Consider the following 141716-nt stretch of genomic DNA (forward strand, 5'->3'; position numbering starts at 1 on the left):
ACAGATGCTGAGGCGTCAGATCAACAAATACCATCCTCACTGCTCTCTGGAGGAGAATGACCATGTGAGCATCGTTTGGACACGAGTTTGGCATACTGCAGTTATAGTGCTTGTCCTCTGACTTTCTTTAACTTAAGTATAGTATATTTAGGGCTATAGTCCATATATGTTGACTATTTTTAGTGTTGTTGGCATCACCCCCAATTAACTATGTCATGGAGTTCCCAAGAAGTGTAATTTCTCTGCCCGGGTGAAAAATATCTGGTGTGTAATTGTTCGTTCAGTATATTCTAATAGTTTGTCATTCATAAATTAATCTAGCCTTTGTGTGACTGTTCCCCTTCTCAGGCCCAAAGTAGTAGGCTCTTATGCTAACATTCAAAAGCAGAAACAGCTGAATAGATAATTGTCATTGACTGTCAATTGGAATGTCCTGTTACAGAGGTTTTGAAATATTATTATTATAAAAAGGGTTGAAGGTCAAAATGCCACTTTGTGTCAAACTCTGTAAACTGTAAATACACCATGTGGGCCGCTTACAAATAGGAAACTAACTAAACTAGTGTGTGTGGTAGTTATGTGTGTTTTTTTACTTTTAGTGTCCAAATGTTTTTTTCTGTTATGTCACTGCATTCTTTTGAAGAAATCAATGGTGGATAAAGAATGGATGATGTGTTGCAGGAGAAAGTTTGTGTATCCTGTAGGTTTCAGTTACCAAGAGAGAAGCATCAGCCACTCAGTACGCACCTCTGGTCCAGATGTCTTGCCTTACACGTGTCAGACAATGGCCACTAGTGCAGTCAGTGAGCAGCTCCTTGGGGGGAGACTGATGTGTTTGTAAGCTATGCTAATGGCACAGGCCCTTTGCCCCCGCAGCAGGAGAACAGTAGTAATGTCAGCCGCCGATAAGCAAATTGCGTTGCTATCATATTGACTTGTCAAGGTTAAGCAGTGTGAGCCAGGAGGGAGGAGGCGAAGGAAGCAGAGACTTGACAAGCGAGAGAGAAGCAGCAGCAGCGTGAAGAGGGATATTGAGTTTGAGTGCAGTTTAAATTTCACTTGCGCTCGCTCTAAATATGGCACCCTGTTGTGATAGCGGTCACATGGACAGCCGCCCTGTTCAGATGGGAAGGCTTGGATCGCTGCTCGCATTTACTCTGATCTTATTTAGCGGGCACAATCGAATTAAATCCAAGTCTCCATAGAGTTTTTTGTCGTCCATAGTGTTTCAGGTTCTGAGGGATGACTTTGAGCAGACTTTGTGATTTCATGTTCAGTGCATGTTTTGGGAATGATGAAATTCTGATTACCAGTATAAACTAAAGGTGAAGGTAAGGGGATGTTTGTTGTCATACCTTTATACAATGAAACTGTGAAGGTTAGTTGAAAGGGCCAACCTTAGCAGCAGGCTTAGAGGTAGGGGAAACCGGGGCAGACATGGCAGAACATTCAAACTCCACATGAAAAGACTTTTTTCCTCCTACTTATATATTATATTTTGGCTACTCTACCCCCCTATTATTGCAGCAGCTTTATCTTTTTCCCACAGGCCGGGTTCAGCTCAGTCCTGCTGTGGCCGAACTCTCTCAGAGAAAGACAGTGAAGAGATGTCGGATACAAGACAAGAGTATTTTCATGTAAACTTGGATAAAGTGACGAAAATGGACAAAACCAGTAAACGTGATGGAAGAGATGCTACAAGTGCAGACAAAAGAGGGGGAAACGCTCCAGTGCAGCCTGAGGTGGCTCCCATAGTGATTGTCCCGATGCCTCGCTTTTGCTCTAATTAGCTGGAGCAGTTTTGCCTGAATTCAGTAGATAATCCCTGGATGATGTGCAGTCAGCATCTTTCCGTTCCCTAAAAGCACAAGAGGTGCAGTATCATCAGCTCCATCGTCTCCAGCTCTGCCTCCGGTTGATTTAATAAGGTTAAAAGACCAGTTAGCAATTACCCCCTGCTCATTGGAGGAACGCTATTGCATTTAGTGCGGTAGACAAATGCCAGAAACTGTTCACAAAGTAGATGGTTGTCTCTCTGGTAAATATAGACATCAGACATTTACAAATATGGAGCAGTGAATTTGAATAAAACCTGATTACAAGGGGCGTCAGTGGCTCAGTGGTTTAAGCATTATGCACATGGAACTCAAAGATCAGCAGTTCTATTCCTGGCTCCTATTGGTGCAAACTGTTATTGCGCCCTTGGGCCAGACTCTTCCTTCACCTTACCTAGGTAAGAATGCGGAGTGTGAGAGAGGGATTGACAGACGGTGGTTAAAGAGGCTGTGGGCGCAGATCGGCAGCCACACTACTGTTACCCCACATCAAGGTTGCGGGGGTAATCTCCGCTAGGTGGAACTCTACACAGATATGGACTCGATTTGAACATGGCAAAGTGTTGGAAGAACGAAACCACTTCTCATTTTTTGCTATATTATTTGTACCAGAACCTACTGTATATATCATTACATACTTCTTAGCAGTAGCTGTAGAGATCAATCCTTTCCATAATAACACACAATGCCTTTTTTCCCCCTAGTAGCCGTATGAAAACTACATTTTGTTACTGAGCTAGCTGCTAATAATCTGACTATTGGACCCATGCACAAACCATTTGTAAAGTAATTGCTGACTTTTTGTGATACATACGGTACCTATTTAGTTTTTTCTATAGCAATGATCTGCTGGTTTCATTTTGTAGTTGGAGTATATAAACAAATCAAAGCTATTGTTGGTCACCATCTGTTGCCAAATCAATGGGAAATCATAATAGCATATTGCGTCTTTGTTATTTTTAGTTGAAGATGTAACATCACAATATTGTATTTTTAGATTATAACTTATTTTTCTATTCAGTTGCTGGCACGGGCAAGTCAGCACCTCCACCTCCCATGTCCTTAGTAAACTTTCTTCCTCGCCAGTCCTCCCTGTGTTTGGTCTATCTCCTAATGGTCCAGCTGAGACTGTCCAGAGAGCGCCCGTCTTTGACATTTACTGCCTCTGCCGTTTGGAAACAGGTAAGCAGAGCACACCATCTACAAAGTGGTCCCCTTTGACACCAGCACACCACAAATCAGGTCTGAAGGCCGGGTCTGCACTCTCACACAGAGGTCCTTAAGAGTGGACCAAGAATGTGGCAGAACAAGCAGGCGTCTGGGACTTGTCTGGCACCGTGTACTTGGTTTTTACTCAGCTCAGCACAAGACCAAAGTCCGGGGAAGTGAAGGGGAAAGTTCAGGTCTGTCCCTCTGAACAAAGTCACCACATTTATCCCAATAGTGAAACTTGTATTAGGATTCTGGTCTAAGTCTTGTAGTTGTATTTTACCCAGCAATAAAAACACCTGCAACTAAAACAGTCTCTTTGAAAGTCGTCAAAAGCCATACCAGGAAATCATCACAAGACTGAAACCCATTTGTTTGTTTTTTGGGAATAATACAACAAACTAGATTTTTCACATTGTAATATTATCCACCTTGCTCACTCCCTTTTACCTTTCAGAACCAGCCCTGCTTGTTGGAGGTCAGGCCTCTCTTGAAATTAGTCCTGCTAGTTGAACTTATTAGATAATACTTCCTGTATTAGTGGTGCCGGGGTGATAGCAGGCAGATTTACAGCTCCCCTTAGTGGTGCAACTTGTGTGGCGCTAACTCTGCTCATTAAACAGAGGATGTCATCACTCCACGCCAGCGTTGCATGTTCCTGTCACACATATCCCCCCATTGGCCCAGTGTCTGTCCACGTCCGTCCACAACATCCTCTAAATCTGTCACTGCCACCTGGAGGGGCCAAATGTGTTGGGACATTATTCCTACACCTATACAAGACCCCTACAACCCCCCGCTTCACGTGTGCGCCGACGGGCCCGGGACAGCTTGGTTTGTCCCCATATGGGCCGAGGTGCAGCACTGACGCTCATTACACACCCAACTTCTGTATCAGACCCGATAAGGGGAGCAGGGACAAGATAAGGAAGCAGCCGCAGCCAGATCCCAGAGATGAAAGTGGCGCTGAGACACTATCCAAGCATTTACTGGTCACCCCTCCTAAAGTAAATCCAGAGCAAGAGCAACATAGTGAACTAAACGGCTGTACTTTGACATATGATCTTGTTTAAGAATAAACCACTACACACATTATCATATTTATATGAAGTAATGCAGGTTAACAATGATATTTATTTATCTTTGCCCTCATGTGGATCTGAAATAAGTATTATTTACAAACCACTCAGGAGCAGCCTCTTAAATGTCCCCTGTACAAGCGAATCCACTTCTATAACAGTAGCACGCTTGTAATTGGTGAACCCAGGAATACATTTGGGGAAAGTTTAAAAGCAAATTTATTTATTTTGTTTACTGTATTTATGTACATCTGGTATGAAGCTGGTTTTGTCTTGAAGTTGGAATTCAAGCATGCCAGAGATGTTCTATATCTCACTTACTATCATGAAAAGCACACTCATTTCTCATCTCCCTAATTCCTTATCTGTTTAAATGTGTAAGTCTTGAAATGGGTAGGTGGAATAAGAAGACTAAGATATCTTACAAGCTTTAATGTACTGTAGCTTAAACTTCATGACTGAGGCTCCCTCCAAAGTTTTCTTGGAGAATTGCAGGCACTTCTCCTTATTTTTTATATTTAAGTTGTAACCAATGTCTTTTCTATACCTGTTTGTTAAATGCATGTTCTTTTCAATTAGATAAAAAAAATATTAAAGTTCATCATTTACATAACTTATCAAACTGGAGAAATAAAACTATAGTTATCTACAGGTAATGATGAATGTAGCGATTCCTATAGTGGATAAAAGTCTGTTGTGGATTTGGCTACAGGTTACACAGCACCTGTTATTAAACTACATTAGTTATTGACTCCTGGGAATATGATGGCCGTACAATTATTTTTAATGGGATGTCATCGTCATTTGACTGAGAGTATTGGCTCATCTACGTTTATGTTATGCCTATAAACTAATCCTGGACCTGAAGGTGTGAAGCTCATCTTGCAGCCTCCTCATAACCATGCAGATCAAGTATCCAAACGCTGCCATTAGACAACATGTCCGGCGTAATATAGCCATTGCCTCTCACCGCGACAGATTACTCCCCTCGTCGTGAGCGGTGCAATCATTCTGGGCGATACTAGGTGATAGTAAAGCGCAGGGGAGGGACATAAGGAAGAAGCCAGCCCCAAGATGGATGTGTGTTATTGTTTGTGGGATGACAGTGTGTTTCAATCAGGTCCTCGGTGCCCTAATCCCAGGTAGAGCTGTCCAAAGTGCTGAGTCAGGGCCTGCTCCATCGATCCATCACAGCGGGTTAGTGGTGGGCAGGTGTACTCCTCCGCTCCCCCGGGACAGAGGGAACACCTGCCCCGCGCTGCTCCAGTCTTCATCATCCCGCCATCCTTTTGTCTCCCTTCTGCCGCCAGCTCAACGTCGGGGCCACAAAAAAAAAAGTGTGAAAGCAGCACTTTTCTGCTCGTTTGTCGCCCGTACACAAAAATTAGAGGAATGAGGAGAGATGGTTTTCCCTTGCCTCCCACACCTATCCCCTCCCCTACCGAATACACCCAGGGGAGCATGTATGAATGGACTGCCCAGAAAGACCATTTTGAACAGTGGCAGAATCTAAAGGTGTAACTGAGTGACTATAGTATTCAGAAGTGTTAAAGCCACACCGCGTAGAATTTTACCCAATAAAGAAAATTGAAATATAAGCATTTATTTTATGACAGATATTTTCATCATTGAAAAATACCTCATAAATGTACAAACAAACATTTATGAGGCTCACCCGTCCTGAGGTATGACTGTAAACTTTACTGGGAGTGGGTACGTCTCCAGCTCGTTTCCATGGAGATGTGACTAAAGGCAGTAAAATTTGGAAGATTTAAACAGGTTAGTTTCTCATCCAAACCCATTCTTTTATTACACACTGCAGTAACAGCATTTTCTGTGTTGAGCTGGTGTTTTGTTTTGCCGGCAACAGTATAGTTCAAAATGTTACGCAGTGTGCCTTTAAGATGACAAACAAAAATACTATAGTATCAAACATTTTCCTATCTGCATGAATGATAATAATAGATAATATAGATATAGTAATTAAGATATTCCCCATATTTTACAGGTCATATCAGTATAACTAATAGGAAACTTGGAGTTACGCTTCATGATCAACAAGGAATTCCTTGCTGTACAAATTTCAGATAACTTTTTTATAATAATAATAATGCATCGGTTTTATATAGCGCTTTTCTGGACACTCAAAGACGCTTTACATTGCATTATTGTGGTATTGTTGCACTTATTTGCCTTTTTTTTGTTTTGCTTGAAATAATTTTCATGGCTTGTCAAGTAGTAGGATGACTATTTCTCATTAGAAAGCAGAAGTATTCAAAAATCCAACCATCCATCCATACATATCTCAACGTCCTTTAGTGATGATATTGAATTATTAATACTCTAAAGCAGAGTTTCTCCTCCACCCAGCTAGTCCCCAAATCTTCATTTTATTAGACAGTGCGATAAGAGAATGAATACTGTGCTCTTATAATAACTGCAGTGCTGTTCTTATTGCATGTGAGCCGCTCCAGTGAGGGGCCACAGTCTGTGCTTCTGCTGCAGGCAGTCAATTAGTGCCAGAGGGAAACACAGCTCTCTCTGTAGCCCTGCGCCCAGGAGCTGTAAATAAAGCTTTTATTACACTCACTATCTGCGCCTCTTCCCTCACATCAATAGGCACTGGGCTGTTTCCGAGCATAATCACTGCTCTACTTCCACTCAATCTGAAGCTCAGGGAAGGTCATGGTCATTGTTTTAACCGAAGTGATTAGCAAAAGTGGATCACGCTCATATATTTGAAATCAAGAGGTGATATTTTAGCTATTTTGTTGGAAGGATACACTGGCTTTTCATACAGTGAAGAAAATGGAGCACTCCATTCAAAAGTTGTTGCTGAAAATTCAGTTTCAAAGTGAGTATATTCATCCATTGGAATATCCCATTAAGTGGAATATCACGCAACAAAATATAAAGATCGCTGATAGCAAATGGTCAATTAGCTGGAATCTGAAATTATACAAATGCATACCAGAACATAGGTTTGTTGTTGCTTTTTTCTCCTTTTTTTTCCTCTAGTAATTTACATATAGGCTAGTGCATGAATATTACAATTGCTGTAGTTTCAATTTATCTTAATTGTTCATGTGTGAAGTTTTGCTTTGTTTATGCCATTTATTGTATTCTCAATGATGCTCTTGTGTCTCTTTATCTTATATCCTTGAATTGATTTATTCAATCCCACAGACTCAAATCACAAGATTGTGTAGATTTTAAATTACGACAGAGATAAAACTGTCTCCAAACCATAAAGTATATTTTATTTTTTCCCATAAAGCTAAAAATCTAAAACCCCCTTGAGTTCCTGGTGACAAACCTAATTCGGTGTCATGTTTTCTATCAAGTGCAGACACACATGTCAGAGCCAGCACAACACGAACCAACCATAGCTCCTGTAAATCCAATGCTGATTCTATTTTTATTCTCTGATTTACACCCAGTTTCCTTGATGTGAGTGAACAGGAAACAGATGTGAGGAATTGTTCTTTCCCTTCAAATTCCATAGAGACACATTGTAGCCGTCGGTGATGTGTGAGCATGGCTTTGTACTTGCATGTGAAAAGGTAGTTGACGGCAACTTAATTGACTCTCCGGCTTCCCTACTATGAACGTACATTTCCTGCTCACAGTTTCCACTTGCGTAGATCCGTGCGTCCAGAGGTGGCTTATGGCTGCCATCTTTCCCTAATGGAGCCGTGGAGGCAAGAGGGCAACCGCTTCAGAGCAAGGCCAAGCCAAAACTGCCCCGGCCCACCGGCATTGAGGTGAGGGTCTGTCAGGAACCTTTAGGCCATTAAATATTCCAAGGACAGAATAACAAAACACGCTTGCAATACAGGCTTATTTTTCAGCAGGTTAGAGATAGGGCGTTACATTTGCCAATAACATTTTAGAACCACTGCTATGGAGTAAGATAACTGGGCACACATATAGGGCATAGAGTTAGGGGAATGGGGAGGGGTGGGGGGGTGGGGGGGACATTCAGGAATAGTTTGACATTTATGTGAATTTTCAAATTTGTGGCCTTTTTTTTTTTTCTTTTCATGGACCATGGTGCCATCTAGAGGATTCATTTAGTTACAGCATATGCTTTTAAAGTGAAGAAGATGGGCAACATTATCTATGATTTGGCTAAACCAATCAATTAATATAGCAGAAAGCAAAATTGTGTACATCTCACTTTGGTTTGATAAGGGGTCAAAGGTTAGGTGTATGTCATCCCTCACCTCACTCGTAAGTTGTCGCCACATGACTTCTCCCTTTGCAAAGATTTACTGTACAGAATTTTTTGCTGACACAGTCCTCAGCCGATCCGCCTCAGATTAATGGCAAACCATAATTTGGAGGTGTAAAATGGGTATAAAACCTGTATTAATTATTTAATCATGCCTCTAAGTGCTGCCTTTGAGCACGCGCGAGGATGTCATCCTCCTCTATTTCAGGAGATCTTTATATCACTCATTTGTCATGGGCCAAAATTACAATCAGACTGACCAAAGCTCTGCATTGTAAATCAGTGCAAATCGCGACTGTTTTATGGTGGTCATTAACTATTCATTTTTTACAGCATTTGTTGTAAATGTATTCCTAATTGCATTTAAATCTTGCTTCTCTCCTTAGTTAAAAGCCATATAAACTAACAAATATGGGCCAATGGAAAACTATTAGGGGCTAAACAGTAAAATATTACCATGTGCACTTATTAAGTATCTTTTCCTGTGCACTTGTGGGAATGTCCCTAGCTGCTAGCTTTGTGCGGTAACTGTGATGTATTTTGGTGTCAGGGGGCAGCTACAGAGACTGAGGCATGTGATCAACCATCGAGCAAACATGTGTCCTGAGGAGGTGAACCAAGGAGCATCCATCAAACTACCACTGCGTGAGAGATACAGCACTTCACTGTATGAGGCCGAAGTACGCTTTATTGTGAGGAGGGTGTTCTGTGCCAATTATGTGTATAGTTCAGAGTTTCAAGGTATATCAGATGCACCATTGGAACAAGAATTGGTAATGATATTCATGTCACCCTAAAGGCAGGGGAGATGACAGGGCATAGGTTTGCAACAAAGATGTGTCCATCAAGATATGTATAATTTAACTTTCCTACTTCATTTACGATGAATCAAGATACTTAATTGGAGGATTCACAAAAACAGTCCAGGAACCAATCTTTTTTGCTTTGAATTTGAGGTGCAAAATGTGGGATTATATATATATTTTTTTCATTTTATTTAACAGGCAGTGGCACATACAGTATATTGCGGTAGCCCCATTTTGTGATTGTCATATTGGCCATATACCAGAAATCCATCATTCACTTGCATTAGGCCTTATATAAATTAAACAGGATGATGTCAAGAAAGATTTGTTCAGAATATGTTCATTTACGCTCACTCTAAACCTGAGCAAGACAAGCGGGATAAATATTCCACTATTTGGCTGTTCACAAAGCTGCAACGTGCTACTATTGTTGAGTGCCTCTACTCAAATGCAGTGAGGGCAGTGGGATAAATTGAGCAAAACACTGACTGGTCAGACCGTGCTGGCATCATAAATTCACAACATTAATAGTGTCAGAAAAACATTAGCCTTTTTATTGGGGCTGTATTTTGCTCACTCTCAACAATAAAGTTAATGACGGACATTGTCTTAACCATAAAACAGTCATATATTTGGAGATGCCGGTCAGCTTCAACAAGGTGTAGTCACATCTGGCTCGTTCATCATACTTGTCCAAGCAAGTATCTGTGTCAGAGCTACACAATACAAATCACGTTCTGGCACAGACAGTGGTGCAGAGAAATGGAGAGACTCATTTATCTATGTGCGCTTAGAGATTTTTAATTTGACCAATGTAGGCCAATTATGTGCTTCTCTGAATTGATCCTTAATAAAATATGACAGAAGAGGGAAAGGAACTGGAAAGACCTAGATGTCAATTTGAAGAATCAGCCAAAAGGTGGCGCAAATGGGTTACTCATTTTCACATCACCACAAAGCAGACTGCAACCATAGAACTATAGACTGCAACGCGGATATCAAAGTAGGAATTTTTAAGGATTATTTTTATGCAACTCTGAGTGATCAAACAAAAACAAACAAAAACAAAAAAAACAATGAATAAATGAAAAAAAAACGGTCTTATGATCTACTTTTAACTAGCCTACAGATTATTTCGCTACCTATTCTAAATCCTAGTTTGTGACCCTATTCTCAAACAATGGAAAAAAAAAAAAACTATTCTGATTTGGATTCTGATTCTGATAACCTACTAAAATGAATGGTCAAACATTATCTAGGCCTATTCATTTTAGATTGGTTACATTGATGCCCCCATGAAGTGTTTAGGTCACTGGAACATAATTTTGGCTTATATCCTTAGAAATATTTCTATCTTCGGTAATCATACATTACTTTTAACATTATAATTCACAGAGTAGGATAAAAAAAAAAGAAAAAGAAAGAAAGAAAAGATATGGGCCTGCCCTGCATCACTCTCTTTTAGATACTAAAATAATACAATTATAAAACAACACTTACCCAAGGTGGAATATATATCATTCGTCACTTTGTTTTGCCTTTTTCTCTCACAGTATGTAAAAAAAAAAGATATCTTTCGTGAAAAATCCAATCCACAGGGGGCAGTGTTGTGGCGAATGTTTTGACGCATTGACGCCCCTGAAGAAGACGTCCGAATTCGCGTCAAAATGGAGGTGAGATGTTCTTGTATGCAGACTTGCAGAAATTACTAGTAAAATAACTCCTAATTCCACATTACTTTCATTTGTTTAAGCGGTTCAGTGGTTTGCAATTTAATAATGTAGTTCATAAGTAGGTGTTGTGTTAGCGGTGTATTTTAGTTTTTTCTCGGTAGCTTACTCGTGTTAGCGTACAGCGTAGCCTAACAGACCTCATGCACACGACATACACAATGTGTTTGCAATAAAATGTACATTTTTCCAACGTGGCAGTGCCTCATAACACACCCATTAACCATTAGGTCTACTTTGATTTAATTCTGGCAGCACGAGCGCCTGAAGACTGCCTAACACATCAGTGTTCATTTAATGCACGTCTTGAATGCTTAGAGCACTATTATCTAACGACAGATTGACGCCTTTTTTAATTATCTTGCAGAATCCTGAAAGTAGGGAGCCCGAGCAGGTGCGGAAGCTCTTCATTGGTGGATTAAGCTTTGAAACCACAGAGGAGTCTCTACGAGCCCATTTTGAAAAATGGGGGACACTCACAGATTGTGTGGTATGTGTTTTAGTATCCACGCAATGCGTATCGTCGGCTCAATAGGCTTTTTTTTGTTTTTTAAGCAAACTGATGGCTTTTATTTCTCCATATCCGCATCATGTTTTAGGTCATGAGAGACTCAGACAGTCGGCGCTCCCGAGGGTTTGGGTTTGTTACCTACTCTTCTGTAAGTGAAGTTGATGAAGCCATGAGAAACAGACCGCATAAGCTGGATGGCAGAGCTGTTGAATGCAAAAGGGCTGTGCCCAGAGAGGTAGGCAAAAATGCATTTTATTATCATTGATTTTGTTGGCTACAATGGAGTAAACCATTCACTATTTTTGCAGGATTCAAATAAACCTGGTGCACATTTGACAGTGAAGAAAATCTTTGTCGGTGGTATAAAGGAAGATACTGAGGAGCAGCACATTCGGGATTACTTTGAACGCTATGGAAAGATCGAAAGCATTGAAATAATGGAAGAACGCTCCACCGGAAAAAAGAGGGGATTTGGCTTTGTTACTTTTGATGACCATGACACTGTTGACAAAATTGTTGGTATGTATAGACTACTTGGGCAAATACAATACTGCGTTTTGTACTAATTGCTTGATCTCTCTCTTTGTAAAGCTCAGAAATATCATACTATCAACTCCCACAATTGTGAGGTCCGAAAAGCACTCTCCAAGCAGGAAATGAATTCTATGTCAAGTTTCAGAGGTATGAGTTGTGCTTCGATTGTAATCACTGGTTTTCAGCTTTCTTACAGTCACGGTCCAATTTATCTTCTCAGGTAGAAGTGACAGATACGGAGGGAGAGGAGGGAACTATAGTAGTAGTGGTGGTGGTGGAGGTGGAAGTGGAAGTGGAAGTGGGGGCAGCTTTGGCAGGAGTGAGTACTTTTTAAAAATGTATTATTATATTAACATTTTTAAGACATCTACAGATTTAAAAAAAAAAATGCTTTGAGTGTTATTGAAGTCACACAAGAAAATGGTGGCATTATATGACTGTCTTGAATCTGTGTCTTTTGATCATTATAGAATAAGACTCGCTGTTGAAAGTGTGATTAGTGACAGTTGAATTAACGTGTTTGTTTTAAAGGTGGTGGTTATAGTGGTGGACGTGGCGGGTATGATGACTATGACAATGGTAAGCTAGTGTAGATGAATAAGTGAAGTGAAATGACCCTTTATGACGTATTGATGTCTTTAATGTGCATTTTTGTAGGCCCAGGTGGCAATTATGGTGGTGGATTTGGAGGAGGATACGGGGGCAGCATGTCTGGGCCGGGATATGGAAACCAAGGTGGTGGATACGGGGGAGGTGGAAGTGGAGGCTACGGGGATGGGGGTAAGCTTTTAAAACTCAAACATTTTTTTCATAAGGTTGATTTTTAACAATATGGTCCCCAGGATATGGCGGAGGTGGCAATTACAATGACTTTGGGAATTATGGAGGGCAGCAATCCAATTATGGACCCATGAAGGGAAACTATAGTGGGCGCAATTCAGATGCCCCGTATGGGGGTACGTTTCAATATGATATTGCACGTTGTACATCCAACTAAAATGACATGTTCACGCTAATACAGTACCCTTGACTTGTTCACTGCAGGCAGTTATGGCTCTGGCCGCGGTGGGGGCAACTACAACTCACGGCGATATTAATTATGTCATGGTTTGGTAAGTTTTTAACAGTTGCACAACACTTTCGCAGTACAGTACAGCATAAGCGCAAAAGTAAAAAAAATAACAATCTCTTTTATCCTGTATCCATTCAACAGGCTTCAGTTCTTAGCAGGGGAGAGAGAGAGGAAAGCTGCAGGGTACTTTGAGTCATCTGAAAGCATAAGGAGCAGACAGCAGTCAGACATTACTGCAGCTTAAAGACTGTAACCCAAAACATGAGCCTAGATTATCCTCTTCTCTAAATGTGCTAGATGTTTCACTGAACATTTTCCCCCCCTGTGCGTCATAAGTTGTGTGTATTGTGCCTATGGTATTGAATTTTTTTTTTTTTTTTTTGTATTTGAAGCCAGTTCTTACTGTCTTAATGTTTTTATATGGATAGTTCCTACTAGTTACATATTGTCTTGCTGAGCATTTTATCAAGCCTTCAACTCAGCTAGAATTACTCACTTTACCACATTTTGAATTTATTATGATAACTCAATTGCAAGTGTCAAGTGTATATTCATTTTTGTATGTGACAAAGCACAGTGTAAAATCCTTTATAGCGGTTGAAACAACTTAAAGAAGTGTGATGCAGCATTGAGGAACTTTTTTGATACATGTCTTGTTCTGAGCAAAATAATAGAGTGTTTGAGTTATTTGATTAGTATAAACGATTGAATAAAGTTGTGTAGTGAAGTGCAGCAAGGTCCAGTGCTTTATTTAGTAAAACAGTGCTTGTTTCTCATGAAGCATAGCATAGAATTTGGAACACTCATCCTTTCGATCTAGGTACCAGGACATACATATCTGTAGAACAAGGCATCACGAACACATAGACTTAAGCAGCCTGAAGGAGCAGCAGTTGGGCACTCGGCATCGCTAGTGTTGAAGATTGCACATGTCTGTCAGACAGAACATCTCCAGCCCCAACACAGAGGACCAGTCAGCATTTTGAAAGACAGAAAGGACAAAGACAGCAACCAGCACAACGCCAATGGAGAAGGCTTGCAGTTTCTTGCTGGTAGTGAGTGTCTATTCTCACAAGGCAGCTGCTTTTAGCGAAGAAAGACTAGTTCGTGGACACATTGAGATTAGCTTGAGAAGTTGCAAGTACAGTCAATGCTGCTCAGAAGATGGAAAAGGTAAGAATAACCGCTTTGCTTGATTTTCAGATTTGGAAAGAAGAGTTCTTTTTGCTGAAAGAAGTGATAACATGGAAGGTACTGGATGGGTAAGATTTTACAAAATTACAGTACTGGACTGTCTGGTGCTCCAGTATATTTCACTGATGTATTTTACACCCAACATATTCAAAGCAACTTTTCTTATGGGCTTTTTGCCCACATTTAATTTGATTTATGCAAAGATGAACGTCATTCCGTTTTTAGAATTGGTCGATAAACATGATGATGCCTGATTGAAAACGGCCTATAACACTTAATGCTGCATAATATACATCTACTCTGTGGTTTGTCTAAATGACAAAGAATTATATAAAGAAAGCTATGCAGAGGAGTCATGTGGTTTGCTCTGGCAACCCCAGAATGATTCATACAGAATGTTTTTAATCCAGTCATGAATTTAGACTAAATAGAGCCTTAAGAAAAAATACCAAAACGTGAATTCTAAATGATGGATACAAGGACTCAAAAGATTTTGTTGTCAATTTATATGAATCCAAATGTCCGTTAAACTGAAATTAATGGATTAATGCATAATTCGAAGTGAGACTTATGCTGAGGATGAACAGGGGAATGAGGATGTTTAAATTGTTCTGCAGGTGTGGACTTAAAGTCATGACTTGGTGCTCGAGTCAAACTTGTAATTTGATGACTTGAAAAAATATAGCATCACCAAGACCGTAAAGATCTTAAGTAATATTGGGAGAAACATGAAAACAAATCTGATTGAGTTGGCCATTATAGGCTTGAAAAGATTTGAACTTCAAAGCATTGGACTTTAACCCAATTTGAACCTTCGAGTCACTGACTTGGACGTGCAAAACAAGGACTTGCTCCCACCTCTGACTGCAAGTTCTTTGAATGTTAAACTGCATATTTTGAGTCTATTTGAATAAAGTTAATTTCTAATTACAGAAACCTAATATTGTCATGTTTTTTAGGGTCAATTGCACACCAGGTATAGAATGTTTCAAAAAATATTGCATGAGATGTAATATTTTCAGATCTGTATCATTTACTCAATTCCTCCCCTTCAACTGTAGGAGCCTGGTCACCTTATATAACCCAACTCCTTATCAGGTTGGCTACATGCCAAAATAGCTGTGAAACCTTTTTACAAGGTAGTGTTGGTAAAGGTTATCAGTATGATTCACATCAAACCCTGTGTAAAAAAAAGTATTTTAAAACTGTAAACTTTCTTCAGTCACTCTAAAAAAAAAAGAACTCTTTGCAACGAGGAAGCAAAGGTGTCAGGTGTTGCAAAAAGCCTGCCCTTGATGTAATTTCATCCCTCATGTATTGCATAATATGCAACCAAGTTTTTGTGTAATTTGTTCTATGTCTTTTCCAATCTAACCTGAGTTGGTATCTGTAAACCTGTTTACTCTGAGGGAGAGAGCATGGCATTGAAAGGGTAGTGTTTGTGTGTGAAAGTGCTTTTACAGCACCATGGTTGCATAAGCCTATTTGCTGCTCACGCACCAGTCACGTTACCATCTACTGTGTGGGAGGACTTTTGTAATGTTGTCATCTAATGGGTGTGGTTTCTTTTGTATGGTAGTTTTTCCATAAACACTGTTGCAGCATTAAAAGATTTGGGTTATTCTGGGGGGGGTGATCGTCCCGGCTTTAATAAGTTTAGAGCAGATTGAAAAATGTGTGACAGCAATGGCACTTTTGTTTCAACACAAATAGCTCTTTATGACTTTCCTTAAACCTCTGGTATGGCACTAAAGTTGAACTGGCTTGAACATATGGACTGTTATATAACCCTTCCCAACGCGTCCACATGGTTTACATTTTACGAAAGCGGCACAAAGCAACATAATGTTCCATTTTATAAAACAAGGCCCACTAGCAGTACAATAGTTTATTGAAAATAAATCAGACTTAAAAAAGGCAAGGAAATTCATGTTAAATCATGAATAAAATGATTGACAGAACACAGAAATATATACAAATAAAAATATTTACAGTACAAACTCAAAATCTGATGCAAAAGAAAGTAATATATTTACATATAAGGTATAAATCATGTAATGTAAAATAAGTATCAAAAATATTAAGAATAAGCAGGAACCACTCGCAAAGCAAGAAATACAGTCGTTTTGCCTAAATACTGTATTTTAAGCTGCACAGCTAAGTAATTGCATAGTGTTAAAATGTCGAAGCAGTACCAAGTTACTTGAGCGATTGTTGGTTGTCTTTGTATTTAAAAGTCTTTTTGATGCGAGGAACAAGAAAGATGCTGCCATCTGTGGACTGCTGCAGTGAGTAGTCGGAGGGGGAGTAGGCATTCCCCTTTTCATCCTTCAGTAAACTGAAGACCTCCAGGTAAAGGCTGTGGAGCTCCTTCTTCATCTCTTTCAGATTTACCAGGTTCTCGCACTTCTCACTGAGCAAGCGCTCCTTCTCTTCCTTGAGAGAATCCAGGTCACTTTCCAGCCCTACTATGCTTTCCATTTTGCGCTTTCGGCAGTTTTGGGCAGCTACCTTGTTCTTTCCTCGGCGGCGGATATCTCGGACCAGAGCCAACTGAGCTTCATTCAGTTGGTGCTTCGACATGAGCTCATTAAAGTCGTCCACAGGTAAATTGATTATCATGTCGACTGTGAAAGGGATTTTGAGGGACTTGGCCCTCTGCTCGTCTCTAGTGAGACGCACATCCGAGCGCTTCTTATGCTTGTCTTTAGTGAAGGGACTTCTGTTGTGGCCATTCTCTTCAGCTGGCTTGGTTTTTAGCTTTTTTGGATTTTTTGCATGCTGATTTGATGATTGATCAGGTGAAACGGAAATTGAACCTGCTGGCAAAACATCTGGTGTGAAATTTAATGAGAACATCTCTGAGTAATCTGAATGTGCACTCCCAGGGTTGTAATCCATCTCTTCCATGTCTGAATCACTGTAGCCATCGCCATAGATGGATTTATCAGGTGAACTTGCATTTGAACTTGTATTTGGACTTGCATGTGATATGCCAGAGTCAGAGTCAGGCATTTCCATCGTAAGGCCAGGTTTGTCTCTGTCAAACGCTTCTCCTGGTGAGAGACTATACAGATCCATTGATGTAAATGGTGGATTGTTTGGGACACAAGACATGTTACTCTCATATTCATCAAGACCACTGCTCTCAGTAACCACATTCTCTGGATAAAACATGCTGCATAAATCTTCAGCTTTAGCTGTATAGTTGGCTGGAGCCTCCACCTGGTTTAGATTGTCTGAAGGAAGGGCACTGGGGGTGACTGCATTAAAAGTGTTCAGATAGCCAACAGGACTAGCATCATCTGCTCCCTCTGACATGGGGTAGTAAGTATAATTTGGACTCTGTACTTCTGAGCTGTTGGGATAGATGGTAGTCTTCAGTGTGTCTTCCATTTGCATGTGCATGCATTCCTGTGTAGAACAGCAAAGTGTTATATTACATAGTCAATTAATCAGTCATGAAGACATGTAGTTCTGTCTTGCAAATACGCATACTCTATGGTTTAGACAAACTCATTAAGAAGTTTGATTGCCAGCAATGTGATGCCTTAGGTCCAAAAGTCACAATAAATTTTACTCACAATGAAGACTTGAGTGACGACAGGTAAATAAGGCAACTTTTACACATTGTTACTCAAATATTTCATATTGTGTCCCCTCTCCATGTTATTACATTTAAACAATTATAAACGTTACAGAATTTACTGCACACACCTGCTTCCACACACACAAGAGCCATATCCCACACTCAAACAAAAAAGCATTTGTCCTGAAAGCTGGGCTCCAGCCGTTCATGCATTCTTTGGGTATTTGTAACGGTGTGCAAACTATGACTCCATTGATGCGGTAGAATCCATGTATTATACCTGCAGCTCAGGCAGAGACAAAAGCTCCATCCACGCCTGTTCCAAATCTGTGGGCATTCTTTGTGGTGGCAGTTGGACTGGGGAAGGTGTGGTGGGCAGCAGAGGCTGCTGCTCAGGAGACTTCATCACACTGCTGTTGGGTGAAATGTCACCAGAGCGCAGGCTCACAGAAGTATTCTGTAAGTAAAACAAGTGAGCATGTTTCCTCTGTTAATCACAAATAGAAAAACTAATGTCATGTTTACCTCCGTTTCCTCTACAGGAAATGTTTCTGCCAGTAGCTGCAAACACTCATCAAACGATATGGTGGCATTGTTCTCTTCAATAAAGGTGAGATTCTGTAATTATGATAGTAAAGTTGTTCAGATTTACATTATTTAAAAAGGAGCACAAACATCTTACACAAGCGTTAGCCTGTCTCCATTATTTACGCTGATGCAAAACTGCAGACCCACCTGTGCCTCTGTAATGGCACGGGATGGGGTGGTTACCTAGCTACAGCAGCCTAAGCCTATCAAGCATAGTGGGAGTGGCCTTGCCTTGACATGAGTAATGATGCTTTTGTGCACGTACCTGTGTAACCTCCAGAGGTGTGTCGACTGATTGCAGCGGGGTGCTGGGTGCTGGGCGGGGTATGTACTCTCCTGTCTCCTCGTCCAGCTGGAGCTGTGCCAGCAGGGCCTTCTCTTGCTCCTGAAGCAGATGGATTCTCTTCTGCTCTTCCAGCTCACGCTGCCTCTGAAGCTCATATTCCTTCTGCCGATGGTTATAGTCAAACACCTCACGTCTTGCACCCAGATCAATGTCCTGCTTCCACAGGATGTCAATCAGGTCCATGTCCTGTGAAAATACAAATGCAGTCAAGTACTAATCCAGCCAAAATGCCGGCCTGTTTAAAGTCTTGGGAGCTACCACTGCCCCATTCTTGCCACAGAATCGGTGCACTGACAAGACCGGCAATAATGTCGAGTGGCAGGAATGGCATGAATAATGGATATACTCTTCTTCTATTTCTTTATACTGCCATGGCCCCGACACCAGACAATCACCTTACCTGCTACTTGTCCACTCTGAGCCAAGTTGCAGTTACCAGCATCTGATAAGGCAAGGTGTAACCCCACCAGTTCCATCCAAAGAAACTGCTCCAGTTAAAAACTGCTGCAGTTCCCTGGAGTATTAAGTCAATCATTCATTCATTTAAAGTAATAATATATAGATTTGTTAAGAGGTTAAGGTTGAGTCTAAAAGCAAGGTTGTCTGCTTGTTGCTAATCCTATATTTGAGCAGACTTCCAGAGGCTGGTTAATTGGTAAGAGCATTTATCCATGATCTCAGCTCTTATCAGTAGTTTGAAAGTATTTTGTGTATTACTGTATAAAACATTCACATTATAGACACAATTTGTAAATGTTATTTTAGGAATCTATTAAACTTTATTATTTATCCACTAACGGAAAAGTCTTGAGCTACATGAGCCTATATTTTTATTTGAAGAAACAACTTTCATAGAGGGTTGAGATGTTGCATAAAGCCAAGATCCTTCCTCAGTGTGTCAGAGCATGTGACTTGTTTGTTCCTCAGATCTGTTATAAACAGAACTAATGGTCTAATACTCATGACACTGCCTGGAGGAAGTGGAGGGGAAATTGCCCACAAAAGGAGAACAATATACAAGAACAAAAAAAAATGTAAACCCACATGAAACCTGCTAAAAGTTGCCTGAGTTACTAGTTTAAATCTAGGCTAATAACGACCTACAAGAACAGTCTGTTGACGCTTACTTCAATTGTAGCCTTTCAGAAATAAAAAGCCACAAATCCGCTGTACCTCAGTGTTGCATCAGAGCTGCGGTTGCTGGAGGATTACGCGTTACTGAGGCTGCCTACTATAAATCATATCACCCATGGAGAGGTGCACACAAGCAAACATTAGGGCTGTAGTGGGAATGAGGAAGTCTCCTTAAAATGCCCGAGCACACTTCTTGAGGTCATCTATTTCCAAACATAAAAAACCCCACACTACTTTGCGTGCTGGTCACACCTCATAAGCCTATCGGACAAGTCATACAGGTCTTTTAGAAAAACAAATGACAGCTGTAATACCCATGAAAGGAGTTGGACCATTGATCTGTCACTTCATTGGAATAATTAATGGTTATATATGGGTCCACCATAACTCATTTACAAATATTAAGGCGTATCCAGTATTGTAGAAAAGGGGTGTGTTATAAAGTTATCAGTAAGCAGGATATACATCTCGCTTTAAAGAAATATGGTGCATAGTGTGCCTGTATGGTAATCTAAGAAAAAGTACAAATAAAATAAGGTTGTTTTGCTGACACAGGATCACAATAGAAAACAATAGTATTCCACCTTGTTCTGTCAAAAGTCTTCTAGCCCTGGTGATTACAGACATTAGGTCAAAGAGTAAGTGTGTGTACTTTTTTGGAGTTGTTCATTTACCACTCTGAAGTTGATCACAAGAGGGCCTCAGACCTGGCTCTCTCATCACAAGCCACTGGTCATCCACCTCTGAACCACGGCTGATGAAACCCAGCGGCAAGTGTTCCAAAACAACGTGATCACTCAGCCGTGGACCACCAGTGACCCCCGCTTATGACAAGTGAAACTAAACAAACTGTAAGCCTGCGTCCACTAGGCCACACGTTCACTTCATGTCTCAACTCTCCTATTATTGTACAGTGTGTCACAGAAAACATGTGTAGAAACTTGATATAAACACCTTTTGAATGAATATGGTTTTGATTTGATGGTGAATCGAACTTTTAAGAAATCATTAATGGTGACAAACCGGTCTGTGGCAGATAAGACGATCACATGCTTTGGGGAATGGGAGGGGTATAACTGAAGGAGTTATGGGAACATGGTAAGCTTTTTCTGCCCACACTGATGAAAATAGTGTAATCTACAGCATGATGCAATGTTATAGATGGGTGAATAACACAGCTTAAAAACTTTAGTGGTTCAAGACATGAGTCGCCGGAGAAGAGCACTTTGCCACCTTTTAAACGCTGCGTTACAGATTGTTACAATGTTGCTACAGTTTAATTCACTGAAGATGTTATGACGCGTTGGATATCGGATAAAAGTAGCGTCTTCCCCCTCGACTCTGAACTTCAAATGCAAGTGTCAACGTCAACGTCAATGTCAGGTGAAGAGTCTGGCTTTCAGTTTTGATCAGACAGAGGCATTTATTTACCTGTTGACTGGGATGCAGCGCCTCCATTTCCATCATCATGGAGCCCGGTCTGTGGCAAAATAAAGTCCTCGGCGTCAATGTGTGTGTAAATCCCCCCCCAAAACGGCAAAAGATCCCACGCAGTTATACAAGTCCTTCTGAGCAGTTGATATTTGCTTCCTCTAATCTGACGATGATCATTACGGAAATGAAAGCTCCGCCCCTAGTGGCGGTGTCAGGAACGCCCCTCTGTACCGACCAATGAGGCAAGGTGGGAATGCGCGTGCGCGACAAGAAATCCTGTTTATGGATGGACTTGAGAGGGATTGGTCCTTTTATAACTTTATATTCAATTAATGAATATAAAGAATATAAACAACATTACTTTGTGGTTTTGTGCAGAATCCCGCCATAGATGAGCACGAGAACGTCCAAGTCACATGGCGTTTGATCATCAGCATGTTTGATTTGGTGTCGAGCGTCCCCTGCTGGGTAATAGGAGTCAGTAGGATGCGAAGTTAAGAAAACCATGAGACCCCAGTGTCCCCTTCATCAATAAATGAATGACAGCATTTCCACCCCAGACTCTAAGAATATAGTCCGACCTACCGCTAGGCCTAACTGCGTGTGTAGTTCCAATGGCTATGAGAAGAATGTGTTCCCTGTTTTCCGATCATGTGTGATAAAAGACCACAGCTTTCAGAAAGTAAATATGGGCTAATATTTCTGTGACTGCTTCAAATATGTAACTGGACAGACTTTGAAGCAAAAGCTGTGTGCGTGGTGTTTGACTGGGGTGTAGGCCTGCTGTCTAGACTTAAATGTAGCATATAAAAATAGCCTACTATATATTCCTCCATTTGAGCAGTAAAACTAACGAAACAAAAAAAAAGTAGATTACAGTCGTGGCGTATCTGAGTAGCAGGAAATGTAGGCTACCAGTAAAATACACTTTGTCCTGGCTTTAACACTCATCTGTAAAGGACTTCACACTTGAGTGTGCAGCCCACTGTGCCACTGCGCGAAATTACACTAAAAACCTCTTTCCCCCCTCAAGCGCGCTCCTGAAACGCGTTCACGTTTGGCAGCTCCACGTCGACATTCTTCCAGCTGCATATAGTGAACTGCACAGGACTGGGGGAAGAAAAGGTAAAAGCGGCCGTAGCCACCTTACGAATGGAGCACTGCATGTCCATGGACTACCGCAGTGAAGCTGACGTTTGCACTGGCTATCGAGTATTTAGCTGGAAATTGCCTTCTGCTTTAAATTATATCTACTCTAGCATATTGCCCCTCGTGTCTAAATGCATCTTGCCCTTGCGCCTGCCTACATTACACCAGGTACAGTATGAAATAACTTTCTCATTTTAATCTTCCAACTTCATCAAGAGTAGCCTATCATTTTTCAACTGTTAAAACTTGTATTGTTTCATGTTTTTAAGTGGCGCCCACTTGCTGTTGTGTAGCAGCTTAGGCTTAATCTCAAAACTGTCAAAACTCTGCAACAAGTATCTTTTGTTGCAATGATTTTGAACATTTTGCTGTACAGAGTATTCTACAGCCTATGCATTGGTGGAAAAAGTTATGAAGATCAACAGATGCTATTCTATATCCTAAAGACAGATCACTCAAATGCAGATAAGGCATATCTGTATGATTTAATATATAGTAGAATAGCATAACAATGCAGCTGGCCCATGATTTGAAAAGTGAATAGATACCCCATGGGCTGCACGCAGGTTTCAAAAGCGCAGGGTCATAATAATACTATGCATTATGATTCGGTGGATAACATGACAATATGTAAGATGACTCCACCTGGCCGACCTTACCTGTGTGACACCAGGGTGGATCCTCCAGCAGCCATTCATTTGTCTGCACTCAACTCTGTTTTTCTGGTTGTGACTGTTATTTAAGTCATTTCCCTCATGGGCAAATTAAGTCAGTTCAAATTTCCACTTTACAGGAGGTCTATAGGCCAGTGTCCTAAGTAGTACCAAGTAAAATGTGGCCTAATTATGCTTTTTGTGTGTGTGCTGTTTTGTCTTACAGAAAAGAAGTACCCCCTGTGCCTATTGCCTTGCACAGACGTATGAGGTGGCAATGTGGCTTTCCAAATAAAGTTCTGTGATACACTTAGACTCTTATTGCTTGCAGTCAGTGCATTACAGAACTTTGTTTTGGGAGCCAGAAGCTTTGGAACTCACTTGCTGAGATTAACAGCCGACTGTAATTGTGTTTTTGTGCTTTAATTCTGAATTTGTTAAATAAAGCACCGAGACTTGTGTTATATTCCCTGTTTGTGTGGTTCTGATTCAGTCACTTGGCCCATATGGAAACATTCTGGTAAACTGTTCTGTTATTTTCTTTTTCTTTTCTTTTTTAGATAACATGTATTCAATGAGTAAAACAATTATAACACAATATAAACACATATCCATATATACACACACAAACACATATTCTTTGGTTTTATTATGCACCAATGATAACAGTAAGAAGCAGTTTTGATATTTAGCATACATTTTATGATTTCACAGATTCCATCACTTATGAAAAAGACTCAATGGCAACTAAACTATCTGTATATTCTACTTTTAGTGACCATAGACAAGTGATATTTTTACCACTTGATTACTAAAGAGCCTAAACAGACGTGTGTCTTTCGCACGGGTGTCGCGTACGTTGGGAAATTTTACGCACTGTCCTTTTTTCCTCCTTTCTTTATTTTCTGTAACAGATCATACATTTCCAAATAATAAGACCGGGATCGAATAAAAAAAATAAAAATGTTTGTTTGGGTTTAACTGAACGAGACGCCCGTGAAGGCATCACACTTTCCCTGCGCTCACCCCTGACCCTCTGACAGCCTCCGCTCCCTCCCGTCACAAACACGGAAGCAGCATGGCGGCCAACAGCAGCGGCTCCGACAGGCACCGAGCTGCACAGCAAAGACTCAAAGTAATCGCAGGGCATCTACAGAGACCCGCGGACTGCGAGTCAGACATTACAGCCGTCGAATGCAAAGCCCAGGGAAGCGAGCCGAATGTGCCCAGCGAGGAGGGCACCGTTCCGAGGAGGAGGTAAGCGCGTCTGGAGCATCCTCTGTGGCTTAGCTTGTGTGCCCACCGACATTTTTTAGCTTAACCACTGTGGGTTTTATCTATTTCCTCTTCTGCTTTGGGAAACGTAGGGAAAACTACACCAAACCCAATCCATAAGCAGGCATTACCTTTCCCTAGATTCTGACATGAATATCTACAGTCCAGCCCGTAGCCAGTGGGTGCGGTTAATGTTGGCGGACCGACTTCTCAGCATCAAATTTAGTTTTGGCGTTTTGATTTGACTGTAGGCTTTGGTACGAAATAAGTCACACAAAGCCTGTACTTTGTCGCTTTTTGAGATGTCATTTATTTATATTTTTTAACATTTCTTGCACCGTTGTCAGGGATAGGCCTACATATATTTATTTATTTCATGTAATGGGTCCTGAAAAGTTTCTTTGGTTTGGTAAGATTTACGCACTTGCACCGGAGACCGTGTTTGAGGTGACGCAAATTCAAACACACAAAGAAAGAAACCGATAAACGTTCAAGAATGTAATGTGGAAATCACAAGTCAAGCCATAGAGTCAAACATTCTTGACACTTCCCCGCCTCCTCTGTTGATCTGATTGGCCAAGACAAGTGGTGGTCTGACTTTCAACCTATTGGCTGCTCTTTTTGGATGCTGACATCTAGTGTCTGTCTGAAAAGTGTACATGTTATTATCTTCATGGCCATTACTGTTCAGGGCATGTGCTGTTATTATTGCATTATCTTACTCCAAATATCTTGAATCCTTGGGCTGATCTCATTGGCAGACTTTTGTCACTAAAATGTGGTTCTACAGGTTTGGGTGGTTAGATTTTGCTTTTAGATTTAGTAATTAGACTTTGCAAATGCCCCCTGCCCAGAAGGAGCTAAACTTTTCTTTCTGATTAATGTTATGATTATGAAACTGAACATTAAGGATTGATTGTGATGTGCTCCTTTGAAGTAACTGTATTCTGAATACTCTCAAATTAAAAATAAACTGGACCTGAATACATTTACCCAAAATGAGTATCCCACATATGTATTCTATAGATACATGTTTTCAGTTATTACCCAACACTGGTGATTTCTTACGTCTATCCTGGTGTGTATGTGTGCTTTTTTTTCCACAGACAGGACATTATGAAATGGAATGGATGGGGCTATAGTGACTCAAGATTCCTGTTTAACAAGAAAGGGCAAGCAGAATTTACTGGCAAAAGGTAACCATTATGTAATACTATATGTTGATTATATAGTCTACTTAAGACTACTTTATAGCTTAGGTTTCACACATTACAGGCTTATGCATTCACAGTAATGTGCTTCTACTGACACCTTGTGGTTGTCATTTAAAGTACAAACTGATATCTGATCATGGCTTTTCCCTTTCTCCACATTCAAATTAATTCAGTTCATCAGAATCATATTGTGATATTGTGTTTTATCTGTTGCTACGATTGTGGTATATCTAAACATTTAACTCTTTAAAACTATTTCTGGTTGTCCTTGTTTTTCTGTCAAAACCAAAGCTGACCCTGAGATTTGTTGTAATCATTTATTTGACTCCAGAAGATCTGTCTCAGTCAGAAGTAAGTCATCTGCTTCTGGATGCAAAGGGTAGTTTAAGTAAAGAAACTGGCCTAACAGGACATTGCAGTTCACACCATCTCTTTCTGTGTAAAAACTTGCCCCTATCTCCTCTGTTACCTATGAGTCTCTCAACACCTCAGGGTTACAGCCCTGCACTCGTGGAGGTATTTTCAGTATCTGCGATGTTCATGTCTCTTGGACAAAGATACAGCAGTGTCGTCTGACACAGGCTGTGCCAGCAGCTCAGTTGTACTGAGGGCGGCAGTAACAAAGACAGCATTGTCACTACTAATTACACTGCTGCTGAGTTGTGAAAAATAAAAATGGTCATAAGTTATAAGTGCCACATATTGTTTAACTCCAGCCTGTTTTGTTTCAACATTCAACATCTTGTCACTTTCACTGGATTAATTAGATTATTTCGATAATTAAATATGTAGGTTCTCAGCTGTACAGGTTTTGTCCATTGTATTCAAAAAAGTGTCTGTACAAAATGTAGTAAAGTAGAGTAAACCAAATTCAAAATGTTGTCATGTTGCAGTTTTCTGATTATCCTTTAAATATGCTTCACTTCCCGTTGGAACGTACCTGTCGGACACCCAATTCATGCCTTGTGCATTTTGTTTCGTATATCATAGGTATAGGCTAAGTGGGATGATCATTCCTGGGCTCAAAGACTGGATGGAAGGCACGTTTGGAGCGAGTCTCCAACACAAAACTTCTGCAACAGTGAGTTCTGCTACTAATCCAGCACTCTGTTCTCCGCCTGTGAAGAGCCACTTTTCTAAAAGCACTTGTGTTTTTACAGCCCATTCTTAATAGCACCGCTGTACAACCTCCAACTATTAATGAGGCTTTTGTTGAGGAGGTAAAAACTACGGGTATTCCATTCTCCATTGATGCAGAGGATCGAGTGTATCGTGCCCATGGTAAGAATGCTTTAAATGTGTTCTGTGTTCTTCAGCCCATGAAGGCTCACATGTGTTTTATCACATTTTTCTCTTATTTTCTTATAGGGCATTGCTTACACGAGATCTTTCCCTTGCGAGAAGGAAAGATTGGGCGTGTTCCTGATATGGTTGTGTGGCCAAGTGAGTTTTATATCCCTTCGATACCATCGTATGATTTGTCTGTTTTAAATCCGCCCACATAGTAAACCTGGTCCTACACGTTCTCTGTGATTTAAAGGGTTAATCTCAGCAGAGGATATTAATATGTATGAGTGGAGGCCTAATAACAAGTATCAGGGGAGAGACATGCCCACTAACAGCAGTTTGGCTCCACACTGTACAGCTATGAATTATGATTTTGAGAGCGGTTTATGTTGTTATTTCTTGCACATTGTACATTGCATTTACAATGCACATGTAAATGACAGAGTAATCTAAATCAGAGGCAATCTTCCCCATTGTAACTTTTAACTCTTTCGCAATAGAATTCTTGACTGCATCTTCCATTGCTTTGCATCATTAAGTTTTTATTCTGTTGGCCAAAGAAGAGTCTTAAGTTAGACATGTCTCAAGAGCAGACTAGTCTCTATGTAGTTGGATATTGCTGCTCTTTTCACGTGCTCTTCATTCCACTCTACTGGAATGAGAGACATTTGCATTGATCCAATTCGTGCCATTCTCAAGAGATTGTTGCTTCATTCTGCCTGCCTTTGCCTGTGACATGCCCTGGGCACTAAGACGCATAAAGATTAACAAAACACACCTTGATATTGCTGCTCTAATGCAAGCCATTTCGGCTGCATATCAAACATGTATTGTTTTATTTTATCTAGTTGTAGCGTTAGCTTCCCATTTCTTGAGACTATGTAGAACATTTTTACATTGCTAAGACTGCAGTCATGCATCTTATGTTATTTCAGGTTGCCACAATGATGTCGTCAAAATTGTGGAGCTGGCATGTAAAAACAATGTGTGTTTGATACCATATGGAGGTAAGTGACCCACTGTTTAAAACTAAACAGTAGTACATCTATAGTTATTTTGTAATATGTAAAATGTCTAAAATATGAGCAGACTTGGTGTCTTAGAAGCTCTCGTCTGCCTCTTTTCTGTTTGCTAGGAGGGACTAGTGTCTCCAGTGCCCTCGAGTGCCCTCCAGAGGAAACCCGCTCCATTGTGTCCTTGGACACTTCACAGATGGTATGGAACAACACTAGGGTGTTATGTGGAGCAAAGGAGTCAAAACATTACAAGTATTATTTTACAATACCAGTGGATGTTGGACAGATATAAATAATCTTATGGTATAATTGTATAAAATGTATTTCTATTATTCACATTGAATGAATATAAGAATGGACCTGTGGACTTTATTTCTTAATAGTTAAAAAGGGGAAGCAGTGGTGCAACTACTCACTTAACATTAGTGAGTTGTAATAAATGGTGAATTTCAGTGGTCAGGCCTTTGATGGCGGCTCACAGAGGTGATTTATCAGCTGCTTGAGTGCGACTCGCCTGCTGGCTGTGGAACTTGGAGCACAGACAGCAGTGGCCACTGTTGTGTGTCAGGGGTCTAAGGTCAGGTGGCTCCAGAGGAAGCACATGAAAGCGGTTGTGTGTGTTGAGCATAAACTTTATTACCTCTTGAAAATAATGGATGGCAGGTGTAAAATGACCTCCTGTAGGCAGGGCTAGGCCATGCTCCCTGTGGCCTTAATAAGAGGCATATATTTGGAAATGGATGTTAAATTTGAGTTTGACCTTGAGGTACAGTAAGTGACTGCGGTTTGTGCTCTGTAGCTGTCTATCCGACATGTACACAATTTTGAACCCATTGGATTCATTTAAAAGCTTAGAACTTAGAGCTTTTGAAAAAGAATATACATGGATACTCTTCCTGTGGTTTCATCTCTACTACACACTCCATTTATATCCCCTCTCTTCCTTCCTCCCCCCCCCCCAAAGTACACATATGTAGTATCAAGTAGTGGTTTAGTGTTAGAGCTGGTGTTTACCTAACACTTGACATCTTTTTTTAATAATGTGCCACCATAAAAATATTCATGTGTTGATTCTTGTTCACACTGCTGTATACAAATGAAGACAATCATACAGTGCACAGTAATACTAAATGCTCACATGTGCTTTACTCACAGAACCGCATCCTTTGGATTGATGAGAAAAACCTTACTGCCCATATAGAAGCTGGTATTGTGGGTCAGGATTTGGAACGATTGGTAAGCTCTTTCAAATCCATATTCATACCATAAAGAAGCTTAGCCTTTTTACACACAATCCGTGCAGCTATGGTAGTCCTCTGTCTTCTTGCCTTTGGCCTGCTATGTGACAGCGTTCAGGCTTGAGTTTGGGACAGGACCCGCGTTAGAGATTAGGGACCTGGATGCCAGTCACAAGCAGATGGCACCATCACGCTAACTCAGAAAAATTGAGAAGGAGCAGGTCTGTGATGGAGGGGAATGCGTGAGTTGCATCAAAAGCAAGTCACCTCTGCATTTTTATCGCCCTGTTTTTATGGAGCAGATGGGACTGAATTCTAAAGTGTCTTTTGGCGGAGTGATGTCATAAAACTCCAGCTAACTTTACCTCCTGGTGGGTTGCCTGCCTCTGGTGGGACGTCTATAAGGAAATAGTTATTGTTGTCATTATTGTAACTTCAGGTACCAGCACATGATAATTACCCAGTTCTCTTAAAATAGCTATGATTGAATCTAAATGATTTGTTGGAGAGTATGTGCTGCCACAATACTTAAAAAAGCATGAGAATGATGATGTACAATATTGATAATTTTAGTAATGCAAGGAATTGTATGTAGTTGTATGCCTTGCTCTTTAAAGCTCGGGTTTTTGGCTGTGAAACTAAACTGCTATTAAACCATAGTTTAAGACTCACAACAGTGCAGAGAGTGCAATGGCTTCAATTATTTTACCCTCTTGCTTGTTATTAAAACATTCTTGTGGATATGCATCATTCCAGTCTTAACAATTATGGCTTCCTTGATTCCAAGTTGTGCTTTTCTGTTTTTTTGTTTTCCCACAGCTTAATGAGAGTGGTTACTGTACAGGGCACGAGCCTGACTCCATGGAGTTCAGTTCCTTGGGAGGATGGGTAGCAACCAGAGCATCAGGAATGAAGAAGAACATATACGGCAATATTGAGGATCTGGTAATGCATACTTTATCACCTGGTATCTTTGCAGCAAGTTATAGACAATGACGAGTGGCCAGTGATCAAAATACAATGAAACAATCCCACTGATCGTATGTGATTCTTGTGCAGGTAATCCACATAAAAATGGTGACTCCGCGAGGTGTGATAGAGAAGAGTTGTCAGGGCCCACGAATGTCCACCGGCCCCGACGTCCACCACTTCATCTTGGGCTCTGAAGGTTTGTTGACCCTTATTAGTGACTCCTCTAGTGTCATTACGCATGTTCAAACTGTTGTATAAGCAAGATCCTTAGTGTTGGTATTCAGGCTAATGTCTGTGATAAACGCTAACATTGGGTTGGTTCTCATGGGGCTTTTACATATTAACCAGCTTTGGCAGAATTGGTTTTCGTTTGGAGCTGACAAATGTCCTCCCGATCCCATCTCGGCGACCTGTCCTTGTGAGTGCCCAAGGAGGATACTGCCATATGCCTGGTCCCCTACAACATAATGAGCATATTCAGACTCTTGGCATTGCTGCATGAAACAGCTGTGCACACAAACTTTTTATTCATCCTGCAAAGCTCAACAATCTGCTCCCTGACCAGACTTGGGTAGCTGCTGGAAAATGTATTTGTTCACATGTTAGTGCAAATGTTCATTAACATTTGTAATTTATACAGCTATAAGCCCTTACTAAGCCAGTTCAGACTGTATCTAGCAGCTGTACAGATATAACCTTGTTGTGTACTAAATATCCTCATTGCTTATAGGGTTTATTTTTTCTATTACTAGACAAAATGCAACAAAAGAAAGCGCCACACCTGTAATTTTTCTTCACACGAAAAAAACAATTGATCACTTTGTATCACGGGATCTGAACCAGGTCTAAAACAGGACACATTTAAACCAGGTCAAAGCTAAAGTACTATATTAATATTTTATACTTAAGGAGTGTGATTTAACGCTCTGGTTATTGAGTTTAGTTCTTAGTGCTTAGATATTTAGTATATATTAAAACTTGTATGGGGGGAAAAATAGCTTGAGAACCTTTGTCAACAACTGAATACTCCTGGTAAACTGAGAGCTTTTTCTTCAATACTTTTGTCTGTAAACAAAAAGTGTTTTCTTGCAGGGAAAATAAGTGATACTGATTCTGAAAGTAATTCCACATAAGGACTATCCTAACGAAGAACAAAAACATACTTATATTTTTTCTTCAGATGAAACTAATTGATAAAGTTGTACAGGGGCTGGTTAATGTGGCAGAGTTTGAGAGCCTCTGCACCACCCGATTAATCTGCTTTTTATGAATCAAATCAAAGTCAAGTGGACCGTATACAAGTTCTTGGACTAAAACCGCAATCTACAATGGTGCTAAAAGTACAGCTAATCTGTTCCTATGCGTTGTGTCCTGACATTACATTGTTGAGACTGTACTTTATTTTTTGCCTATTCCTTCGGGGGGGGGGAAAAACTCCAGACTTTAATTTTACTTGTAGACTGTGCAGCTCATGTTAATTGATTGCTATAATGCATTTTGCATTGTACTCCATAACTGCTTTCACTTATCCCACGAGACATTTTTGTTATGACCTTGCTTGGTTTTGCTCCGCCTCTCTCTTGCTTGCTCCCTCTCTCCCTCTCTCGCTCTCCCTTGTGGCACCTCCTCTTTTGTCTCCCCACAAACTCCGCCCCCTGCTCTGTCAGACGGGAGGGGCCTGAGAAGCCATCCAAGGCGGTCCCAGGTTTTTTTTTTTTTTTTTTTTTTTTACAAGGCCACTAGGGAGCAGCGTGTGGTATGTTATGTCATGTAAAGGGTCCCATTAAAAGTCCCATCAGTCAGAGGTCACACACTAAAATATAATTGAGTGATTATCGGAGTTTGCAGCTGTGGCCAAAAACAGGAGCGTGTTGCACTGGCTTCATTTTATTTTTATTTTGCATTTTTTTGATAAGACACTACATTTTGATACCTGTTTTACAGTAACATTTTAGATAGGAACTAAATCAATTATATTTGATACGGTGCAATGGCTGAACAGCTAGTATCATAATCGATATCCATTCAGACTCTGACATGAGTTATATCACAAAGAAAGCATAAAAACAAAAAAGTGTAGATTTTGGTGAAACATGAGTATTCCTAAATCTACGTAGTTGGAATTGAAACCGATACAGCATTATCTCAAAGTCAGACGTCGTACATGTTCACTGTTCTTCCTTTGATAAAGCCCTGGTTTATTTCCTCTGTTTGCTGGTAAACGTTAGTCGTCCCCAGTGTGCGAGTTGAAAAACAAGATCTGCTGCTGAGAGAAATGTGAGACAAAGGTCGGCTTGAACCCTGGGGACACGTGCCAGAGCCCTGGTGCACAAAAAAGGCATTACCCGACTGGCCCAGGCTCACGCCCATCATGCTTCTGTTCCACTTTCCACAGGAACCCTGGGTGTGGTCACTGAGGTCACCATGAAGATCCGGCCCTTACCGGAGTATCAGAAGTATGGATCAGTCGTGTTTCCCAATTTTGAGCAAGGTGTCGCTTGTCTACGAGAGGTTGCCAAACAGGTATATAATAATCCAAAACACTCAAGTCTGGACGAGTTTTGTACCTGATAAAGTATCACGAGCTACGCATGCATCAAGTGGTTTCATGAAGTATATATAAACAGCTATGTATGAACATAGACATAACATAAACATTTCTTGTCAACATCATCACAGAAAATGGTTATTTTCTGAAATATTGTTGCTGTTTTGCTGTGGAGACCCTCGTCACAAAATGTCTCTTGTGCTAGTATATTTAGTAACTAGTCATTTCTCTTTTCAGAGATGTGCTCCGGCATCAATACGACTCATGGATAATGAACAATTTAAATTTGGTGAGCTTTTATTATTATTTTTTATTGGTTTGTGGGAGGTACATGACTTCTGACATGAGCACGAGCCCACCCCTAACATAACATGTGACGGTTTCATACATCTAGCACAAGAAGCTAAACAGTATATTCAGTCTAAAATGGTGCCCTACACCTTGTAAAGCCTAGTGTCCTGTGGGTTATCTCTTTTGTTTTGTAATAGTACTCAACATAGCTTCTCACTTTAAACAATCACGAAACTGCCATTATCTGAGATCCATACAGTTAAAAGATGGATTCTAATCATTATTATAAACTGCTATTTTGTGGAAATTATTTTGTCTAGTACTTCCATTCAATTGGGTGGGGTTGTATCAATGTGGTGTTTGCCTCCAGGGAAACCACAGCCAGTCGCACAGGCACATTTGGATTTACCTACGGTGACCCTAAATTGGTAAATTGATTATTTCCGCAGCAGAACGGTACGCAGCACCCAAGAATTGAAAGTATGAAAAATGACCGCTGCCAAAATTAAGTAATTGTTACCATTGAAGTTTTATGATGTTGTTCTCGAGCAATGTATCTGGTATTGCCAAAGATTTCCGCAAAGTTCTCCAGTCTCCAGGGACCTCATTATCTTTCCTATCTTTTCACTTTTCTCCGAGTAGGCACTTCTCAGCATTAAGTAGGGAAGATGAAGCGGCCAGGTTTTCCGCTAATAACCGAAACCCCTGGCTCTCTGATACCTTCTTGGGCTTATTAGTGGCATGTTCTTACATCCGTCTAATCACACTAGCTGTTGAGTATGGGCACTTGATGTATTCACTGGTCTCTTCAATGTGGACACGTAACAATTTAAAGATGGACGTCTAAACATACACAGCATCAAAAATGTTTTGAGACGCCAAGAATATATTTAGCAAAAGCACAAAATTGGAAAGTGTAATTTTCTCTCTGTGGATGTTGAGTATTTAATTATTGACTGTGATGGCTGCAAAGACCTATAGGAGACCTGCAATCAAATTTGGGGATGAAAACAATTAGGATACTAAGTGATGAAGAGAATTGAGCGTGGGGGGGGGGGGGAATAAATGAAGTGTTAAGTCTCTGTAAGATCACCCGTGACTACCCCGCTGTGATTGATAGCCGTCCCATTGGCCCCAGCCCCTCATTTTCGCTTGTCCACAGGCGCTTTTGTGCGTCCGATCAGGAATAAATCAAAAAGTGTGGCTGAGGAAGACGGATATCGGCGTGTCAACCTCACTTCCCTTCGGAAACCCACTGATTTATAGCCGCTGTCGCTGGAAGCTACTGGCCAGTTGTAAAGTTATTGAAATGTTCGAATTTATTTCTCTCATTTTTGTACAAAACCCCAAATAAAACTGGCTTGTTTAATCTGTATGAAAAAGACAAAAGCTGTTGCTGTGTCTCAGTGAATAATACTTTATCACTGCTTTATTTCAGGGCATGCGCTGAAACCGCAAGTATCTTCCATTTTTACATCATTTCTGGACGGATTGAAGAAATTTTACATAACAAAGGTGAGCTCCTGTCAAATCGAGTCTTGACATCACTTTGTGTTAATGTAATGACAAATGAATCCGCTTCCTTCATGTGCAGTTCAAAGGCTTCGACCCCAACCGCTTGTGTGTGGCCACCCTGTTGTTCGAGGGGAACCGTGAGAAGGTCCTGCAGCATGAAAAGCAAGTTTATGATATTGCAGCAACATTTGGGTGAGTTTTTGTTGAATGAGCTTGTATGACAGTAACTGTAAAGACTCGTACTCTTACACTCAGCAGTACTTTATCTTGTGGAAATTGATGGATCACCTGTAGACGTCCCCTTCTGTCAGACATACATTTATATTTCGTAGTTCACTCGTGTGCGGTGATAGTAGGCCAGGGCACACACAGCACTTCTTTGGACTGTACAGTGTCAGAGGATAAAATGAATGCATAGGACAACATAAAATATCGCATCTTTCCTTGCATGATTGCGACAGCCAATCACCTCCCTCCTCTAGTGTGCAGTGATTTACATATTGATCAGTCATTGGTTTTATGCGGGAGGCGTCTCTCAACTCAACCTTCTCCATTTATCCATTGGCACTGACATGAAGATTGCTCTGACTTTTGACCCCTTATGGATGATTACTGTTTAGAACAGAATCAACGGAGTTGCTATAATACATACTAGATAGACCATCACATAATTTTGAGTAATCTAGGTTCAATAGAAGCTTCAGGCAGAGAATGTTTAGGTTTCTGTCAGCGCACTAACATGGCGCTGCTCTTTGTATAATGTAACTGACTACAGCTCTAATAGCCCGCGAGGACATAATACTGTCATCTGCCGTACACTGTACTTTATTATATTGTTTCAGTTCAGTTATTGTCACCCATCAGATAAAGTGCCGATGATAGATTGTTGTGACTCTGTGAGAAATATTTTCTCCTGGAGTTAGGAAGCAGGAGGAAGGGTAAAAATCAATATAGCGATTTTCTAATGAGCTTGCCCTGATTAGTTTGGGAGGTTGATGAAAATTTGATTACACACTACAGGTGATGGATGTGTGGCTGACCTGTAGCAGCGCACAGAGCATGGCGCCATTGATCCGCACATTGTTGGATTGACATGGTTCCTGGCAGCTGTTAAAAGGAGGAGCGGTGGCGCCAACAAAGCTGAAAGAAGGCGCTGTTAAATATTAAGCCTGTTATCTTCTTGCAGGGGCCTGGCAGCTGGAGAGGACAATGGGCAGAGGGGCTACATGTTGACCTTCGTCATCGCTTACCTCCGGGTGGGTCACGACTCTGGCGTTTGTGACGGACAGTTGGGGAGTGTCCAGTCTTGACAGGCCTCTTACAGCAGAAAGGCTAAAGCCCAACACAAAGGTCGCAGAATGAGATCTTTGAGGTGCTGTGGTCACAGTAGATGTGTCTGTCTGTCACTCAGGTGTCCACTACTTACAGAGAGCTCAGTAGGTGCAGTCAAAACCACAACAGGGAGTCGAGTCTCTGATGTGGTATGTGACAGCGGCTCCTCTGAATAGCACTGATGTCTAATTGAGCAAAAGAAGAAAGATTTGCAGGATTTCTCTTTGATTATTGATTTATGGGATTTGGCATTTTAAATGTTTTGCACCTTAAATTATCACAAATGCTAATTACATTTTACAGAAGGAGTCCCGAGTTGTTTGTTGAGTGTGTTTTGGGGGTCGCAGCCTGAAAAGTTTGAACCTTTGCCAGAGAGCACACTACTATTAGACACTTTCACACAAATAGTAAACACACACCAGAAACAAGATCAATAGAAAGCTTCTTTAGTGATGTATAGGTTTCTTCTCCGCATAATTTACGTGCTAAATGCATTCATATCTTATTATAATATCTTGTGTTTTTATTTTACAGGACTTGGGAATGGATTACTATGTGATTGGGGAGTCATTTGAAACCTCTGTGCCTTGGGATAGGTGTGTACACAAACAGACATTGCATGAGATTACATTTACTAAATGTCTTGGTCCCGCCCACTTCAAAACATACTGGTTCTGGAAGTAAATAGATTTAAAGACGAATAAAGAAATGCTAATTTCAAGAGTTTTGAAGAGAGCGATGGAAGCTTATCAGCAATTTGGTAACTCGTGGCCATTAAGTATCCCTTTTCTTTTCCAGTTGCACTTTGGTCCAAAATGATCACAGAGCTAATCATCTGTTCTAGTTTTTGAACTGTTGAAATTAGATTTATTTTATTTTTACCAGAGCAGGTATTGAGGTGGGTAGGAGGTCGTGTCCTTAATTGTTCAGTCTTAATTGACCTTTTTCACCTTTTCTTCAGTGTCAAGTTTTTTTCTAATTTCTCCGCTGATGTGCAACGTTTTAGTAGGAGTTGTCTTTAACGTATTCACATGTAACAGCCCACAGATAGTTTGTTGTGGCGCAGCTCTGATGGAGAGAGCAGAGATCAGGCACTGAGGCGAGCGTATGTGCCCGCATCATTACCCCCCTCCTCCCCATCCTCCACAGCACACTCCACTGCACATGCTCAGCACTGCCGGCCATTTTCGCTCCTGTGGGGAACCTCTCCCACAATGCTCTTTATGTTCATCTGTGACTGCTGCTGTTTTCTCCCACCTCTTGTTTTAAATGTAGTGCTGTATTCATGTGTGGTTTTTATTAACCATTTTAATTCGAAATAGAATTATTTCGACATATAAAGAAAAGTGGTTTATATCTTTTTCAGGGTTTTGGACATTTGTCGAAATGTAAAGGCACGAATCATTCGAGAGTGTAAAGACAAAGGAGTACAGTTTCCACCTCTTTCCACATGCAGGTATAACTTCACGCAAACTTTCTTTGCTTAATGATTTATTTTCATTGGATGTGGATACAAACATGTAGAGCATTACTACAGCATTCTGCAACAATGGGGAGGATACTCAAAAGAGGTCCTTATTTGTTCATTGTTGCCCTAACTCGTAACAAATGCATGAACAAATGAATTGGCCACTGCTTGCAGAAACATTATAGAGGTAACAATAAAGTGAGAAGCTACATAAAGCTAGTACTGACAGGCGGTGAGCTGGGGCCGCAGGAGCAAGCTGCTGCTCACAGATTGTGCAGAGATTAGACCTCCGTCCGATTATGCTGCAGCCATTCATTTCCCGGCTGCAGTCTGTCAAATGATTGATTTGTCCATTTAACCTGGAGAACAGTCAGTGTGCCAGGTGATGGGCCATGTCAAATGAACAAGGGCTGTGCGGCCAACCCCTCTACAGAGGGCTAGGCTGCACTATTAATGCAAAACCAAGACGCTTTGCATTTACAACAATGGTGTCCACACTTAAAACATGCATGATGTCGGGATATGTTTGATTATTATTAATTGGAGAGAGTGAGGACGAAAAGTCTAAATGAAGCCAAAGCATTTTCAATTAACATAATAATGGCAGTATGTCTAAAAAGCATACTTGGTTTGATGATTATGAGTGGACTTGGCGTTGGATTTTTAAAGTAATTTAATGTTGGTTTCTATTTTTTTTACCTATGTATATAATGAACTAATGCAAAGGTTATTATTGAGTGTAAAGAAAACCTCACATTGACCGTTTGTCACAGGGTCACTCAGACGTATGATGCTGGGGCCTGTGTCTACTTTTATTTTGCCTTCAACTACAGAGGCCTGAGTGAGCCCGTGCACGTGTATGAACAAGTAGAGGTAGGTTCACTGGCAACATTAATGAGCATTTTAATTCTCCATTATTCCACATTAAAGGATAATTGCATGGTTTTCTTTCTGTTCCCAGCATGCAGCTCGAGAGGAGATTCTTGCCAACGGAGGAAGCTTGTCACATCATCACGGAGGTAGATTATTTCATTTACCCGTTCAAAAAAAGGCTTACTCTTTGTGTTATCTAAATTTTTATTTATGAAGGAAGCGTATGCTCATTGGGGCAGTTAGCATGGCCAACATTTCCCGGGAAAATCATTCTTAGTGGAGCATGGACGAGCAGCAGTGGTGTAAATGTGCTTGGATGGAAACCATTTATTGCTTCACACGTCCAAAGTATCTGGCTAAAGTTCAGATAAATGGCTCTGACTTTGCTATTTGCTCATTTCAGTAGTGGCCAAATGAAACGTGAGCTGAGGGGGGGGCTGAACAACTCCGCAGGCCCCATCAGGGCTAACTGAAATGGCTGCTTTATCTATATTGCCATCCGCCTCGCTGTTTTCATACATCACTTCAGGCTATTCATCACACCTGTCAAAAACAGTATGCAGTGAATCAGCTGCGATATTAAATCACCATTTTTCCTGAAGGCGGGAACGGGTTCAAAATTAAAAGATTGCTAATAAAAAGGAGACGGTGGGCCGGGGTAAATGATGCCAGCGTTATCGGTGGCTGTATAGTGACCTCCAAACGGTGGCCCAGTCGCCCCGATCTGCTCCGCGCTGACAGGGGGAGAGGAGGGGATATTGATGCAGCGCTGTGTTCAGGGCCCACTCTGTAATTGTGATTAATAACAGTGGGGCTTGCTATCTTGCCACAGACAGGCTGGTTTGTCTGCCCACAATCAGCGCTTGACAAATGGAGCTAGTTTCTCTGGGTTTTGTGTATCAAACAAAACAGATGTAGTCGAGGATGGAGAGGTGGGAGGGCACCACAGGAAAAATACATTTATGTAGCCCTGAATTTGTAGCGGGTCAGAGTACTGCTGCCTGGGCATCACTGAGACTTGTGCTTGTAGACCGCTCAGCTGATGATAGCATCAACTTAGTTTCTGGGTGTATCTTTTTCCAGCCGTTTGAGTAGTGTTTGTAAAAACTTGCTCATTGGGTGAAGCGGTGTTATAACGAGGTCACCAGTGTTGCAGCAGAGAGGAGTTGTTAAACATCCATCTCCTGGAAGTTGTCCATCCATCAGCCCTGCACTGACTGTTGTAACCTCTACCATATCACAGGAGCCCAGGTCACTTGTCTTTTATGTCCAACCTCCATTTGTGTGTGGTGAACCACATAGGTGAAGCCGAGTCCCGCAGCCACCTCTGTAGGGTGCCCACTGGGGTGCACAGCCTGCTCTGTGACATGACTGCCTTTGACATAGCTGAACTTTGCATAGAGGAAAAACGACCTATTTTAGTGAAGTTTTGTCATGCAGCTCCTCCCTTGACTTCTCCACTCAGGAGAGAAGTCTGTCATTGTACAAAAAACTACCTGCATCTCTTGCATGTCTCTGTGGCACACACCGCGCTGGCTGAGATTGATTGCGATAGGACTCCAAAAAGAAAGAATATGACAAGATAGATGTGTAAATTATCACTGTTATGGAGGCAATGATGCAGTGGCAGCACCTTCTGTTTTCTCTCTTCTCGGTGAGAGGAGGGAGGGACGGAGGTGGGACCAGTGGTAACCCAGAGACTATGGGTGCAGCGTAGAAGTGTAGTTAGACAGCAGCTGATTGGTTCCCATCACCATCTGGAGGTGTGAGCCCTCCCCGGTGACCCCACTGTCTGCCCTGTGTCAGGAGACGGGCCTCCCCAGCCTCGTGAACCATCCCCATCTGGGTTTCCCTGGCTGGCCCTCCCTCATTCATCAAGTCTCTCTACACAGCCTATTAACGGGATTCTTCTGGCACCAATATAACCATCATATCACTGTGGCTGTGTGCATTTGTTCCACTGTGCACGTTCTATCTAATCTTCAGTGATAACAAGTATTTATTTATCAGACTGCACCTGCTCCAGGTCACCTTGTTCCCACAACTCATACTTGGTCAGGTTACCATTGACATAGCTGATACAAGATTTTTAGATTTAATTACTTGTTTTGGTGTTGATCAACCAGAACCGTGTTGGTAGTAATTAGAATTTAATAGATATATCAGTGCCTTTGTGGTTGTGGTAATACATAGCTTCTTGCTTCTTGCTTTTATTGTTTAAATAAATTCATTGTCCACAGTAAAAATGACTGAATTAAATGCCTAAGTAACTATGCTCACAATTTGGTTTGTAAGGACAGCAGCCTGCCCACAAAGCTACTATAACTTTGGGTCACAGGTGCGGCTTAAAATGTCTTAAAGACATTGATCCTTTGGCTGGTAAGAACTTTTTCTGTAAAGTTGAAGTGTGTTTTAGTGCAGCCTGTGTGCAGTCAGCAGACCTGTCCCTGGCTCGGACGTCCCGCGGGGAGCTGTATGGGGCAGAGCTGTAGAGGATGTGACAGCTGGTGAAGCAGTGGGCACCGCTTGAGGCCCACTGCCTCAACAAGACACTTCTAGGTGTTGGACAAACTTCTGCTGACGGAAGGCCAGACAAACCTTGAAGAATGAAAAAAAAAAACATTTGTAATTGCACATGAGAACTGTTTTAAATTGCTAACAAGACTAGCGAAAGGTTCTTCCCTGTGTCAGATTGTTCTATCAACATGGGTGTTTAAGTGCCGGTACATCCTGTTGATTGCAGTATTCTTTGGACTGAGGCCACAGTTCCGGGTTGTGAGTGTGCTCGGCGTGTGTTGGGGAACAACCGATGCACTGCCCTCTCAGGTTAGGTCTAGGGGGCTCCTGCGCACACGAAGGGGGACAGACACAAGCGCAGTCTGCTGAGGGGGACGCTGGAGGGGAGGGTAAGGGACAGAACAGTGGGGGGGAGGGTTGAAGGAGGGAGTAGGGGACGTCCCGCTCCAGCCGGCCCCTCCTCTGGGAACACACACAGCCTAATGAGTTTGATAGTCTGCTGAGCTCCATAAATCATGCCATGCAAAACATTTCTCCTCCCTGAATAAAAGCATTTATCACCCTCTGTTTATTCACTCACTCTCACAAGATTGATTGGCTCCCGGCAGCCTGCTGAGCAATCAGGCGTGCCCATTCCTCCTTTTCTCCCCTTCGGTCTTCTTCCTCCAGTTGTTTCTTAATTTTTTTTTCCCCTTTTTTTTTTGTCGTTCAGTGGGGAAACTTCGGAAGGAATGGATGAGAGAGACTGTGTCTGATGTGGGGATGGGGATGCTCAAGTCTGTCAAGGAATACGTCGACCCCAGCAACATCTTCGGCAACAGGAACCTCCTCTAATTTCCTGCCCCTGTCCATCTTTGACTCACCTTTATTAACCATTTGTCAGATTGATAGATACTAAATGAGAATATAAAATGGACAGAGATCTTGTCTTTTTCATCAAAATGTCATTGGTGCCATTTATTGATTCACCCAAACCTTTATTTTAAATAATATTGCACTTAATATGCTGTAACAATCATTGTGTTCAAATGGATGCGGATTTCTACTGTTGTATCATGGCCCTGGCCTCTACATATTATGTCAAATGTCATACTTTATATGGCTATCTACAGCCCATGGTGCAACACTGATTGGATGTTTCTCACTTCTGTTAACTGTTACTTTATTCCTTGCCAACAGTTACTGATAAACATTCACGTTTGTTCTTTTTACCTCCTGTGTGTGTGGCACTTCTTTAGTGGAAATTTCCAGATGAACGTGCTATCTAAAGCTCTGTGCCTTTCAAACGTGTTGTCAATGTGTACTTGAGATTGTAGCTCATTTTTGTGTGCCCCATTAATGTATTGACCAAATGACTTTGTGGATCCTTGGCCTATGTACTGACCATGTGAATAAATATCACCTAAAGTCCCCTTTGGTCAGAGAAATGTTACACAGTTGTGTGTAGTTTTGTACTTAAACCTTGCATGGTTTGTTCCTAACCAAGTGAAGTGGAATGAGCTCACTTTGAGTCTTGTCTGCTTCAGAGTAAGATCTAAGGCATCAAGGCATATGATTCTGGTGCTGTTGTACCAAAGATGTGGCACATCGCCCTCATCAACACAAGTCATGACCAATACACATTGGAACATATGCAAACTCCCTATGCCTATTTTATCTGCAAATATTGTACAAGCTTCGTAAGGTTTTGTTTTGTTTTTAGGATCCCAGAATGTTCTTCCTTGCAGTGTATTGATAATATGGAAGTCTCATGCTACTAATTTGATTTATTGTGAATATTGGCCATATACATAACGATTGTATCCTTTTTTAACTTTAATCTGAAATCTGTATCTATTTTGTTTTCCACTTCTCTTTATAATGTTGTAACATCCATTTTGTCAAAGCTGTTTGTGCAATGAATTAAACCTAAACACAATGTGTGTATTTATGTGGCGACAACCCCTTCAGTTTCCCCTTATGCGCGTTGATTTTCAATGTGTCATTGAGGAGCTCCATTTGACTAGTCAGCCACCGCTGGAGGGGTCACCCAGCGGCGAACTGCGGCCCATGAGCGGCTTTATCCCCCGGCACAACCCCGGCATCCAACTGCGCTGGAGGAAATCCTGCTCGGAGCGGTAAAGCGCAGCCAGTCTTGTTTCCTGACAAGCTTCCCCCCCCCACCATTTGGAAGTAATCTTCACCCACGCAGCCGCCCACGCGCAGCTCCTTGACGTCACTATCAGCAGAAGCGGTTTGGCTTTGAAGCTTCAAATACTGCGGCAATATTAGCGCCTCACCTGGGCTTCTGTGAATGAACAGGGCATGAATCAAATACCAAGATCATTCCTATATGGCTAACTGGTGGCCGAGTTGACTTCTCAACACACGATGTTAAGGAAAACTGCTTATCCATGCAGTATGTTTCAGTGTGGCTACTTCAACCTTTGTCCACACGAGGGCAGCACAGCACAAGACAAATTCTCCGTAAAGAACAATACCTGTAGCATGTTTTTTTTATTTAAAGTCTTTACAGAAACATTGCACATTGCCGTTTCATGCCTTAGTTCCCTCAGTTGAGCCCGCAACAAAGAAATCCCGAGTCCAAAGAAGAGAATAAATACAAGTTGCACAAACTCTGCAAAAAATACAACGTGGCCACATAGGAAAAATATTATAAAAATAGAACAGCAATATTTATAGGTAACAAGATGCAATTGGGGTTTAAATCATGCATGTAGGGGCACTATAGGATTACTAAACGGAGTTCAAAATGTGAGGTATTTGTCGGCTCACGTGACTGCTACATCCTTGGTTGTTTGGGATCAGTACAGCACAAAAACATGCAATTCAAATGTGCGGTGGGAGTCAGTCAGATTTGAACTGAAGTGCTCACAATCACATCCATGCCACACAAAGTGCACAACTCCAGTTAACAAAGCTACAACACAAGGCATAATAAGGCATAACCTTTCAAAAAGACCATGTCAAAACTAAAGTGTGGGTTAAAATGCTGTACCAGATTAAATCAATAAAAATGTTGCTTATCCATGTTAAAATAGGGCTGTATTCCTAAAATAAAAGATCACAGATGTTAAAAGGCACGTTGAGTTTGACAGAGATGTGGCCCTGCCGGTATAAACTATGACTACTGTATAAATATAATGTTCAGAGCTAACATATGGTTGAGACAATTGGAGTCATTGGATTTATAAATTATGGCAGACATACATTTGGATTTTCATTCAGTCTAAATCTTGGTGAGGAGGCCATGCATTTTCCATTAGAATCTTAAGACAAGGCACAGGAGGGGAGGGAAAGGAGCACTCAATTTGCATTGCAAGCACTGCCACAGGTCCTGCTGCTCTGCACTCCATCCTTCACAATCAAATTACAATCTTGAGAAAACATATAAACTGCATTTATAAATAACATGTTCAGTAGCCTAAATATATGTACACACTGACAAAAAAATAACTATCAAGACACAATGTGTGAATCGGTGTGCTGACAGCAAAACAAACAGAGTAGAGGCAAAGAAGCCTGTCCAATCTTCTCCATGCCTTGTGCTGAATAAGTGTGTAATGCCCAGAGAAGGAGGTGATGTCTCACTATGGTCTTAAGAGTTAATCCAGACGTAGTGTCATCAGCTGATCTGAATCTGCTCTGACAAGCAGTGAGCAGCCTCCAGCTCAAAGACTCAAGGGGGCAGAAAATCTCAACATAGCTCCACACTCGAGTCAAAAGCTCATCTAGTAGCTAAAGCGTGAAGCAGAGCTCAAGAACCTCAGCATGAACTGCTCTGCTTTCATTGCAGGCTGCATTTAAGAGGAAAGAGGTTTAACCCAGCTGTGAGGCTTGCAGCCGGAGCTAACTACCAGGTTTAGAAGCTGTGTTCGCAGAAGCTCCGCTGCAGCATGGGCTGCTGCCCATTTTAGCAGCAGCGCCACCATTTGGTTCTGTGCTGTCAGCACCGCAGGGGCTGGCCGGGGCAGAGACACTGTGGCTGCGCTGTCTCCTCCTGTTTAGTTCATCCCATTTGGATCTGTTCGCCTGTATCATATCAACCATCGGCTGGAGTTTAGGATTCAACTTGACCAGAGTCTGGAGAGAACAAAAAAGAAAAAATGAAATAGTATAGGGCAGTTGTGTATAGCATAATCACCAGTACAGCATTCATCAAATGTACTATGGGCAAACATGAAACGCCTGTATGAGAGCCGCAGAGAGCTGTGTGTTGAGATTACAGCACGTGTGACTGAGATTAGTGGCCTCAGTTGTGTTTGCACTGAACTGTAGTCACTGAAGTACAACAAGCTGTCATCCAGCATTTAATAAATGACCTAAGAGAGCAAATCCAATAGACACAGAGGCAACACAGTCCCCTCGACTGTATTGCCTCTGTGTCTATTGGATTTCCCCACACTTCTGTGTAATTAGTTATTGTTTCATTAAGTCTACTTCATATAGAAATAGAATGGGAGCTCTGCTCCTCACAACACAAAACACTTTTATTTTGTTCCTTTGGTGTAGCAGAGTAGTTCACCAATCTTACAAATCTATTTCTACTTACAAATGACCAAACTGTCACTGTTTAACTGTTATATGATAGTATTCTAGCAGTTGGATGCACAGTATCAAAACCAGTCTTTCTAACCCTGACAACACATACTGCTAAAGGTCTGTCTTTGTTAAGTGGAATTGGAGAGATAAGTGGTGGGTAACTAAGTTTTGATGATTTGATGCGTAACAAGAATGTGTGTGTGTGTGTGTGTGTGTGTGTGTGTGTGTGTGTGTGCGTGCGTGTGTGTGTGTGTGTGTGTGTGTGTGTGCGTGCGTGCGTGCGTGCGTGCGTGCGTGCGTGCGTGCGTGCGTGCGTGCGTGCGTGCGTGCGAGAGAGAAATATTAAAATAACACTGATAAATGCGTTGAAATATTTCACCTTTTTAAAGAATTGGCAAAACAGGTAGGTTCAGCTGAACAGGGCATTACTTTTTTGACTGTAATGGGCACTTTTACAACCAGTTAATTAAGCACTATGATAATGGATAGTGTAGGTGGTTCGCTGTAACTTAGCGACACAATGTCACATCTTTATGAAAAGCGTGAGACTAAATAATTCATAATGCTGTATTTACTGGAATGTGAGTGCTAGTAATTAGTGAGGCACCTGCACGCAAAATTGATTTCCTTTTGCTGTGCATTGATTTAGAGTCAAGGGAACGCAGTGCATGCCTCAATATGCACTCCTTTCTGGACACTGTGTAATGGTTTTGTGGTGACACACCTATGCTGGGCTGTAATAAACATGGGAGATGCCAGGATTATGCGTAAACTAGTTTGTGGTCATGTTGAAGCCACATATGTCAAAATATTTGTATCAATATCAAGTCTCTTCTTCACCAACTCACCTTTTGAGGGGTTTTGTGTTAGTGACACATCCGGCACTGATATCAACCTCACTTTAATTACAGACAAGGCTAAATCAACATAAGAAAGCAACTGACAGCTTTCAAAGGTATATCCCCAAAATATAGAGTGCCTTTGCTCAGCTGAGCTAATTGGTTTTAATACATTGCATTATTCATTCACTCCGTGCTTGGTGGTGGTATGCTACATATATGTAGTAGCCACAGCTGCCTTGGGGAAAACTGGCCCCTCCAACATCCACCAACCATTCACACAGGGATAAGTAAGATTGTATCAATATTTGTACTCTTATCAATAACGGTACTGTCACTGATACTTTCAAAGGGAAAAATATGTATTCTTATTTGTCTACAGTTGCACCTCATTTATTTCCAAAATAAGTTCAGCATTAAATACAATGCATATGGGAGTGCACGCATGGGTGAGCTTAATTATTGATAATCCCAAAAAAAAAAATCAACTACAACCAGTGCATGTGAACAAAGGAAAAAATAGGGCGCTTTATGGACCTGCAGGCAGTAAAAAATGATGGAATAAGAGGTGCTCTTTGGTGAAGGGATTACAAGAAACATATTTTTTTACTGGTGTGATGGTTTGGGAACACCATTATCGCATCGCAAATGTTTATCCAAAAAAGCTCCCGGATCCTTCAATGCAAAAAAATTGAGATGAGGGATTTCTCGTTCCCCTAAACGAGGGATCAAATTCAGCACCGGCTACAATCTACTCAGCTACAATTGTAAAATACAAACATATTTAGTTTATTTAATTTGCTCAAAAACAAACTCTGAACAAAATATCATCCTTTGCCAATACTTCCTGGCCAATAAGTAATGTAATGTAAAGCTGTCTAATTTCCATTGGGTTTGTGGTTTAAACTAACTTTATTTATCACCATTACTCCTCTGGGGCAATTTATAGAGAACAGACGCTGCTTGAACCGGGACTCACAGACCCACGCTTATGTAACAGAGGGATTAATATTCCACAAAGTGTGGAAGCGCCACCAGGAGAAGGAGATCAGTGAGATCAAGCAGGAGATCTCTTACGCCTACAGACCAAAACCCCACCGCCTTAGAAGCTCCTCTGTTCTTCCCCCATTTTGCAAGTTTAATTGGCAGCAGGCATCGTGATAGTGAGCTCCATATCTGCAACATAAGCTGCTGCGTGAGTAGGTGAGGAAGTGAGCCCCCACGCTGACAACACACCTGCTCTTTTTTTATTTTTTTTATTTTAACAATTGAACAACAAGAAAACCAGATTAAACTAATTTTGACACAATTGCTAAAATTATTGACAGTGATTTCTTGTCTTTCCCTTATGAAACGTTGTGTGGTCAAAAGTAGAAACGGATGCAGCTCAGAGTCCTTGACTTCCTTTTGAAGCTCCTTTCATAAATTTACCTCCAACAATCTTAGCAGGGCACAGTAAGTCAGCTTTCTTCTTCCTCCCACACAGCCACTGTTGGGAGGGGCAGGTGAAGCTTTGACGTCATTCAGAAATGCTCACACAATACAACACTGGCAAGGACACAGTATAGATTTCCATTAATGCCTCCAAAAAGTAACCCTCAAATGCCTTCACAAAGACAAAGGTGTGATATCATCAGATGCACCACTGACAATCTGGATACAACAATAATAATAATAATAATAATAATAATAATAATAATAATAATAATAATAATAATAATAATAATAATAATAATAATAATAATAATAATAATAATAATGATAATAATGATAATAATGATCATATAATTTCCAACTAAATCTTGCAAACCGCCCATATCGTTAGCAAAATCCAATCAATTCTTTAATAACCTAACTTGATCCAAAAAAATATCAAATACCATAAGCATAAATGCAAAAAGTGACGAGCAACATCAGAGCAGTTATAAAATCAGCAATCAATCAAACACTGTTATAATTTCAGTCAAACAAAGTCTAACAAAAAAAAGCTCAAATATTCCTTTTCTATTCCTATTGTTTGGCCTTTACTTTTTGACGTTGTTTATGTTGTTACTAAGGGAGCAGGATGTAACTATGACACTGTTTCTACATGACTTAGTGCTGAGTGTTGGGGGTCCTCTCACATAACAACACCAGGCAGCCGCAAGTCAACTGTTGTTTTATGTTTTTGTGAAAGTCAAAATGTTTCACTGTCTGCGAAAAGATGGACCCGCACGCACAGCTGGCTTTGAGCAATGGAACAAAATGCACTTTTATTTTCTATTGCTATTCTCATAAGAACACGATGCAGCCTTGAAGTGGTTTCAAAGCTTTCAATAAAAGTCCTTTCTGAAAGGGAAAGTGAATAGTTGTGGGTGATGTTTGCCTGCTGGCGTCAGTTGGGTACAATAGCGGTAGCGGCTGAAGGACAGAAGTTGCTGATGTCAGAGGAAGAGGATGTGTGAGATGGAAGTGCGGTGGTACCTCGTAGAGCGGCGCACAAATTCCATCAATCCACTCCAGCTGCAGCCCCGGCAACTCGTCCTTCCTGTTTCGATCAAAGATGGCCTGCAATGAAAAACAGACAATAGTTTTTAGAAATCGGAAATAAATATTTGATTCTGCGTGCCAGCTTTCACAAACAAAGAGGACACACTCGGTCAACAGGCCTTGTAAATATTGAATCAATGCTGGCCAAAAGAGAAGTCATATTCAATGTGTGTTATGTTGCCCTGTTAATAGATAAAACTGTAACTGAGAAATCATGATTGAAAAAATACATATTGCAATCACAAATAATACATGATTACAAAAGACATATTTTCCCACTATGCAGCTCTAGTATTGCTGTAGCTTTTTCTACTACATGGCCTCATATTATGCACTGTGTCCCTTCTCAAAGTTGCTCTTTTCCCTCCATTTTATGACTTATTTCTCGTCACCCCAAACTTGAGAGGATCCTCTGAGGCTGTGCTTCAGAGATAGTTACTGGGCTTCCACTTGGAAGTTAATATTTAATGTCCAGCACCCACACATGGAGCACTGAAGGTTTGACACAATCGGCAAACCCGAGGCTACTGCACACCGTATTTCAGAGGGAAGGCAATGCGGTGCCTTTGATTAGTCAACGGCCGTTAAACATGTGCAAAAACCTCAGTGGTTTAAACTTTTAGAGCTGCGAATAAAGTCCACAATTTATAGCATCAAAACAATATCCAGTTTTAATTTCGTTTGTCCCAGAATCTGATGGTGGGATCTTCCGAAATTTCAAAACACTTCCCTGTTTTAAGTATTTGCTGCGCTTCAGAATTTTTCAAAGAATGATTTCCATAGTCTGCAGTTTGCTCTTGGCGGAGCAGCGATGCACTTAAGTGGTCTAGCTGACAGTTCACTTTTCTCACACTACACTCTCATGTTTCTTACGCTGAGAGTATGTTTAGAACTGCAGAGAAAAAATATCTTCATCAGCAGCACTGGTGCGAAGAGGTCACATAGGAGCGACATCCTGCACAAAAGCACAAAACGAGAGTTGGTGGAGTTACTCACTGAGGGAGTGAGTTTCAGCTCTGATCTCTCCCGGTCTCCCTGCTCAAAGAACTCACTGGTCACGAGCTCAGCCACCTGCAACACACAGCCGTCAGAACCACAGGCCTCATTCTGCCGTCGGCTGAGCGGGCAAAAGACAATTCTGACCTTTTTGGAAATATCCCATGGTTTGGTCACAGCACCAAGATCACACGCTGTCATCATCATGGATCTGAAACATATCCACAACTAGTTAACCACAGACATAGATACAATCATAAGGCCTTCTGCCACCTCAATTACTTCAGCATATAATTAAGTCAAGAAATATGTCTGTTACATGCAATTACAATGTTATGCTGTAAATAAGGTGTGCCAAAGTGACATGTGCCATGTTCTTTTGACAGTTTAAGAATAAACTGAGACGCTTTGAGAAGGGGGCGCTATTTGAAATCAGACATTATTTGATCAGCTGACATTTAAATCCAATGTTGACGGTAATTACAAGTAATCACGCAGTGCCGGACAAACTGAAATACATGCAAAACGTTGTGCACTGAATGCTATATTTGTTCTTAGGGGCGACAGTGGCACAGATGGTAGAGTAGGTCATCTCAAGATCGGAAGGTCAGGGGTTCGATTCCCACCTCCTAAAAGTGCACACTGTCGTTGTGTCCTTGGGCAAGACACTTCACCCACATTGCCCCCAGTGTCTGCGTACACTGGTGTATGAATGAGAGTATGAATGGGTGAGTGGATCCTTGCTGTAAAGCGCTTTGAGTGCCTAATGTAGGTGGAAAAGCGCTATATAAGTTGAGACCATTTACCATTCTTATCTCTGGCTTGCACATTTAATGTAAAACAATAAGGACTCTAATAAATGTGTGAAACTGCTTCAACAACAGTTCCTAAAATGTTTTCATGCACTGGTTGCCATTACCTGCACATGTCTCTGTGAGCCTTCACGTTCCAGTTGTACTCGCCTTTACTCACCAGCTCAAAGAAAGTATTCCGATTCCTGCGAACACATTAAGGCACAGGCGTAAATCCATCCAAATCCACAAGGGGGCATTGTCAGCTAAAAGAAGCCCCGTGCATAGAGGCAATATGCTGTGGTCTTCATAATACATGAAGCGGGCTCATGGCAGAGCTGTGACTATCAGGAGACGTAGCTGTGTGCCGTGCGGAGACCTACTCGAAGTAGAGCGTGAGATCCGTGGCCAGGATGGACTGTTTGAGCAGCTGCATGAGGTCGCTGTACTCAGTGGAGGACAGGTTGGAGAAGATGTTGTGACCCTGTGGAGACACATGAAAATATGAACATTTCTGCCCACAACAAAACAAAACACTGAAGCAGAAGAGGAACAGATGATGAAGAATAAATGAGAGGATACATTTGCAAGAGTGAGTTAAGAATAGCTGCAAATGAGGATGAAGAAAAACAAGATGGATACAGGCTGTACATGCTATTTGTTTTCACCTGCAGCAACCCTTGTGTGCAGGGTTAGGGTTATGTAGGCCTGTGTATGTTTGATATTCACTTCCAAGAAATGAATGATGAGATCCGATCAAGCAACAATAACAGACTTAAAAGCAATGATCTCAATAAAATCCCATCATACAACTACAGCTGGCCTCGACGTCTCGCAGCGTCATTTTAAGCGATACGTAAAGGTGTTGAATTCGGAATGAGGTCAAAGCAGCGAAACCGTTTCATTGGCGCGCGCACTGCAATGACATTAAATATGTATAGGAGACGCAACAAGCCCCGCCCTTCTCTCTTGTGGAGGCTCCGTCACGTGGCGTAACATACAGTATTATACATTTATCCGGCACTCGTCCTTCTCTAAAGGCCGTGGAGAAAGAGAGAGAGACAGATAACTAATGAAGTCTAATTTTTTTTTTAAAAAACAGCCACAAATTGACCACGGCTTCAGCCCTGCAGATGGAGCTCAGACTGTGGAGTGTCTCTTTCTGTCATCAGCTTATATGTGCTCCCATTAAATATTGAACCAGCTCCGATATAAAGGCCTTTTCCCCTTCACGACGGAGCAGGAAGTGCAGGGAAAGTGTGAACGACAGATGCGTTTTTTTTGGCGAGACAGTGGAGGGAGTGATGTTTTTTAAAAAGTTTTAATTAGTGGATTTGTCGAGTGATCGAATCGCGCGCGCGCCTCTCTCTCCTCCTCGCGCTCAAATTAGCCACGCTGTTAATTTATATGCTAATAGGACGCTGGTAGTTCGACTCCGCTCTCGACAGAAGCCAGTATGATATTCCCGGGCAAACATTTGTCAGCTCGCTGTGTTGTCAGCGCGGCGATAATGAAGCCGCTGGTACCTTACCCCCACTAAGCCTCTCCTCAGCTGCTCCCTCAAAATGTCTTTAATTACAGCCTCGTATGAACGCAGTCACCTGGTAAAATGTCTCTGTCAACCAATTACCACCAAATCTATGGGCTCCCTAATTACACTGATGTGAGGGCGGCCCGAGCCATTTGTTTACTCACTCAACGATGCACGCGCTAGTCTTTGGCCACACTGGTACTGATACTTTTTTTGTTTTTTGTTTTTTTTTTATTCCGACAGCACTCACAGAAAGTTTACATCAATCTACGTAGGGAATGTAACGTGTGCTTTTTTATTTATTTTTTATTTTTATGAAACAGCTGTTTAGCAATGAACTGTTATATAGGTTTAGTGTCAACTAGTATTAATTATATCAATCTGGGATCCCAAGGACAGGGGCTCTGGAGGCTTAAATAACAAACAATAAAAGCAGAAAAAAGCACTTAATGCAATATATGTCTTATTGTGACTTCAACATTTGTTAGTTTTCCTTCATATAATTCTCAACCATACTGAAGTCCATTAATCTCTTCACTCCCACCTGAACTGAGCACATTTTCTCCAGTGGCTTTAACCAAATCTAAAAGCTTCTTGAAAAAAGGATGAAAAAATCAAGGATGAAAATGTGACAAAAATGTGTGACAAAAACACAACATCAAAGTGATGAAAATGCATTAAAAAAGCAATGAAAAAAAGCAAAATTAAAACAAATTTTAGATTTGGGTAAAGCTGAACTGGAGAAAATACACTTGGTTACGGTTGGGGGTTAAGAGGTTAACTAATATCGGATTCAAAAATGTACCTCATATCAAGGTCCTGTTTGTGACATTTCAAATAATAAAATCCTCCCCAGCTTTGGTCACAGTATGTCAGCAGTGTCTGTGTAATTTGTAGCACATCGATAACTGCAATGCAGCACAGTGGGAACATGTTGCACCTCACTCTGCAGGATCATCACAGCATGGTTGAAATGGTGATGCTCCAGTGTCGCGGAGGTCCCATAAAGCAGCGCCAGAGCTGAGCCCGTCCTACACGCACACAAACAGCATTTAAACACAATGTCTTCATTGAGTCAAACATTTGAGGGATGTGGATTAAAATGTCTTGAAAAGAATGTGTGAAGAAAACTGCCGTCGAAGTCCTTTGGGTCACAGGCACTTTTTCTGAAGGAACATTTCATTCTACTGCTTTTTACTTACAGTAGATTAATTACGGGCCATAGTGTGATAAACACAGTTAAATACACACCAGTAGCCGGTTGAGATTTTATTGTTTCATGCTTGACTTGATGCTCAGTGAAGAGAACAATAGACTAGTGATCTCAAATGGCGATCTTTCGAGTGCTTGAGTCAGTGGTGTTTACTGTCTTTGGTAAACAAACACTTATATAAGCATTACACAACTTGCCACTTGACTCTTGCTGATCTGGGCTGGGCTCCTGCAGACTGCTTCAGGTGGGAAACATGCACTCAATAGAAGTGGAGGAGGAGAGGTCTTGTGTGTAGGGTAGGAGAGAGGGCTTACTTTGCCTGAAAAGCATTGTTGGTGCCACGGTGGTCCAAGTCATGGCACACACAGCCTACGATGAGGGCCAGGGTCTCCACCTCTGTGAGAGTTTCTTGAAAACCGGCTGTCTGCAGAGGATAGAAACAAAGTAAGAACAAAGCAATGCGAAGGCAGCATATTTGACTGTTTCTCCTGTGATTATGCGGTGAATAACTGTCCACTGAATAAAAATGGAAAAGAGTCGAACAGCAGCATCTTCCCCCCCCAAAAAAACAGTGTCTTCCTAAAATGCCAGTGGGACTGCAGTAAGGCAGTCACGCAGAGAGATTTATGGCTTGGATGACTGGGTTCTGGAGGCCATGTGCTGAGTGAGGGGATAGGAGCAACGATAGCACTGTCCTCAGCCCAATTATGAGAGCGCATGCAGAATAGTGGAGAGTAGGGCCTACAAATCACTGTGCACTATTTTCATGATTCTGGTTGATTCTGATATCGATCCAAGTAAAGGCAAGTAATGTGTTTGTGTTATAGAGGCTGTTGGGTGCGATCACTGTAAAGACCTGAGTAAGTGGTTTTGATGATACTGCAGAGCTGAAGTCACTGTCCTGTGATCACTATCAAGTTAACATCTGGCGTTTTCAGCAATGAGCTGGATTACACTGCTACAGTAGATTCAAGTTCATGATCCTATATGTGCGTGTGTTTTCACATTTATTTTTGTGAGATAATCGTCCCAATGAATATCAGTATTACGGTCAACATTTGAATTATGTTGATTCATTCACACAACAGTAATTATTGCCGGATGACTTGCCGTTAGCATAGCAAACATGCACTGACAGACGTTAAAGGCGTGTCTCCAGTTGTGATAGAGAACCATTCTGTAGTTTTTTCGGACTGTCAGCAGCCATCTGCACAGAGTCTGGAGGGGAGAGTACAGGGGTCAGCAGCCATCACAAGGAAAGAAGAAACAACTATAACAGGATTGAGCAGCGCAGTAACCACAAAGTCAAGAGTCTCACCTCATAGTCAATCTTAAACTTCTGCACCATTCCCAGTTCCATAAACATCCGCAGAGCAGCTGTGATCATGGCGTCCACGTCCAAAGAGAAATCGTCAAATGACAATTTATCAATGCCCAGCTCACAGACCAGAGGAATGTTGGCTGCCTAGAGTGTGCAGTGGGGAATGACCACAGTGAGGGAAAAATACTTAGAGAGGTCATCTGATGCAATAGTATTTCAGTATGATACAGATACAGAGAAATACTGAGAGATGCTAATGAAGACTCCCAGGACTCATGAGACTCAGATTAATGAGCTAGCGCTACAAACAACATTACATTTTTACTCTGAGAGCTCCCTGAACCTTGAACCGCACATGGTTATATCTTTCGATCTTGACTTAGTTGAACCTTTGGTCCAGATTTTGTGTTTCAACGTTTAGAGATGTATATTTAAACTTCTAATCCAAGTGTTTCAGAAGGCAGGAAGGGTCAAGTATGAACCAAGAAAAAAAATAATCAAAAAGCAATAAAGGCAAGGTATCAAGTTTCAAAATTGCAAATTCAATTATTCAAGAGAAGACAAGGCATTGCTGATGTGAAGTAGAGTTGCATTTCAACTGCAGTACAATTTCAGACTTTTTTTTTTTTTTTTTCATAAGATTTCTATATTTAAAAAATGTTAATATTTTGGGGCAATTGACCTCATGAGATGTAAAATGCCATTGCTGCCTCGCACACCTGATTCTATGAAATTTGCAAAATGTTTCACTCGCACAAAACCTGAGCAAGTCCCAGGCTCCATAAAATGGACCGTTTTTAACTCTTTATCACACTGCTAAATTAATCTCTCTTTTTTTTGTAAATTCTCAGCCCTGGGTCGCAACATGTCAGTGGGCTTTGTTTGCCGCTGCCATTTGCACCGTGGTGCAGTCCCAGTCAAGTGTGTGCAGCGAGACTCCATATGTAGAGCAGTTATGAAAGAGCAGAGCTGAGATCACACGCTCACTCTGAAAAGCGGGGTTCCATCTCCGCAATAATGGCCACAGGGGAAAATCCAACACATGAAAGTGCAAGAAAATAGGTCATATCTATATTTCACAAATGCCACACCAATTAAAAATGTAGATATTTTCCTTTTCTCATCATAATGAAAGATACACAGAGAGCTATTTGCTATTGATAATGCATTTACACATACAACATTATCTTCTGTGGCCACTGCAAATTAAAAAAACAAAACAGAAATTATACAAGAAAAGTACCTGCCAGTAACTCATCTTTCACTTAATTTGTCTGTTGTATGTTAGCTTGTTGTTATGTTTAATAGAAAATACAGAAATGTTTAACTTCATTGATGTGAATAGTTAATAAGAAAGGCTTACATACAAAATGCATTGCATGCACCTAAAGAAGATCAATGGCTTTGTTGAGGCTGCAAATGCATTGACCTAGTTTCATGTTTAGGTTTGAGGAGTAGAAGCATGCCATGGAATACATGGCACAGTTACATTTGACCAACACTATCATATCACATCATATATATATACTGTATATATATCCATGGCAAACAGGTTCTGGGTGACGGGCCAGACTAAAAGCAGTTCAGAAAACCCTTATTGACAGTGATAAATCAAGAAGAAATGCTTCGAGGATCTCCTTAATCCCATCATCATGTCTTCCAATGAGGCAGCAGAAACTGAGGACTCAGACATGGACTCGTCCGTCACCCAAGCTGAAGTCACAAGGTGGTGGGAAAGCTCCTTAGTGGCAGAACTCCCTGCCACCACTCCCTGTGATCTGTCCGGAGAACCTTAAAGGAATAGTTCACCGTTTTTCAATACTGAGATATGTTCTTACCTGATCTTAGACGAGTTGGTGCGTACCTGTCTGGTCTTTGTGCGTGCCCTCAGGTGAAGTTAGAAGTGAGGAAGCTCTTCCACGGGCACGCACATAGACCAGACAGGTACACATCAACTCGTCTAAGCTCAGGTAAGAACATATCTCAGTGTGGAAAAATGGTAAACTACTTTTAAGTCTCTGGATGTTTTGGGACTGTCTTGGCTGACATCGGTATTGGTAACATCGTGTGGGAGTCGGGGACAGTGCCTCTGGATTGGCAGACCTGGGTGGTGGTCCCTCTCTTTTTAAGAAGGGGAGTCGGAGGGTGTGCTCCAACTACAGAGGGATCACACTCCTCAGCCTTCACAATAAGGTCTACTCCAGGGTGCTGGAGAGGAGGATCCGACCGATAGTCAAACCTCAGATTCAGGAGGAACAGTGCAGTTTTCGTCCTGGTCGCGGCACACTGAACCAACTCTATACCCTCCATAATGCTTGAGGGTTCGTGGGAGTTTGCCCAACCAGTCCACATGTGCTTTGTGGATCTGGAGAAAGCGTTCGACCGTGTCCCTCGTGGTGCCCTGTGGGGGGTGCTCCGGGAGTATGGGGTCCAGGACCCTCTGATAAGGGCTGTCCGTTGCCTGTATGACCGCAGCAGGAGCTTAGCTCACATTGCTGGCAGTAAGTCAGACCTGTTCCCAGTGCATGATGGTCTCCACCAGGGCTGTCCTTTGTCACCGGTTCTGTTCATCACTTTTATGTACAGCATTCTAGCCAGGGGCCGGAGGGTGTCCAGTTTGGGAACCTCAGGATCGCATCTCTGCTGTTTGCAGATGATCAACTCAGGACCTTCAGCGTGCACTGGGGCGCTTTGCAGCCAAGTGTGAAGAGTCTGAGATGAAAATCAGCACCTCCAAATCTGAGGCCATGGGTCTTCATCGGAAAAATGTGGCTTGCCCTCTCCAGGTCGGTGGAGAGTCCTTGCCTCAAATGGAGGACTTCATGGATGGATGGACGGATGTGTTCTTAAAGACTTACTGCTTACTATGCTACAAAAGTAATAATGTGGATATTGATAAATGTACGTTGCATTCAGAGCTGAAGACTGTGTGAAATGGTTTAAGTCAGCAAAAATTGCATATTAAAAAATGTAAACCAGGGGTAACCTATGTGATTGATGACAGAACAAAATTTTCTCGTCAAAGGATTAGGAGTTGAACTTCCTCGTGTTGATCCAAGCCCTACCTCAGTTCTGTGCATCTAACAGGTGGGTCTGAGAGCTTGTCCCCGACATAATTTCCTAAAGAACTGGCAATAATTTAGTATTTTTGGAGTACTTTGTAAATGTTTGATCTGGGGGGATGAGGGGAGTGCAGAGAATACACGCTTTTGGTGCTGACTTTGCCGACCTCTGGTTGAAACTGACAACAGAAAATAGAAAAATACAAACCATTCTGGTCTCTGTTTCTTTTATACTCATGAACAAATCACGTGTGATGCCCTTAATACGTAAATACAACGATGCAATTAATTAAACTAGAAAAATTAAACTTTAAAAACTTAAAACTCTTTTTCTTACCCCTTTCAAGCATTATTGTTTAGATAAACCAACGTGGTTGTTACCTTAAATTTGTCAACTTCGGTCTTGGAACAAGTGGCATGGTAAGACAGCACCTGAGAAACAAAGACACTTAGAGTTAACCTTAAATAGCAGGAGTGCAGAAAGGTTTGTCACAGTTCTGACGGGGACGCCACAGGCAACACCAAATCTACTCCAAAACGCTACAGGAGCTGGAAAGTCAAACTTGCTTCCATCGTCTCAGTGCCTTTATCACCTGAGAGCATCCCCCACACAGACCTGCAGTCACGTATTGGATCATAAACGCTCTTGTTTATTCAGCCAGCAGCAATGCATCTACACAGTGTTTTAGTTGGTGCCTCAATTTTAAACGCTCTCCATTGTCATCTGCGCTGACAAGTGTTGAATGGCTATGCATGCTGGAAGAAGAGGGATTGCTTTTCACTGCCTTCATTAATTTGTAATAAAAACCTTTGTGACTATCCACAAAGAGGCATCAGCACTTTTATCATCGCTACATTCATGTGGAAATATGACACTCCAAAGACCTCCAAACAAAAAAGTCAATGTTCAATGGTTGGTGACTAACAGCTGCAACAATGAATTTCAAAAAGATGGTTAGATTTTTAGGAAGAAATGTACACAACTTTGCACCACAATAATTAATTCCCCACATTTTTACTAACTAAACTTTAACTCTGGAGGGTCACAAGGATTTCTTTCCCACAACAAACTACCTGTCAGATAACGTGAACATGATGTGTTCTTACATCCAAAGCCACCGACTGCTTGGCCCAGGACTTCTTCACCTGGTCATACATGATGGTGTTGTTGATTCCCAGTCCGCAAAAGATTACAAAGGCCTGTGAAAACGCAAAAACCAAATGACCGAACTTAAAGAAAGTCTAAGGGTGTTTTACTTTCATGCACAACATAACAATACACAACCTCAAAGAGACGTTGGTCTGCATCATCAAAGGGTGTCCCATCCAGCCTGTTCAGCACTTGAGCAACACCTGTTTCATGATAAAAGTCAGCGTTAAGGACAAAACTAGTTAGGTAGAAAATGTGTGTAAAGATCTCAAGGCTTTCGTTATATAACATGACAGTTGGTGGACAGTGCTGTTGAAGTTTCAGCGCAGAACTGAAGCTAATGTTTGTCCTTAAGTGTCAAACCTTATCTCCTTTAGTTAGCCAAATTAGACGAAGATAAATCAAGGCCAATGGGCGAATTATTGCTAAAATTGGCTAGATACGTAGATATCTGCAGATTGGACAAAAGTAGGATGAAGGCTATCAGCACAAATCCACTTACTGCAGCTCACTTAGTTCGCACACAATGAGGGTTAAACCAAAGTCGGACCCACAGACCACAAATAAAAGCCTTTTTACTTTAAGGCATAACACGACCATTTTCATGACAATAAAGATATTTTTCACTGACAGGTTTCAATGCATTGCCCATGGCCTTGGTGGCGTTGCAAGGATGTTCATTCAACTGCGAGTATCCTTGATGGGAGAATTTCATCTCCTGTTGCTTTGTTTGTATAATGCTTTTTCACTTCAGGTCCTCAGGTGCCACCCACACACAGATCTCTCCCCCTCTCGCTTTCTGTTCCTCGTGCCCCTCCTATCCTCCATAAATTCACTTACACCTACGCAAAAAGGACCTAGGACACGATAAATGAACACACCACGTGTACCCCTCTCCTCCTCCAACACTGGACCATCAAGCGGCCGCCATTGGTTCCTCTCCCCCTTCAATATCCAGCACCAAACCCAGGCAAGAAATCAATGATTTATCAGTGTGTCAGTGCGTTTGCCCAGGGCTGAATTACAAATACAAAGCACACATCCAGGAAAAAAAGGAACTCCACTTACAAGTGTGGAGTGAAGTGTGGCGCTACTGTGTACACAAATGTTACTTATGTTTACACTACAGTGCACACGTTTTACTGTGGACTCCAAACTTCCTATCAGTGCCACAACAGTAAGAAACCCTCCACAAATCATATTTGAGCAGTACATCAAATACTGCTGATAGGAACGGTTCATTTCTGAAAAGCTTGCCGAGTGATGTTTTATGATCATTATGAGTAGTTTGCTGGAATAATTTTCTTACCAATAATTTGGTGATTACTGTTCCATATAGGAACACAAAGCACAGAGCGGATGTGAAAGTCTGAAAACTGGTCGGCCTAAAAAGCAAAAAAACAAAACATTTTAATAGAAAGAAAACATGTATTATTATTGCATACAATAAAGGTCTATGGAGGATTCACATAAAGTGACAACAGCAGCAAACTATGTCAAGTACAGTAATCCTGTCTCTAAATGTGAAACAATGCGATTATTAATCTTGACAATCATTTTGAATGACAGAGTTTGTCATTATTGTCACAAGTTAACTGAGAGAATGTGACGAGAGATGTCACGTCAATGAAAAATGGAAATATCATAAATGACTTTCTCCCCTCACTGGACTTTGCACATACTGCATGTTTACTAAAGCTCAGTCATATTTACAGAAATCCCCATGATGTCATGCGGACAGTCCTTAAGTGGTTACCTCAGCATCAAAGCGTGGATCCTGATAGGCATCACTGATGTTTACAGGCAGTCCTGTGGAGGCTACCAGCTCTGCAATACTGTTGTTAATGAGCCAGTCTGAGTAAGACGATTTCTCCATGCTGTCTTTGAAACTGCTGCTGAAAAACAATATATGATCACAAACTGATGTGTGTTTGAGGAATGATTTTGTCAAGTGCCACAGTCTTTACTTTAACTTGTGTTTTAATGAATGAACCACATATTGGTATGCTTCTCCTGCACTCCATGAACTAGTAGTGAACAGCTAATTGTGTGATTGTCTTCTTCATTGTCAAACACCGACACACTGTGCACACACCTGCATGGTTGCAGCTTCCCATTCACATATATGGCTTAAGCTTGGCACTGACTTTACTCTTGACAATGTAGGTATGTGAATGTTCAAAATGTTGCTTTGTCCTTTAAGATTAGACCAGAAAAATGATGTTATTAAATGTTGCTTGTAAAGCAGTATGTGAAAAGTGTAGGTGTGGCCATATATTGAACTGGTCGAGCAGAGATCTTGCCTGATCTCTGCTCTCCTTCTGTCTCCTGTCGGTCATTTAGCTTCTGTACATCTACACTAGCTCAACATTATCCTTCCCATGGGGACAGCCAGGGATTGTGAGACACATTAGAAACCCTACAGTTCGCTCGCCTTTTGACACCCAATTTATTCACATAATGACACACATAGATCTCCAACAGCAGCACTTGTTATTCAGATATGAGCGTGTGGAACTTTTGGTGTCATACAACAAATGCAATGATTATGAATGAATGCAACTGCAAACATTTCGTGCTACTGTTGTCCTGGCAGAAGCTGTACAATACGATATAATAGGGTATTTGTGGCCTTGGCATTCTTCATATTCAGTCCTCCTTCACTCAGCTGTCCCTTGCAGGGGAACGAAACAGCTATACTCAATTAACCAAGGTTGCTCCAGTGCACAAACCTATTCACAATCAGCGCATTTCTCACACAGCTCAGCAGAATCTTCAGGTTCCTTACTGACACAAAACTCTGTGCTTTTAGTGGTGTTGACAAAGGCAAAGCTTTGGTAATTGCTGTTAATAACTAGCTTGTTGTGTGTGGCATGAGTTTCCTAATTGTATATAGTACCTGCTTTCGGTGTCAGCACTGCACTTTGGTGACAGTAGCTCAAATGACTTGGTAAACTTGACAACCTGAAAGATTACAATGCACAAATGAAAGACATGCACAAATGAAGACATCTACAGAAGCATACGCAGCAGGACAGCAGAGAGAGAAAAACATACCGGTGATTCAATGTCCTCCAGTAGCTGCACTGAGCAGCGCTCGCACTTCAGCAATGTCTGAGCTCGGTGCATGATCTTCCTGACAATCTTCTCCAGGTCAGTCTGCTCCTCAAAAAGGTCATTGACTACTTCTAACAGCGCCTGCACACCAGCACAAACAAGGGCAGATGATACTGGCCTCAGACTGAACGACTTCATAGAATATCTGCCATAGAGAAGGCACTATTAGCATTAACACCAGGCCATGAAGCAAAAGGTCAATGCAAATTGCTTACCCTCACAAAGATCTTTAATCTAAAGCAGCGTCAATCCAATTTCAAGCAAAAACAATAATATGACATAACAGGCGCCTCTGTTCACTGATCTGCAATCTCATTATCTTTGCTTCATCGCAAATCAATGTATGACATAAATTAGTGGTGTTTTGAACATTCCTCCATTCAATCACAGCCCAAGACTACACCATATCAACACAGGCCCATCCCCCTCCACAGATGTAGAGAAAACGTCCACGCTGCCGAGGCCGCATGCAGCTCTGCAGTGGCAGCAAGTGGGCTGGGATCAATAAGCAGCCACAATGTCAGCATTGTGGACAGGATCGTGGATAGGGGTGAGGAGAGGTGTTTTCGTGGATGGCCCCGGAATCCTTACCCGACTCCTGTCGTATTCCTTTCTGGATGCAGCAAAGAGTTGAGCATTGGAGATCGCGATTCCACAGAAGGGGAGGTACATCTGCAGCACCTGCAAAATATCAGATATTTGAAATGATCAATTTGCATTCATGTTTCTGCAGGCTCTCAGTCATCCAGGAACTATGGCTTGTCTTCTGTGTCTTTTGTGTGTGTCTCTGTGACGGCTGTGAAAACAAATTTCCCCCTGTGGGACAATAAAGGTCTATCTATCTATCTATCTATCTATTCATCACAGTGAAGCTTTTCAATTGTCCACTGAGTTGATCATCTCAATCATCTCACTTCAGTCTTTAAAGCTTTAGTGTAATTTGCACTCATGACTGACCTGACCAAAGACAGAGGTGATGATTCAGAGTAACAGAATATCTACTTTAGCTCAGCTTGACTCAAAGCCCTAAAAAACAAAAAGGCAAATTCATTAGCATCATTACTGCTGTGTGCAAAATACATCATTTTCGACTGACATATTTCCATTTCGCTATTCTGACTCACAGCGCCGGGGGCTGAACATGTAAATTCTGTATTTTGCTGATATTTTCCCATAAATAATACAATCTCTTGATATAGTGTGTTCACGTAGAAAGGAAAATCTAATCAACATCCCATTTGGATGTTGAAGATGTTATTTTTCATATCATAAGAAACACAGTGCACTACAACAAACAAACATTGTATTGGCGGCATTTCATTCTTAAAGAATAACCTTGTACTGAAGTCCCATGACATTTATTCCAATAGATTTTAGGGTGAACACTTCCTCATCCAAGCCCTTAGCCCACAGAAACAATCTTTAGCATCTAGCTGCTGTGTAAGCAACACAAAGGGTACAACAGGCCTAATATTTACAAGCTTCAGTCCAACCTGAGGCTGCGCGTGACACAACACTGTGTGAATAGGAAGTTAGTCAGCTGCAGCTGCTGATAGAGGCATCGCTCTTTCAACTCGAAGACAATTCCCTTTCCCTTTAGCCTTGGATGAACATAATGAGCACAAAAGCAGGCACTGTAAGGCAGAAGGTGCAAATCTGTAAAATGTAATTATCCACAGGTAATAAGTGGCTGATGAGGATTCTAAAATGTGGATGAATATTTCAGTATGACAGTCTAAAGAGCTAACTTCTGCTCTTAAACAATGAATCATATAATCACACGAACACTAATTACGAGGCTAATAATTGTAGACCTCGGATGAGCTACAACTCCAGTCCTTGCACAATGCACAGATATGGATTTAATTCTCTGTGTGTTCTTAAATTAAAATGAAAGTGAAAGTTAGTTTCAACACTACATGTAACTTGCATATGCTCCGACTTAGGACCTATATATTATGGTTATTTCAAAGAACAATTATTGACGGTAACTTTGAAGTCAGTTATAGTATGTGCATTTATCAAAGCTCAAGTGAACGTAATTGCTTTATGTTTTCAATGATTTTACATGATCTGGAGCATTATATTCGGTGAATGAAGCAATAAGCTCACAGTGCCACTTCAGCTGGCCAAAGGAATTCTCCAGCGATGCTTTTCCTGAAAAGGCAGTGGACATCAATACCCCCAGCAGGAGCACATTCATTAACAAGCAGGACTTTGGGGATCTGGCTATGGATCTGCTGTGGAACTAACACAGGCGAAGCCCAGGAAAAAAAAAAAAGCTGCTCTCTAATTACATTCTGTCAACCAGGCCATTACACAAGGTTGCAATACAAACACCATGCTTTGCCTTTGGACCGAGTCGTAAAGAGCGCAGTAATAATAAAGCTAAGTGCCTGGGGTTAGAGACAGCCAGCCACTTCCTTTCTCACTTGTAAAATTGGAAAACCCAGTTCCAAATGCGTGACCTTTTGTGGCTAAATCTACCCTCCTTTTTTTTATGCATTCATCTTCCCAGAAAAAGATCTAGAGGATGGCCCTATTTTATTAAGGAATTGAAAATCACACAAAGGCAACTTTTGACTCTCCATATTCCTTCTTACTTTGACAAGCTCTTGCATAATGCTTGTTTAATCAGTGCATGGGAGGAGGCCAAGAGAATCAACTTAAAAACAACTAGAGCGTGAGAAAATGTTGTGATTTACTTTCTTTCTTTCTTTTTTTTAAACTTTCATTTAAGAAGGGATGTCCCACTGATTTCAGAATCTCTTTTTCAGAGGATTCCTTGCTCCGGAGGGGAACCTATTGTGCATATTGTTAGCGGTGGGGGAACATGCAAAATCGCTTTTACACATCAGAGAAACCAAATCTCCATGACTTGCGAGGCACTTTCAAAAGCATGATGGTTTTTAGTAAGACTGTATGTGTTCATTACTGTATCTCGCTTTGCAGCTGAACTGAGAATAAAAAAATGTCTACCAGGTTAAGATGAGCCAGAGAACATAAGTATAAATCCTTCCGAGAGTGCACATGAGAGGGACAGGAAAAAGACTTCGGAACGCTGTGTTTGGGCAGTGGAAGGTGTAGTAGCATCGCAAAACAAATGAATAGGAAACACTCCTGGGATAAAGAAAGTCTGTCCAGCAACTGCATGACTTAAAGCTGCACATGTGTTGCCATGTCACAAGAGCAAACACACCGTTGTAAACCATAAACAAAACGCCAGTGACACCAAACGCATCAGCCAAACACAGACATTTCTATTTTTGCAGTGGGTTATCCAAAAAAAAGCATTTGGGAAAAGGACCTAATGTACTTAAACCTCATGTTTAGCACCCTGAGGGAAAAGCAAAGCAGCAACATCTCCATGGAGACGAGCCGGTGACTCCCCGCTCCCAGTAAAGTTACGAGTCAGGTCTGAGGAGAGGGGTGCTTGTTGTTTAAGGCATTTTTCACCAATAAAACGCACATAATGAAGTAGCACTTTGGTTTTGATCATTTAATTCCATTTTTTGTTTGGGTTGACTTGTCTGTTGATGTCTTAGTTTGAAAAGTTAACAAAACCAACCAAACTAACGACAATGCCATTATTGAAAAAGACATGTGTATGTTGAAGCCCCTTGATAGAATTGACTTTACGAGCACATTGACAGATTGAACTTCAGGCTAAAGAATGTACAGGACATTATCAAAACACAACACGAGAGAAAGCGAAGTCAACATATTGCTGCAGTCTGCATGATGTGGCGAGTTTGTACACTTAAATAAAGTCAATAGCTATATTTCGCCACAGAAAATAATGAGACAATGCAATTATACATGGGTTGCACCGTTATAATCTTCCCCAAGGACTGCAATCCTGCAGGATAACAACATAACATAATGAAAGCAGTGTGGGCTTAAAGCCCGCACCATAATGTGTTTACGATCCTATAAGGTTTCAGTATGGATGGGCAGCCTCAGTTCTTTATTAAACGTACACTATTATCTCTGGCTAATAACATTTACTATTGCAATAAGCTTTATTGGGTTGAAAAGTGTGAAGCATTTTCTTATGAGAAGGACTTGAGTGAAAGCAGAGCTGCAGCTGCTGTGCAGGAGCTTAGTGTGTTCTCTGATGCTAACATTGCATTTCATGACTAATTCAGCTGCAGCCATCCCAAGCATTAGTGTGACGATAATGCAATGTGAAGTGCACTGAAAATGTGCACAAACAACTGAAATCATCATCTGAATTTTACAAACAATGGATAAAACAAGCAACGATTTGGGAATTATAATATTTAGATTAGTTGATCATGCCAGTTTTACATTGTTTAGATGTTGGGTCTTATAGCATTTATGCCATTACATTAAAAAACGGTTCTATTTCAGAGAATGTGAAGCACAGAACATGCATTCTAGAAATCACTGTTTTCTTAAAGAGCAAAACATTATCAGATGATTCAAGGCAAAACCATTATACTAATATTGTACTAATTGTACTAGATAGTACTGATATAATTAGTTTAAAAAATGGTTCAATCATTTTCTTAACTTAACTTAACTGAAAAAACTGAAACGCTAGATAGCCATGTTTTATTCTATATAATAATGTGCCGGTAATCATACTGTATTTGGAATCAATTGTCCAACAAAAGCCCCCAGCCAATATGTTTGAAGGAACACATATCTACCCACTCCAAAACACAAATAGCAACAATTTTGTTAAATTCACACAAACACCTCACAGATTTGACAAAATGCAATGTGCCAGAAAACAAAACTCAAAACTGCTTTTGAGCAGTTGAAACAGAGAGAATATTAACTTGAATTATCTGGAGGTAAAAATATTCATAGCCAAACACAAGATATATATAATAAATATGCTTTGGGGGAGGGAAATGACATGCTGATTTTGTGGATGTCGTTTTGTTTTTTAATAAAATACAAAATAGGAGTGTGACAGGCCAAATGAGTAAATATCAAAGAAACAGTGCATTATACAGTATGTACAGTATCTGTAACCTCTGCTGACAGCAACATTATAAACTTTCTTTCCTTCAAAAGTCAATCTTTAAAATCTAGAAAGAAATTACCTTTTCGTCATCTTCAGAGAAGAGTTCTCCACTTGAGGACTTGTTGATGGCCTGAGCCACTCCAATAATCTCCCCATCACTGTTGCGGATGGGCATGCACAAAAGTGACTTGGTTTTGTAGCCTGTCAGCTTGTCAATTTCATCACTGAATCGGCGGTCCTACAAACCCGCAATAGATGAGACAAAGTGTTAGCCTTCACACCGTTTTCAATTATTACTTGCAAAATCTTGACTCAAACATTGTTCTATACTGAGCTTGCTTATAAACGTAAAAGCTTGTGGTATGCACATGGAAATACATTTGGAAAGGGATAATAATGGAGGTGTGAATGTACTGTATTGACGAGAAACATACTCATTACTATGTTTTAAGATCAGGACCTCTGGAGAACTTATGTTTGTGAAAGGGCCCAAACCCTGACCCAGATCTGCCACAAAGAATGGGCAACATTTCCTACAGATGGTTAATTAACCTTGTGCTATCCCAAGGGTGTGTGTGTCCAAGTAAACTGCTTCTAGCCTGTAGCTATCTCTGGTCTGTGCAACACATTTGTTGTGTAATGTCCCTGCCAAATAAATTAAATTAATGACTGGGCAATATGAGCTGGATAAAAAAAAGAAGTAAGCTATAGTTTTGCAGAAGCACTGTGAATTGAAAGCTGTTGGGCCAAGCAGAGTGTTTTCATACACATTTTCCATTAATGAACCATTAACTGTGACTAAAAAGTGCTACTTTGATCCTCCTATCTGCCTCTCTCCCTGTGACTCATGCCAAATGCACGCACGCTTGCACAGTGAAGTAGGCACCTGATAAGCGTCAGGAATGTTCACCGTCTCTCCGTGTTCGGCCACATAGCCAATGATGCCTTTTCCCCAGGGCACTTGAACTTCGTCAGAATTCATTGAGGGTAAAACAGTGGTACCCACGTGCACATCGAAGAATTTAGACACTAAAGTCTTTTTGTTACCTGTGCCCTCCACTAAAAACAGAGAGCACCGGTCTGCGTCCACCATAATGCACACAAATACGAGGATTTTATAACTCAGACTTGTTAAATCCAGATCGTTGGAAATGTCTTTGACTAGTTCTAGGAAAAACTCTCTTTCGTTGTGTTCTTTGAGATAATATTTAAAATCCACGGCAGTGGACGGGTACTGGGGGATGTTCACTCTGGACTCCAGCAGAGCGCTCAGGATGTGCGCAGTGGTCGGGGGCAGAGAGCTGGCTTTTCTCAGCAGCGCTCTCCTCCTCATGCTCGTCAGTGGCTCCTGTGCCCTAGAACTGACATATTCATCGTACGTTCTGTTGACATTTATCGCCTTTGATCTGGCAAAAGTTTTGCGGAGCTCCTTCTGCGAGGCTCTTCTTTGCAGCCCGTCACATTGACTTGCCCAGCTGTCCTTACACACGCTGCTCTTCTCCTCCCTGGGCTCGCTCGGAGCTGCTGTCGCTGGGGTAGCTTTTCTCGCACGGTGATTCTTGAGCCATTTCTCCACCATACTGTGTTTCCCCTTTCGGTTCAAATAGTCTTCGAACAACTCGGGATGTGAGTCCAGAAAAGTTTCCACGTCGGAGAAGAGCATTTTTGACACTGCCATGGCTCTTCCTTAGGGTCCTCCTTAATTAAACAAATCCATGAAATTAAATGATGAAATATCATCTATTTTCCATGAACTGGTGCGTAAATAATACTCAACTTTAAAAAATAAAAAATAAAAAAAACTTTCCGGCTGCGTTGTGTCAGGGATCCCTCTGATGCTCTTCATACGTTTCCGATTTCCACTCAGGAGCGCGAAGGCTCCCACTGCGCGCCCGCACTTCCATCCGGCTTTGCACACTACATCATTGGATAAAAGAATTGTGGCATGAAGAACACGGCTAATGGAAGCATCGTGGCAGCGTTTTAAACTCTATCTGACCATCACATGCGTTAGGAACCATAGAGGCACTTGCAATCACCACCACAGAGTAGACTTCTTGTGCGCAATGACGCTGGTTGTGGTTGGCTTGGTCCCGCTGACGCTCGCATCGTTACGCACAGGATCTCGGTTGTTTTAAAAGTCTTGCCAAACAGATTTATAAATAAATGTGTAGATTACTGTTGCACATAGATACTGATTGTCTTTACAGCTTAAACTAACACGCAAGTTTCAGATAAAAGCATAAAGCCTCTGTAAATAGTATTTTAAATAATGTGCCCACTCTGATGATAAATAAACTGGACCATGATCCAATTTCTGAGGCGTGCTTGAAAAATCTCAATGATTTGATTAAAAGACCGGTATATGTGCATTCACTTTAACTGCAGATGATGGAGAGGACATGAGAATGGGAATTCCTTCATTGAAAGGTTAGCGTGATGCAGTGTCCTCCCTCAAACACAAGAGGGCGCAACAGGCCATAGTTTTGAAAAGACCCGCCATGCCTGAGAGTTAGATGTCCAATTTAAATACAAATGAAAAACACTTGGATTTTGAAGGGGGAAAGGGGATATAGTGAAAAGCTAAACAAAAGATGTATGTCTTGATCGTAGCGCATGTTTTTGTTGTACTTAGATTGCAAATGTCAAATTATGTGGGGAAACAATGAGACTGGATTTGTGGTGATCAACAAGAATTATTCCAAAGTCATGAGGCATAATTTAAACATCCTTACGCTCAAAAGGTAGTGATTAAATAGGAGTGTGTATGCTTGCGTTTTAGTTGTGTCAGGGATAAATAAACTTATTAAAAAAATAAATAAAAAGCAGAAGCCATGCTCATTTTAGTCTAACATTTAATTAAATTCAATATACTTGTTAAAATAGCCAGCTATGAACCATTTGAAATATGATATATAACCGAACATGAAATCAATACTGGACTAACCCCCATGCTTCTAAAACATAATTCTCAGCTCTTCAAAACATTATCACAGATAACACTTCCTGACACTCCCATTCCTCCTCTTTTCCAAAATTGAAGACATAACCAAGGCATTGTGATACAGTACTTTTAAGTTAACATTTAATAATTTATTTAGAAACAAAAGGACAGAAGAAAAATATGTACTGTAGAGCTGAGATCCACTGTAGTTGTCATATTTGCAAAAATGATGATAAAAAGTTACAGAGAAAACATGAGTTTTTTAGGAGGTCGCCGATTTCAGATATGCTATGAGATCAACGCGCTCATTCTTCTTTTTGATGCCAGCAAAGATCATCTTTGTTCCAGGAATGTATTTCTTTGGATTCTCCAGGTAGATATTAAGGGTATCCTCATCCCAAGTGATACCTGGAAGAATACAGATGAAAAATAGATTAAAAAGAATAATGTGAAGACGAGAATACACTGAGGAAAATCAAGAATTAACCTAGACAGTAGAATCTGCCCTTACCTTTGCTTTTGTTAGCGTCTGTGTAAGAGTATCCCTCTGCCTGGCCTGTTTTACGTCCGAACAACCCCCAAAGGTTCGGTCCGACCTTATGCTTTCCACTCTCTTCAACAGTGTGACACTGGGCACACTTTTGGACGAAGGCTTTCTTTCCTTTGTTGACGTCCGCAGGCATTTTCTACGCATCAATATTTCAAAAACATAATGAGATGATATCAAGTGAAATCAATGCAGCTCCTGGTAGAAGGATACATAACGAGGATACATAACGAGGATACATAAGGAGCTAAGCTAATGCTAGCATAAGTCCTTCCCTGACTTATTATTCAGCTGTGGTCAAAAACACATCAAAAGTGAACCGCTGCAGTAAAAGCAGTATACATATAAATGATTACCAGGTCAAAGTTGTGAACATAACTGAGAAGTTAACTCCTTGATGAACATCTTACAAAGTAGAGGTCATTCATAGCCTACAATGTTACGCCTTGAGATTTGAGGCAAAAAAGTTGATATTGTTTCGGCAAAAACAGGGAATTTGTTTGAAGATATGATTAAGAATAAAAATAACATCTGAATATGGACTTACCGGTTAAATGTCCACAGATTAAGTCTAAAGACTTCTCGTGCCGGTAGAACAGTGAAGCAGGAGCGACTCACAACGTGGTGTCTTTCCGTTAAGTTACGTCAGCTAATACGTCACTACGTCAGCTGACTCTTTCATCACGTTGTTACAACACTCCAGTCCAAAGTTTAACCAAGGGAACTCGGGTGAAGGAGACCTCCAGAACATACCATATACAGCTTAATTAAATTAAATTAAATGTTATTTACTTACAACACTCCAGTTCAAACCAAGGCACCTCGGAAAACCCCAACACCGAGTAATATTTATCATTATCATATCATAACAGCTTCATTTACTTTACCACGTGAATCTTTTAAGGATATATGGGTTACTGTATTCCTTTTTTTCTTATTTTTTTTACTTGGAAATGGCATTTGGTTCGCCCGTTTATGTAAAAGCAGATATTTGTTTAAAAAAACAAAAATCTCATAAGTAGGTAAAGATATCTGACCTCTACAGTGTCGGTCATACCACCACATCATTTGGCTGACCTTCCAAGTATACCCAACCAGGCGAGATCAACCCGGCTCTTGACTTATCCCTTCGTGTTATGGCAGGAAATGTGAACATTCGCGATCTCTAATAATGTGAGATAACGTTATAGAAGTTATAGAACAACATTCCCATGCCTTTTTTTTTTTTTTTTTTACCCTGGTTGAGGATCGTTTAATCTTTGTCGCACTTTTTGGGACTTTATCTCAATGATTTAGCACGTGGACTGTTAAATGCAACAATGGACAAAAATAGAAAGTGAAATAAATGTATAAGCTAGCTTTTGGTGGGGGTAGAGTAGCCAAAATAGTAGCCAAGTAAGAGTAACGCTGCTTTGAAATAATTTCACTCAAGTACAAGTAAAAATAAGAGACCAAAAATGATTACTCAAAAAAACACTTTGAGAAAAGGTTACTTGAGTTCTGTGAGTAGCTACTGTTTGAGCAAAATAGTCTGATTTATTTTCAATGACGCCAAAAACATAAATTATTGTGGAATTCGTGATATTTACAAAGAATATTCCAAGAAAATGGCATGAGAATACAAAAAAACAAAAAGAATAAGGCGCACGAGGTGAACTACATCTACTTTATAGATCAGAATGAAACATTTTGACATAGATCAAAATGAAAAATTTTCCGCTTAAATATTTACTCACAGTGGAAAATTATTTTTACTCAAGTACAGATACTTCATAATAATTTTACTCAAGTAGTAATAAAAGCACCGCATGATAAAACTACTGTAAGAAGTACAATTTCTTTAAAAAGTAACTCAAGTACATGTACTTAAGGAAATGTAACTGAGTACTACCCGCCTCTCCGCCTATCTGCGTATTAACCATAGTATTAACCAAAGACTATACACGTGCGAAATGTTAGCCATTCCACTTCTCGGCGCTCCGGTTCCGTGTTTTAGGGGCGTCCTCCTCCTCCGGTCTCTGTGATCCAGGCCGGTGATTCGCTCCCGCTCAGAGCTCTTGTGCTGCTGATGCGCTGCTGCTGCTGCTGCTGCAGGGAGGAGCGACCTGCGAGTCCACTGAGCCGAGCTGAGCTGAGCAGCATCACCACAGCCTGCATTCAAGGAAACGGGCAAACACAGCACTTTTTACTTTGTCTGTTATATACAGCCTATTAGTAAGACTACAAAACCAAAACATATAGTTTTGTTGTGGACCTTTATGGAAGCCATATCTGTTTGAAAAGGGTCTCTGCCCAGTCAAGGGAGACGTCTCAATTGTTTCCTGCGCCAAGAATTGTAAAGACATGGTCATTACACCGTATTTGTGGTAAGAAACCAACTTCTTTTTCTTTAGATCTGCCAGTTTCCATTCACGCTTCACGCAAAAAGAATTCGTGACAGCGTTGAATTATGGCTCCTGTTGTTTGGCCGATACAGTATGTTCGAGGCAGCATCTCCGTGTGTGTGCATCCTGAGTGAATCACCAAGAACCAGTCAGACACGACCTTCTGCCACAGAAAACTGCGAAAGGTCCTCTCGAAAGCTTTGATGTCCACTGCGTTTCCCAAACATGACGTCTTAGCAGAAATCACTGACTTGACGCTGTGAAGTGTGAAGTGATCATCTGCCTACCGACTCTTACGGTGACCACATACCGTAGACATAATGCGTCATGACACCTTGACAGAAGAATTTGACTTCGTATTTTTACTGTTACTGTGTTATTTCCAGTACATACACAATATGTTTCCAATGTGCCTATTCATCTGCCCTGACATAAGCCCACTATGTTAGGCCTAGCTGCCTGTTTCGTTACCAAAATGGCAACTCATTGAAAGTAAAGCCTAAGCCAACTTCTGTTACTGTAGCCTCGCTTCAAAATCAGTGACTTTGCTGTTGCTTGAATAACACCGAATCAAATCACAGATCTTTCTGGCTTCTAGAGTCGACTGTGTAGATCAGCAGTCAATACATAGGGTATTCTTTCCCCTTATGTTGTTCATTGTGTCCCTGTCCCAACTGTTTGTGTAATGTTTCTTTCTCTTTGTGAAAGAATTGTACATTTATTACCTCATCACTATCATGAAAGTATAATAAGTTAAGTATAATAACGAACTATGTAAATATTCCCCATGTTTTCTGGTAATTTACAGTCTTCATACTGGGTTAGGATTGTGGTTTTGGTTCATATGCCACTATTATGCTATAACTGTGTTGCCAATTGCCATCCAATATTTGTATGAGGTGCCAATGCCCATTTTAATCTTTACAACAGATGTGCCATGTAGTTGGACACCTGACACCTACCCCAAGTGAACAGTCACAACACCACTGTGCTGATCGATATGCATTATTAGCCAGCTGTGAAGTCAGACAATAGCCGACCTCAACAACTTTGTAACATAATCTTGCATGAGTCTGCTTTTGTTGGCCCACTTTAATTATGCAACACACATGGGGAGATCAGCAAACCTGGTACAGTGAAGTGTGGGTCGATATAAGGTCAAATTCTGGGTGTCTTGGATGTCAGGACAATGTAAACATACAGGAAGAACCAGACACTAACGGGGGCAGACTTGGTTCCACCATGATATGTTTGGGCTTTGAGGGCCGTAACAGCTGCTCGACTTCTCAGAATTCTGAAGCTCACTCAACTTTGTTGTTTTGATCTGTTTCACAGATCACAGCAGTGCGCAGCCAGTGGATTACTGTTATTGAGGAGGTGCTCTTTCTATCTGAATCCTCGCCAGTTTATTTGTCAAAGTCTTTTGACCCTTGCTGATGTTTCACATTAATTTTCCAAGCTGATCAAACAAAAGGCTGCAGGATCTTTTAACTTGTTGTGACACATCATTTCCATTAATCTATTGTGCCACTAGCCTTTGTACAAATAGGGCTTACACTCTACAGTCAATGTCGCTTGATATAATTATATGTTTTTAGTAAAACAAAAATATTACATTTTCCAAATATCACCAAACGTAGATCAAGGACTAAACCTGTTCTAAAAAGGTCTAAAATGGACCTCAGTTAGACTAACGTATGTGTAAATTGGGTGTTAGCCCAGTCTAAATCAGAAAAAAATGATTTTAATATATATATACATATATATATATATATATTAATATTATAAAATTGCAGATGATCCAGCCAGTGTATGACCTGGAGAAGCCCATGATGTTATGATATGATCTGCTTAAAACTAGGATTCCTACATATCATTGGCATTATACATTCAAAGGAAGTAATAATTAGACATTCATGAGCACCAGTCGTGGGCACTTTAAGTGAAACGTGTGTTACATAAGTTAAAAATGGGAAGTTAAAGGAGTCCACGGTGCATTTATGTCTAGTAAACATTTAGCCACACAGACCAATTTGAGGAAGACGTGAGATCACATGCTAGTGCTCGAGCAGGAAGCACGTTTTAAGCAAGAGAAAGTAAGTCAGTACCCACGACATGTTCAGTTTAGGTGTAGGCTCATCCACTTGCATGCCTTGTACAGTTCGTTTTCAGAGCAAAGGAAAACTTTACAGCAAGATTATTGTTCAGTAGAGATGGCAAACTGTTCTGCCATTTGTCAAACTAATTACATTTATACACCGTCAGCAACAATACAGATTATGCTTAAAATAACGTTCTCTCTTTTACTAACACAAAGGTATTCCAGAGTGAATTAAGTGCAAAAAGGCATCAATATTTATTAATGCTATAACTAGTATTATGTACTTGTCAAATAATTTCACCTAAGTTACCCGCTCTTTTGGGTTGATAATAGAAGCACAAGAATAGACGACAGATTCTCCCATATTTATACACGACTATGAAGACTGCACTTGTTTCCTTATTAGGTCAAGGAGTGAGTCTAATATTGTGCACCAGGCTTACAGCAGCTTGTCTCTCAGTAGCTTATATCCTGCTTGGCTTAAGACCGGCACGATGATGATGAGGACGTGAAGGGATCTGAATTATAGATTATGGTGTGAGTATGTTCGGTGAGTGCCGTGGAGCTGCTCTGAGCTGGTCCCCGGGAGTTTCCCTCTGCGCACGAGACCATGCGGGAAAAACTCGCATCTTCAGGTCTGCAGCCTATGGTGGCATATCTGGAAAAAAAAAAACAGATATCCACAATACCAGCTATCTGGAGTGGTGCAATAACAATATTATTGCAATATCTCACTAAACCATTTCCATTTAAAAGAAAATCGCAAGCTACTTAATAATTTAGCCATATAATCAGTAGTTATTCAATACTTATTTGAAAGTTGAGACCATGTGACCATTTCAAAAGTCCATTTGAGAGAAGACTGAAATATGGACTGCTACGTAAATAATACAAAACAATCAAATGTGCTACACTACATGGTTTGCAGGTTTTATACATAATAGATAGATACAGGATATTATGTTGTGTGTAGACGATGATCTGCCCAAATAACGGCGGTCTTTGTGATTTGCAACCATTCAAATTGCAACGTCACGATTTGAATGTGCTTTATTCATTGTGCAGCCTCATAATGGACTTAATGCTTTGGGAGAGTCTTGCACTCACCATATGCTTGTTTGCCTTTAAACATTTAGTAGTAGTTGATAAAATATTTTTTTAATAGAATATAAATGAGCAAAATGAGCTGTCTTCCCAAAATGGAGACTCTCTTGAAGTTAATTACCAACATTTGCACATTGGTTTAATTAGGTTGTAATGGATAGGAACGCCACTCAGCATTACCCTTTTATTACAAGCTGTATAATCACATCAAGTTAAAAGCGGTAACTCCTGGTCACAGCTAGTTTGACGCTGAGTTGAGGATGTACATTGACTGTGCCTTAAGTAATTATTAATCACGAGTGGCGCTGGTAAATCTAAACGTGCCTGTCGGTAATGGCCGCTGTATTGAGAGGATATTTCAATGGCAGGCTATTGAGTGTTGTTGCTGCCCTCCTGTGAGTCTGTTAGGAGGGGAAGTGATTGATTGTTCCTGAATGACTCTGAGATCTAGGCCCTTCTTCTACAGAGAAAATAACGAGCGAGTGCGGTTTCATCAGCGACAAAGAGGCTCGATCACGATTACGCTGCTCAGTCTAATGTGAGAAAGAGAAAGGCACAGTGTTGGCGATGTTAAGGCTGGGCATCATGGGGAGATGACGTGAAGCTTATGCTGGACGACATTGAACGGATTCTTGAAGAAAGGTCTGAGGAGAAAGTAATGAGGTTGCTGCAGCTCCAGTACCTACTACAGTAGTGGCCAATGGTTTAGAGAGATTGTGATCTGTATTGCATTCGTGTTAAGATTACAAAGTTCATGAAGAAACTCCACTGACTCGCGCTCCGTTCTGATGATAATAATGAACCGCCGCTCACTATAGATTTCCACCATATTTCTCTCAACAACGGTATCACAAAGAGCAGCTTGCATCCCACTATTGTCATGGGATTCCATGGCCTTACACTTTACACTGAACACCGAACAATGCACTATTCAGAGCTGTGCATAAAGCTTCACATTGAGCTGTGGCTAATTGTATGAACAGCTGTTTGTGTGCGCAAGTTGTTTTTCAAAATTGGCTTTTGAACGATTACTTTGAAGTTGGCCTGTAATAACGATCAAATTATCATTCAATATATAAACACGTAAATACTGTCATATCCAGACTCCTGCCTCTCTTTCTCTAACTACTTACCTATTTATCCAACATGTATATTGTATTAATTAGCAATATTCAAACTGAGCCTACTTTGAAGACTGTTGTTGTCATGTGTAACAGATGAGGAGCGAGCAGTGAGCAGAAGGAAGTGTGCTGCCCCAAAGAATGGTTGTGATCGGGGCAGAGTGACTGCTGAGGGACTCCCACCGACCCATCCAGGGCCCACCATGTCCCTGCAGCAGAGAGGGCCCCACAGCCGCGCCCTGAGCTCAGAGGACCGGAGCTCCACACCTCTCAAGACCTCCACGCCAGTGCACAAGAGCGCCTCGTCTTCCTCATCCTCCCAGCGGGACAGCCGCCAGGTACGTCTACGGTTACATCTCCGAGACAGATGCACTTTGAATGACTGTAACAATAGAGCGGAGGTAATGGAGGGCGAAGATGATATTATCCCGTCAACTGTCAAAGCTGTTTCCAAAATGTAGTTCAAAATAGAGCAACATATTCTTTATTTATTCTATGCTCGGGGCATTTCCGTGTGGCCTGTCTTTTGTCAGATTTCATTACACTAGAGTGGTTTCATCGTCTAGCGACTAGATGACAAAACCATTTCAAACAAAATGTTTAATCCCATCTAAGCGTTTTAGTTATGTAATATGCCATCACAAATCACCTATCTTGAATACAAAACGTTTAAAAAAGGCCGCCTGGATTCTTCAGTAATTACAGTAGAAAAAGAGATACGACTAATTATTCCCTGAAATGTAGCCTCTAAAATATATGGTTCGTCTGGTACATTTTGAAGTATTCGATCGAATATTTATAGACAAGTCAGATGCCAACAACCTGTAAAAACACACAAAACTTAAGACCACACAATCACTTACTTATGCTTGATAAACTGTACACACACTCTAAAGACTAAATGAAGACATCAAAGTGATAACATGGATACTCTCGCTTTGATTCTTGCTTTTTATCATCTGCAGAGCATCTACAGCCAGTGGTTAACCTTCTCAGGGCATTTATTACCTGTAGCATTAGCCACTTATTTATCATGGTGTTGCCTGTCTGTGGGTACTTCAGAAGATGGGTCTGGACCCAAACTTGAACACCTAGTGATGTTCAGATTCCGACACTGGTATCGGATCGTACGATACTACAGATTTCCATGTTTGGGCGAGTAAGGAAACTGTGGGTCATAAAATTCACTGAGGTCCAGATGCTTTATTTTGATACAGCACATCTGTGTCTCGCTGATCACTAGGAGCATGTTTGGCATCTTCGTTTATGTTTCAGAGTTTTATGAAAGCTTAGTTGCTCGTGTGACATAGTAACAGCGAACCTGGAATGTTCCGCATTGTGGCTTTAAAGTTTGACATTCTAACTACATTACCCTCCTGGAATCATGGCGCTGCAAAAGGACCCAACAACTCAAGTCGAGACCAATGGGCGCTGGCTGCTCTGCTTTATGACCACGACACTGGGGGCCGCCATTGCTCCGCCATTGCTGTAGTACCTCCATATCGCCACTAGGCCCCCATTGAAAAGCATTGGAGTTTAGACACCTTAAAAACAACTTTAACGCCTGGTTTCAATTTTTTCAACACTAGACTAGGCTAGATATTCCTCCTGAGATAACGCTGGGTTAGTCACAATATATGAAACCAGGCTGGTTTTCGTAAAAATAATTTTTGAAATCTCGTACTTAATGAGGCTCGGACTGTTAGCATTGGAGCAGCGTGAGCTACACGTCACGCAAGGGCCGAGTCTACGGTGAAAATCCCGCCTGTATGTCCTTTTTAGGATCAGAGCTGGGGAGGGGGAGTCTGTAAAACCGCCATGAATTCCCCCACGACCGTGGTCATTATGGTAAACGGGGAGGAGTGAGCATAAGACGTCCATTTTTTTTACAGTCTACGGTTGAGACGTAGCATTTTGTCTTCAGTGATGCAGCCAGTGACTCAGGCCGTCTGCCTCCGTTTGGCTCTGACACTGCAGTTTTTCTCCACATACAAAAGCCAAAATGTCATTAATAAAATGCCCTCCAGCTCGTCCATGGCTGAGATGACTTATCAGTGTGCAGACCTCACTGTATTGAGGTCTGCAAATGAAAGACTTTCGGGGGCGTCGACACCACTTTATTTCACAGTTCACGGGTTAAGCACTTGAATTGAAACCGCTTGAGCCCCTCTCTCCTGCTTCCTCACCCCGATGAGCCGCTGCGTCACCGTGGCTGCGCAGAAACAGGACACCGCCGCCACCGGAATCTGTGACATCATAGCTTTTCCGTCGGACGCGCTTCATTAATAATTCATGCCAACGCTTGGAGACTCGCGGCTCCGCTGAACATGTGGCGCTCTCTATGGACGGACCGGCTTGTCGCCACAGGGGCTGGACACTGGAACAGGCAAAGGGGGCTCATTTTGGAAAAGCACAGTGAGCAGACGAAGGCCTGCTGTTTGATGAGGCACAGAGTTAACCCTTTCCGATCATCGTACAGTGCCATCCTGCTAGACATATACAGTGGATTCAGGAACTATTCACACAGCCTTCTATTTAAGGCTAATACTTATATGTTGAAATCTCACAGCTCAAATTCTGAATCTTTTTTCCTTATTTATCATGTTTCTTGTCTTTTTTTTTAGACTGAGGCTTGTATAGTCGCTGTACCTTTCGATGTCGTAGGCAATGAATGGAATTTACAATAGGCCTCAAGTTTTATAAATGCATAATAAAAAGGGAATAAGTATAAAGGATATGGACACTTTCTGAACCCACTGTAGACATGAACCTTTTTAAATGTCCTCAATGCTTTTGCCTTGAAAAAAGTTGCATTTTGATTGTGTTTCCTCAATCTCTTCATAAAGTCCCACCCACGTGTTGCTGCCCTAAATTGACACAATTTCCTCACTACATTTGCGGAGTACAGCAGTATTTTAGTCAGATTTTTCACTGCTCCTGCTTTTTGGAACTTGGTTTGTAATCCTCGTTCATCTCTTTTTAATGAAGCTCTGGGCTGCCCAAAGCTGCTTGGATATTAACAGCCAGAGCAGCTTCCATTTAGCTCCGCACACCTGCCTGATCCGGACCTAAAGATAAGTTGGCGCGCTTTGGGAGGACTCATTACTGTTTAATTGGGATTTCGGTCTTGGTTGATGCAGCTGCTCTGAGTCGGGATGCACCAGTTCCGGTCGAGCTCTGAAATATCCAGGTCATACTCAGGGCAAAGGAGAATACCGTGAAATAAAGACAGTGTGAAAAGCTAGGTTTGTTTTAAACATCAGGTCTGTCAAGATCGTTGTGTGTGAAACGATACTGGAGGCATTTTTGTTTGAGCTAAAAGTTATTATTATGTTACTATATGTCTGTTATCCATAATAATAAAATCTATAAGGGCCATAGCTGCTTTTTAAGCTCTTATAAGACTTTTACAGCTTTGAGACAGAAGCTAGAAAAGTCCACGGTATCGATCTAAAAATATACCACCTAAGAAAGCTTGGTGTGAGCAACATTCAGATTTCATTTCTTTTGTTGGTTGGAAAAGGTCTATTTCAATCAGGTCCAATTTTACTGGTCGATACATGTCATGTTCCCCTGTGCTGACAGCTGGAGTTCACTCCGGACACTCCCCTGAGAGCAATTAGAGCAGCACCTGCAGTGTGCAAGGCTCACACTGCTACTGTTGCTTGGTCAACAAGTTACACTGTGGATTACTTAGTCTGGCATCTCACTTCCTGTTGACATTCAATGCAAAACTAATCTGATACACCAGTGCTTGGTTTTCAGGAAATCTAGATGTTTTATTTTAGTTTCATATCGGTTTTGCTCATTCTCAGGGGAAATGGCTTTATCACAGTTGCAATAATAGAACACATAAACAAACTTTTATGTGCAGGATGTTAACATTTCAGAGAATCTACACCAGCACCAGGATGGCATCGCCCAGGCGGCCGAATATGACCAGGAAGGGATGTTGAACTTAGCCGATACTGAAATAAGCACTGATAAAGCAGCAGAAGAATCATGTGTCTCCTGCTCCTGAGCGAGTAGACAGTATCCGTGTCCTGGTGCTGTGCCGTCATGTTCAGATTACCTGTATTTTGATCTGTCCCTAAACACAGTGAGGGCTGTTGTGTTTTCACAACAGGGAACTGTGCTGAGTCAGTGACTTTCCCCCGCATGAGCGCAGCGCTGGAGCGCATGGCGTTCACACAGAGCTTGAGACAGTGCTGCTTCACTCACTATCAGGGTGTTAGCTCTTAGCTCCTCATCCCAGTGTCAGGCCGGCCTCCTACTCTGAGCTTAACTGCTGAGCCAGGCTGTAGGCACACACTGCAGTGAAATTCATCCTCGCCACAACCCCTCGAGCCTTTGTGCTGCTCCAACTTTATTGAACAGACACAGAGTGAGAACAGACTGTGTTCTTTAAATAACAAAGATGTTTACTAGATATTGTGAAAAGGCGTTAAACTAGTACTTGGTGTTCTCAGTCAAATATTTAGGGGACCAACTATACACTGATGAATTGATTGATTGATTGATTGATTGATTGATTGATTGATTGATTGATTGATTGATTGATTGATTAATTGATTGATGTGTATTTATGTGTAGTTAGTAGTTAAATCAGTACAGTATTGTGATTGTATCGAAGCAGCTTTTCTAATAAACATCAAATGTGAAGTATAGTGTATCGTGAAAAAAACTGCATGTTTAACAACCCTTACAAAACCCACAAACCAACTGTTTCAATCAAGTCCACTTTGTGTCACCTAACCTACTTTGATATGTTTTTCATTCAGAAAGAACAACGCTATATCTATAATAATAAAAACAAATACATATGTAAATGTTTTTGAAATGTTCTGTTTCTTTCATCCTTGTGGATTCATTTCAGGGCTGGGAATGCTCATGTTTAAAATAATAATTAATTCTGACAACTGCCCCCTCGAGCATAATGTGCACACAGAACACTATAGTATTTATTGAGTGTGACAGTCATTGACTTTGTGATCAATAGTGACTTTGCAGCGCTGGGTTCATACGGTGAAAAGTCCTAATTCTCCATCTGCGAGGGCCAGTATAAGGTCTATAATGACCGCTGCAGAGTAAGGGAAACATGTCGCTCTACATTTAGTATTTATAGTGATGATTTAGCCCAAGGCGTCCCCACGGAGAGTTTGTCCTCTCTCCAGCTCCGTCAGACCTTACCTGTAACGCTTTGATTCATTGTAACTTTCACAGCTCTGTCTCTGCTGCGCTCAGGGGCGCTGCGGGAGCTGATGACATTTCATCGTGTGCACGTTTTCACTGATTGCGCTGTATCGTATTGTTTCACTAAGTTACCTAGCACCCATCTACATGTACTTAATAATTAGTAGCTCACGTCCACTGAACAGGGTTACAAAGACAGACAAGTGCAAGGGAACTCAATTCTTGCTTTTTAAGACTGTTGTTGGAGGCAAGCATCTTACTTTCTTTTTATGAAACCACAATATTTGTGGACCGTGACAAGTTACTTAGTGAAATATCGATTAATCAATATGAAGTAGATGAATGTCTCGTTTTTATATTCACGGCAAATAATGGAAAGTGCACACAGGGCAGTAGTTCTGCATCTACATAAATGTTTATGATCTTCCAAGTAGCACCCAACCCAAGCTAATTACCTCTGAAAGTAGACCTTAACACCCAAACCAAACATCTCAACTCATGAAGCATACAGGCAACTCAAATCAAAGCTAAATGAATTAAATGAGATGATGACGAGAAGAAGCACATACATCACTTCCGGTGCCTGTGCCCCTATGATGTAATGGTAAAGATGTAGAGAAGGCATCTGTTTATTGCATAATATTTGCAACGTGGCCAGTTTGTCTTAATTCGAGTCATGCATATGCACGAGGCGGCTGACAGGAGGAGTGCAATCTGTGTAGAAGAAACATGACCTCGTTACTGAACTGATGCGTCCCCCTCGGTCATAACATTAAACACGCTGTCGGCTCTTTTTCACAAATGCCCCACAGAGCAAGGGCAAGTGACGTCAGGCCTAGTGTATGTGAAACGTTGTCTCAAATGACGCAGGTCGTGTGGGGATCAGTGCCACGCCGAGCTTATGAAAGCTGACTTCTGCTTCATTAGCCGCCAGTACGGAATGTGCACTTTTCTAGTGACAGACTTTGCATCAGCATTAGCGGTGAAGCTCATCGGAGAAACTAGAAATGATACCTTTGCTGTGCATATAGACGCAGTTTTAGTAAACACCATTTGTAAATCGTGAAGTTTTGGTAGAGAATAAGAGTTTATTATGTATAACTGTTGAGATCCCTGTAATTTAGAACTGAAATACATGGGATCATTGTGCAGTATTAGTTAAGCATTTGATATTTCAGGCTTCTTTCAAATGTTGGCCTTTTAACTCATTGCAAACCTTGTCAGAAAAGTCACTTCCTCGTCCTCTAAAGCCATAATTGTCTCTAAGTTGTTTATTTAGTTTGTAGTACTGGGTGCAACTGCAACAGACAATAAACATAATCAGAAATCTTCCACTCCACTTTGCAAGTTTAAAAGCACCACTGGCTCCAGTGTCCAGTTTAAGACACACCAGAAAGAAACCCAAGCTAGGAAAGGTTCACACAATACTGCCTCCTGTCAGAGCAGTACAGTGAGAGGGGCATATTGCTCTTGTCATTGGCTCCACGCCGTGATCCCTCTAGTGCCAATTCCTGCCTCTCCGTGAAAGAGGGGTGCAATCTCAAACCTGTCCCATCCTGACCCTGTGGTCCCTCAACTCCTGAACTGTCACTTTGATTTACAGACTTTGTAAGGGAGGGCAGAGCGTGGTCAGTGGGAAGATAATGGAGTAGAAATGCTGAGAGGGCAGAAGTGATATGTTTTTGGGAAATGCTCATTATAGCAGAATGTCCACAGAGAGTTTACAAGTTCGATTCCACAGCTTGGTGGCTTTTCTCGTGTCTGGGTGCACAGTAGGCTAATTTTATCTTTCATATTTCTTTTTTTTTTTTTTATAGGAAGCAGACAGCTGGGAGATCATTGAAGGGCTCAAGATTGGCCAGAGCAACGTCTTGAGGCCTGACAAATATGAAGGATTTATGCTGAAGAAGCGGAAATGGCCACTGAAAGGCTGGCACAAGGTAAGAGCCTTCGCAAACATTGAAACAAAGGCTGTTGCTACTGGCACAGCTGCTCCCAGAATGCTAAACACAGCATGCCATCTAATGAAAAGTGCCTTAGCCCCATTACGCTAATGTCACTCTCTGTTTAGTTAAGTTTAAAATAGAAAAAAAAAAGTATTGTATGTAAATCTTTTTAATCATTTTTCTCCAAACAGCGGTTTTTCGTTCTGGACAATGGCATCCTGAAGTACTCCAAGTCCCCTCTTGATGTGAGTAACCCTGACGTGAGCCCTGGGACAGTGGCGATGTGGGGGTTGGTGGGGGTTCAGTCTACTCTGACATCAGCTTTAACTGGCATTGACTCAGCAAAACATATGCATCACTGTACCTTGTGTTCACAGCTCAATGTGGTGCACAAATGTCCAAACAAACAAGGTGTGGTTTGAATAGTCAATTTCCCCCAAAGCTCTTAGTTTCTTTTTTTCTTTTCTTCATGCAAGTAGATTTCAAGACATTTACATACTTTACTCAATTGTAAAGTGCATTTAGTCCTTGAAGAACTGTAGTATCATTCATGTGTGGCCGCAATTATAGGCTTGCATAACAATACCATTTATAAACAGTTTTGTTATTTCTTTAGTCCATGCCTGGAGTTGTGTTTTGAGGATGGACTATAGAATTAATAAACAGCTTCTCCCCGTTTACCATAATGACCACGTTCGAAAGGTAAATCATGGCGGATTTACCAACTACTCCTACCTTGCTGTGACAGCGCATGTTCCTAAAAAGGGCAAAATGGTGGGATCTTCACTGTAGACTCGACCCTCACGGGGCGCGTAGTTCGGTCGTAGCCGCGCCATTAGTGCTAATGCTAGGGGCCTGTCAATCAAAGTCCGGCCCTCATTAGTTTATGAGATTTCTGAAATGCTCCTGGTTTCTTTATTTGTAACTAACCCAGCGTTATCACAGGAACGTAGAAAAGTTTTAAAAATTAGAAACCAGGCTTTACAGTTGCTTAAAATGTTTGTAAAGTGCAATGGTATCTAATGGAAAGCTAGCTTGTTTTTCCTATATGGAGGTACTACAGCAATGGCGGCCCCTAGCGTCGTGGTCCCAAAGCAGAGCAACCAGCGGCCATTGTTTTTGAGCTGTTAGCGCAACTCTAAATAATCTTTGGATTTTCTCCTCTGGCTATTCTTAGCACTGTAGTGCCAGCTCCCAAACAGCTCCTCCTGAGGTTCTACGTATCCAGGAAATACTTTCCTCACCACTCGATCTCTTGTCGTGCCATGAAGAAGAGCATGAGGAGGGGGGTGGGAAGGGCTTAAGGGAAATTAGTTTAAAAAACAGGAAGTGAAACTGCTGAATATTTTCTAACCAGCGAAGTGTAAGATCGTGACAAAATTACCTGATACCAGCAAAAAGCATCCATCCATCCATCCATTTTCTTCCGCTTTATCCGGGGCCGGGTCGCGGGGGCAGCAGTCTCAGCAGAGATGCCCAAACTTCCCGGTCCACACACACCTCCTCCAGCTGTTCTGGGGGGACCCCGAGGCGACACCAGGCCAGCTCGGAGACATAGTCCCACCACCGTGTCCTGGGTCTTCCACGAGGCCTTGTCCCACTAGGACATGCCTGGAACACCTCCCGCGGGAGGCGACCAGGAGGCATCCGAAACAGATGCCCGAGCCACCTCAGCTGGCTCCTTTCGACGTGAAGGAGCAGCGACTCTACTGCAAGCTCCTCTCGGGTAACTGAGCTCCTCACCCGATCTTGAAGGGTGCGCCCAGCCACCCTGCGAAGGAAACTCATTTCGGCCGCTTGTATTCGCGATCTTGTCCTTTCGGTCATTACCCAAATCTCATGACCATAGGTGAGGGTGGGAACGTAGATCGATCGGTAAATCGAGAGCTTTGCCCTCCGACTCAGCTCCCTCTTCACCACGACAGACCGATACAGCGACCGCATCACTGCTGACGCCGCACCGATCCGTCTGTCGATCTCACGCTCCATCCGTCCCCCACTCGTGAACAAGACCCCGAGATACTTGAACTCCTCCACTTGAGGTAAGGACTCCCCACCGACCCGAAGAGGGGAAGCCACCTTTTTCCGGTGGAGAACCATGGCCTCAGATTTGGAGGTGCTGATCCTCATCCCGGCCGCTACACACTCGGCTGCAAACCGCCCCAGCGCGTGCTGAAGGTCCTGGCCTGTTGAAGCCAACAGAACAACATCATCTGCATCATCAAAAAGCATATAACCTGTTTTTTTTTCTTTTAGATCCAGAAAGGCAAACTCCATGGCAGCATTGACGTGGGCCTCTCCGTCATGTCCATCAAAAAGAGGAGTCGGCGCATCGACCTGGACACGGAGGAGCACATTTATCACTTGAAGGTAACTTGGATCAATACTGTCACCCTGTCTGTGTCGGAGAAGATCACATGTGTCGCTCAAATGTCCCGTCCGTGGCTCATTTCAGGTCAAATCCCAGGACATTTTTGATGCCTGGGTGTCCCGGCTACGCCACCACCGGCTTTACCGTCAGAACGAGATTGTGCGATCTCCTCGAGAGGCCACCTTGAGGACGTTTCCTCCTTCGACTGCCATTGAGTCGCCCCAAAACGTGTCCAGCCAGGGATACGAAGCCAAGGTGCGCTCCAGTGTCTGAACTTAGATAGCGCTAATCTTCCATTTTTCAGCTTTGCAGTAGATTATAATTTACATAATGAAAGTGTGATACAACATCTTTCTACTACTACGTCTACTTCAAGATGGAGTTTTTCGCTAAAGTGCTTTTGAGATTTGCCTCGAGCTGAATAACTAATTCATAATGGGTGCATCATGGGAGTTCTTTTTTAATTAGAAACTAGGATAGACCAAAAATAACTTAGAGGATGTTATAAACCACATCAGGGCCACATTTTTGCCACATTTCGGTGTCCCGTCTGCCATCTCGACGACCTTGTTGTTGTGCCTGATTCGTACGTTAAAAGTCAGCCGTCGGTAACTGGATCCAGATCATTCGGATAACAAAACGGCTTGTTTGTCCTGACTAAATCCCCGTCAAGTGTGTGTGAATCAGAGAGTGAGGCTGAAGACTTTGGGTGCCCGCTGGGAGTGTGCCTTTGTGCTCGTTGCAGATTATTAGAGGTGATCAGTGGGATCTAAATTCAGAGCAGCTGATGAGCGCTCCCTCCACATCGGCTACAACCCCACTGTGCCACATCAAAAGCTCACAGGCTCCTTTAAGACATGTTACAGACGGTACTTACCTGTCCTTGATGTGGTTATTTTTGGGTTTGCAATCAATGTATGGCTTGTAGCAGGCGAGTGAATGTCCAGCCCACTCCCAAGAGCTCACATACTTGATAAGTCACATTTCTGCTGAAGAGAAAACTCTCATCATTTTTTTTCTTTTAAAGGCATAATACCTTTTTTTTGTGTTCACTGAATTTTAAACTGTTAGTTGTGTTCAAACTCATTCCCAACACATTTCTCACATGCCAATTCTTCGTAGGGATGAGATTATATATATGTTTGGCCACTGTCAGGGTCACTTTTCAGGGTCACAGTCATGATAATGCTAACAAAAATGAATGCTTTATTATAAGTAGATGCACAGCGCCAAATGCTGACTTTTAAAATTTACTGAAACAAAACATATTTCATTCCACTACCAGGAGAAATATCAGGTCCGGGCCTTTAATTGTCTTGAGGAATCATCTTGGTGACTAAACTCTCCAGAGTGAAGTTAATGAAACAGGCCACTGTTTTTACACACAGAGATATGTTCTTACCTGAGCTTAGACAAGTTGATGTGTACCTGTCTGGTCTTTGTGCGTGCCAGCGGAAGAGCTTGGTCGCTTCTAACTTCACCCCGTTTGGAGCTATAGGAGTATGCTGGTAGAGGCCAAATGCTGACAACATTGGCCTTTTTGCGTGACTGAGGGCACACAGTTCTTCCATACTGTGATATGTTCTTACCTGAGCTTAGACGACTTCATACATACATGTCTGGTCTTTGTGTAGCTTCCAAATTCACCCCCGTTTGGAGCTATAGGAATACATTGGGAGAAATGCTAACAAAATTTTGGGTCATTTTGCGTGGCTGAGGACACGCACAAAGACCAGACAGGTACGCATCAACTCGTCTAAGCTCAGGCAAGAACATATCTCAGTATGTAAAAATGTTGGCTTGTTCCTTTAAAGTAGCTCATATCGGGTAAAAAAAAAAAGACTAAATAAAGCCATTCTGCTTGACTTTACAATAGGGTCCGAATCCTGATACATATATGATGGAGGCGGGCATGGCCGATAGCCAATATAAAGGTTGATATTTTAAAGAGGGGGTATTATGCTTTTTTCAGCCACATAGCACTAGTCTATAGCACACTACAATGATGACGAAACCTTCTGTTGATCTGTAAATGCAGTAAATTAGAATAACTGCCTTGTATAAAATTGCTCTCTCAAAATGGCTGTAGTGAATGTCTTGAAATAGGCCCCTGTCTCTTTAAGAACCTCTGACCCTTTCCGACACGCTCCCTCCACACGCTGTCTGTGGCATCAGTGGGGAGGGGGTTCTGCTGAGGAGCAGTGGTTGGTTACTCGGCTGGTGACGAAAGCTCGGAGGCGTCTCCAGGAGGTGGGGACGTTCCTAGGAGGACTCAGGCAAACCTATCCCTAAAATGGCTGCCATCAGAGTTTTTACAGATTACTCACAAATATGGGAATGTGCCAAGGCAACACTTCAGGCATGTTTTTAATGAGGGAACGACATAATAACATGATGTGAAGCTTGAAAAAGTTGATTTTGCATAATACCCCCCCTTTAAGTAATTTAATTTTAGATAATTTTTGGTTTAAATCTCTCAAATAGCTATAGTCAAACATTTACCATTGACCAATATGATGCCAGGATTTTGGCTGATTCTGATATGCACCGCAGAAAAAAAAATGTCTCTTGTCTATAATCCGGTGCATGATGCCTCTAAACGTGTCGGTGTTGAACTCTGACAGCAGGCGGCGCTGTATCTTCATGTTTAGTAGGTACTTCAGAGGGAGCTTGTTGAAATTATATGCAAAAGTGTAAACATAAAATGTATAAAATAGTGACCAATTTTCTCTGTTCCCCTGAGACCTAGTAAGTTCATTTTAAAGCTCTCACTGAGCTCTTTCCAACGCAAATTGAACTTTTTCTCACTTTCGGTTCCGGCGATATCGCCATTTTTCTTGCCCGATAGCCGATATGGTAAAATACCTCATATCATACCTCATACTTTACATCCGATTTAAGCTGTTTTGTTTACTGTTAGATTTAGAGAGGAAAAGATGTTTGGTCTTCATTGTCTGTATCCAATTTTTACAAGGACTTTTAAATCTGCTTCAATCACAGCAGGCGAAACCTAGCAGCTTGCCATGGCAACCGCTGGCCCCCAGTACCAACAGCCTGCCCCCCTCCTACAGCAACGGCCAGAGCAAGGTGGCGGCTTGGCTCCAGGAATCAGAGGAGATGGACAAGTGTGCGGAGGGTGAGTGCCATTTCCTGCTTATATTTGGTAACAAATATGATTGAACAAGCAGTGGATTAAATAACGGGGCACCTTCTATAATTAAAGATGTAGTGATATTTGGAGATATGGTAGCTAATAACTAAGTAACTAAGTAAGTTGGAAATGTGATTTTCTTTTAGAGCTTGCACGGTGCCAGTCCAACTTGACAGATTTGAGTCGACTATTGCAAAGTCTGGAGATACTACAAAGGACCCAGTCGGCGCCTAATTTCACTGACATGCAGGTAAACGATTTCACAATTCCCAGCAAGTGCAACAAGTTGAGAGTGTTTGAGCTAAATATACAAGTTTTAACAATGCATTGTGTGACCGCGTGTGTGGGTGCGTAAGTGTTGGCTGGAACCACTCGAAAACCACTCACGCAGTCAGCTCCGTAATTGATCAGCCGCTTTTGCTTTTTGTATTTTGCTATTTCGCTTGAAAAATCCCAGCGCCACGATTATTTGCCTTTCCTTTTTTTTTCCCCGTTGCAACATGTGCAGAAAAAAGTCATTTCACTGTAATCACTGTGTTTGTGTGTTGATGTGTGCCACTCAGACCAATTGTGTAGAATTGTCTAAGAAAGACAAGCGCATGAACAGAAGATGGAGAACAAAAAGTGTCGGCAAAGATGCAAAATTCCAGCTCCAGGTACTGCCCTTCACACCCACGAGCGTTCATAAACACAATTGTCACTCTGATGTATCGTTGCATCTGGTGCTTTAATATTTGTAGAAGTCATGCACCTAGAGGTTAAATCGTTTGCACAGTGGCAGGGCTGAATCATTTTTCTGTTTCTTTCATTTCTTCGTATTTGTTCTTTAATGAGCATATATTAAAATGCAGCTCCGCGCGCTGGCAAATGTTTTTTTCTCCCTCATTATCTTTTCTTTTTGCTTTTCATGAATGACAATGTGCTTCTTCTTCTAAACATCCACTATTTACTCACTCCTGCTTACCTCACTTACCATGGCGAAATACAGCTCTGCCCTGTATCTAGTACTCCTATCCTATTAAAAATGATCAAAAAGCACATTGAAGCGTTTGCTAACATCATCCTAACTGACCTGGTGAAGAAGAACTGTTTGTCTAATTGGCCAAGCGGCTTCTTCATAGCCTGTAACGTCGCTGAGTAAATGAAAGACTACTGTACTTGGTCATCAAAATGTGCTTGTTAGCTGCAAAGAGCGTGTGAGTGTGTGTGTGCTCATAACTCTTCTCTCCAGCTCGCTTTATTCATGCCTTTTCCATTTGTGGATGCCATTTCTGTCCCCAGGTCCCTCTGTCCACTAGCATGTCCCCCGTGCGCCTTCATTCGTCCAACCCCAATCTGTGCGCCGAGCTCGTGGACTACCAGCCGCCCGTGTCGCGTCTGACGGACAGTGTCGAGTTCACCAGCGACTACATCAAACTTCAGGAGGAGTTCTGCACCATTGCCCAAAAAGGTCCGCGCTACAGTCACGCGGTGGTCGAATCTATTCTACGAGGGAGGCCATTAAAACATTTCTGGTCGTATTTAATTGGGTGTCGCTAACGTTTTCTCGTGAGGTTTTCATCTTGGGCTGTGAAAAATCTGTAAAAGTTCATGATGGTAGACAGTTCAGGGGGAAAAACTGTAAAAGTTGTGGCATTTTAATTTGCAAAATGTCCTGCTTTCCCTCCAGTGCACTCTCTGCTGAAGTCTGCCTTTAACACCGTGGCTATAGAGAAGGAAAAGATCAAGCAGATTCTGGCAAACCAGGAGCAGACGGACCAGTCAGCTCAGATCCACTCTCTCAGGAAGTCGCTCTCACAGGTAACAATCAAGTTTTTTTCTCCAGTTTTAGTTAGTAGTGGAGTAGTGGAGGGAGAAGCATTCAAAGTGTTGACTTAAAGGTACACCGCGCAACATTTCACTAAATAATACATAGAATAAAATACAAGCATTAATTTTATTAGATATTTTTGCCGTTAAAAGATACCTAAAAACAAATTTAAAGAATAGTGTCTTTGCTGAGAGCAGCTGACTTCTCCAGACCTGACTGTAATTAACTGGGAGCAGGGCGACTCCAGCTCGTCTCCATGGAGATGTCGACTAAAGGCAGCTCAATATGAGAATGAAGAAGGTTAGGTCCTCATTAAAATCCTGTCTTTGATTACCCACTGCAAAAAGAGCATTATCTGTGTGGAGCTGGTCATTAGGAGCATGTTTTGTATTGGCCACAGTATAATCCAAAATGTTACGCAGTGTGCCTTTAAGTAAAAGTACAAAAGATACAGCAGCGAAGAATTTACTATCAGTATCAGTAGAAAGTTGTACCGAAAACTATCCTGTCTCATATATTCGACACAGATTTTGAAAACCTTTGAAAAAGAAGTGACTTCCTGTTTCGATCCAGCACGCCAAAATAAAAGCACGCAGCTCATCTCATTGATTAGTTCAGCAGGTACTTGCAACACTACAAGAATATAATCAATTACACACATTGTAGGTGTTTTGTCTGTTAATAGTTAGGCAGAAAAAAAGTTGAACTAATGAACTGCTGAACTAATGAATAAGATGGATTTCTTTTGGTGTGCTGGACGAAACAGGAAGTCACTTTTGTTATGATTTGAAGTTATGCACAGAGTCAATTGTGCTCTTGTTAAACAAAGGAACAAAACAAAGGGGGGAGGGAAAGCACCAACACCACAATTAAAAATACTTCATAATTATTTGTACTCTTATTATTAGCATTATTATATTTAATAAGTTAAGCAAAAGTAAATTCAGTGAAAACTACTTTATTAATTTCAAAACCTGGATTCCCATTTAATTCATCTACAGACCGGTTTAAAATGGCTGCCTTGGTTTGGACTTGAAGAAATGAAACATTGTTGCTAATCTTCACTCACACATTCACTTCCATTGTTTATCTGCTGCTCATTATCACAGGCTGTCAGACAAAACACACTAGCATGGCATTTTTTCATCCTGAGCCGTCACAGTCATCAACAATTAAAAAGCATGATCCGTGAGTCATCATCATTAAATGATCTCTTAGTACTAATTGGGAGATGAAGAACAGTTCATTAACTCCGCTCCTTAGGCCTCTCTTCCAACTTGTCACTTAATTGGGCTTTTCCCCTTTGTAGAGTTGACACTGTGTCAGTGGAACTTTTTCCCCTGGTTATCAACGGTTTGTTACTAATTGGACTCACTCGAGGTCAGGGGTCAGACTCAGAGATGCCACGGAAGAATATAGAACACATGTCAGGAATGTTAGAGCAACAGCTGCTAAAGCCATAAACTCCAACCCCGCAAACAGTCCAGCTGGCATTTGAAAACTAATACGCACATTGTAAATGCTGGATGAGTAAAGAAACAAATGGGTGTCTTTGATTGTAGTGAGGATTGTTATTTCTTAAAGTGCTTATGACGGCACATGTACTTCTGGTGGATGCTGGACTTTATTCATTATAATTAGGCTTTCTGGTTTATACCTGTTTTATTTTTTTTTTATTTTTTTCATTTTAGATCAATTTCAGTCCAGTCTAGACCCGTTTAGTAAAGATTTAAGCCTGATAGTACATGAAAGGTCAAATATTTTATGAGGTGATACTTGGTGTGAAAAGCTTGACAACAACTGGGTTAGACCATAGACTGTAAAATTAAGAATGGACTTATCGTGGCCGACTTCTTCCTGAAACCTTAAGAAAATGGCAGCCGGTCTTCTTTGGGCTTTCCATTGAAACTTTTCTGCCTCTCTTTAAGTCATTATTGAACACAGGGTTGTCATTCATATCTCCATGTGTTTGTCTTATTTATTTTTGAATTTTATTTTCACCCTATTCTAAATAATGGAGTTGGCTCCAAAAACACGATCACATTGCGGTCACAATGTTTCTTCATAAAATGGCCGCTTCACTGTTTTTTTAATTATTATTATTTTCTTTAACCAGGTAAAAACTCTCGTGTTAATCATACTTACCACCAAATTGGAAGTTCTTGGAAGATCATGAATACCTGTCAGATGCACTTTTAGCACAACCAACCCAATTACTATTTTATTTATTTTTACATTTTTAATTATTACTTTCTTTTAAAGGCTGTTTCCCAAAATGCAGAACTTCGAAGTCGCCTAAATCGCATCCACTCTGAGTCCGTCCTGTCTGAACAAGTTTTCAGCGTCAACATCATCTCGACGCTGGACGAGGTACGCTACGCTGCTGGTCACTTTGTCATCGACTGGGCTAATTCTCAGCTCTCAAGACAGATGTGGTTGTAGGAAGTGCTTTTCCTGCTTCCTGCGTTTGTCAGGTGCTTTATCGATCCCTGTCGGCACCAATTGATGGTCCTTTTGGTAAGCCATAGCAGGTGAGCTTAAAGGATTATCATTCAGTGGCGGCGCGTGGCATCAAGGTTAATGGAAAAAATGACTAATTACAAATTTATGAGAGGCTGTTGCAAAGCTGTGCGAGCAAGTGTCTTTCTAAATCTGTCTGCGCCGCTTCAAAAGGCATTGTCCCGTGAATTGTTTCTTTTGCTCCAGGCTGGCGAACAGATGGGGATCCCACTAAGTCAGCAGGCTTCCAATGAGAGTCGACTGTCTATGTCAGAGTCTGTTTCGGAGTTCTTTGATGCCCAGGAAGTGCTTCTTTCAGCCAGCTCCTCCGAAAATGAGGTATAATGTTGAAGCACAATGAGTAAGCTAATATTTGTTGGTCAACGTGGGGAGTATGCTGGAGGCAGGGGAAGTTGCTGGAGTGCAAGATAAAGTATTAAAAGATTAAAAAGGACATTTCAAAAAGCAATCTACCAAGAAGTGCGTGGTGGTGATATGATGTATTGTAATTTAGTGCTAGTAGCAAATACATGTAGCTTATACTAACAACTCTAGTGCCATTTGACACAAAAGAATTTCCATTTTACAAGTGGCAGTAAACATGTCAACATTTGTTTTAACCTTTATTTAACCAGGAATGGTCTCACTGAAATTACATTTGATGAAGAATATAATATAAAAATAGTTTTTAATCAAAAACACAAAATGTACTTTATTTGAATAGTCAGTAATTTGATTAGCACAACAAACCTATATCTGTGTATGAAACTGGAGTTAGTCAGCGTGCAGTGAGATGGAGCTTTTTTTTCTTGAGTCTTGTGCTTGTTGATTCGCAACACCGCACTTTGAGCACTACAGTTACATTCTTTTTACCCATTTACACCCAGCTCCCACAGCAATAGCTCTCTGGGGTGCTATCCGGCTTTGTTGCTCCCTCGGCTTGCATTGAGCCATATTGAAGGATTACTCTCCAAGGAAATCCGTCAAGCCCCCGTCCGCTTGCTCCACCGACAGGCCCACTTACTAGGCTTGAATTGCACTCTTGCATCTAAACCTTATTGATTGAAAATAGTCTTTTTTTCCCCCAAAAAATGCCTAAACATGCTTGGCAACTTCTAATAGCCCTGTGGCTGTATGATGAAAAAACATTGCAATATTCTATAACTGCCTTGAATAATGCACTCACGATATTACTGTAATATTTTACCAAACCATTTCAACACAGCACATATAAGTCATGTTTTTTTTTTCATGAAAATGGTTCAAAGCAAGACTTAAAAAACACTAAACCATGACCAAAACAAGGTTAAACTTCAACAAAGTTTGAAACATCATGACTAAAACAAAACTTTTGCTAATTTTTTCCCTCAGTGATTTTGCAGTATATTGTGGCGCATTAAGATATGGATGACGTGTCGCGTAATATTGCAATAGCGATAAATGGGCGTAAGATTGTGCAGCCCTATTCCTAAGTAGAAAAGTCCCGCAGTGTCTCATCTTATGATCACTGCGGCGGGAGAGATAGTGGGTGCCTGCCGCAGTTTGCTGGCCAGTGGCGATCTGCAGTCGCCCTCAGTATGTGCGTGTCCGCCGTTCCACCTTAACGAATGCATTTTGCGCTGTTTTGTTGCGTACAACATTGACTCACGCCACTTTGTACCCGTTCCCCCTCACAGGGCTCAGACGATGAGTCATATGTCAGTGATGTGAGCGATAACATTTCCGAGGACAACGCCAGTGTCACCGACAACGTCTCCAGACAAAGTAGGTTGAATTTTGCAGCGCTTCGTGCTCAGATAAAGCATCCCGAATCATTATTAGATCTGAGAGAAAGGAGGGGATCCCACTCTGCGCACTTTGCCACACACACATCCAAGGTTATTCATCAGGAGGACTGTCTGAGGTGGTTGACTGTGCAGGGCCTGTTGCCAAAGGCTGTAACTGCAGTGTGTGTAGGCAGAGGGGGAATCTCCTCTTTTATCATTGTCACACTTAATAATGATGAAAGGGCCGAGGCATTTGAAAGGCTGGCACAGAACTTGAAAGGCTTTATGTATTAATTCAGAATGATGCAAGGAAAAGAAATGGCAGCCTGTTTACACATTTAATTCACTTGTATTTATTTCCACTTACATAATACAGCCAAGTCTCAAAGGACTTTACAGAAATAGGCATCAAAGAGGCAAACACAGAATTTCACCTGATCTATGACTCTCCCTAAAGGGAAGGAAAACTCCACTAAATGACGACTACAGTATTTGAAAACCTCTGTAACAATTGACAAAACTTTTACTGTGGTGTATCCCCAGTGGCCAATGGGGACTTTGCTGGCAGTGCCTTTCGTAACGGGCGCCGCACGTGTCTGGCCGCCCCCTGTCCTGACACCAGCAACATCAACCTGTGGAACATCCTGAGGAACAACATCGGCAAAGACCTGTCCAAAGTGTCCATGCCCGTGGAGCTGAACGAGCCGCTCAACACTCTGCAGCGCATGTGCGAGGAGATGGAGTACAGCGAGCTCCTGGACAAGGCCGCTGAGACCGAGGACCCGTTTGAACGCATGGTATTTGAAGTAGAACTCGTTTAGTTACATTAAGTGTACTTTAGATGCTGATGAAAGCCACTTTAACCAGCCCCTTATGCTGTACTTGTGACATTTGCTTAAGTCTATTTACTGTCGTTTTATCCCCTCAAACAGGTTCTAGTGGCGGCGTTTGCCATCTCAGGCTACTCCTCCACTTACTACAGAGCAGGAAGTAAGCCATTCAACCCGCTACTCGGAGAGACTTATGAATGTATACGGGAAGACAAGGGCTTTTGTTTCTTCTCTGAACAGGTATTTAATATTGAAATTATATTTAAGTGCAACTTTGCTTTTTCATGAACTGCAGTGCCCCGGTGGAATTCAAATTACAAAGCGTGTTACATCAGATTACAGTACAATATACATTTTCATGCAATACCTCGCCAGAGCAGCTGTCAAAGAATTTTGTTTGATGTTGTTCTCAAAGGTGAGCCACCATCCTCCCATCTCTGCATCCCACTGTGAGTCAAAGAACTTCACCTTCTGGCAAGGTAAGTCTTCCAAGTCTTCAAAGTCTTACTGAAACTCAAACACAGGCTATAAATGATTCATTTAATTTTCTAGATGTTAGGTGGAAAAACAAATTTTGGGGAAAGTCCATGGAGATATTGCCAATAGGGTCTGTCAATCTAACAATCCCAAGGTATTGTACTTCATCATCATTATTTTTTTTTATAAACAACAATGCACATTTACAACACATTTCACTTTTACACACAAAAGCAGAGTATATGGTTATTTACATTACAAGTGTGAGTGACATTATAATATGGCAAACATGCTTTAAGTGTTGCCTACAAACCTGTATCTTCTTTACAACGGAAGCTTTCAACATTACGCAATTCATTCTGCGTAAAATCTATAGATCATTAACTTGACCTTGAGACCATGATTCCCCGTAAATACAGTAAACATGTCTGCAAAGCTCTGGCTGTTTTTGCAAGCTAAAAAAAACGCCCCAAAAAACAGATACTACAACTGTGTGCGTCACCTTCTACTTTATCACTTTAGGTTTGGAGATCACTACGAGTGGAATAAAGTCACGACCTGCGTCCACAACATTCTGAGCGGACGGCGGTGGATCGAACACTACGGAGAGATCACCATTAGAAACACAAAGAGCAGCGCCTGCCTCTGCAAGCTCACTTTTGTCAAGGCAAGAAAGTCACATCACTACTTTGTGTGTGAGATTTTACTGTAGCCTCTGTTGACCGACTATTGACCTGCATTTTCCAGGGAAACTACTGGAGTTCAAATGTCAATGAGGTGCAGGGGTTTGTGATGGATCAAGAGGGCAAAGTCATTCATAGGCTTTTTGGAAAATGGCACGAAGGCCTTTACTGTGGGGTGCCGCCTTCTGCCAAATGTGTCTGGAGACCGGGTATGCCCTCTGTTTTTTTTTTTTTTTTTTTTTTTATCTGTTCACTTCACGTGCCCATTCTGACAAACTGTTCTTTACGTAGGCTCCATGCCCACAGACTACGAGTTATACTATGGCTTTACCAGGTTTGCTATTGAACTAAATGAATTATGCCCCGAATTGAAAGACGCCCTACCACGAACAGATGCTAGATTCAGACCAGATCAGAGGTAAAGTGTGCCCCCGAAGTGTGCCGACAGTGCTGAACTCCATGACAATTGTGTGTTTGGTCTTTGGCTTCACAGGTACTTGGAAGAAGGCAATCTTGAGATGGCCGCCTCAGAAAAACAGAGGATAGAAGACCTGCAGAGGACCAGGCGGAAGAGGAACGAGGACAACAATATTAAGCAGGAGACGCGCTTTTTCAAGTAAGTTCAAATGCCGAGTTACATGTCCAGCCTTAACACATTTGTGTGGTGCTGTAAAGGAGAACAAACCTTTTATTTTATTTATTTTTTTGCAGAAAAGTGGTAGATGCCAATCACAGGGAACGATGGGTCTCCAATAACACATACTGGGAGCTCCGTAGAAATCCTGGCTTCATCAATATAGAATCTACTGTGAACTTGTGGTAGTGCATTGACTTATACTCATCATTTTGGACATTTAAGGAAGCTACCTATGCACAAAAACGAGTGTGGACAAAGCGATTAATAAAAGATGAGTGCATGGTTTTAGAGCTGCTGCAGAGCAGAGAGATGGCCCGATGCCCAGCGACCTGTCATGGCGTCATTCATCCATGGAAACACTCTCTGGGGTCACCTTCATTGTCTCCATACAGCTGGGTTGTCAGGGCAACAGTCTAACCACCACTCCTATGTATATCAGCCCTCAGCTCGTAAACTCCTGTCCTTGCCTTAAAAAGACATGCATAAGAGTCTCTCACAGTAGTGCTGTTTAGGTGAAGAATTTTAATCCTCACTGTTGGCTGACTTAGATTAGTCTTTAAAAATAGATCTTTTTAATTACTTTCTATACCATGCATGCTTAGAGAGCAGCTCTTACTGGCATCAGGCCCTATTTATTATATAATTGTAGAAAAAAAGAGCTATTTTTATATATGAGAACATTCTTCGGCAGTGGATCCAGTGAAAAGGGATAATATTGTGACAGGCAAATTGTATTACTTTATTGCCTTTTAATACATTTGAATTTCTGTGAGGGTGAAAATATTTAAAGGGATTTTTGGCAGCAGATTAAGCAAGATTGAAGGCCGGTGGTCAAGTGGTTAAAGCTGCTACCATGTTCATAGAACAATCTCAGCGTCATGGGTTTGATTCCTTGCTCTGACAATTTGCTGAATGTCTCTCACCATTCCTCACCCTCTTTCACCCTGAGTTGTTCTATTAAATAAAGCCTAAAAGCCAGAAATCCTTTAAAAAATAAAAAGAAGAAAAAAAGAAGAAGATTTAAGGTTTCACTGACAAATACAACTATACTCAGTCTCACAATATACTCTCAAGAACTCACTTTCAAAACAGTGTCCAGTGTCTCTGCAATGTACTGCTCTTCGCTTGCAACAAAACAAGCGTCTCCACGCTCCCAATTCCTCTGTCTAATTTTAGACACGGTCACACAGGAAACCTGAAACTACCCTCACCAACTTTACCCGCTCTTGCATTACAAATACACAGTACTTCTTACCAACTAACAGCATTCTCTCAAATGAGACACAGTTGAGTCATATTTCTTTAGATATGATTAATTTCTGATAGGCTTGACACAGTTCAGAACTGAACAGAAGCAAAACTGCTGATCCAATAGGCAACAATCACTCCCACTCAGCTTTCAACTGGTCGTGCTAAAGAACAAAGTTTATTTTATTAATATCCATTGATTATAAATGTACCAAAAAGTGTTCATGACATGTGGAGAAGCCAAAGAATGTAACCTTGAAATTATGACAAATACAACTTAAAACCATTTCCAGAGGATTAAATGTAATGTCTATACACATTAAATTATTATTCTAAACCACAACAAAAAAATCCAGTGCGAATGGATCAAGGAATTGGAAAATAGAATCATTTTTTTGTAGAACCCCAGAGCCACCAGGTGGAGAAGCTGTAAAACTACAATTCATCATTTTAAATGTTTTGTTAAGTGTTTGACACGTGTTTCTGTGGTTCCCAACTGGTGAAGCTTCAAACTAATATTAGCGTCGACCTATTAAAAAAAAAATAAAAAGAATAAATTACTAAATAATGCACTTCGAGTATGAAAGCACCATTTTTTATTTTCTCGCAGGAGTGTTAATTCAAGCATTGATAATAAAACAAATCTCAGAGGCTAAAAACAAAATAATCTGCATTTTTGGCAGATGCCGGAGATCCACCAAAATGACTTGAGTCACCCCAATTGAGAACCACAGTTTTATATGACTGAACTTGAGGGGGGAAAAAATCAAAGCAGAGACATGTTATTGAATCATGTATTTATTGGCTTCTTTTGTGTACGTTTCGGTTTGTTTTACATATTTATTTACTTCTGGTGACATTATCTTGGAAGCGTTCCTAAATGTTCATACATACTTAAGCTGGGCAGCTCTCTGCACATTGGGGACTTCAGATTTGTAGATTGACTCTTGTGTTCACTGTAGAGTACAAACCAAAAACCTAACACAAACTGCGTCTCTACACGATTCTCTATGGAATTAATTATTGTGCTAAAATGTTATGCTTAGTTTAGTAGTCATATTCGGTTTCACTTGCTGTGCCTTACTCAATTTGAATAATGCCTCACCAAAACATTAGACGAAGGTATGCTATTAACCAGTTCAATCGTCTCCACCTGCTTCCTGTACTCATTTGGCTTCGATGTAAATCATCCCCAGTGGTTAGAATATGCAACCAGCTTAAAATACTTAAAGGTTTTGTAACAAGACCTACACCGCTCTGCATAAAAATCATAAAAACATATGTTTTGGGGGGGTCGATAACTGTAAATACAAATCGTTAGATTACCATATGAAGAGAAATTTTATGACAAACTATTTTAAGAATTTTATTTGTCACTTGGGTGAATGGATCTTCACATGAAAAAAAGCCTATTGAAATGTTTAAGGAGTAAATGACATCAAATGCTTTAGCTGCATGTCCAGAGCCTGCCAATGAACGAATGTTGTGGATGCCTTTTGAACAAAACTAAAATAAACTTGTTTCTGTATTAGATTTGATGCAGACGGGACATGTTTTACAAAAATACACTATGTCAGATTAGTTCATTTCAAATCTTCCAACTGGGTACCTTCTGAAGTGCAATTTTAATGAGGACATATCTTTCCATAACCACTGTTCACTTCTGCTGCTACATAGCGCTTGCTCTAATAAAACTGGGAAACCAAGTCATAACAGTGTCATTTTTACCTCAGTGTTAGGCTTATGCATGTGAAATAGCAAAGGAGAAATCACTACAACAGTTGGTTGATATTGACAGTACTTGGGTGGCAGTAACCATGGTGACTTACTGTAAACGTGACAGTCATATATGCTAGCAGGTAAGTTGTTAGATGCTACTCCATAAAAACACACGACAAACTGTAGATTTTCATTAGTCTGACATAAGCGAGTGAAAAGTGTTTTCTGTGGAGCAAAAAATCACACTTTCCGATGAGATTACTGTACATAAAAGCAAAGCGCAGGCCTTTGTTTAACTTGAGCGCCTCAGTGAAGGAACATTAGCCCGCCATGCTTCTAAGCAGGCATTACCGTGGCACTTGCAAGTGTTTTGACCTCCCAGAAAAGACTGACAGACGATATCGTAATATCACACAACCCTATAGGAGAACCTGGTCATCAATTAGAAAAAAATAGGTTCACAAACTTACTTTACTTATGGCTAAAAGTAACTTAAACTGACAACACCTGTACTTAAATACTTATTAATGGTTGATATTCTGATTTTTTTCTTTAAAACAGTACACAATATTCAATATGATTTATTGTTCTAATTAGAAGACCTACGACAGATTTCCAACGGACAATTATCTGTAACTACAATGTGAAGCAGAAACTGAAGCAAAGATGAACATATTACAGAAAAATATCACAAGCTCATGATTTCTCCTAAATATGCAACATAAAGTCTTAAAAGTACAAAAAGGCACAAGGGGACAATGGCAATAGACCAACGTTTGTCTTGGTAGGAGTGCAGCTTTCACCTTACTTGTTTGAGCTTTTTTGCTTTGCTACAAGAAAAGAAGATAAAGTTGAAGCAGAATAGAGCTCTGTGGAGAAATTTAAGCTCCAAACACTCAAGGTGATATGACTAAAAAGCTGGTGAACATCAAAAACAGCACTACAATTCTTACATAGTAAAACAATAAAGTATAAAACCAATAAATTAATACCATCAACATGGTTACAACAATATAACTTGTATCACTGCACATAAAGTATACATGTTTTGCCACACGGTATGGTTTACAAGTAACCCAAAAAAGGGGATTTACATGACATTTTTGACATATTTTTATATTTATTGCTTTATCATAGGGCTGCACAATTAATCACAATCAAATTGAAATTGGAATGTGAATTAACAATTTGGAAACAAATTAGCAATTTGGAATTAGCAATTTGGAAACACTGCCATCAATTAAACAATACAATATGCATCCATTTGTCTTCATGAGATTTAATAATGTTTAAATCCAGCCAACACATGTTCAGAAATAAATGTGGTTCTTGTGTTAGTTTAGTAGTTCACAATTCAGTGAAGACACTTAAAGGCTTTCCTGGCAAAAAATCTCAAAGATTCAGAGCCGCTTCATTCTATTTGAACACTGACATCTTGTGGACAAACTTTGTTGTTGTGACTTCTCATAAACATGATGGAATCACCAACACAACCAAACCAATGTGTGCAATAGAGGTTTTAAAAAGGCTTGTGTCGTTTTCACAACAAGCTGATATTGATGTTTAAATGATCAGAGGAATCATAGGCTACAAAAATGAGAGTATTTTTGGTGCAGTGCTCCACGGAGCTCCAGTGGCCAACTTAATCACCTGCAGGGCCTTAATGTATTATTTTAGCAAAGCAGGATATCAATGCGTGATGTGTGAGACAACTATTTGCTGTAGATTGAGCTCTTTACGTTTCCCACAGCCAGGCGTAGAAAACTTGTACCACATGAACGTGGTTAAATGGGAAACAGGAGGAATGCAGCACATTTACTCATCACTTATGGTTTACATCAGCAAAGTATGGACCAGAAAACATATGTGGTTTAGCGCCTCGCCGCTCAAAGCAGTCAAGGCAACACACTGAAACGCTCTGAGCCAATGAGCCGCCTTGACACACTGACGATACACGTGATACACGACTCGCAGAGTGAAGCGTTTTGAGACACATGACATTTGAGTCACGTGACCAGCTCTCTTTTTTCCACTCAATTGATAACATTTCTGGATGTGTTTATAATGTGCACTAGAACCTGAATCACACATTGCAATTGTCATTTTGTGTTCGGATTTAAATTTTGTTTTCATTCTAGAACTTCTACTAAACGCTGCTGCATCTTTATCCTGTGGCTCTGTCTTCAGACAATCAGAAAGCTTGTTACAACAAAAAAACATCTAACTTCTAATTTTAGAGTTTAGTTGATGTTTCTCTTCTATTTGCAAACACACTTTATATCTAATTCACCACTATGAGGATTCCATAGTGTTTTATTTGACTATTATTTCTACTTTCCCAAAAATATGACTTAAGCAATTTATGCAAGAAGACTTCCAATAACAATACTGCAATGCAAAATTGCAATAAAAAAATCATGCAGCCCTATTGTATCAAGTTGTTGATTTCAGCAGTGGTTCTCAACAGGTCTGTCGTCGGGACCACAGTCGCCCAAATACGTAGTTATAAAATATGATATTAAATATTGTCTTTTCCTCAAAAATCGTTGTTGAGTACACATTAAATAAGCCAAAAAGCTGAATTTATGATCAAAACATCCCAATAACAGTTACTTTAACAGACTAAAGTAGTGATTCTATACTTTTTCTCTACATAACGTATTCTGACACCAATTGAGAACCACTGGAATACAGTGTGCGAGGATCAAATCAAACTTGTCTTGATGATTAAAATGGTGAAAACATAGTTAAAACACACACACAGCTCCTACTGTATAGTCAACATTGATAGTCCAGGTATATAGCCTCACTATGACGTTTGCTGATGTATTTAGTGTCTGCTGAAATGTACCTCACATTATGGGTTTTACTTGGAGGAAGCCATGATTTTGATGTACTGAAGGGCATTGTGGGCTGCGTCGTTGTGTGCGTTGCCGCAGGAAATGCCTGTGCCGTGACATACAGTGACCGGGGAGGTGGACAGCTCAGCCAAGCACTGGTACTGGCCATTCACAGTTAGCTCATCTGCAAGAGAATGATTGTCAACATTGTTATTGGACGCACAAAAAGAAAATTACAAGAAAGGTTTGCCGAACACAAGTATGCTATCAAAACACAAAACCTGGATTACCCAACTGTCAAACATTTCAAAACCATGAGCCCCACAAACAGCAATAGTCTCAGAGTCATGGTGCTAGAGGCTACACAAATGGGGGATAAACTGAAAGGAAAAGAAAAAAAAAACGCTCCAAAGAGAGACTTACTGGATTGATGCCTTTGGGGCTACCTACTATACAGGGTTAAATGAAGAATTGGACTTCACCCCTTTTCTGTAGGGGGAACTCTGTGCCTCTTGGGTTTTTTTTATTAATGTTTTTATTGTTTTTGTTTTTTGATACTGATTTCATGTATCATGTAACATGCATTCACTGTTATACACTGCTTTCTATATACAGTGATGTACAGTTGGTGCCTCTGTCATTCATCCTGATCTCCTGAATATTGCTCTGCTTTAAGGTTTTCTCCATGCTTTGTGAAAACAAACATTGTAAATATTTGTAAAAAAAAAAAAATGTGGTCATGTGACTTCCGATCACATGTTCTCTTATTTTAAAAAGGGACACACCTGGTGTTAATTCTTATGCTCTGACGAAGACACATTGTCGAAACGCGTAGGAGACTGTCCCATTTCCCATTAAAAGACTTATAATTTTTCATACAAAGTCTTTTTTGACTTTTAATTTCTCCACCTCCTTCTACACAGCCTTAATCAAGTCAAATTCTTCACGATCTTGCATTGTTATTGTATTCTTTTACTCTTTTAATTATTCATTTTCAATGTTTATTTTATTTGACCCAGAGGCTTTAGAAGAGAGGGCAGCTCTGCATGAAAGGGGTTAAAGAGAAGCAAGGTATATTTCAATTAACTTCTGTCCCAGGGTCATTTGGTTTATTAATTTGAGACTTTTTTGAGACAGTTTTAAATGAGTAAAGACATCCATCTTTGCCTATTCCAATGAACTGGACAATATAACATATAAGGTTGGGGAAAATAACTGGACTAGAACATTATGCAGCATTATTTACTGTTAACTAGTTGTTTAAGGGCTTCTTGACTTGTTAAATATTTTCCCACATAGTTTTGAAATTCTTTAGACGTGTCACATGCGTCTCTCACCAATATCAAAATATGTGACTTCAAAGCCTTGTTCTTTGGAAAGGTCCAGCATCATCTGGATGTAATCTGTGTTGGGAATGCTTAGCGGGTTTCTTCTTAATAGAGAGAGTTTCTCAGCAGACGAGTTCCGCAAGTTCTCCAGTCGAACGCTTGATTGAAGTGTCTGAAAAATGAAACATTCAGGTCACGAGACATCGCCTTGCTGTGTGAAAAAGCTGTAAAATATTTAACATACCCATGTTATTTCAGAACCATCAGAGAGGCTCTGTAGCTTTGCCATCAGCTTCTCTGCAGCAGCCTTTTTTGCAGCTTTTTTGGTATGTGCTACGGCTAAATAACAGAAGGTAATTAAAGAAGAGGAATATCTATTGTCATATGTCTCTAAAGAAGCTTAACGTTTACCTTTCTCCGTCAAGGACTCCATTCGGCAGGTAACTGTGAACTCTCTTTTGTGAGGAGGCCCGACTTCCATCAGTACTGTGTATTCAGGCAGACGCCAACCTCTCTGCAACGCGACCTCCTAAAGACAAACAGACAACGGACAACTGGTTTTGGACTAATAAGACACTTTACATCAGAGGCATATTAAACACAATCCTTTGAACAGTGATCAAGAACTAGGCATCTAAAATGATATCTTAGAAGAACAAGAGAAGCTTACATTTCAAGCCATTTTAGATAAATAAAAAGATTAAACTGTGGATTTGATTTAGCTCCAGAAAACATATTTGTTTATTGTTTAATAAAAATGACAGATGAAAGAAAGTAACAGGACACCTGTAGTTTCCCCACTGAGTTGCTTGTGTCTGCTGCTACACCATTGCTCTCCGACTTCACAGGGACACTCCTGTTGAGAGTCACATCAAAGTAGTTACTACAGCTGCATCACATCTGCAACAGAGCAGACGGTTTATGTTTACGTCTGCTCACACCACACTAAGCCGGGACTCACACACATTCAAACTCATTACTAGTAGCGAACAACTACATACTTTTTATTTGTAATCTAGGGAAAGTATAAGAACATGTTTAATCAAATAGTATGTCCAGAAAACTATACTCACACTGCACCACCGTCAATTTGGAGGATTTTGAGGGCAGCCTCGGCAGCCTGGTGTTTTGCAGCCTTCTTACTAGAGCCTTGGCCTGAACAATGATGTACAGGTCAGTTATATCAAGTCAGAGGTGGGTCAAGAGGCCAAACTGTTTACTAAAGTAGGAGACCTGTTGCTGGGGGAAAAAAATAACTCAAGTAGGAGTAAAATGTTATGCAATGTAAAAGTACTTGGCGAAAATAAAATACTGTATATTGAGAATACAGAATACTGGTAGTGACATAATTAAAATGGCAAAGCATATAAAAAGTGACAATTCAAAAATTAACAGTTTACATTTTATTATCCTTTAATAATAACAAAAACTGTTTGTCACATCCAGATTTACTCATGGTGGAAAGAGTAATGTTTTACTCATGTCAGTACATTACTTCATAATAATATTGCTCCAGTAGAAGTCAAAAGTATAATATAACACTATCCAAAGGGTAGTTATTTGATGAAGTCATCATTTTCAGTCAGATAGACACTAAGGTTTGTTTTCACACAGGCTGTAGTTAGGTCGACTTTAAGGGACTTTAGGCCCGACAGCAGCGCTTTAGGGTCAGTGTCGGAGCGGCCTGAGCCGCCTTCTGTGTCGGAGCGGGTTTGGTGTGAATGTGTGATGTCTGGTGAACTATTCTCGCTTTGATGCCTCTTTTTTGCACGAAGAAAGAATGACTACGCGCTGCCTGAGGACGTTTGGATTACTGCTCTGACAAGGCAAAATGGATCAACTTTAAATCATCAAGGTACGCCTCTCCCTCTCGTCTTTCTCTTCCTCCTGCTGCAGTGAAACTTTCCTCTCCGTGTGCTGATTAATTTCTCCACGCTTCGCGTATATATCACCCTCACTGTATTTAACCACGAGGGAGAGGAGTGACCACCACGTCACATCGGGGAAGTGCGCCTGTAGGCTTTGTGCGCGCGTGTCGGTGTCCGCACATTGACAGGTTGATGCTCGTTGTCATGGGAATAAGATTGTTGAACAGCTGATCGTTGTTACGTGGCTGATGTTGCGATGTTTTGTGCGAGCGCGTGTGAACACTGACTTTACTAACTGTGGAGTAAATGCTAAGGCGGTCTCGAGGCGACCTACAAGGCGCTCCAACATGTGTGAAAACAGCCTAAGTTTGGTGGTGAACTGACCAGAGCAGCTGACATCTCCGATCTGGACACTGAACACAAAGCTGGGCTGGTGAGCCTCTCCTTCAGACTTCTCCAGCAGATACACCGGGAGGTTGCCCGTTTTTGTGCCGTACTCATGAAGGATCTGAATTGGTGTTTTCTCCGGAACTCTTCTTTGCACTCCAGAGTCCAAGCTGTTCAAACCCAAAGGTATTTAAGACATTGAGGTGAGAACATAGAAGTAACCCTGGTGTTGTGATTGCCCCATTGAAACAATGTATTTTACTGTACGGCATACAGGCCAAAGAGTTGATTCACAACCTTTTGTGTTTATTAAGGTCTTGTGTTTATTAAAGGAATAGTTCACCATTTTTCCAGACTGAGATATGTTCTTACCTGAGCTTAGGCGAGTTGATGCGTACCTGTCTGGTCTTTGTGTGTGCCCTCAGTCACGCAAAAAGACCTAAGATGTTGTTAGCATTTGGCCTCTCCCAATGTATTCCTATAGCATCAAACGGGGTTGAAGTTTGAAGCTACCACGCTCCTCCACCGGCACGCACACAGACCGGGCAGGTACGCATCAACTCGTCTAAGCTGAGGTAAGAACATGTCTCAGTATGGAAAAACGCTGCACTATCCCTTTAAGGGCTTGTGCGTTGTACTAAATAACACCAGTGTTTGTTGTGTCCAGTAACACTTTAACAGACGCACAATAATACTCAGGGGAAATTATCCGTGGTATATTTTAGAGGACGATGTCAAGTTATACATTACATATGTTTAAAAAGCATTTTAAAAGCATGTGTTTAAACGCTACATTGACAGCTCATTCACACTGCACATCTCTCATTCAGTCGCCTGTTAGTTTCGATTTATATCAGTAAGAGAGAAGAGCCGCTCACCTCGTGTCCGCGGGCGCGTTTAATGGATACTGCTCCTGAGACATCACTGCGTTTACTCGTATTTGATCAAGATTTATTTGATTACTAATGTTCAATATTCAAACTTTCAGAAATGGTCTCACATGAAAGATAGAATAGTATTACCGCACTTAAAATTGCTAACAACTGTGGCTTAGCTAAAACAGACAGGATGTTATTATTATAAACATCCGGGTTTGGAAACTTGAGGCTCATTACTGCCACCTACTGCCAGAAAACTAAACCCCACATTCCCATTGAATTTTATTGATTTTTTTGTTTTTGTTTCTTTGTTTTTTTGTTTTTTTTTTTGTTGTTTTTTTATTATTTTAGCAGAATGAGCCTTTGCTTCACAGCCAGAAGGTCCCAGGTTGAAGACAGGGCCTTTCTGTTTGGACTTTTGGATGGGTCAAGTGCAAAGGACACATTTCCCTGCAGGAAAATAAAGTACACTTTAACCTTTACCTAGTTGTATTTGCTGTATATGTTTCATTTTTTCATTTCTTTCTGTGTGTCATTTTAGTGCTCTCAGGGCATTTATCACACCGATATAAAAATAAAATATTAGAAAGATAAAGAAATAGAAGAAAGGTAGTGTAGGGAGTTTTATTTGAAATGTTTGCTTTTGTATAAAACATGCTAAAAATTGATAAAAGTCCAAAAAGCAAACACAAAAAAAACCCTTCTCCTCCCAATAGTCATCATGGCCATAGATTGGGTGGAGGGTGTAAAGGTACTGGAAATGTCACTTTCTTTCTGAGAGAAAAGGCTGGCTGAGGCATCTGCTTTTTTGTCCCTTCCCCAGTCTTCTGACTGACATCAGCGTTCACCTTGGTCAGAATGGAAACCAGGTCCAATCCCCTGCAGAGAAAGCACAAGGTAAGGTATATTAAATAAAGCTATCCTGTACGTGCAGCAGCATGACCTTTAACATAGCAAACCATTGTAATTATTGAGTTAAAAGAACTCAATAAGATAAAAGAACTGTACTGTAGGCTAGTAGGAGGCTATTGTGTTATTTCCAGAAAATGCAATGTGTGGCTCTGTTGTATAAAGCTATTTGAGAATCTATTTGAGAAGATTTTTTCAAAGGTACCGGTAATGAAGAATTCACCAACCTGGGTACCATCTGGACGAGGTTTTTGCACAAAGCCTGAATATACCATGATCCGTTTGACCTCTCTCTGTAGGAAACATATGAGGGGACTGTGGCCATTCCCAGCAGGAAATCTGCTTCAGATGGGATGGACTCTTCCATTTTTGCGGCATCGCTCTCAATGGAACACGATGACGGGCTATCGGTCTGGATGATGGCCATTTGCTGTGCAGCATTACCCTGGCAAGCTTGGATGAAAAACAGCTTAGGTTTATCAACTAGAGAGGGGCACTGGACTCCACTGAACAACCTTTTTAGTTGTGTAATGCTGACTGTTTCACCATCCACTCCAATTATGCTGCCCTCCTGACCATGGCTTAGGAAGCAGCACACCACACAGTCCATGTTTCTGTGGTCTCTGCTGCTTAGCTGCTCGGTCACTGACAGCATCTTCGCCCCAGTGCAGTCCTGATGGACTTCCACCTCGAAACCCAGCCACTGGAAAACTCTGTCCAGACATTCTACAGGGCACAGTAAAACAAGTCAATGTGAGTGGGCAAAATGCACGTCATTCATCTTAGATCAAATCTACTAAGATGTTTTCAAATTTGCTCATTTGTGATAATTACATTTGCATGATTTTTCTAGAACTAACTGTAAACCATTGTAGCACAGAAAGACCATCTTGTTACTTTGTAAGTGTAAATGTATCTATTTACTACTGGTAGCATATGCAGTAGCATAGGTAGGATACAGTGGGAACCAGAAGTTTAACTTTTTTAGGTCAATTAGAATTTCCAAAATTATTTCTATTTGCCAAATGCCAGAAGAATGAGATTAAAAAAATGTTTTAGAAATGTTTATGTTACTTTTTACAAAGTCAAAGGTTTACATACCTTTAAACAATTTGGGAAAACCCAGATGTCAGGCACAAATCTGGGTCATCCTTGAGTGCAATTTTAAGACACTTGACGGTGCCAGGTACATTGGTTAAAACAATTATACAATATATAGTATAAAAAAGATGGAAATGTCCAGTCATCATACAGATCAGAAAGAGGGCGGGTTTTGTGTCCCAAATATGAACGTGTTGTGGTTTGAAATGTGAATATCAACCCAGGAACAAATGCAAAAGACCTGGTGAAGATGCTGAACCTGGCAAGAGTTTGTCAATCGCCAGAGTGAAACAAGTCCTGTACCGAGATGGGCTGAGAGGGAACTCTGCCAGGAAGAAGCCCTCCCTCCAAAAGAAACATCAAAAAGACAGATTGAGGTTTGCTTCACAAAATAGATGGCATCATGAAGAAATGGTAAATGGACTCAACTTATATAGCGTTTTTCTACCTTTACCAGGCCCATAGAGCTTTACAGTAAGGACCAGTCACTCATTCACTCTCTCGTTCATACACCAATGTGCGCAGACACTGGAGGCAAGTGAAGTGTCTTGCCCAAGGACACAATGACAATGTTCATTCGCGGGAGCTGGGATTCTAACCTTCCGATCACGAGACGACCCGCTCTACCAACTGCACCACCGTCGCCCCATGAAGAAAGAACACTATTGGAGCAACATCTCAAGACATCAGCCAAGAAGTTAAAGCCTGGACGCAGATGGGCCCAAATGGACAAGGACCCAAAACAAACTGCCAAACTGGTCATAAAGTGGCTTAAGGATAACAAAGTGAATGTTTTGAAGTGGTCATCACAAAGCCCTGATCTCAATCGGGTTGAAAATGTATGGGCAGAGCTGAAAAGGCATGTGCACCAAGGTGGCTACACATTTGAAACAAGAGGCAATGCTACCAATGCTATTAATGAAATGTATGTAAATTCTGGTTTTGTAAAAAGTTATTCAAAACCATGTGGAAAATACTATCTCTCATTCTCATTCTTCTGGCATTTGGCAAAAAAATAATAATTTTAAAAATTCTAATTGACCTTAAAAAAGAAAAGTTAATTCTGGTTTCATGTCAGACAGTGTGAAAAAAAATGCAAATGTGTCTTTTTATAAAGTGTATGTAAATCATCACCCGATCTAATCTATATTAACAAATGTTTTCAGAGCAGTCATCAAAACAAAGCTAAAGAAAAGTAAAAGAGCTCCGGTGACTGCTTTTTGAGGACTTTTGAGTTCACCACCTGCTGCCAAAATGTTTATATGTTGAATGCTGACCTGACAATTGTTGTGTCGTAACTAACATATGTCAACAAAAATGTCTTTGGGAAAATTAAAACAACTTACCTTGATCAATTTTTGTCCCTTCGCGCTTCCTCTTATCATCGAAGCTGTAATTGTTTACTATCATACAGATGCCTCTTTTGTCCCCAGTCATGGAATATGATTCTAATTCCTTTACAAATGCAGAATAAAACGTAGTCATCAAGTTAAACAGCTATACAAGGTAATTTATGACATTCTGTATAACAGTCTGACCATGTGAAATAGTTCATACCTCAATATTTGTAGTTTCAGTGTTTACATTGACCATTGGCTTTTTAGAGATGTCTGTGCTTTCTGCTGATATTTCCAAAGTTCTTCCTGAGAAAGTCAACGCATAGAACAGATGATCATAGCTCATGGCAGCACGGTGACGCGGCGGTTAGTGCACGGGCTTCACAGCTAGAAGATCCTGGGTTAGATACCCGGCCTGGTGGGGCCTTTCGGTGGTGCCCCCCTATGTAGGTGTACAGTAGGCCAGATCGAGTGATTGAGTGTGTTTGAGAGGGCGAGGCGTGTTTACATACATGAGTCCCATGTGTGTTCATAAACATGCACTGTCCCGACCAAATACACAAATAAATGGCTTAAATGTTATTAAAGGCAACTGACTGACCTGTCACAGGGTAACTGTTTGTCCCGCTTGCATCACTGACATGCTGGGACAGCACACCTGTGTCATTATGGCAATGTAATCCATGTGGGAAATCTAGAAACAATAACATAAGACTGTGTTAGAACGGGAGCTTAATTTTTCAGTTTTGCTTTAGGAAATAACTCAATACTTACCCACAGAGGCATTTGGAGGAAAGATTGAAACCTGAGCACTGGACTGAAGAAAGGGAAAACTTACAATCATGATTCACATAAATGAATTTGTAGCTACTAAGACAAAAATTTCTAGCTAGTAAGACAAAAACAACACACCTGGGATAAGGGCTGCCAGCCTTTCAGTAAAATACATCATAAAATGAGAAAAAATTACACAAATATTAAAATAGGCAGCAAGGTTCACACAAACAATGTGGGCAGTGCTTACCTGGCACATTAGCTCCTCCGTACAAAGACCGGGGATTGTCATTCAAATCATGCTAAAACAAAATGGCCAAGAAGTGACAATTCGGCACCAAACTGAAAAATAACTTTTTTCCTACCTGGTTTTGATCAGCGCGATAGGACATAGTGGCCACTGTATTCACTGTTTCAAAAGCAGACCTCAAGTATGTTGCTTATGATTTAAATAAGATTTTAGATATTAGATAATTTGTGTATTTTTTGTATGTACTGATAATGTTTTTGTTCCATCCTACCTTGTTGTTGCTTGAAACGGTTGATCTTCTCATTCAACACAGGGCAAACTGACTCAAATATTGACAGCAGTAAATCCAGATTAGTTTGCCCGAGGAGATCCATCTGCTCCATCTCCAAGAAAAGCTCCAAAGTTTTCTGAAACATAATAAGATAGATACTGTACTTGATCATTTCAAAGCTTGTTAGAATGTTTTGATTGAATTGATTCCAGTACTTACAACATTTTCATCCAGCTTTCTTCTTGGGAGCTTTTGGTTTAAAAGGAATTTTATATTTCGCAGGTCTTCGTCAGTTATATCCTCATAGAGATTGTACAGCAACTTCCTGGTAAACAACAAACAAAAAAGCAGTATGTTTGTTATTTATTCTTTTTATTCTAATTTGTTGTTTTTATATTTCCTAATAATAAGTGGCGTCTTTGATTTAATCATTTGGACCGTTGTGTTTGTCTGACCTGTAAGGAGGGATGAGACCTCTCCTTGGTCCTTGCACTGTCAAAGGTATGTCCCTTGCGAGGCGTGGCCGTTGTATAGTGTGCAGCAGTTCTTGCAGCAGCTGCGGTCTGTCGGGTGAGAGCAGGTCCTGGTCCGACAGACTCGAGCACAAGTCGCTGAAGTGCTCCACAGAGTTCAGGCTTCGTTGTGAGATGTCTTTGCAGAGGAACGCCAGGGCCCTCACTTCCTCGAGGTCCAGAGACTGCCCTATCTGTAACAGCAGCCTCTGAAAGTCCATCTCTGCCATGTACACGGCATGGTCAGAAACCAGAGTCAGTGCCCATTGTAATGACCATCAAAGAACACATGAAGATAGATTTTATTTGGGTCAAGAGTGAACACAAATCAGTGTTTGTTTTGTAGATATTTCAACACAAGACAAGAAATGTAGGGCATCGTTAAATGTATTGTTTTATTTTATATTTTTATTGTGTATATTGTTATTTTATAATAGAGTTAATGCTTTCGAGAACAAAGGTAACTTTTAACATTCTACAGGCATATGTTAGAGCTATGGTTTGAGCACTGTTTAGCCATCATCACAGGCAATATGTGGATTTGTGTTTTGTTATCCTTTCTTGTAACAAATCATTATTTCAATATTAATCATGAATATTGCTCTCATTCTTCTTGACCATGGAACTATTAAACTATGGAACTAGTATATTCTGACAAATGGTGGTTTAGGCCCTATAAGCCTATGTCTAATCAATACAAAGTTGGCATAGACATCTCTATAGCCTCTGGCCTACCTGATTTGAACAGGGGTCTTGTCAGCAGCAGCGGTGAACACAGCGCATGTTAATTGTTTCTTTGTGGTAAACGAGACAGTAATGAAAGTAATGAGACAAACATTAACTATAAAGTCATGTAAAGCAAACGGTGGAGAAAAGTTTGAATGCGGAAAGAGAGAAGTCGAAAGTGAAAGTAAAAAGTGAAATGTGTGTCACGTGACCTCACAGAAGTTTGTCTCGTTAAAGGAGCCACATTAACATGAGGTAAATCAAAAACCTATGCCTATAACAGTGGCACAGTTTCACGGATAATCTGACACCAGGTCTTTACATTATAGTCAACTAATAAATGGGCCATAGATTTATATTTCGGTCTCACTATCACTTTGGATCACAATTTAGTTTATTGCACACATTTCTGAACATTAAACAATGAGAAGTGCTCAGACATCCCATCTCAAACATTTGAAGAAGTCCCAAATCGCTATGATCTTCCATAGTATCCAAAATCATTAGGAAAAAACAATAGAAGCCTGCAATAACAATTACATTAATTACATATTTAAATTTTATAAATGACCTGTACACTTTTATAACATGAAAGCACAGTATAATGAGTGTCAGTGGAAATACGCAAAAGGGCTGGACTCCAGAGTTTCGATGCGTCCTCGGTGCCTCACTCGGACCCTGAGCCACGCCAGGGAGTTGAGAACAAAGCTGTCAAAGCTGACTCGCTCTACATGGAACGAACACACACACGCACACACAACACAATAATGTGTAATCAATCAATTTGTGCTTCTTTAACATCATAAGTCTACATGGCAAGCGAACATGGCTTTCAGAAAACATATCAAATTAGGCTTTTCAATTTACCACACATTGTTGTGGGAAAAAAACACTAAGACATTATTATTATTATTATTATTATTATTATTATTATTATTATTATTATTATTATTATTATTATTATTATTATTATTATTAGCCTTTTAATTTATGTAGATGAGAGGTGAAGCACTTACTGTCTGTGAAGAGCGAGTGCACAGCGGTCACGTGTCTGCGCCCCAGGCCGTGGCTCTGGGAGAGCACACAGTCCAGGTACAGGTCCCAGAAAAGTCCGGCCAGGTCCCAGTACAGTGCCGTGTGCCTGCTGTTGTCTGACGCCTTGAGAAACACCATGAGGTCCCAGAACGCGGGCACTGTGTCTGCGATGCGAGGGGAGCGCATCTCCAGCAACAAAGCGGAGGATGAATCCCAGCATCGAGGGTTGGCTCGGGGCACTTCCAAGGGGTCAACTTGTCCAGGTTTTCGCGCCATGACGCACAAGCAATACAGCGCCAGCATTGCGACCGTGAGGACGGACAGGTGAATTGGAAATATCTATATACAACATGATATAAGGCAGATTAGAACTTCTTTACATGTTGAAATGACCATAAAACAATTGTCAATCTGTATCTATGAGGAAATTACATCGCCTAATCAAAAAACAATTAAAACAGGTTATTTAAGTTTAAATCAAAAGTAACTCAAAAGTATTTTTTCCCCTGAAGTTGCACAAATTGAGAGAAAATTCACTTACCATTATGAGAGACTAACAAATAATAGTGTTTGATGGAGATTGAGAAATAGCCTACCTATCAGCCTTATCTGACGTCGCTGCTCCTCCCCTGAGAGCTGTGTGACATCCAAATAGAAATGGAACCTCAAATGAATGAACAAATCAAACAATGACATAAGATGGAACGTCAAGTTGAGTGACGATTCTTATGCCATCACTCGCATAAGCTCTATTGGTGATGATGTTCATCTCTCATGTTTGATTAATTACAGTTTAAATACATGGCATCAGCTGACAGCCAGTATAAACCAAGTTATAGCGTGTACACATCAGTAGGTTTCAATTAGCTCATAAAGTAAGTAAGTGCAACCCAAAGTTAAAATGAATGTACTTGAGGCCAGTTTACTTTTAACTTAAAACATTTCTTCAGCCCCAAGTATCAGAAATATGAAAAATGTAGGTTTATTCCATGTACACAGAAGCAGGTTAATGTGACGGATTTCTTTTCTGTTCATACAAACTACACGCACACACACACCCACACACAAACACACACACACACACACACACACACATATAGGCCTGTGTACTGTGTATATATGTACTGTATAAAAGGCTGTTAGCCTGTAAAAAAAACAAATGGTGCATTTATGACTGTTGTTCAAAGAAGTGGCGTGCAAGTTACATTTTGATGCTTTTACTGAAATGTCACATGCGTTGCTCAAGAGCGATTACTTTCACAGTGTGAGGTCTGCGTTAAATGCACTGGGTGCACTTCTGATGATGCATAGTGTTCTTGTAATGACCATTTCCGTTCCAGCACTAAGCACAGATGAAAAACAACTTATCCAAGTTGATTCATAAAATGTATTGCCTCTGGTACATTGAAAATGGAAAAAGGAAGGAAAGAAGGGGTAAATTATTGTTATTATATTCAGAGTGTATGCAGTGTATTTGTATCAGTGGGAAGTCAGGACTTTGACTGGGCCATTCTAACACATTAAGATGTCATTTTTAAACCATTCCATTGTAGATTTAGCTTTTATTATTTGTGTTTAGGGTCATTGTTTTGCTGGAAAGTGAATCTCCACCCCAGCCTCAATTCTCTTGCTGACCCCAGCAGGTTTTCCTCCAAAATGTCCCCATATTTGGCTCTTGGGCTGTGCATATATATATAATTGTTTTGTTTTTTTCCGATTATGCTAATTTTGTAATTGTTTAGTGTATTAATCGAAATCATAATCGAATTTCGATTAATACACTAAACGATTACAAAATATGTATATATACATATATATATTTTTTGCAATTTCTTTTTTTTTTTTTTGCAAAGCAGACAGAAAATGTTTGTGAATGGTGAAAAGTATTCCCCAACTGTTCACGATAATATCAAGACTCTTGATTCAAGAGTCCCTCCACGAGTCCTCTATAAGCAAATCCTGGCAAAATCTCACTCTTCATATTATAAGTAGATTCTGTAATAAGACAAGCAGGTCGCTGGGATTATTTTCCCTTCACATTTCACGTGCCATGGCTCATGCCTTTGCCTGACATAAAAACAAACAGCGCTGTGTGATGATGTCATCAGGCCGCGCTGCTCAGTTTACTTGCACAGGTGTGAGGGCTGGCCAGCAGGGGGCAGGTGTGAAACAGAGACCTCCTCTCCTTAATCAAGGCGGACTGTTCAGCATCGTTTTTTATTAATAAATAAATAAAATAAAGATAGACTTTTTTTTGAAGGCCACAAATAATCATTTGGGATCGGGATTTCAATTATGACTAAAATAATCGTGATTATTATTTTTTCAATAATCGAGCAGCCCTATTTGGCTCCATCCATCTTCCCAACTATTCTTTCAATCTTTCCAGTCCCCGCTGAGGAAAAGCAGCCGCAAAGCATGATGCTCCCCCCACCATATTTGACACTGGGGATGGTGCACTCAGGACGATGAGCAGTGTTAGGTGTTATACTCTTTCTATTTCCGAATGATGGATTGAACAATGCTGTTGGGAAATCTTTGTATAACTTAATGGGGCTAGATCATAGACTGTATATATAAATGGACAGTTTCTGCTCACTTCCCCCCGTTTACCATAATGACTACGGTCGTGGGGGAAATCATGGCGGATTTACAGACTCCCCCTCCCCAGCTCTGACGAAGCATGTTCCTAAAAAGGGCATATCTTCACTGTAGACTCCGCCCTTGTGTGAGGTGTAGCTCGCGCTGCTCCAATGCAGTCCGACCCTCATTAAGTACGAGATTTCTAAAATTCTTCTTATGAAAACCAGCCCGGTTTCTTTAATTGTGACTAACCCAGCGTTATCTCAGGAGGAATATCTAGCCTAGTCTAGTGCACTACAGCAATGGCAGAGCAATGGCGGCCTCCAGTGTTGTGGGCATAAAGCAGAGCAGCCAGCGGCCATTGGGCTAGATGCAAGTTGGCCATTTTATACTCACTACTGCCACCTCAGGTCATGCATGTAACTGCACGTGCATGACACCACTTCGGACCCGAAGTAACAACTTTTTGAGTGACAGTGCAGGATTTTAGAGGCAGCTGTGGTGAACAGGTCTGGGCTCATTCTACACCCGGCCTAGGACATTGTTGGAACATGTAGGGGGAGGAAAATACTTACTTTTAATATTCTTAAAAACTCTGTATAGTCCCTTTAACGCTGCTTTAGACTTCTCCACAACTTTATCCCTGATCTCTCTGGTGTGCTTCTTGGCCTTCATGATGTTGTTTAGTGACTAATACACTCCGACCATAGCTCTGAGGCCCTCACAGAACAGCTGTAATTATACTGAGAGTAGATTACACACAGGTGGCCTATTTAACCGTTAGGGCAAGGTGTGAACATTCTGCAGTCATTCATTCGGAATGTTATAAAGGCAATTTAACGCACTCTTGCCCGGATACCTTTTTACATGACTTTTATTTACAGACTTTTTACATGTCATGTGTAAATTCTAGTAGTGTATTTTTCCATTTATAAACGTCTGAGTAGCCTAAGTAAGAAGGCTGAAAAATAAAGACTCTTGAATGTTTGATATGTAAAAAGTGGAAAGAGAAAAAGGAAAGAATTCAGAACATATTGTATGATGCTCCCAGACAGTTTGAAATGGTGTAAGATGATGGTGCGCAGTAAATAAACATCAGTGAATCAGACAATGGTGGTCATTTATCAAGAGAAGTGCTAAATAGCGAGTGCAAGCTGAAAAATTAGATACGCTATTTTTTACACTATTTAGAAAAAGATAAAATGACAAATAAAATACTCCATTGTGTATGCTTTTTAAAATTATATTTAGCATTATTATACCTTCTGTCGGTGCTTATTTTCCTGATAATGACCAGCGTTCTATACATTATCCCTTACTTAAAATAGCCTGTATTACAGTATTAGAGCCCCAAAATATGACATGTAAATGGGAGAATGCTGCCTGTGTGAAAAATATACAAATTACTCTGTTACTAATACACTTTTGCATGTATTACCCGTTTTGCACATGGGAAAACGATGGGTCAGTTACCTCATAGGTGATATTGAGTTAGATGGTGATATTTATATGATGGTGAGAGCATTGACCCCTGAGTTGTCAGTCCAGAGTTTCTTGTACTTATGGTGAGAAATGTCCCGACCTAGATGAAGTCTCTCTGGCAAAATAAGACATGAAGCTTTGTTTAATAACATTGCTTTATTGTACATCATTGTTTTGCTCCCAAAAAGACAATGACAAATGAAAAAGCAGAGACAAAAAATATGTCCATAGATAGTCAGTCTGAAAGTACATGATGCAGTGAGAGACACGAGACAGACATGGGGTTTACACTGATGCCAGTGCTATGGCAGCACCTGGAGCACACCCACTGTTCGCTGGACTGAGACGCCCTGCACTAGGAAACTGTTCAGGCCTCTTATGTACAGGCACCATACAGTGTGTGCATGTGTGTACGTGTGTGTGCTCTTGTGTGCACGTGTGTGGGCAGGACCATGAGTCACACAAACATGTTTCTGATGTAAAGGGTGCTCGCTTGTTGGTTGAAATTAAACAATCTTTTTGTTTATGGTTTGTATTAAGCATCATGAAATTAGACGTGGGACATGGCCAAATAAAAAGTAAAAAACAGCTAAGGATTTTGTAAATCCTTGTTTATATTGAAATTGTTATTAGCCATATTTTTGTGCAATATTTCTTTTTGCATAGTAAATAAAAGTTTACATGTTTTGTTGTTGTTGTCATGCACCTATCTTTAGTTGAGTATTTTGTTGCAGATTTTAGGGGACTCCCATATAGAATCATAAGCCCACTATAGTGATTGCATGCAGCGTTACCAGTAGAGCAGAACTTCTACTACTTTATGACAGCGAAGGCAGAGCCAATATAGTGGGTGTTGAGGAAAGGGTCAGAGGACAGTCTTCATGCCCCAGCACAGGGAGAGGCACTGCAGGCTGCAGACAGAGGCAAAGTGCCCCGTGTGCAGCAACATCCATTCGTTCAGTAGATTGCTTCTTTGGCTTTGGAGTTACAGGGTTTGGGCCTGTAACCTGGCATGATCCGTTTCTAGACTTGCTTCTCTTTAACCACACAGCTGCTCTATTGGCTGCTTTTACCTTTAACCTCTCTGAACAAGATGAATGTATTACTGGTAGTGGTCCATAACACCCGCTATACAGCATGCTATAATGTTACTAAAGAAAAGTGACTGATGTCCTTGTATAGTATGCTGCCCGTCCCAAACTCTTCCTTTATATACACTATTGAATATTGTGTGTGTTAACTGTGTGCAGGGCCCCACCCTCGAGGCCCTCTCATGCACCAAGCTCCTTAAAATAACCTCAGGAGCCTCACCCACTTTCCACATGGTTCCACAAAGGCTATAGTCCGTTCTGGAACTCACTTTAGTTTGTAGGTTTTTTTGCTGTATAAATAGTCGTAGCTTTCATAGCCATGCAAAGCCCCGCTAACTGGGCTCCACATGCCGGGGCACCAGCAAGCAACACACTTGCAGATTATCATGCCAGGTGAGAGAGTGGTGTGGCCTCCGCCTGAACGCCTGCACTGGCACTTAAGGATGGAAGAGGAGCTGTCACTCTAAATATGGGAGGAGGACGGAGCAGATTGGGGAATGGGTGAGGTTGTTTTGAAAAGGCTGTATTTCTACATTTCTACAATGGAATTTGTTAAAAATGTCCACTATGTCTTTTTCAAGTAAATCTAATGCCAAAGTTCAGCAGCAGTAAGTGCAGTCCAGCAGTCGAGTAACCAACTGAAGAAGCCTTGAGGAGCCCACCTGTGATTGCCATCTCTCGTTGGGTTAAATGGCTGAGGCGTTGGGGTCATACCGCCGTTTCTTCACATTTCTTGATGAAAGATAAAGGGGAAAAAAGTGTTAGTGTCAGTTTGGGGCGGGCCTGTAACGTAAAGTGCAGCCTGGACAAGCTACCACACTCACATCTTCAGTTTGGAAACATAATTATGACACTTTGACAACACACTGAAGAAAATGCTGAAGACACTGAAGTGAGGAAGGTTGGTCCATGTTGGCTGGGAAAATATTTACATTAAGGCAGTGGGAGTATTTTAAGCCAGACTAGCAAAAATAAATGTTTACACACTTTACATGATTATTCTGGTTATTTTCAATTTGGTTATGAAAAATATCTCCAACTGCCTTCTTGGAGACGGACGTGTGCGTGCAACACAGCGACAAAGTGAAGAGGTGTTTTGTTACCCGTTTTGATGGAAATGACATAAGTTCCACTCAAAACATAACCAGCTGGAGGAAAGAACTAACAGAAGATTTACCGTATAGAGAAAGGGAGAGGAGACAAGCACACCGAGGATGAGCACAGTGGTGGCAGCAGCAACAACAGTACAACATTGGGACGACATGTACAACACCAGGAGTGATGCGTAACCTCCCCGTACTGTGGCTTGTTGTGGGGCCTTGTCACTCTCTCATGCATCTGTTCAATAGTAGGCCAGTTGGAAGTGGCACTATTGCTGTGGTTCATGCAGTGCAATGCGCCGTGTCTGTACCAGGTCTGTGAAGCAGGCAGCAATGGCAGCTGGTGTGGGCGGGTCCGAGAGTCCTGCTCTGCACTAGGCCGGAGCCTGGCAATCCAGGTGGGTGTGGCCAGCCATGGCACAAAGGCTGCAGCCCACAAAAAGGTCCTGACTTCTGCCTCTGCGGCCCTTACCACTCCATTTAAAGTCTCACCCTCAAACACTGACGGATTGAGAGAGAAGTGATGGATGTGATGAGAGCATGACAATAATGGGACCTGTGATCATGTGACAGCCTTTGTGCAATGAACTGGCCTCCTCCAAATCAAACAAGTCAACATGCATAATGTCTAATATTGTGGTTCATTTCTTGCATGATGCTTTTATACCTGGCATGCTTTGGTGGCTGCAGGATTGACTTATAATTCAAAGCTTTGGCCTGTTCAGGTCCATATTAACACCCCTGTTGCTCAAGACACCAGGCTAATTAGTCATTGATTGGAACTAATTATTTTAGGCTGCTGTACCATATGTACATGACCATTTCCCAGGTAGTGTATTGCTGGGAGGAAATCTGAAGCATTTCACTGTGCTTACAGTTCTATCCTTTGATCTCCCATTTTACATGCGCGTTAAACACTGAGCTCTGCCTGTCCAATCAGTTTGAGTTTCTGCTACAGATTCAAAGACGAGCCCCAAGGGATGTGGAGGTCTCTACCTTCACATCTTCATCTACATTAAAGAAATGGCCATAATACACAGCGGATGAGAGCCAGACATGTTCTGTTCGACGTGCAGGTAAAACACAAGCAAGACTGCATCTGGTCCAGTCTGGGGCTGGTTGTCGGTAGCAGGAGCTCAAACCCTGTGTCTAAAAGCAGCAGGGATGCTAGAGTTAGAGCAGGAGAGGCATGCGGTGTGTTGCTTACTTAAAGCCCCATCCAGTCCCCCCCAGCACTATGGCAGCCACAAGGATGGCTCCGGCGATGGAGCCTATTATAAGATTGGTGGCACTAGGACCTGTAAAGGGTTATGGGGAAAAAGACATGAGTTTCTCTACTCATTTAGTGTGTTATAATGACATGTAACTGTACAATGATGACTTCACATGGAACAAGAACATACCATAATATACTACTACAATAACATGACTGATTTTGATCTTGGCATGCTTTTCAGGCCTCAACTATAACTAGATGTAATGATGCACAACCCTAATTACTGTACATTTATCTGGTGTCAGTTGAGGTAGCGCATAGTGATATTTATTTATTGTGCAGACTAGACCATCAGCAAATTTATTTCAACACTTGAACAGGTGATATGTAAATGATCCCCGCAGTATGAATGGTGAAGATACATATTTTAGGGATCCCAGTCACCACACAGCCTACCACTGACTGACAAGCCAGGTCACGCTGGACACGTCTCAAGACTAACATCTACCTAAATGCCCCACATGCCCCAGAAAGGAGAGGATCATAGGAGCAACAACATAACGACTAAGAATCTGAGGAAGAAAAGGGGGAGAGGTAGAGGAAGATGAAGAGAGAGGCTTGTTGTAATGCAGAACAACAGGAAGTGAGCAAGAGGAGGTAAGGAGGAGGAATCCATCAATCAATCACACGACACCGAAAAACATCCAATCACAACAATTATATGGTCATCACCGACACACACGAGTAACACAAAGCCACCGGGACGCACACACGGGCTCAGGCCGGCTCACGAGACCGCCCGCACACTGAGGCACCACTATGAGAGGAAGAGCTGTGAAAGGGTTAAAAATGCTTACTCTATTCCCCACCCTGTGCCTCCAAAAATCACCCCCAGGGCCAGAATGGTCCCTGCTACTGCCCCTATCAGCCTGTTAGTGGCCACGCTCACTGTGCAGAGGGAAAAGGAGCATTATTACCACCCGGTCAAAGCAAAAACAGCAGGCTTCTGAGCCCCCTTTAACCACCTCCCCATACCTCCAAATCTGCTCCAGTATGACCTTGCTATGACAAACTTATTTAACTCATTTGGAGAAAAAAAAAAAAATCCAGGAAATTGGTAGGAAATATAAGTTTAACATTATCACAGTACAAAATGCCATTTGAATATTATGTGATATGCCGTGCAACTTTATGCTGCATGTTAGGGCACTATTACAATAATTAATACTAAACAGCATAATAAAAGTCAGAGTTACAAAACCGACCCTTGGGTCCTTCATCCTGAGGGGCCTTAGTCTCTTTGGGCGGATCAGGCATGCTACAGTCTGTCCCGGCCCACGTGGAGTCACAGGTGCATGTGGCTTCATTGTTGCACACCTGCAAAAAAAAAGAAAAAAAGAAACATTGTCACTGTGTTGCAAGATCAACGCTATTCCATTCCAGAAAAAAAAAGTGTCATGACTCAAATAAACAGTAAAGCGCAGCCTTTTCAAAGCTCAGAAGCGCCCACATATCTGATCATGTCGCTATGAAACATGATATGACATTTTAAAATGAAACCTAAATATTCCAAGACAGTGATAGACAGTGGACTTGTTTCGATTTTTATGTTAAGGAAGTGTTTGCTGATGTGGACTTACCCCATGGGCAGAGCACACCTGTCCATTAGGTCCAGAAGGGCAGGTGCTCATGTTCAGGGACTGGATGGGGAGACACTTATGGTCAAGGCACATCATTGACGGCCCACAGGGAGAGCCATCCTCCACGTAGCCTAGGTCAGTGTCATCATCTAGGAGAACATGGCCGCCACTGTGGTGTACAAATTAGATATCAGTTTACGTACTTGGCAAACCCAAGGTGTGATTGTTTACCTGCAGTCTACCAGCTTCCCTTGATGATTAAAGGTTGTGGGTGTAATGTCTCCCTTCATTATGCCAATGCGTGGATTACGTCCAATGTTGGAACACAAAAGGTAACCACAGAAGACATCACTGTGGAAGATGTACAAGAAGGACTGTTATAGCAACTGTAATGTTATCTCTGAGATAAGAAGAGTAAAATAATCTCATCAAAAAGTTAATAACTGGTGCTGAAATGTTACTGTATTTATATCGTAATTTGTTTGCTATCTAAGTAAAAATGATGTACAGTTATCAAGTTTTGTGTTTAGAATTGTATCTGTCAGAAGAGCAGAAAGTCAAACTAACTGTTTGCTACACTGGATCCACTTGTCTCCATCTCTCCCACAGTTTCCTTTCTCTGTGCCCTCAGTGTTGAGTTTTTCGTAGCAGAATTTCTCAGAGCCTGCAGCCTCTGAATGAAATAATGACATGATAGCAAATGATCACCAAGCACATGATATACACAGCACAAACTGCTACAACGTGTTGTTTACAATTAGATGATCGTCAAAGAGATACCCACTTGGACCCCAGATGTATTTACACTGATTCTCTCTGGTTTTACACTCCCCATTGTAGCAACGACCCTGTAGACGAGACATTAACATTTAGGTTGATAGATAACCCACGGTTTGCCCATATGAATGTCCAGCTGTTCTTACCAGGCTGACCTGACAGAAGTAACCGTCTTGTTTATGGAGGTTGGGAGGACACTGTAAACAATGACAAAGTTCAAATTATTCTTTGAATACACACACACTCAGTAGTTTTAATGAAAGTGACCTGTCCTGAGTCCCCGGAGCAGGTCTCTGAAATGTCACAGTCATTCACAGCATAGCGGCAACTGTAGCCCCGAGGTAAGAACTAGAGAGGAGAAACTGGGTTGGTTTGTGGCCAATATTAAAGGTGTGCTGTTGGGATCAGCTAAGGCTATAAACTTTAGAAAGTTCATACCAGACAGGTGCTGTTGCAGCACGGCCCGTCGCTACAATGTGCCCCATTTGCAAGAGAACATTTCTTGCAGCATTCTCTGTAGCACTCCTGTAAATGAGCACAGATCATACGTCACAACTCCAAACAAATTACAATAAAGAATTTGGGCCAAAAGAAGAAGAAAATGAAAATGTGTAAAGACAATAGTTCAGTGTGTAAGGAAGTGTAAATGTAAACATATTACATGATGTATTTTAGATGCAATATTGAGTTTGTTGAAAGCAACATGGATGCATATGTTACAATATGTATTTTACTTTCATATAATAATATACAGTACTACATATGTATGGTTTATATCACACACAATACCAAATCAACTTACCGCTCTCCCTCCACAGTCACATTCCTCTCCTACTTCAACAAATCCGTTCCCACATTCAGTCGGCTCAAAGAGCTGCCAGAGGAAACCACAGGAGTGTGAAGGACAGAGCATTTAGAGATTTATGATCATATACAGTGGATGAAAGCACAGGCAGCATGTCACCTTGGTGGGCCTGTTAAACAGACACGACCCTCCACCTTTCAAAAGAAAATCCTTGTAGTCAGATATGCTGCATTTGGAGAACTTCCTCGAATGCTGAACTCTGGGAAGTAAAACATAACAATAGAACATTGTCATTGTACGTGCAGTTACTTGTTTCAGTCACTTGATACAGACCATGTGTGTTACTTCAGATAGTGCAGATTGCACTATCTGAAGTAAGTAGTGCTAATTATTATGTAAAAAAAAAAAAAAAAATCTTTGTGGATTTAAACTACAGTGAACTTTATAACTTCAAGCAAGTATGATATAACAGTAATGTTGCTGCTTTCATCATTTGAATGTTTCCCAGGGGTCTTACCCAGTGTCCTCCATTATGCAGCCACTCCAGAAGTCAGCACAACCACATTCCTCTGCAAACAAAAGACCAACAAAAAAGACTGAAACTATCAAAACTAGCTTTAATCAACAAGCTTGTGCAATCTCTTAGAATTGCTATACTCCTGCCTCATGCCCAAAGAAGTATGTATAGAATCTGGAAAGCGAGATCATATAGTATATAAATGTGTGCTGTTTGAGTGATCTGTACTTCTCTTGGAAGCTGGGTCCCACTGAATGGCCAGATTCTGAGCCAGACTCTGAGACAGGGATGTTGCCATAGACCAAGTGGTGCCATACTATGGACAAGCAGGAGAATTAACATCGACATGCAGAATCACGCAAAACGTTAATGCTGAGAAACTCTAACCTCATTGACCCCGACTCCACGGCTGACAGAGCACATGCCCCCAAAATACCCTGCACTGCTTCTGCGATAATGGAACGTCACATTTCTAGAAGGAAGACCAGAACATTTAACGATATGTCAACGACCAGATGGCCCTTGATTCTTAAGTGATACAGTGCTTCAAGGTTAAGTCTATTCTTATAGCACATAAAAAATAAAATACAACTTGTTATCATTCACATAAAAGTGTTTGGTCACAATAGGATGTTAGATATACACTGTCATAACACTGATAACCAAGTTGTTCCATGGCTCTCTTGTTTACTTTTTGGACTTATGGTTCTTGTTTAACATTCTATCCTGAACTCTGTTGTTCTATAAGAGAGGAACCCACTAGAGGATGTAAAGTTGTCTTACGAGAACAGGTGCACGGCGTCGGCATGGTGCTTGATACTTTGTTGCCGGTACTTGGAGAAGTCTCTGAGCATTTCCAGCGGCTTCACACTGATCGGGATCTGATCCTTGTCTGTCCAGATCTCTACGGCAACGAGTACCACGCGCGTGTGCAGTTGCTCTTTGAAGATCTGCCATTGATGTAGCCCGCGAATGAGGCAAAAAATAAAAGAAGACAATGTTAGGCCTGAATTATTACCTTCCTGAGGTGGCCAGAAAGACAGCGATGGGATAGAGAATAACATCATCAACACCTACATAAAACCCTCTTTAATTTTAGAGTGCGGCAGAATGAAACGTGAATTCATATGGTGCTATGTTTACTTTCTGAGCAGCAACTATAAAGTAGGCTGTGGGGTACAACATAGCTTTACACATAAGCCAAATCCATGCACGTAAAGCTTACTTACAGCGTCCACGAGGTTTACCACTGACTTCGCAAAATTCCTTGTACGCTGCTTGGTCCGATGTCTCTTGTGCTACAGGAAGAAAAGCAGCAGATTGAAAAGTTTAGACTTATATTTGTAACGATTAAATGAAACGAAATGGGAAAAACATACCATACTGTGATCACTGACGATCATGAGCTCCAAATACTTTGTCTCTTCAAAGACATTTCGAGGCATCTATCATACAAAAAGTGATTCAATGTTTACTTTAAACACGTAATATAAATGTGTTTTTTTTTAGCAAATAAAAAAAGGTGTCTTACGGCGCGCTTTTTCCTGCGTTTCAGCCAGGACAGGCCATCCAAGTCTGAGAAAAGCTGCTCGTCGTCCACTACGACACACAACACACAATGATACACCATCAACTACATAAAAAATAAGCTATGTTGGAGCAATTCCAAAGTGCAAGATCAAGGTCAAATCACCAAGGACATGTTAACATTCGTCCAAACGTATGGGAATAAAAGAGTAATTACGCGGCTATAGCAATGACAAACTGCAGGTGACGACCTCAATCATGTGCTACTGATATCAGTGCATAAAGAGCGGCAACAGTGAGGGGCGGAGGGCGCATAAGAGAGGTGATCGATGGTAATAATGCACAACGGTGCGGTGGAACACGCCTGGACGACTGAGAACCTGCAAAGAAGGAGAGAGGAAAGTTTTACCCTGTTCATCCGAATCATTGTTCCATCGAAGGGAGGCGGTCCGCTTTAAAGTGTGAGGTCTGGCAGCTGTATCCTGCAAAAACAGAGGAAGGAGTAAAAAGACAGGACTCTAGAGAAAGTGTAATGTTTCGGAAGGGGATAGAGCAGAGGATGTTACACAGGAAAGAAACGTTCTGTGATTGTGCGAGATGGCAAGGACGAGTTGAACTACAGTCAAATGTGGCAACAGTAAATATTCAGGGCTTGGCATTCAAAAAATAAGTGAATGTGTTCTTTCAAACTACAGAACGACGAATCAGTCCACTTTCTGAAAACATGCCCAGAACAGCTGCTGGCACTGATGGTTTTGTTAAGTTATTAGTGTGTATTCAGTTTCTATAGTGGAGAAAGTTAGGAAAATCATGGACTGTGCAAATGTAGCACTGATTCGTCAGTCAGAATTGGTTTGAAACTGGGATTTTAGTTCTCTGGTTGCTGAAGGTAATGAGAGACATGTCTTATAATAATCTAATATTGTGTGGCCTGTCTTTGAGATTGTTATATTGTAAGACAACAGGTTCTTGTTTAATGCAGGCCTATACACATTCAGGGGAATTCCCAGGTGCAAACAATATTATGGGAGGGTCCTTCAACTGAACGTTTAATCATGATCTAACCTTATTGAGTTCAATTACTAAAAGACTAACCAACAAATTAGTGGAAACAGAAATATAACCTACAAAGTAATGCTCATACATGTTGTATTATTTAAAATACTTACTATTAAATGAGTCTGGTGCAAAGGCTCAATGAGATACATAAAGACTCCATCGTCAAACATCCCGCTGTTCAGGAACAGACAAAGACAGGGTGAACTGGACCAGAACAGCTTCACGGAACACATACATTGCAAGTGCTTTACACACAACTTACTGTAGCCCGTTGCAGGTTGATAAGGCCACATAGGAGTTATCTTTCCCTCTCACCTGCCCGTGGTAGTAGCAGTGCTCACCACCCTGAGGAGAGGAACAGTGCTGATGCAGCATCAAGGCAGCACAATACAATGCATACAGATCACATTTTACAACACTACCAGGCCTTTTCATCCCTCTAGTGTTTCAGACAGCCCGTACAACAGCTGCATGTGGAACATATGTGTTAGCAAAGTCCTTCCATGAGGGACCTCACCCTAACTTGTTAATACTATGAGTTAATGTGTTACAAAGAGGGTGCTCCCTCTATCTGTGACTCAGCTGTCAGACTAGGGTGAGCAGAGGACATCCTATCTCTCTTTTCCACTCTCGCCATCCTCTACTCTGCACTCGCACTGCAGCGTGCGCTCCCTCGTCCTGTCTCGCATCCCTCCCTCCTGCGGTCACATGACCACAGCTCCAGCAGGAGGCTGCAGGGGAGCAAAACCCTGCTGATTCAGCTCCAGTAATGCCAAGCCAGCTCTCTGCCTGAATCAGCAGCAGTGGCGGCAGGAAGAGGCTCTAATTCCCTCTCTATCATCTTTCTTTTATTTTTTTAACCAGAGCATCTTTCCTTTGGCCAAGAATAAAAGCATGTTACTTAAGATATACTCCAAATCACACAGGATGTGTCAGAAATATTTTAAATATTCCCAGCAGATCTTACCTTTGTTTTGACTGGTTTGCCATTTTCAAAATGGATCTCAACATAATCTGAAGATAATAAATCACTGAAATAAAAGAAATATACTGATTAAAGAGAGATACAAAAATAAGATGGACTCATTTTACTGAACAGTCAAGCTTCATATGGTGGTAAAAGAGATGCCTAATTACCACTGTGGCTGGATTAGTCTGCACTAGATTCAGAAAAACAACGTTCATTGACCATGCTAAGCAGATTGTTCAAACTCTGCAGTAAATTTTTGCACAAAAAGAGTTTTTTATGTGCTTCTTCTACACACATGTTTTTTTTAGGATAAATGTGGTGATGAGAAGCAAAAATAAATGTAAAAACTGAAAATTAAGCCAATGGTGTGAAGGCCTTAGCTTCACCTTGAACAGCTTTCAACTTGTCTGACTCAGCGTCCCTGGCTACACAATAAAAGATCATAATCTGGACAAAATAGCTGATTTTATAACACAGTATTTTCAGGGAATGGAAAATCACAAAATATTCACTCAGTCTTGATGATATAGGTGCACTGTAACATTTTCAAGTGACGCTCAGCAGCATGTGAAGTGGAAGTGTGTAGCTTTATGAGTGGCTGGTCATAGCATGAGAGGTCTCCAAGTGAGAGCTATTTTTAGCCACATGAGGCAGGGAGAGCCGAGTGTCCTATCGGAGTCTATCTGTCTTTGTAGAAGTGTGTGTGGGTGTGCAGTGGGCTGCGCTATAGAAGGGAAACTGTTCAAGCCTGGTGTTTTTTCCTGAGAATCCTGCATCAGTTGCCAAACAAAATGACGGCTCTAAGGTCTAATTGATGAAAGTAAGAAAAGGCCAGATTTATTGATTATCAAAGCATTGCTGATGCATAATTGTGTCATGCTGTAATGCACGAGGGATCACGAATAAAATGTCGCATACAAGATTGAGGACTGTGATGTTCATCTGTGACTTTAATTAACAATTAGTCATTAATGTGTTCGATATTTTTCGACATCTTTTGCAGGTGAGTGTGTTTTATCCGAGGGTGTTATGCCGTCAGTTCTTTGGTTTACTTAAGAAGAGCCAAAGCTCATATCACAACAACATATACACAGCATTATAATTTAAAAAGCTCTTATTGTTCCGCACTTGAACACAAAAAGAAGCACACATCGGCAGGTTGCGGATCTATCTATATCTAGATTGGGTCTGTGTTAGTTTTACCACTAGGCAGAATTCAACCCCTCTATTTTCACGCAAAAAGGCACATGCAGATGTGAGCTCATGTATCTCACAGATAAAGCTTCCAATGCGTGCATCCTGGAGTCAAGGTCACACTTGTCCCACGCACAGAGGTGCTGTTTGGGCTGCAGCGGGCCACTCCTGACTCACCGAACGGGACAACATTTGTCTACTGGCATCACAGCAGGAAATGTAACTGACAAACAGGACGCACATGCTTGTGTCAAGGCTGTTGTGTTTTTCCAAACTATTCAGGAAATATCATTACCATTTATCTCTACAAATATGAATCTAGATCTTTATTATTGCAACAATAATGACTTAATCCTTGTTGAAACCAGCACCACTACCATGAGTGGGGGTAAAGTGTCACACTCAGTATTACAATAAATGACCTTGCCTATGTGCAAGTATCAAACAGGACAGAACACACAACTCTGACTGCCCCTGACTTAACAAAAACACTTTTCTTTGTTCTAATATAATTGGTTCCTATTCTACATCTAAACAAGCCATACCTCAACAACGTTTCCAAATTCTGTGGCTAATCTGCTGTGTGCCTTTTTCCTGACCCTAATTTTGAACATAGATTAAAAAAAAAATGTGATGATAGTAAACAAATAAAAGCAAAGCTGAAATCAAAGTCAATCCATTTTTTTTCTTTGTGAAATTTAGTTTAGAATGTGGTTCAAATTAACATCAGTCTCAATCTTCGATGCTAAAACACTTATAAACACAGCAGTCCCCTCTGTAGTACATCAGCTGCAGTGTCTGCCATGCAGTGTTTGAATATATATTTACTTTGTACATGGACTCCCCATGTACAAAGCTCTGGGTTCCCTAACATCTAACAACATGTACAATAGGATCTCCTCTAAAGCCAGAATGAGCATGTGTTTTTGAGTGCAACTGTGGGACAAGGAATAGAAATGATCCCATGACTACAATGCTGCGTGGCGTTTACATGGATGTAAACGTTTCCGTCCAAACAAACAGAGCAAATCAAGCCAGTATCCTGTTTCTGCGCGACCACAGCTGTATAATATAAGCTTTATGATAACTTTATGTGCATTTTCCAAGCACAGAGCCTTTTGAGTGTAACAGCACTGAGCCATGCTAACAGAATCTAATTACAATATTTCAGAATAGCACTGAGTTCAAAATCACATTAGGGGGTTGATATTCTTTCTGATGTCCTTGTGCATGTGCACTCCCTTATGTAGAGAGGCTAATATGAGCGAACATGAGGAGGGTAAATCGATATGAGTGAGTGTCCAAGCCCTGAGTCTGTGGATGGAGCAGTGATGTCACTTTGCACAGTTCAACTCAAAGCAATTAAAGCTAACCCGATTGAACGCTGCGACCATGGCTTCTCTGATTATTCTGAATGCAATTTGTCTTTGCTCATGGTCTCCCCACTAAAGCTCCGATAACTTTGCCTTTTAGGCTAGGACAGTTAACTTTGGGGTGAATTGTGAATTTTGAAGTGTTCTTAGGGATGTAATTGATATCAGTCATTTCTAAACCACTAAATACTGATATATTTATATACTGACATTTTCAGTTGAGTTATAGTTTTATAGTTCATTATTTACCTACCAAGTTTTATGTTATATGTTTTATGTTTCATGTGTGGCACGATTACACCGATGAAATTCCTAGTTTGTGAACCTGCTCACCAACAATGGCAATAAAACTAATTCTGAAAATATTCCACATTGTTCAACTATAAACCTACCATTCACTCACTATGACCTTACTTGTCGGGAGGTCTATAGCAGTTTATGAATCTATTAGAGGTAAAGGCAAGCTTTAGATCACTGTTCTTCTAATATGCTTTATCCAAAGCAAAAAAGTCAAATAAGAGGAGAATTTCTTACTTGTTTAATGAAAGGTCCAGGACAAATCTGGAGCCAAATGCTTCTAATTGAAAGTTGGCCTGGGCCAAGTGGACTGGCTGTAAACAACACAGATAGAAATATAAGTCAGTCACTGTGTAACATCTTCGGACTTAAAGCGGTGGTGTAAAGAGCATAGTCCTCTAGAGTCTATAACATAAAACTCTGCACAAATAACACATGTGGCATAAATTAAAGTCTCAAATGGAAAAATCAGGTAAAAAATAATAACCCTCTTTAGGAGGACTGATCGATATGACAATAAAATTCAGTGTGATTTGACCTCTGTGACGATCTGTTATGTTGATGCGTTTGTCAAATCATGTCTCATTGCTTCTCTGTTTAATCCAGCTTGATACTGAAATACAGACACGTTCCCCACCCACTCCTCCAAATGGTCAGCTCTGAGTGACTAAAGTGTGAAGTTAAAAAAGAACCGCCTCTTAAAGACATTGCAACAATATTAAGTGCACAAGAAGTCTATGCACTCAGAAAATATAATACAACATGATACAAAGTCTTTGCCTCACATCTCTTTAATTTTTAAAGACTTCAAAAGTCAGTGCATCCATAAGCAATGAGTAATTGCCCATAATCCAAAGGAATCTTAAGACATCAAACATGGCACAGAGATCCAACACTGCATCAAGGATTCTCACCTGCCCCTCTGTGGCTTGGTTCTTGGCTCTTGTGTCCAAGTCATGATAGGCACTCTCTGAGTCCTCGTTCAGGTAGTATATCAGGCGTGAGGGGAAAGTGATCACATGCTCTGCTGCATGCTGTGTTGTGTTGTCTGAAGCAGGTGCTGCAGTTGCCTGTTGCTCCAGCAGCGTTAGCACTGCGTCCCTCTCAACCTTGTCCTCTACTCCTTGAGAAACTGCAAGACAATATTGACACCCGCATACAAGCATGAAACATTAAAGCAACTACAGTAGAGAGGGAGAGTCATGCTTTATTCATGACATGCATTGATAAGGCATAGTCATGCAGGTAAAGTAGGAGCTTGCCTTACAATGTTAAAACTCTGTCTGATTATTATCAGTGTTTTTCTTTTTTTTTAAAGAAAAGAAAAAGGTCTGCAGAAAACATACAACATACTATGTTCCTATGTAATCCAAACAGCCCCAAGAAATAGAAGTAAACCTGTCATGTACTTCATCAGCACAACTAATGCCGGACCTCTAAAGATAGAAATAAGATTACAAAGATAAATGATTTACAGCACTGGACAAAGAAGATGAGAACGCCTAAATGCAGCCACAAGGACTGTAGACGCAGTCTGAGAAACATATTACACAATTTCCTTTTGCCAGCTGTAAAGGTGTGAAAATAGCAGCACGTCCTAGTGCTAAGAGTAGAAAACATGTGATGAGATCAAAGTGAACAACACACAGAACAATGTTGCAATACATTACGTACCGAAGGACGCTAGTGATGGGTTCAGCCAACGCGAAGGGATGCTGACGAGCAAAGTGGCCAGAGATATCAAATGCATGATTCATATTTGAGAATTGAAATATCTCGATATCAACACGTCAAGGCGATGGTTAGCTTGCGGCCCATTATGGTGGTGAAGTACTGTCTTCATGGAACCCGGCAGACAAGCGCACGCACTCGGGCAGAGAGACTCGCACGGACCGGGGCTTGGCGGTGCTGCTGATGCTGCTGCTGCAATATAGAGCCGGACGAGGAGGAGCGGGCGGAGGCGAGGGGGGGGGGGGGTGAGGGGAGGAAGGCGGTGCCCACAGCAGCAAGCGGACTCTCCTCAACCAAACATGACTCCCGTTCCCGCCCTGCTGCCCCTGCCCCTTCCCGTTTAGCCCATTGCCATGTTATAATGTTTAGCCTCATAAGCAGACAGGCCACAGGGAGCAGCGGAGCGCAAGTGACTTCAAGGAACGGATCAGACACATGCTAGACACAGACATTGACCCGATCCGGTAAAGGGTGAGGCTGAGCGCACTAATGGCCAATGGATGAATGTCAACCTCTGACCTACTTCACTGTAGGCCTATAGGTATCATGTACAAATGTCACATGTAACCTATTCAAATTGCCCACATTATTGTATTTGTGTAGAATGAAAAAACAGCTAGCCAATAAAATTAACTAAAATATGTATAACCTTGTTCTTAAATTATAGATAGGGCCACAATGGACTTGGCCACTCTCATGTCCCCTCCTTTCTAATAGCCTACATACATAGACTACTATATGTATGTATATACATATATATATATATATATATATATATATATATATATATATATATATATATATATATATATATATATATATATATATATATGTATATATATATATATCTTGGATGTTTCATATATATATATATATATATATATATATATATATATATATATATATATATATATATATATATATATATGAAACATCCAAGATCCATAAGTACATCAAGGACAAGGACAAGGCTCCAACAGATGACGTGCTCAGTGAATGTCTCAGACAATGGGGAACAGAAGATGAGGTGCTGGAGGTCCCGTCATGGGAGGACAAGCCCCTACACGGCATGTACCACCGAAACATAACTGAAGTGGCGGATATTCAGAAATCCTACCAATGGCTAGACAGAGCCGGACTAAAGGACAGCACAGAGGCACTCATCATGGCTGCACAGGAGCAGGCCTTGAGCACCAGAGCAATAGAGGCCCAGATCTACCACACCAGACAAGACCCCAGGTGTAGACTGTGCAAAGAGGCCAATGAGACAATCCAGCTTTACAGAACTGCAGGGTGTAAAATGCTGCAGGGAAAGCTTACATGGAGCGCCATAACCAAGTGGCTGGTATAGTGTACAGGAACATCTGGACCCGACCTTGGAGGTAAAAGAGACCGCCCGAGGAACAGTTTTATATATACATATACATATACATATATATATATATATATATATATATATATATTTTTAGACATTTAGACATTTTTTAGACATGAAATATATGAAAGATATATCTCATTCACGTCAGTGGTCGTGTAAAGCCAAACAACTGAGATTGCTCTTTTTAAATCATAATGAAAAAAAGAAAGTACCAAAATGACCCTGGTCAAAAGCTTACACATCACTGACAGCTTGGATTCTTTTGTGGTAGTTGTGGAGAAGGTTCTGTATATAATCTATTGGTAAAGGTGCCCGTTCCTCTTGGCAAAACCTCCGGTTCCTGTAAATTCCTGGGCTGTTTTGCATGAACTGCAAACCTCCATATTTCACAGTAGGCATGGTGCACTTTTCATCATAGGCCATCATTGGCCTTGTTGACAACAAAAAAGTGCACCAAACCTACTGTGAAATATGGAGCTGGTTCGCTGATGCCACTGGCTCCAGCAGAATAAAGTGAAGGTCCCGTTAGTGCCATCTCAGTCTCCTGACCTCAATATCATTGAACCACTGTGGGGAGAGCTCAAACCTGCAGCTCATGCAAGACAGCCCAGGAACTTACATGAACTGGAGGCCAAGAAGAATGGACCACTTTACTATCAGAATAAAATAAAGCACCTCGTCCATAACTACCACAAAAGACTCCAAGCGGTCATTGATGTTAAAGGGGGCAACACACAGTGTTAGTAACTGGGGTATATGTAAGCTTTTGATCGGGGTCATTTTGGTACTTTATTTTTCATTATGATTTAAAAAGATCAAAGTCAGTTGTTTCACCATAAATGGCTTCACACAACCACTAACTATGAGTGAAAAAAAACAAAAAACTTTGTGTTATCCTTCAAATTTTTCCAGGGTATGTAAACTATTGAGTAGATACACATAAGCGCCAACAAACAAACAAACAAACAAACAAACAAACAAACAAACAAACAAACAAGTATGCTTGCAGTTTTCTCTTTAAGTGTTTTTAGCGAGCTATTTAGTGCCAAAAAGATATCAGTCTTTTGTTTTTAATCAAATCCACACTGTTTTAGTTTCACAAGTATCACCTTGAGTACACTTGGCCAAAAGCACAGTGTTTACAGTCCAATATGCAAAAATGTTCAAAGTAACAAATCTGTGCTTCCTCTACTCAAATCTGTCCATTCCCAAACTGCCGGGATGAATCACAGCAGAGTATCTATCAGGGTGATATAGTGTTCCTGTGATGACGAACAACTTATCAAAGATACAAGTTTATATCACTAACAAAAAGAACAAAAGATTATGTCAAAAACATCTATGGACCAAACTTAAATATTAGGAAATAATTTCACACTGAAAGAGAGAAATAGGCTACTTGTAAGGTCCATTCTTGTCCCCATTAAGGCAGGCAGCTGAAAGCTTCATTAAAATAAAAGTGAACTTTATAAGTTTCAGATGTGTGAGCACCTCTATGTATTGTAACATGCTCTGTACCAACCAATTTTGAGCTGCTCTGATGTCCCTCACTGCACAACACCAGTAAAGTCTAGACAGGCCCCTGAGTTACCCACAAGTGATAGTCTGGCAGGTAAAGACGCCAGGCCATCCATTAAGTTGTTTTGATACTTTTGCATCACTCTAATTGAGAAGATTATTTCTCCCTGATCCCACAATTTCAGGGAACACATAAAATCGAATTCGACATATCCATCCATTCGTGCGTGCAATTTGCGTAAAGTTGCAGTTTGTTTTAAACTCGATCTGGGAAGAGTTCAAACCTCTGTCGCTTGGGACGGAGCGTGCGCCGAGAGTTTACCCTGGTGTTGTGAAAAGCAGCCGCCGCTCCGTCCTCTCAATGAAAGCATTCTTCATTCCAGGCGGCTGACCAATAACTTTTCCTCATCCTGTGGCCCATGTGTGACGCGTCAGACAGGCGCGCCTCCTGTTCATGCGCACCCCGTAACAGAGTTTAGTTTGGATGGATTCACGGAAAGATTGCACATGCCACATGAATACTTGTGCAGCCGAGAGGGAAGTTACGGAAAAGAGCGAGCACAACACCCAGGCTAATGTAACGCAGCAACAAGCCGTCTCTTTTATCTTTCTACAGTCTGCCTTTCATCCAAGCAATTAAAGAAAGACTGTACTTTTGGGGTAAGGCTTTTTCTTTTTTCTTTTACTAACTTTGACAGAGATGTCTGTGAAAAACTGTATTTGTGAGTTTAGTGGTATTGAAGAGTTGCGAACTATAAGGCAACTATATTAAAGCTATAGTGCACAGCATAGGGTCAGGATAGTGAGGTGGGATTTGCATCAATAACGCTTCTGTCGCCACAAATAATAGTTCCGGGGTGAGAACTATAGCGTTATTATCCAGTTATGCCTTTTGTTTGCAATGTTATGCTTTAGCCAAAGAATTTAGTGCTTCCTCATATTTCATACGTTGGCCATAATTGCATTGTTTACGCATCTTCTATTGTTTAGTCAGTCACCTCACCGCTGGGTATCTGCCAAAAATGAGCGGAATGTGAATAAAAAATATATTTCTGTCTACTTTCAAAAAGCAAAGCATGGCAAGGCAACAACAATGTTTCATTCTAGTGGCCTTCAAGACTTCTGTTTTGACATAGCCTGTGATGTAACTCAGCAGCATTTGTCATACTTTCCATGTTTATGCACAAAAACATAGTGATTCATTTTTGGGTGGGCTCTATTAAAAATCAGTGCATCTCATCGTTCTAATTATTGTTGACACTGTGTTCCAGGGGTTACGTCCACCACACCCTGTCCAAACGTCCCCACAGAGACTGACTGTACGACTGGAGTCACTGACCACACACACTGGTAGAAGATTCAAGGATAAAGTGAGCAACATAAGTGAGACATTTGACAAGTACTGAAATTACAGCATTACCGCTGACTTATTTGCACTTTGCACGTTGCTATATCGGTCCTTCAAAACACATATACAGTATCTGGAGTTGTTTTTGTGTGTGTCATCCCCATATGTTTGAGTGATTTATTCACTATTTCAGAGCAAACCATCTATTAAGTACTAAGTAGATAGCATTAGGCCTAGTTTTTAGCCAACTCTTTCAATGCTGCTGCCAGTAGAGGACATTTTGTTGGGGCAATTGGGGCAGGAACATATTTTTGCATGTTTCCGTAAATGCACTTCTTGATAAAACAAATAAAATACCAAGACTACCGTGTCCAAAGGTTTCAAAAAAGCTTGTGTTAAGTATAATACAGAGCCTTTAGTGTTACATGCTTAAGAATACCACATCATTTATTTCCATTCATTTACATTTGGAAGCAAAATTCTGAACAGAAATAGGAAAGGCAAAATTACTCCAAAATGTAACCTATGGAAAAAAGTACTGTAACATCAACATATCAATATTCAAGTCTACTAATGCAAACTGGACTAAAAGCATGACATTTTTCTGCTTGACAGTTACCTGCGAAAATGGAGGACTCAATGGAAGACTATGAAAACTACACTTACGACTACTATCTGGAATATGGCGACACAGAGGATGCGAAAGTTGTCCACCGACAGAAAGAAACCATGCACATTATCTCTGTGGTCATCTATATAATCTGCTTTGTGCTGGGCCTGATTGGAAACGGGGCTGTCATCTGGGTGACGTCCTGCAAGACGAAGAAAACCGTCAACAGCATTTGGTTGCTCAATCTCGCCCTGGCTGACTTTGTATTTGTGCTCTTTCTACCCTTTTACATTGATTATATACTTAGGGACTTCTTCTGGGACTTTGGAACGGTAATGTGTAAGCTCAACTCCTTCGTTATGGTGATGAATATGTATGCCAGCGTTCTCTTTCTAACCGTGTTGAGCATAGATAGATATATTTCCCTGGTGCACCTTAACTGGTCTCAGAGGCATCGTACTGTGGGGAGGGCATGGCTTGTATGTGGATGTGTTTGGCTTGTGTCGGCTGCCCTAAGCTGTCCTGCGCTGATATTTCGTGACACAATGCATATACACGACAAAGTGGTGTGTTTCAACAACTTCCATGCACACGACAGCCACTTAGCAGCGGTAAGGCACATAGTAATTGTGGCCATACGGACAACAGTGGGCTTTCTTTTACCATTCACAGCAATATGCGTTACAGGCATATTACTCACATGTAAAGTGCACCAATCTGAACATTCAGTGCGATTCTCAAGCTTCACCAAAACTGTCTCTGCTGTGATATTAGCTTTCTTTCTCTGCTGGGCACCTTTCCACATTTTTAGCCTAATGGAGTTAACAATACATTCATCATTACACCTTCACAGTGTGCTAAGGACTGGCTTTCCTCTTGCAACAAGCTTGGGGTTTTTTAACAGCTGCATTAACCCTGTGCTCTACATGCTTTTGGGGAAAAGGGTTCGCCATATTTTGAAACGTGCGTGCCTTAACATAACTAAGAGTTCATTAAGAGAACTGAGCCAGTCTATTTCTGCAACAGAGATGGAGTCAGTGCCCGAGGTCTTTCAGGAAAGCCTCCCAGAAGATCCCGTGGCTTCCTCTACTCTCTGATAAGTGACGAATGTAATAAAGGGTGATAGATAATTATTCTTAATTTATCTAATATGTACAGTATTTGTTCCAAAGTGATTCCACACCAAAAGGAAACTTGCGGAACATAATGTATAGGCTATGTAAAATTTGTGTAATTATATTTCTTTAATTCCATGTAGTGTATGTATGACTAAAGATGTATAAGTTAGGTGTCAGGCAGGACATAGTCTGAGGGAACTATTTTTTATTAAACCGCTACAGATTATTAGCTGCTGGTCATATCTTCCCCTAATTGAATAAAATAAAGCAATCAGAACACAACATGCCTGTCCTGTGGCATGTACCCCTCCTGCTGCTAAGGCAATCTTTTTCACAGAGAGAGAAAGAACTGTCTGGTGACTGTACAGATGTCTATCCATGTGTTTCCTTCCTCCTGAGGGTGTTACAGATGTATTTCCTGTTATTTTCCGCCAATATCTCTATAACAGTGAAATACACAGGGCCAAATAAGCTCATGCAGTGTTCATAACATGCACTTTCCTGCTCAAATAAATTAATATGTGGTCATCTTTGTATGTTTCTTGTCATTTGCAACATATCTGTCGTCACTTTTTGCAAACTGCAGTGTTTGCAAAACCACAAAACTGTTTATAGAGCTGTCGCTTTGTCTCAGGGTACTGATATAATTGTCAGTGGCATACATTCTGTTTTCCAACTAATTATAGACCAGTGTCAGGGGCGGATCTAGAGGGGTGGCACGGGGTGGCAGCTGCCACCCCTAGTAGAGGTCTTGCCACCCCAGCTGCCACCCCATTGATGTCATGTAATGTCTCACATCTGCTCTAAAAGCTACTAGGGTGCTTCATAGGCTCACTCTCAGTTAGTACTTTTTTGACAGGACAAAGAATTATAACAACTTTATTGCTAAATAAGGAGCCCGG

At 41.1% G+C, this 141716-nt stretch overlaps 11 protein-coding genes across 20 annotated transcripts; 4 read left to right on the forward strand and 7 right to left on the reverse strand.

Annotated features, from left to right (window-relative positions):
• Positions 1–10777: 10777 nt before the first annotated feature.
• On the forward strand, positions 10778–15284 carry hnrnpa3 (heterogeneous nuclear ribonucleoprotein A3). Of its 3 annotated transcripts, XR_013793253.1 has the most exons (12): positions 10778–10836; positions 11261–11383; positions 11493–11639; positions 11713–11923; positions 11996–12085; positions 12159–12257; positions 12470–12517; positions 12596–12718; positions 12781–12894; positions 12983–13050; positions 14214–14272; positions 14967–15164. XR_013793253.1 is itself a non-coding variant. In XM_079563578.1 (11 exons), the coding sequence occupies exons 1-10, from the start codon at positions 10831–10833 to the stop codon at positions 13033–13035; spliced, it is 1014 nt and encodes a 337-aa protein (XP_079419704.1). In that variant the 5' UTR covers positions 10778–10830; the 3' UTR covers positions 13036–13050; positions 14214–15284. The 3 variants fall into 3 exon arrangements, 2 of the variants coding, with proteins under 2 accessions (XP_079419704.1, XP_079419703.1); XM_079563578.1 differs by having other exon boundaries at positions 14214–15284; XM_079563577.1 differs by lacking the exons at positions 14214–14272; positions 14967–15164 and adding an exon at positions 13152–13181.
• Positions 15285–15930: 646 nt separating this feature from the next.
• nfe2l2a (nfe2 like bZIP transcription factor 2a) lies at positions 15931–21582 on the reverse strand. Its single transcript, XM_079562550.1, has 5 exons — positions 21293–21582; positions 18647–18913; positions 18319–18411; positions 18074–18250; positions 15931–17618 (listed from the first exon to the last, which is right to left on the reverse strand). Exons 1-5 carry the CDS (start codon positions 21329–21331, stop codon positions 16404–16406), a joined length of 1791 nt encoding a protein of 596 aa, XP_079418676.1. The 5' UTR covers positions 21332–21582; the 3' UTR covers positions 15931–16403.
• A 2575-nt stretch (positions 21583–24157) lies between these two features.
• On the forward strand, positions 24158–41852 carry agps (alkylglycerone phosphate synthase). The gene is made up of 20 exons (XM_079563534.1): positions 24158–24354; positions 25479–25568; positions 26577–26667; positions 26747–26867; positions 26955–27029; positions 27809–27880; positions 28009–28088; positions 29045–29125; positions 29947–30072; positions 30187–30295; positions 32495–32622; positions 32885–32936; positions 34377–34453; positions 34533–34645; positions 35640–35709; positions 36320–36381; positions 37152–37241; positions 38027–38126; positions 38215–38272; positions 41356–41852. The coding sequence occupies exons 1-20, from the start codon at positions 24176–24178 to the stop codon at positions 41475–41477; spliced, it is 1896 nt and encodes a 631-aa protein (XP_079419660.1). The 5' UTR covers positions 24158–24175; the 3' UTR covers positions 41478–41852.
• A 1809-nt stretch (positions 41853–43661) lies between these two features.
• On the reverse strand, positions 43662–68787 carry pde11a (phosphodiesterase 11a). Of its 2 annotated transcripts, none has more exons than XM_079563166.1 (20): positions 67620–68787; positions 66813–66971; positions 62326–62415; positions 61675–61815; positions 61517–61581; positions 60374–60506; positions 59927–60002; positions 58753–58820; positions 58575–58667; positions 57849–57899; positions 54403–54549; positions 54191–54302; positions 53399–53504; positions 52812–52902; positions 50724–50824; positions 50469–50546; positions 49697–49760; positions 49550–49624; positions 48488–48571; positions 43662–44726 (listed from the first exon to the last, which is right to left on the reverse strand). In XM_079563166.1, the coding sequence occupies exons 1-20, from the start codon at positions 68409–68411 to the stop codon at positions 44493–44495; spliced, it is 2760 nt and encodes a 919-aa protein (XP_079419292.1). In that variant the 5' UTR covers positions 68412–68787; the 3' UTR covers positions 43662–44492. The 2 variants fall into 2 exon arrangements, with proteins under 2 accessions (XP_079419292.1, XP_079419291.1); XM_079563165.1 differs by having other exon boundaries at positions 60374–60509.
• Positions 68788–69624: 837 nt separating this feature from the next.
• On the reverse strand, positions 69625–70915 carry LOC306968042 (cytochrome c-b-like). Its single transcript, XM_079563283.1, has 3 exons — positions 70772–70915; positions 70189–70363; positions 69625–70085 (listed from the first exon to the last, which is right to left on the reverse strand). Exons 2-3 carry the CDS (start codon positions 70358–70360, stop codon positions 69940–69942), a joined length of 318 nt encoding a protein of 105 aa, XP_079419409.1. The 5' UTR covers positions 70361–70363; positions 70772–70915; the 3' UTR covers positions 69625–69939.
• A 1394-nt stretch (positions 70916–72309) lies between these two features.
• Positions 72310–100178, forward strand: osbpl6 (oxysterol binding protein-like 6). Its single transcript, XM_079562595.1, has 23 exons — positions 72310–72590; positions 77031–77272; positions 83945–84067; positions 84265–84318; positions 86330–86443; positions 86529–86699; positions 89445–89580; positions 89742–89845; positions 90159–90251; positions 90877–91045; positions 91265–91395; positions 93668–93775; positions 94112–94243; positions 95581–95668; positions 96214–96467; positions 96603–96740; positions 96916–96979; positions 97053–97131; positions 97500–97644; positions 97725–97869; positions 97952–98078; positions 98154–98276; positions 98372–100178. Exons 2-23 carry the CDS (start codon positions 77138–77140, stop codon positions 98481–98483), a joined length of 2745 nt encoding a protein of 914 aa, XP_079418721.1. The 5' UTR covers positions 72310–72590; positions 77031–77137; the 3' UTR covers positions 98484–100178.
• Positions 100179–103937: 3759 nt separating this feature from the next.
• Positions 103938–108749, reverse strand: prkra (protein kinase, interferon-inducible double stranded RNA dependent activator). Its single transcript, XM_079563551.1, has 8 exons — positions 108566–108749; positions 107685–107857; positions 106506–106587; positions 106219–106288; positions 105844–105961; positions 105677–105771; positions 105442–105604; positions 103938–104288 (listed from the first exon to the last, which is right to left on the reverse strand). The coding sequence occupies exons 1-8, from the start codon at positions 108607–108609 to the stop codon at positions 104131–104133; spliced, it is 903 nt and encodes a 300-aa protein (XP_079419677.1). The 5' UTR covers positions 108610–108749; the 3' UTR covers positions 103938–104130.
• Positions 108750–109230: 481 nt separating this feature from the next.
• Positions 109231–113967, reverse strand: casp10 (caspase 10, apoptosis-related cysteine peptidase). Its single transcript, XM_079563180.1, has 12 exons — positions 113663–113967; positions 113427–113532; positions 113208–113343; positions 113052–113095; positions 112937–112988; positions 112825–112844; positions 112687–112729; positions 112514–112606; positions 112133–112218; positions 111922–112030; positions 109702–110200; positions 109231–109444 (listed from the first exon to the last, which is right to left on the reverse strand). Exons 1-12 carry the CDS (start codon positions 113947–113949, stop codon positions 109285–109287), a joined length of 1635 nt encoding a protein of 544 aa, XP_079419306.1. The 5' UTR covers positions 113950–113967; the 3' UTR covers positions 109231–109284.
• A 1089-nt stretch (positions 113968–115056) lies between these two features.
• LOC306967558 (protein FAM237A-like) lies at positions 115057–115765 on the reverse strand (the record flags this gene model as incomplete). Its single annotated transcript, XM_079562640.1, has 2 exons — positions 115462–115765; positions 115057–115172 (listed from the first exon to the last, which is right to left on the reverse strand). The coding sequence occupies exons 1-2, from the start codon at positions 115754–115756 to the stop codon at positions 115057–115059; spliced, it is 411 nt and encodes a 136-aa protein (XP_079418766.1). The 5' UTR covers positions 115757–115765.
• A 5426-nt stretch (positions 115766–121191) lies between these two features.
• Positions 121192–135032, reverse strand: adam23b (ADAM metallopeptidase domain 23b). Of its 6 annotated transcripts, XM_079563153.1 has the most exons (28): positions 134786–135032; positions 134026–134243; positions 133349–133425; positions 130245–130308; positions 129540–129622; positions 129388–129451; positions 128628–128700; positions 128223–128290; positions 128071–128136; positions 127921–127989; positions 127475–127641; positions 127079–127163; positions 126920–127007; positions 126692–126743; positions 126334–126433; positions 126172–126243; positions 125808–125894; positions 125637–125717; positions 125516–125566; positions 125377–125440; positions 125160–125265; positions 124824–124943; positions 124593–124761; positions 124218–124329; positions 123810–123900; positions 122944–123034; positions 122048–122237; positions 121192–121368 (listed from the first exon to the last, which is right to left on the reverse strand). In XM_079563153.1, exons 1-26 carry the CDS (start codon positions 134859–134861, stop codon positions 123028–123030), a joined length of 2310 nt encoding a protein of 769 aa, XP_079419279.1. In that variant the 5' UTR covers positions 134862–135032; the 3' UTR covers positions 121192–121368; positions 122048–122237; positions 122944–123027. The 6 variants fall into 6 exon arrangements, with proteins under 6 accessions (XP_079419279.1, XP_079419278.1, XP_079419276.1 ...); XM_079563152.1 differs by lacking the exon at positions 123810–123900; XM_079563154.1 differs by lacking the exon at positions 122048–122237 and having other exon boundaries at positions 121319–121368.
• Positions 135033–138222: 3190 nt separating this feature from the next.
• cmklr2 (chemerin chemokine-like receptor 2) lies at positions 138223–140997 on the forward strand. Of its 2 annotated transcripts, none has more exons than XR_013793255.1 (2): positions 138223–138398; positions 139010–139112. XR_013793255.1 is itself a non-coding variant. In XM_079563787.1 (2 exons), the coding sequence occupies exon 2, from the start codon at positions 139714–139716 to the stop codon at positions 140791–140793; it is 1080 nt and encodes a 359-aa protein (XP_079419913.1). In that variant the 5' UTR covers positions 138223–138398; positions 139702–139713; the 3' UTR covers positions 140794–140997. The 2 variants fall into 2 exon arrangements, 1 of the variants encoding a protein (XP_079419913.1); XM_079563787.1 differs by lacking the exon at positions 139010–139112 and adding an exon at positions 139702–140997.
• Positions 140998–141716: the final 719 nt, after the last annotated feature.

The sequence above is a fragment of the Gobius niger genome (genome assembly GCF_951799975.1).
Source record: "Gobius niger genome assembly, chromosome: 9".
Taxonomy (NCBI): Eukaryota; Metazoa; Chordata; class Actinopteri; order Gobiiformes; family Gobiidae; genus Gobius; species Gobius niger.

What these genes read in the sequence shown, in the direction of transcription:
- hnrnpa3 (XM_079563578.1), top strand. An exon ending in AAAGGGCTGTGCCCAGAGAG is followed by an intron (nt 11,640 to 11,712) that starts GTAGGCAAAAAT and finishes CTATTTTTGCAG; the next exon opens with GATTCAAATAAACCTGGTGC. An exon ending in TGGAGGCTACGGGGATGGGG is followed by an intron (nt 12,719 to 12,780) that starts GTAAGCTTTTAA and finishes TATGGTCCCCAG; the next exon opens with GATATGGCGGAGGTGGCAAT.
- nfe2l2a (XM_079562550.1), bottom strand. Translation starts at nt 21,331, where the DNA reads ATGATGATGGAAATGGAGGCGCTGCATCCCAGTCAACAG. An exon ending in CACCTCTGGAGGTTACACAG is followed by an intron (nt 18,412 to 18,646) that starts GTACGTGCACAA and finishes TCATAATTACAG; the next exon opens with AATCTCACCTTTATTGAAGA. An exon ending in TGTCTCTGCCTGAGCTGCAG is followed by an intron (nt 17,619 to 18,073) that starts GTATAATACATG and finishes TGTTCTACACAG; the next exon opens with GAATGCATGCACATGCAAAT.
- agps (XM_079563534.1), top strand. Translation starts at nt 24,176, where the DNA reads ATGGCGGCCAACAGCAGCGGCTCCGACAGGCACCGAGCTGCACAGCAA. An exon ending in GTCAGGATTTGGAACGATTG is followed by an intron (nt 29,126 to 29,946) that starts GTAAGCTCTTTC and finishes GTTTTCCCACAG; the next exon opens with CTTAATGAGAGTGGTTACTG. An exon ending in ACCTCTGTGCCTTGGGATAG is followed by an intron (nt 36,382 to 37,151) that starts GTGTGTACACAA and finishes TATCTTTTTCAG; the next exon opens with GGTTTTGGACATTTGTCGAA.
- pde11a (XM_079563165.1), bottom strand. Translation starts at nt 68,411, where the DNA reads ATGGCAGTGTCAAAAATGCTCTTCTCCGACGTGGAAACTTTTCTGGAC. An exon ending in AGTGCTGACACCGAAAGCAG is followed by an intron (nt 60,510 to 61,516) that starts GTACTATATACA and finishes GTTTTTCAGCAG; the next exon opens with CAGTTTCAAAGACAGCATGG. An exon ending in CCGAAGTTGACAAATTTAAG is followed by an intron (nt 54,550 to 57,848) that starts GTAACAACCACG and finishes TGCACACTCTAG; the next exon opens with GCAGCCAACATTCCTCTGGT.
- LOC306968042 (XM_079563283.1), bottom strand. Translation starts at nt 70,360, where the DNA reads ATGCCTGCGGACGTCAACAAAGGAAAGAAAGCCTTCGTCCAAAAGTGT. An exon ending in AGACGCTAACAAAAGCAAAG is followed by an intron (nt 70,086 to 70,188) that starts GTAAGGGCAGAT and finishes GTATTCTTCCAG; the next exon opens with GTATCACTTGGGATGAGGAT.
- osbpl6 (XM_079562595.1), top strand. Translation starts at nt 77,138, where the DNA reads ATGTCCCTGCAGCAGAGAGGGCCCCACAGCCGCGCCCTGAGCTCAGAG. An exon ending in AGGACCCGTTTGAACGCATG is followed by an intron (nt 96,468 to 96,602) that starts GTATTTGAAGTA and finishes CCCCTCAAACAG; the next exon opens with GTTCTAGTGGCGGCGTTTGC. An exon ending in CAGGAGACGCGCTTTTTCAA is followed by an intron (nt 98,277 to 98,371) that starts GTAAGTTCAAAT and finishes ATTTTTTTGCAG; the next exon opens with AAAAGTGGTAGATGCCAATC.
- prkra (XM_079563551.1), bottom strand. Translation starts at nt 108,609, where the DNA reads ATGTCTCAGGAGCAGTATCCATTAAACGCGCCCGCGGACACGAG. An exon ending in ACTCAGTGGGGAAACTACAG is followed by an intron (nt 105,962 to 106,218) that starts GTGTCCTGTTAC and finishes GTTTGTCTTTAG; the next exon opens with GAGGTCGCGTTGCAGAGAGG. An exon ending in GGAGTCCTTGACGGAGAAAG is followed by an intron (nt 105,772 to 105,843) that starts GTAAACGTTAAG and finishes TCTGTTATTTAG; the next exon opens with CCGTAGCACATACCAAAAAA.
- casp10 (XM_079563180.1), bottom strand. Translation starts at nt 113,949, where the DNA reads ATGGCAGAGATGGACTTTCAGAGGCTGCTGTTACAGATAGGGCAGTCT. An exon ending in ATCGCGCTGATCAAAACCAG is followed by an intron (nt 112,989 to 113,051) that starts GTAGGAAAAAAG and finishes ATTTTGTTTTAG; the next exon opens with CATGATTTGAATGACAATCC. An exon ending in GCTGGCAGCCCTTATCCCAG is followed by an intron (nt 112,730 to 112,824) that starts GTGTGTTGTTTT and finishes CCCTTTCTTCAG; the next exon opens with TCCAGTGCTCAGGTTTCAAT.
- adam23b (XM_079563150.1), bottom strand. Translation starts at nt 134,861, where the DNA reads ATGCATTTGATATCTCTGGCCACTTTGCTCGTCAGCATCCCTTCGCGT. An exon ending in TCGTCAGTGATCACAGTATG is followed by an intron (nt 127,990 to 128,070) that starts GTATGTTTTTCC and finishes TTCTTCCTGTAG; the next exon opens with CACAAGAGACATCGGACCAA. An exon ending in GACGCCGTGCACCTGTTCTC is followed by an intron (nt 127,164 to 127,474) that starts GTAAGACAACTT and finishes TCTTCCTTCTAG; the next exon opens with AAATGTGACGTTCCATTATC.
- cmklr2 (XM_079563787.1), top strand. Translation starts at nt 139,714, where the DNA reads ATGGAGGACTCAATGGAAGACTATGAAAACTACACTTACGACTACTAT.